Raw genomic sequence first — 141,393 nt, forward strand, 5'->3', positions numbered from 1 at the left:
CTGGAGGTTCCACTGCACTGTTCACATTTTTGAGGTAGAGGGCTGCATCAGATACGACTCATTGACGAGACTGGTTGCAGCAGAAACTAATGCTCGTTTGAAAAATTGCTAAGGGTAAAATTTATCTCTTGTCCTTCAGGTCAGAACACTAATTTGGTACGTGAGGTTCTCTGGGAGCTTTATTGTCATTCAACCTAAGCTGCCTTGTTGGATACCCCATCAAACCCAGCATTTTCCGTGTTGCTGCAGACAAAACCCAAATCGATGTCTAACGCCATATAGTACCGTGGAACGTTGGAAAGTCCAACGTCACTTGCATGCCAAACAAGGCATAGTTGTAATGGTGACAAACTCAATTTGAAATCATCCCATGCCACACCAGTATCTTAGGCAGGGCAGCTAATTAAGCTTTTATCCGTATCCTCAAACTTACCATTTACTCACATATTCTTCAATCGTGCCTCCCATTTCCTTCACAACTCTCACATTTATAGCGTGGTCCTTCAAGTGCGGAATTCCACAAAAGAATTGAGCAAAATAAAGAAATTTTCATCTATTCAGGGCCTCAGGCTGCATCATTGAGGTAAGATGCATGGATGATGAGGACCATAACTCATCTGCTGCAGGAAGAAAGCAACACATCAATGACATTCCAGTGTAAGTTTATTCGTTTTTTGGGCCATCCATCCTGAATATAGAAAGCACGTGTTGGTTTTTAAGGCATCTGCACAAATTTGTTCAGATTAATTTGAATAAAAATATATGTTCTGTTCTGAGGATGCTTAAGCATGGCCTTGTTGTCGATTTAAGAGGAACAGGATGTCCATACCAAAGTACCCATGGTAGATTAATCAACACAAGCGGCCAGCCGGCCAGTTGAAACTTTAGTCCTTTTTTTTTTTTTTTTTTTTGACATGTTCGCATAAGAGGGGGAGACGGATTCAAACTAGTGAACTTTGCTTTATTAGGCGTAGTCCCAGCCGATTGAGCTACTTCTTGGATACTTTAGCAGGCTTTCTTAACTACAGAAATTTGTTCCTTTTTTTTTTTTTTTCTTTTTTTTCCCTTTCTTCTAAGTAAATTGGAATAGGGTTACAAAGAATTAAAAATTGACAAATGAGTAAACTCCATGATAACAAACCCAAAATGAAAATACAATGCAAAAAATACAAACAGATAATAAGAAATGGGCCAAAAAATTACCTGGCCCTATGAATCTTGATCAAAAGACTAAGGAATGGCACCAACAAAGTAGTATATGAAGCAGGCCAAAACTTTGACCTGCTTGGAATCTACAACCACCATTGGGAGGAGGCTGCCACATTGGCACAAGAAGATAATAACCCATAATACACAACAGGTAAAAACAAAAACACCAAGCAAAAATCAGAAACACAACAAAAATCCCAAAGGCTGCTGACATCCGCGAAAGGGGATGGTGTCTGGACTGTGAGTGAAGGCCATGTGCCAGCGCGTGGAGGTCAGATGAAAGCATGGAGGTCAATGGGGAGCGAAGCGATTGAGGAAGGCGACATATTGGGTTTTGTAAAAACCAACAATATCGGGGCTGAGAGCGGCGGAGAGTGATTGGCGGACGGTGAAGAGGCTGAGATTGGTGGATTTGGGGAAGTCATGGGTGATGAGCTGAGGCTTTTGTAAGAAAAACAATGAAGAGAAATCAGTGGAAAACAAAAGTGAGAACCAGTGGAAAACGGGGAGAAAGGACGGGTACTTGGGAGGAGGAAGGAAGAGACAAAGCTAATCCAAATAATGTACTACATTTAAATTCAATCAACAAACTCTACAAGCTGCAAAAAAATACAAAGAAAAGCAGCACTTAGCGAACATCAGAAACAATCTGCAAATAAGCAAACTGAATCTTATGTAATGAACTTATATGTAATACTCTTTGTGCATTGGCATTGACGCAGCCATATGTTCTGTTGAAAAGGTATTTCCCAAGTAATTAACAATGGAATTCAAACTTCAATGAGATTTCTCTCAACGTTTTCAGATGGGCTAGGATGCATAGCTTGGACCTAAGGTGGTGTTTGCTAAATGGTAGGCGTAGATGCTGTAATTGACATAAATTGATATGAAAAAAAAGTAAGAATATTTGGTATAAAAAAAAGTGAAAAAATTGCATGAAAAAGTGAAAACGTTTTGTTTTATAGTAATTTTTTTATTTGAATAATAATAAATAGTGAATAATGTAATATAAAAAGTGAAAAAAAAATTCAAATGTTTTAATGTTGATTTTTTTGAAAAATAGTCACGAAGAGTAACGAGGGAAACCCCAACTCATTACCAAGCAAATCCCAACTCATTTACATCTTGACAAGTTCTCCAGAGAATGAACAGCAAATGGTGAGTGATGTGGAGGCTTTCATTGTGGTAAAAGAGATGCCACAATTAGGCAACAGAATACTCATAAAACAAAATTATTTTCACATTTATGTCATATCAAAACACTGTTTTAAACAAAAAAACAAAAAACACCCTTTAAAAGGCACCAACAAACAAAGCAAGAAGCTACAAAAATCTCTCATGTGGAGGGCCAGAAGCATCACCCATCGAAAAAGCACAAAAGATAACATTGATTAAAAACCACTACCTTGATTTACATATATGTCTATAGTGAAGAATCCAATTAGCCTCGAGAAGCGGTTGGACACCTACAAAGTAACAAATTTGAAATTTGGCTGCTTGTAGAATTATTGGGAGAGAGCACCTCAACTTTGTTGGAAGATGTACCAATGGCATAAGCAGATTCAGGTTCAACCGTCAAAAATGCTAGTGCCAGAGATGCATCTTACAATAAATGTCTCATCAACTGCAGACACCACGATGTCAGAGTATTGCATATCCTAAAAGAAAAAGAAAAACAAAAGTAGATAAAGAAGAGAGAATACGTATCACATTTGTTCACAGCCACACTGGCTTTGAGAGGTATTCTCCATGGCAAATACCACCACACCCAATGCCTAAACTGTGCTCATTGACAAAAGAAATTAAAATATTATACATCGCTCACTGGTTTCAATGAAGGGAAACTTCATGTAACCCCTTTATTATCAAGTTCTGCTGCCAAGTTGTTTTTTTTTTTTTTTAATGATGACTTCAAGGCAAGGCAAAAACACTTCGTGTACCCACTCCCCTATTGGATAACATCGAACCCATGTAAAGCGCTCCCTTCACACAAATCGAATAATACTCCGACTTCATCGGTAGGCTGGCTCCAAGAAATTGTTTGCACTCAAAGGAGTTCGAACCTTAGATTTGATGGGAATACTACTAAGACCAAGGCCCTTACCACTTGAGGTGTGAAAATATAAAAACAAATCAAATGAATAGTGTAAGACATCATCTGTATATCACACACATGGTGGCCTTAACATTTTTGACATTCCAATCTGTATGTCGTCTCACTAACTTTACTTAGAATCTTACAGTCCAGCATCTCATCACATGCTTAATGATCAAGCAACTACACTTGATCATAATGCATCCTGTCAAAGACAGTGAGAGTGCTTCCTACTTCCTAATTCTCAGTACTATAACTAAAACAAGGTAACTGCTATCAAAGAACAATCACAAATTCACATTAAAATGTTTACAATTAGTTGTGATGTTTCTGGTTACTGGTAATAACACTCTCACCATGGCCTTCCTTTCCCTCCAAGCCGACGGGCTAACTCAAAATCCTTTTTCACTGCAAAGCAAATGAAACAGTTACAAATATTTTGAATGCAAGAAAGAAAGGCTGAAACTTTGCTGTGAACAATCATATTTGGCATGCCACTACATGGATTACATGACATGTTGGATACTGGCATTAGCTTTAATGCATGGCTAGTCCAACAAGTCCATGAGAACATCAACAGCATCGTAGCCCAAGACTCCCCAATTTTCATCCATTTACTTCTTGTTTCCATAAGCATAAGAGAAGTGCTACACATTCCAAATTTTTCTCCAAAAAGTTAGTTTCTAAATGATGTGTCACCATCTCATGAGATTTATTATTTTTGAAAATGTGTCACCAACTCATGAGATTGTGACACATCATTTGGAAACCAACTTTTGGGAAAAAAAATTTGGGATGTGTAGTATTATCCTAAGCATAATGGTATAAGAAGAATATTTGATTTGAAGTAGCATCTAGATTTTGCTCAGTGATAACAACAAAATTTTTAGGCAGAAGCCAATGATTTAAGCTTTTGGACATTCATGCCTCAGAATTTAGAGAAAGCTTTAAATAGAAAAAGTACAAAAATATTACAAGGGGAAGTAGCCTCTGATCTTTCAGAATATCTTGTAATATTCGGTTTACTGTTTCTGTGAGAAAAGAGCATTTTACTTGACCAATTTGGAATAGATGTCTTCTCCAATCCTTTAAACGGAATGGAAGTTTAATCAACATAAGACATACTACGATGAACATCTAACATTTGGAAAATTACTTTCCAGCACGAGATTAATGAAAGGTATAACGTTCAACCTAGCATAATCTACACAAATTTCTTGTTATTATTCCAAATTATGCAGAACTGTTTGAAAAGCATTACACTACAACCAGTCTAGCCAAGCCAAAAGAACAAGGATTTGCAGAAAAATAACTAAAAATATGTAGAACTTGGAGTCATAAACTTAAGTTATGTTCTTCTGAGGTACGCAACAACCAATGGTTTAAAAGTGATCTGAATTTTGCAAAATACATTTCATTAGGGAAAAAGAAGAAGGTATCTTTCATGTTTACGTGTGTTATTAACTAAAGATTCATCCATGACTTATATATTAAAAAAAATGTCTCCATTTTAACTTACTCAGAGTTACACGCCTCGCATGAATTGCACATAGATTTCCATCTTCAAATAGATGGACCAAAAAATCCTCTGCTGCCTACAGATATGAAAAACCCATAAGAGTTTATTGTACTAATGATTGTAACAAGTCAGAACAGCACTGTTTTTCTTATCTAATTGAAATTTTGAACCAAAATACAAAAGTAGATACCACAATTTGCCTTATCAGAAGTAATCAATGTTACCAAGAGAGAGTCTCTATGCAGTTTTCATTGTCCACATTCAGCAGCTTTTATCTCAAATCTTAGGGGTCAGAAGCAGATAATCAAAAATGCTTTTCACTTCCATTATATCTAGAGCCAAAGAAGCTACGCCACAAAACTTCCATTCCATGTTAATCTATGAGTTCAAATAAGTAAAATGGTGCATCAAGATATCCATCAGCAAAATGCCCATGGCATTTGAAAGGAGCCTAGAAAAAGTTGAGAGTCAAGTTCAATTATTGTACACGTAGAATCATCTTAGCTAGGAGCAGTCATAACCAATGGGATTCAGTGATAGCACCAGAGTAGGTTTTGGTGCAACATAACTAAAAGGAATGAGGGAGAAAGCTTCAAGAAAAGATGTATACCAGCGATAATGATATTCCTGCAAGTAAACCTAAGTAATTTGGTGATTAGGCTTTATCCGCTGGAATCCAGGACATACTAATTCTGGGGCTTCTGTTCTCCTCCGGGAAGGGGTTTTCACAATGTGAAAACTCTGAAACACCCCTCTTAAGATGATATGGGAATTAAGTAGAACATGTGAAAACATGCATATAATGGTGCTTAACAAAGTACTATAGATGGTTATCAAAATTAGTTTTCAGATGCAAGAAAATGAAGAAATGCCTAAAATAGGATAGTTGTGGCACATGTAATCAAAGCATAAAAGCAACCAAAATCCAGATTGCTTCCACATCATACTGACGAAGCAAGTGTTGCACCACACAGGTCTCTCAATAGTATAACTTAAATCCATCCACAAAAATCTAAATGCAGGGTGCGTGAGCTGGGATTAGGATACGATAATGATTGTCAATTTAAAATTATCAGCACAAGGAAGCATGTTGAGGCACTGATAGTATAACGTTTGATATTGTTAACACCATTGGATGATCAATTAACCTTTTTTAGGAAAATCACTTTCATCAAAAATAATGCGAACCACAGGTTATTGTTATTATATAGTATTTGTGATTTCCAACTGTTACTAATCAACAATATGCTAGTTATCTTTTACAATTATCATCAGAAGTACTATTTATGTCAATATACAAAAAGCATTTGGGGCTAGTTACATTGATCCTGTTTGCTCATACCAACAAGTCTTATTTGTAAATTTCCAGTCTGAATCGGTCCTTACTTTTGAACTTATATGATACTCAAAAACACAAATTGGGCTGCTCTCTCACAACAAGGAAATAAAACATAAGCACAGTACCACGTCATAAGTACTTGGCAAATAAAACATATATGAAAGAGAGGAACAGACTGGTGTTTTTCACAATACTAATTCAACAATCAACACCATCTATGACAAATATCTTACTCTCAAGCATATCATGTTCAAAATGATAATACATTAGAATCTTTCACATGCAAAGAATTCAAATATGCTTAGGATTAGGCCAAAAATATAATTATTTTAGCCTATCAAGAATGAATTAAACCGACATTTGGGAAGACCAGAATTTGATATAAAGCAGGAATATGTGCTTCAAAATTAACCAAGAAATGGCATCCACGTGATCATTCCCAAGACATGCAGGTCGATAATAAACTAGCTATATGCACTTTGAAATCTATAAAAAAGCATTAACATAGCCATTCCCTAGCCATGCAGGCAAGCAACCAGGCTCACTCACTAATAAACAAGAAAAAAAAACTTCTTAACTACATAAGAAGAAAGTTATGTACCTCCTGCAGTGCTACTAACGCTTCAGGTGTCCAACGATTAACATCATGAGAGAATTGAAAGGTTATTTGTTTTACCTGCAACAAAAGACAAGGATTGAGTGCATATGTCTTCAAACTTCGCTACCATATGTACTAAAGTTAGTGGATGCATTCCATTGAGCTTACTGCATGAATATTAATTTATAAGACCAGCAAAAGGCAAAACTCTACCCCAAATTGATCACAGAGATTTAAATCGATGCACTTGGATTCTATAGTGCCGAGTAATGTATTTACCAACAGTTACATAGGTCTTTTTTGTTTTCTTTTTAAGTAGTTTTATGGAGAAGGATAGATCATCAATCAGGAAAAGTGATGATCTAATTCAAGTTGGACGGGAGAAAAGAGGAAGAAGGATGCCTAAAAGTAGTGACACTCGTTACAATTTAAATGGGATTAAGGCTTATTTGGGTGTATTTGAGTAGTTCTTTTGACAGTTACAAGGGCTCACACACATCACCTTATAGGCGATGCATCATTTATCTCACTTATCATTAAATATAGCAAGAAGGATATTGTAACTGTATTTCTAAATGTACATTCGAATGCAAATCATACTTATGTCTGTTCCTCTGAGCGCATGTCCATGTCAGTGGGGACATGTGCATGTTCATGTATATTAGTGAGCTAATGAACTCACCACTCTAATAAAAGGAGCAGCTGGAATGAGCAGCTTCCAAGTCTTTTGGAAATGACGAATCTCACGAAGAGCCACTGTTCCTGGCCTGTATCGTCGCTTCTTTTTCTGGCTCTGTGTTCCCGGAGCTATAAAATAATCAAATAATCAAATCTTTGAGCACCACATGTCACTACTAATTCCATCATCATCATTAAACAAGTTGGAGAAATAAGTCAATAAATGGATTAAACAAAAAACTTACTTCGCGGAGAACCTCTTTCAGTTCTGTTTGAGCTTCCACCAGGAGGCTTCAACGTATCAAAAATAAGATAATATAAGAAAGAAAATAATCACATTTGATAGTTTTTTCACCAAAACAAAATCACAATAACCATACTCAGAGTAAGAAATAAATCAACACTTTACAAATGCAAGTCACCAAGAGCTGTAAAAAATGCTCAGAAGCCTCACTCTACTCCGTTTCTATTTGGCACTGCCGCCCCCCTCCCCCCCTCGTTTTAGTCTCATCCTTTCATTCAATAGCACAAAGCATGAGATTTGAAACTCGAGCTCTATTAATTCCCTAATAGGTAGGAAGAGGAAAATATGAATATATGCCAATCTAGACTCTGCTTGGTTACTAAGGAAAATATAGGTAGACACTAAAAGAAATTTTCAAATCAAATATAGGATCTAGGCAGCTAAAACTTCCGCAAATATAACCCCTCAGCTGAACTAAAAGGAACATTTCACTTCTTGCCAGCCAGAAGAACAGTAACCAAACAGTACAAAGGAAAAAATAGAACAAATTATGGCAGAGAGAGGAGAGGAGAGAGTAATTTACAGTATTCGGACCAGGCGATGCTGATGAGGGCATTCCAGAACCTGCGATTTCAAAGAGCCAAAAAGAGATTTAAAAAAAAAATTAAAACCCTAACAAATAGATACACATACAGATAAGAACAGAGAGAAAGAGAAATAGAGAGAGAGGACCTGATTTTCTTGGGCGCCCTCTCTTACTCGCTTTCTTACTAGCTGAATGTTTGATTCTCGCCATTCGATTACGCAATGGCGAGCAGTGAGTTCAACTCTCTCTCTCTCGATTTTTCTTTTTCAGTTTCCAGAGTCTATAGTTTTGGCTTGGCTTGCTTTCTGCGACGCTTATCCATAGCAAAGTAAGATAAAATTGGCCTTAGAATATAGTGACTATAAAGAATGGGAGAAATCTGAGAAAGCAAACTTACAGAAGGCAGCGTGCGGTGGTTGGGGATGTTGGCGTTCGTCGGCGGCTTGGCTCGTCGGGGTACGGTGATGGTGGGCGGCGACGCAAGATTTGGAATCCCAGAAATGCTGGTTGTTCCGCTTCGCAGAGAGAGAGGGATGTGCGTGTGGGAGAGAACAAAGGCTATCCACCTCCGTTGCGTCGCTGGCAGTGAGTGGTTGTTGACGGTGGAGAACTGTGGCTGAGAGAAATGGGGCCAGTCGCCAAGAAGAGGTTTCGAAAATGTTTTGAGCGGGCTCTGAAATGTTTTTGACGCTCAAATGTTTTGAATTTCTTTTTTTCTTTTTTTTTTTAAGTGAAAATTTCAAAATTCAAAATTGGTCTAACCAATTTTCAAAATATTATAAAAATGTTTCGATAGTTCTAAGCTTCAATGTATATAGAAAGATAATAAATTTTCAAAAAAAAAAGAAAGATAATAAATAAGTTCCCTCGGTTTTTTTCTTCTTTTTTTTTTGACAAAAATTGTCAAATAACAAATACGTGTTGTGGGTGATAGGTGTCATAATTTAATTAGTGCTCAAGTCACATTTAACAATTTCCATAAAAAGTTTAGATGGAAGTTTGGTGCATGACCTATTTGTTATTGTTACTGTGTTACACATCATAAGAAGCTCTCCTGAGCATTTTCAGCCTATGATTTTTCTTAAGTTTAGGGAATTAAACTATTTTTTACTTCTCTATCTACAAACGCTTCACAATAATTTTTCTTTATATTTTCCTCATACCAATTAAATATTATTCTTTTACTTTTCTTTATTTCTCTACTTTTTTAATGATTCTCTTAACTAACGGACCAACAGCTATTTTGTTAATTTCATTCTCTGATTTTTTTTTTTTAATAAACCAATAGCTATAATTTATTTTTAATGAACCAATCGCTATAATTTTTTTTAATTAACCAATGGCTATATTTGTTAATGAACCAACAGCTAACTTTTTTTAAAAAAAAATTTATGGCTGGTTTTTTTGACCGTTGGCATGGTATGGAAGTGTTTCTATGGCAGTCTTTTGTTGTTGATTTTGGACCGTTGGCTGGCAGAGTTTTATAGCAAACAGATATATAAATATTTTTTTCAACGGCTACCACTATATATGTATATCTATCTTATTGTTGGTAGTTTAACATATGGCCATCATTTCTAATTTCCATATATTTAAACCCAAATATCTCTTTCATTCATTTTTTGCTTTTTTTCTATGAATCATATTTTTAAACTTGATGACCTTTTATATGACTCTTCTAATGATGAGTTATAAATAATTTCAACAATTGTTATGGCAAAAGCAATTTGATAGGGAAAGAGGATCACTAACACTGGGACCGTTATCACGGTGGGCATGCATGGTTTGAGTCTCATGTACAACAATTAATTGACGTAGGCCTTCCTTTGCTTCTAGTATAACCCGGTTGGGGTGGTTAAAGTCTTCTCCGTCCGCATGCCCCCCACACGGACTTGGATCTTGAAATGGAGAGGAACAAGTTAGTTGTTTTTATGAGGCAATTTTGTCATTTCTAAGCTTTCTATTTTTTATTTGGACAAAATTGCCCTCTTAAAACAACTAAATTGATCTCATCCATTTCCATTTCATTTGAAATGGAAAGAATCCTTCACCCCCCCCCCCCTCCCCCCAACACACACACACACACACGTCCTCTTTGAATGGACATTCCCATAATATATGTTGTACCGTTTCTCTTTGTCTTCCGGATCCACAAATGAGGCACAACTCGTTTGTGTCTTAAAATATTGATTTTTAGTGTCACATTATCTTAAGGATACAAATTTTGACGTAGCGGAAGACTAAGGTAACTAATCAAAGAGCAGCGTCTTTGATTCTGCAAGGAGAAGCGTCTTCGTCTTCTACCCAAAAGATAAAACAAGCCCGCAGGCTAAGAAAAAAATAAAACTCCGCAGAGTATTTGAGAGAGAATTCTCTGATTTGATTATAATTCAATTGATTGAGTTTTACATAATAGGCAAGCCTATTTATAGAAGATAAATACTTGTAGAGAAAGTAAACCTACTTCTAGTAGAGAAAGTAAATCTAATCCTAATAGAGAAAGTAAATCTAATCCTAGTAGGAAAGTAAACATAATCCTATAGTAGTAGTAAACCTAATCCTAATAAGGAAAGGAAATAAAGTCCTAATAAAATAAAATAAAATCCTAATATAAAATTGACAATCAGCGGGAATCGTGGCAATCTTTCATTTTGTACTTCCATTGTTTGAGAATAGCTAAAATTCTGATCAAGCGGCGCTGCTCCAATATTATTTTTGATATTTTCTTTATTTTCGTTTTTACTAAAAATAAAGATAAATATCGTCATACATCAAATTTCCTCCAAATTGATGTGGAATAAATTTTCTTCAACCTATTTTAGTAAGTGACAAGTGTTATTCAATATCTTTGAATTTCTGCAAAAATTAATGTTGAGTTTCTAAGTTAGTAGAATGACAATAAATGACTGTTAAGAATTTTTTTTTTTTTTTTTCTATTCAAATGACTGTTAAGAATATAAAGAGCGTGTTTGAGAAATATAACTTTTAAGTCAAAATGTGTTTTTTGGTAAAAGATTTAAAATTGTCAAAAGTGCATTTTAGGGTTTGTTTGGGATTGCATTTGAAGGCCTAAAAGTGCTTTTAACACTCAAAAAGTCCGTTTGAAGAAAAAAAATATTCGTTTGATAAAAGAATTAAAAGCACATTTAAAGGTCCAAAAAAGCCTAAAAATAATCAAAATGCACTTTTTTTACGCTTTTGCCCAAAAGTTCTTTTTGACTTAAAAACTCTATTTTTCAAATGCAATCTCAAACAGGCTCTTAGTCATTTATAGGATTTTTGGACCATTAAAAGCGTTTTTTTTTTTACCAAACGGACACTTTTTTTCTTCAAATTAATTTTTTAAGTGTTAAACACACTTTTAAGTCTCTCAAGCACACACCCAAGCATACCCAAAAAAAAGAGAAAACATGTGAGATATGATACTTGGCACTTATTGGAGTAGGTTGGAGGAAATTTATTCAAAAGAAATTATTGTCCTTATCTTAATTGTATAACATTATACTAAATAGTATTTCTCTTAATTTATTTATATTTTAGTATAAGGCAAAATTGTAAATATGCCATACATAATCAAGTAAAAGTGGGATGATGAATTCTAACATATATATATAATAATGTGTCATGCTCCTAAAAACTCCCTTATTATATATATATATATATATATATAATGAGGGAGTTTTTAGGAGGATGACACATTATTGCGATAAGTGGAGTTTAATTATTCAGACAAGTGTCATTATGAAAGGTTAAACATGCATTTAAGTTGGTTAAATATGTTGAAATGTTGTGCGTTTACTTATTTTCTGAAAGCAACGTTTCATATAACACTCTTTTTTTAAAAAAAAAAAAGAAAAAAGAATTGAATCATATTATAAATGGATCATTGACAAAGCAATTGCTCTGCCAATAAAATGTCTCTAATACAAGGAGGTCCCTCATCCAACCATACACTATCTGTGGCCTGCTGAATAGCCAGTTTTGCTAAATTATGCGCCACCTTATTCGCCTCACGATGCACATGTTCTACCTTCCATTTTGAATAATCACTAAGACTAGTCTTTACATCATCTATTAGGTGACCAATCAAACTATAATTTTGGCACACGTCTTGGATGGCGTTAGTTATCTGCTTTGCATCCCCTTCCAAAATCAGATGTCACACCCCTTGTTCATGGCCAGCAATAACCCCAAAATAAGCAGCCATAGCCTCAGCAGCTGATGTGTGCAGTGAGCCAGCCCGCACAATGCTCTTTGCCACTAAGACTTTACCTTCATGATCTCTCAGAATAATCCCAAAGCCCATTCTTCCACCCTTCCTGTCCAAGGTTGCATCAACGTTCACTTTTACCCACCCTTTATCCGGTTTAGTCCACCTCAATTGGCTTCCGGTCCGTTCGCTGCTTATAAGGTCGTCAATTCCATTGGCTTTCTCGTATTCTTGCACTGCCAGCTCCGCTTCACGTGCTATTTGGTTTGGGTGGACGAAGCTTCCATTATAGATCCAGCCATTTCTTCTCAGCCAAATCCTTCTCGATATTTCTGAGAATAGCCGAAAATTCTCCCCACCCCCCATGTCCAGTACAGCTCCTGCAACGTGGTAGAAATCTGAAACAGAGAATGAACATTTCTGGAAAAACTTTCGACTCACTCCCCAAACATCCCGAGCCGCCGCACAGTCCCAAAGGACGTGGAAAGTGTTTTCAATCTTTGACTTGCAAATGGGGCACAGTGACTCCTCAATCACCTTCTTCTTCATTCAATTTTCTTTTGTCGGTAGTAGGTTTTTACATGCTCTCCACATAAAATTTTTCACGACATTAGGAGAGTGCAAATCCCATATACTTTTCCATATAGTATTTTGCCCTCTTCGAATGGAACTTTCCGGTAGGTTGCTGCTTTCTTGCTCCTTCAACATGTGATAAGCACTTTTTACCAAGAACGCTCCGTTCTTCGTTCCTCGCCACACCAATGTATCCGACTGGGTCGTGAAGCTAATCGGAATGGAGGTAATGGCCACCCGATCCTCTTCATTAAAAATTGCCCCGATGAGCGTTGAGTTCCATTCCTTCCTATCTTGGTCAATCAACTTTTCCACCTTTGCTGCTTCATTAAGAATCTTTGGAGGAGATGTGACCATGTAAGTAGATGGAGTATTGAGCCATTTATCACCCCAGATTCTGACTGTAGATCCAGCCCCTATCCGCCACAACAAACCTTCACTAATCACCTTGCTAGCTCCTTGGAAACTCCTCCACGTGAAGGAGGGTTTAGATAATTAGATCCCAATTGTGCCTCCAAAATTGTGCCATTTGGATAATATTTTGCTTGAAAAATTCTTGCCGTCAAGCTCTCCGGTGAAATCCAAAGGCGCCAACATTGTTTTGCTAAGAGGGCTTGATTGAAAATACCAAGGTCTCGAAAACCCATGCCACCATTTGCTTTGGCTACCCCCAACTTTTCCCAACTCATCCAATGGATACGATTGTCATTGGATCAATGTCCCCACCAAAACTTTTGCATCATTGAGTTGAGGTCGTTACTCAAAGCCTTTGGAAGGAGAAAAACACTCATGCTGTAGGTAGGGATCGCTTGCATGACCGCCTTAATCAAGATCTCTTTTACCAACTTGAGATAGAAAATTCAGCTTCTAGTCTTGCAACCTCTTCCACACCCGAGCCTTGATTCCTTGAAATTCAGCCACCTTAGCCTTTCCGACGAGTGCCGAAAGTCCCAAGTACGTGTCAAATCTTTGTGAATCTGGGATGCCAGCCACTTCTAAAATTTGTTGCTTCACCCGGGGCGCTGTGTTTCTGCTGAAAAATAGAGCAGTTTTGTTTATGTTCAGACGTTGACCGGAAGCACGTTCGTAAATACTTAGAACGTCCGTAATCCGGTGCCAATGCCTTAAATCAGCTCTGCAAAATAATAAAGAGTCATCTGCAAAAAAGAGGTGATTAATTCTAGGACCTTTTCTGGAGGTGGGAACTCCTTCAATATACCCTGTTTTCCCACCTTATCATGGAGAGAACTTAATGCCTCCGCACATAGTAAGAATAAATACGGGGAAATGGGATCGCCTTGCCTTATGCCCCGGGACGGATAAATGTGACCAACATGCTCACCATTCACCAAAATAGCATAGTTAGCCGTACGAACACATGTCATGATGAGGTTAATCCATCTCTCTGTGAACCCCATTCTTCGCATAATGGCCTCTAAAAAATTTCATTCTACTCGGTCATATGCCTTACTCATGTCCAATTTTATGGCCATATACCCTTCCTTCCCCCACATACGAGTGTGCATCAAATGTAACGTCTCGTAAGCGGCTAAGATATTGTCCGTAATCAACCTCCCCGACACAAAAGCACTTTGATTCATAGAGATTATACGTGGCAAAATCACCTTCATTCTATTTGCAATTACTTTATAAATAAGCTTATAAAACACATTACAAAGACTTATTGGCCTAAACTCCGTCACCCTCGTCGGGTTTGTCGTTTTGGGAATAAGTGCTATGTAAGTGTAATTAAGCTCCTTTTCTACACAACCAGAATTCAAAATTGCAAGAACAGTTTTACATACCTCATCTCCCACCACCTCCTAGTTATCTTGATAAAAACCAGCCATGAGGCTGTCGGGGCCCTGGAGCCTTGTGGGGCGACATTTGTTTCAATGCAGCAGCAACTTCTTCTATTGAGAACTCCTTCATCAAGACATCATTCATCTCATATAACACTCTTATAACAGAATTTTCGTCAGTATATGACTTCAATTCAAAGACTTATAGATAAATTTCCACTTCCTTATTCCTTCAATTCTTTCGCCCCTCCCGCATCACAGAGTTGGACATTCTTGAATTTTATTGAGGTTTCATCCTAAATGGTTAGCTTTAATAAATCTAAGAGATAACGCGAGGCCTTGCAAGAAACTGTCGTAGACTTGGAGCGACCAATAGGTCTGAAAGCCAAAAAGGAAAAACAAAATAGCAATGTATCACATACAAAAGTGCAAACGTTAATAATTTCAACGAAAAATGCACAAAGAACTCTATCATTAATTTCAACGACTATTGCACACTAGCTAAAGTGGTTGGCACTCAAACTAATAAATAACAATATTTTATTAAAATTAAAAAAAATATATAGATGATTTGTTATTTAATAAGTTCTAAAAAGTAGATCTTTAAATTTAATAAAGCGACATTTTCTTCTCAAATTTAAAAGAGCATTGTGAATACTTAGAGGGAGATTCTCCCTAATGGCAAAAGAATTGGGGACCACATTTAGAGATGTTTTCCTTGTGACACTTTCACCAGAAGAGCACCTCATCTCCCTTTGCAGAGCCACATATGGTTATGTGCACTAGAGAGGGCGATCCCCTCATTCGGTCAAAAAGGCTTGCACGCATCACACCACTTTATCCATCTATCTTCCAACGTGAAATGCCTTGCATTTCTTAGTCCCTCAAACCACAAAAGACCTATTTGTCTCGTAACCTATTTTAATTAGCTTATAACCCGCGCTATACGCGAGATTCTTCATTATAATTTAATTTTAAAATTTAAACACATCATTTTTCATTATAAGTTAATAGACGTATAAAAATATATCTCACATCTTTAAATTAAAAAAAATTAAAATTAAATCTGTGTTCCTATAATTATATATGATTTAAAATGAATAGTATAAAGAAAAAAAATTAGCAAGAAAAATACATGGATTATAACATAGTTAATGCAATTAATGACATGTGGATTATATATATATATATTTTAAAGGGATTTCATATCAGTCTTATGACTCTTATTCATAGAAATCATGAGCATAACGCTCTTATAAGCAACCATAGCCAAAACTATGATGTTACAACCGTCACAGATGACGTATTATATTCCAGACCTAAAACCAATCTATTAACCCATGACTAATCTTTTGTCTTCATATTAAAAACAGATATGTGTCAAGCAGACTCAAACTAATGCATATGTAGTACTTATTCCTCAGAACTGAGGGTAGACAAACCTTCAACCGAAATTCTTCCTCATTTACCCGAAAACCAAGATAACATTCATATCCCCAACCCAAAAGTCTGGACCATAGCAAATAACTCAGAGAGCATCACGCATGCAGATCGAGAGGGGACAAAGCCTTATTACAAGCAAAAAAAAAAAAAAGGAAATAAAAGCGCACAGAAAAATAAAGAGACTAAAACATAAATACAAACAAAATAGAAAAAATGGGACAAACAATAAATGAAAACCAGCAGAACAGGAAAAAAACCAAAGAATCACACCAAGAGGGAAACGGCAGTCAGAAAGAAGCCGATCACGTGCTGACTGGAAACTGATGGGGAAGGTGGCGTTGGAGCTCATCGCGGGGGGACATGAGGAAAGACCCGACATCAGACAGTGGGCGGCAGAGCAGGTGCGGAGGAGATCAGCGTCGCACACAAAACAAACTGAGAGGGGGGGAGGTGGAGAGTTTGAGTGAATCCCCTAAGAGCATCACCCACAAAGTGTGACAAATAGGCAAGGCAACAAAAACAACATGCCAAAATACACGGCAAAAGACAAACATAAAGGAAATGAAATAAAACAACCAGAAACGAAATAAAAAAACTGTAAGAGAGAATCGAAATCAAACCACATCCGGAGAGACGGATCCAATGCAAAAGGTGTGATGGGCACTGGCAGATCCGGGTAGCAAGGTGGTGGAACAAGCACGGTGGATGGAGATAATTAACACAATAAATGACGTCATATAGATATATAGATATAATTAACGCAATTAATGACCCGTTTTTTTTTTTTAAATCAATTATATATATGACATCTTTTTTTTTTTTAGAAATTATATACATATTAAAACTTCCTTTTAGTTTTCAATGGATTTTTTTGTACATAGAAAAAGCTCCTTTTTGAAAACCCTAGAACCCTAGCCGCACAGTTGGGCATTTGTGTGTGTGTGTGTGTGTTTTTTTTTTCGTTTTCCGTTTTCCCTGTATTTTGTGGTCCTAGCCTGTTGGATTGAGGATGTAAATAATTTTATGGCTTGCGAGTCGAGGAGGATGAGTTTCGGCAGGAGGATGTTGTTACCTATGTATCGGATTGAGTTTATTGTAGCATACATGTTGTTACAACTGAAGATTAGTCATGTGTTAGCAAATTTTGATGTCATAGATAGGTCTTGAATGTCAGATTGTTATGTATGTATCTATGACTTCAGCTATGATTTTCTCAGAGCTTTTGCTCCGTGATGTAAGAGCTTTATGCTTGTGATCTTTCATCAATTAATGAGACTGGAATGATTTCCCCTAAAAAAAAAACAGGGTAAAAACCACTTAACCGTCTCAAACTATAACTCTAATGACAATCTACCCCAAAAACTATCAATTACGACAATTTACCCCCAAAACTACTAAAATAATGACAATGTACCCCCCAAACTATCAATTACGACAATTTATCCTTCAAAACTACCAAAATAATGACAATGTACCCTCCAATGTTAGCAAAATGACAAAATTACCCCTATAGAATTTTCAATAAGACAAAAATACCTTAAAATTTGAAAAAAAAAATAAAAAATTAAATTTTAGTATTTTGTTTTTATTTTAGTAAGGGTAATTTTGTCATTTTATTAAAATTTGGGGTACATTGTCATTGTTTTGGTAGTTTGGAGGGTAAATTGTTGTAATTGATAATTTATGGGGTAGATTGTCATTACGGTAGTAGTTTGAGGAGGTTAAGTAGACTTTACCCAAAAAAAAAAAAAAAAAAACTTATTAAATTGACTAAACGTATTAATACATAATAGTTTGATTTATATTATTTGTTTCCTTATTTGATTCGGACATTAATAATACTTAATTTATTGAATAATTTATATATGAAAAACTCTTGAAATATAATTAACGCAATTAATGAAAATCGGTAAAAAAATTATGCCTTAAAAAACCGGTTTAGCCTTTAAAAAAAATGAGTTCAAGCCATATGTCGCAATTTAAGGTACTTCTGAAGACGATTCGGCTTTCATATATATATATATATATATATATATATATATATATGATACTTACAAAATCACATTTTCTATTCATATCTCATGTATACATTTTTTTTTTCTAGAAAAATGTTAAGTATCTATATATATATTTTTTCATTTGACCCTAATATCTCTCTCTTCTTTTTTTTTTCTTTTTTTTTTTTTAAATTTTTTTTTTTTTTAGGTATATATATGTATATTACTGTAACACCAAACCTTATTCACGGGAATTGCATTTTTAACACTAAGGCAAACCCTATTCACGTGAATTTTTTATTTTTTACTTTAAAAAATAAAAATAAAAATTGTAACCTTTTAGGTTAGAAAATGCGAGCTTGATGAGTCGCGACTCTCTCTCAAACACTCTCTTCCCACATATTCAGTCAAATCTCTCTCTCTTTCCTCTTCCCTCTCTCCTCACCGACGGCCGGCCACCGGAAACCACGAACGGCAAGCACCGCTGACGACGAGCCACCTACATCTCCGGCGACGAGCTACCCACCGTCAAAATCCCCAAATTTCAAAACCCCAACCCACTGTCAAAAGCCATCTTCCCTCTCTCCCAGTGACGACGAAACGCACAGGTTTTATCTGTTTCTCTCTGTTATATATCTTGCGTCAAAGTCCACAACTCTTGGGGTTATTAATGGTCTCTGTGAATGAAGTTTGGTCTTTGTATGATTTTATTTAGTTCGATGTGTTTTTTGCTCCAATGATTTTACTATTGCCAAAGAGAAACAAAAATTGCTTTTAGTTCGTAGTTCGTACCACCGATAAGTGTTTTCTTATTTTTAACTTTTGTGAGTTTTTCTTTCCAGCTTTCAATGGATATTATTATTGTTATTATTATGTATTTGTTGAATTAAATGTATGGTCATCTCTCTATACCAAGTGCTTTGCGAGAGAATAGGTTTCCATTCCTTTCTAGTGCGCCAATCAGTCTGAATCACTAAACGGGTTCTGGGACTCTCTTCTTCGGTGCAGGAATAACGTTGTCTTAGCTTGTTTTGATATTCAGTCAAAGAGATGGGGAAAGCGAAGAAAGGCCGTAAATTTGCAGTCATGAAAAAGATTGTCACCCAAAAAGCCATTAAAAAGTAAGTAATTTTATATATATACACACATACATATTTCCTCTGCATCTATTTCTTTTATAAAGTTTTATGATTTTCTCTAGTTTTCAGTAATTCTTGTTTCATGTACTGGATTCAGTTACAAACAACAGGTTCTGGACCCAAAAAAGAAAGAAGACAACGAAAAAAAGCTCCCAAGAAATGTGTAAGCTTTATTGTATTAATTGTGATTATGATTTTTTTTTTAATGAATGAAATATTTTATACCAACCAAACAAAGAATATAATCAGTCCAGCAAACAAAACCTGCTGGAACCCAAAATGCACACAAAGGACCTCGCAAAGTAAAATTTTTTACTTGCGAATGTGATTTGTCCTGCTTATTATTTTATTTACCTTTTTTGATTTTGTGTGATTTAGGCCGAAGGTTTCATCGGCGCTTTTCTTCAATTACAACACCTCTTTGGGACCGCCATATCGGGTTCTAATAGATACCAACTTCATCAATTTCTCTATACAGAATAAAGTGAGTGATTTGTAGTGTTCTTGTTTTTATTTTGTTAGGTTTGATTATAAATTAAATGGGTTTGGTTGAAAAATGCAGAGTTTGAGAAAATTTTACTGTTGGATTAGAAATTCATAGAATGAAATTCAACTACTTTTCAATTTTAGAGTTCACTCCTCTGCCTACTTCAACTCTGTAACTTTTGTCTTTTAATCTGAACTTATGCAATTTCTTCTGTTGTTGTGTAGTTGGACCTGGAGAAGGGAATGATGGACTGCTTATATGCAAAATGTGAGTTTGGAATCACTGGTTTATTCAATTTTGTATGAATCATGCACTGCTTCTTGTTAGTCATTCCTTTGGTTTTGGCAATTGATGTAAGAATTTTGCTGTGTTGATTAGTTACCCTAAGTTCAACATGGTTGTGAATGCGGGTTTTTAACGGTGTCGAGTGCTATGTCTTATTGGCAAACATTTGGCGTTGTGTTAGTTTCTTCTAATATTATCTCTCAAGATATTATTTCTCTTGATCGTTTGGATGTCTATAAGAATTCTTAGGTAATGAAATGAGAATCATTCTTTATTTCATCTGTTTTTACTGATTCCATTTGCCTTTTGGATTGAAGGCACTCCTTGCATCACTGATTGTGTGATGGCAGAGCTTGAGAAGCTAGGTCAGAAATATCGAGTTGCTTTGAGGTATCCTCCTCCCATGTTTACTCTGAAACGTTTCCCAAGAAGTTTTGTGATTGTTGTTCACATTCCTCTCTTCTATATTAGTTTGAAGAGGTTCGAGATTGTTGGATGCATGTGTTAGTGTGGTTTGTAGGAATCGGATCAGTTGTGATCTTATATTATTTTCATTATAGTAATGATTTTTTTCTTTTGTTTAGATGATGAAATTTACTCAACCAAAAGAAAAGAGTACAAATTAACTTAGTTTTTAATCCTACGGTCTGTGCAATCAAATTTTTCAACATTGCCTTTTTCTGCTGCCATTTGCATGCATCACATGGGCCTACTAGTGCAATACTGTTATTCTTCTATTAGCATTTCATCTTTAGAATATCCTTGTACGTGCTCATGATCAATGATGTTCAGCTAATGATTATTACTCCCTCCCCATTCCTTCTTTGACAGGATTGCTAAGGATCCTCGTTTTGAAAGACTAATTTGTACTCATAAAGGGACCTATGCTGATGACTGTATTGTTGATAGAGTTACTGAGGTATGTCTTGAATTAATTTGATGTGAAGGTTCTTGTGTGTTACCCATATTTAGTAGTAATAGCTTTCAAATTTTCCCAAAAACTTAATCATTTCCTCAGAATTTTTTAAATCCTCCAAATATATGTGTGATCCATATGATAAGATGCATGGTTTTTCGAATTCCTTTTTGACAGTGATGCTGTATGTTATCCATTATCGTTAATAGTGAAATTTGATGTATATATTTGTCTTCCTATTGGGTTGTATACTATTCAGAAGTAGCATACAAGATGAAAACTTCTTGAACGATAGTTCTTGTAAACTAAAGAACCTTGACTGCAAATGTTTGTAATGTCTATACAAAAGAAATAACAAAAAACGAAAAGTGAATTATCATAGGCTTTACTGAGGCAACAATGTGAACAAAACATCTTATTGCTCCTCTTGGAAGGGCTTATTAAAAATTAGAGAATTGTAATTTGAAACACAAGTTGATCTATTTTTCGAAGCACAGTGCATCTATAGAAAATTACAGTAAAGGTGTTGAATAAATGTAATAGTCCCCAATATTCTTTTACCTAAATGTACACTGAACAAGTGATTCTGAACCCCAAGACGAAGGGCTTTGATCAAGTAGGGACTTACATCTCATGCACAAAACAGCAATGACTGGCATCTCACGCAATCTGGCATCTCAAAGTTTATCTATTTCATGATATAAATGTGCACTTCAGTGTTGTTGTGGTGAATGCATTTGTAAATTACCAGTTTGCTTGTTGCATTTTGTGCTATTTCTTTCTTGTAACATAGACAATCTATTTTGTTGGAAACAGCATAAATGCTACATTGTTGCTACTTGTGATCGAGATTTGAAGCGAAGGATCCGAAAGGTATGATAAATTAATAATGGCTTTGCACTTTAGTACATGGAAATGGATTTTGATTTATAGGGTTGCTTGTTCACTGGCAGATCCCTGGTGTACCAATCATGTACATTACCAAGCACCAGTACTCAATTGAGCGGTTGCCTGAAGCAACAATTGGCGGAGGTAGGCTACCATAAACCTACATTTGTAAATTTGCTTTATGAGTTGGAGATTGCAGTTTTGATATTTTGACTCACATATTTAATGATTGATCTATTTTCAAGGTTAAAATGTGGACATTATGACTCACTATGAAGTATATGAGAATAGAATAATCCCATTTTTTTGTGTGTTTATAGATATGTAATATTCTTCTTTTTTGGGCTGGGTTGTGGAGGTCTTGATTTTGCAATTTGTAAAGAATTCTTGTTATTTTCCCCCTTTTTTCTTGGTAAAATTTTCTGAAACAGTTGTGTGGTGTGTCTGGTGCAGCTCCAAGATATTGATGATGGAGGTATGATCGTGCAACAATTCGACGGTTTTGGCGATGATCCTCTCCTCATATTGGGGTTTGTTTGTTGTGGTGGTGGTTGTTGCAAAGAGGAGATTTGGAACATTCAGATGCCATGTTTTGCTGCCCTCTGGGAATTTGTTCCATATATACTTATATGCAGTCTTCGTCTGCAACAGTCATGTAATGCTTAAGAAAGAAAAAGAAATCCATAATTCTAAGATCCAAGTTTCTTTTTGTGGTAATTCCCACATCAAGTCATTGCCATTTTTCTAACTGGGTTCAGTCATTTATAATTATGTTAACAGTAGACAAAAGCAAAGAGACTCTACATTTTTCAAATTGATTTGTGTACTTTCTAGCGCCCCATCTACTTGAAGCCAACACTATTATGTGGAATAAATACTCAGGCAAGGCATGAGCACAAGAGGTTTGATATGAACACAACACAAATTCAACTCATAGTCAACTTCTCTTCTACGTGTAAAAAAAATTTGAATTTTAAACTGAACAAATTGTCTTTTTTTCCAAATTTTTAGGATCTCAAAATCCTCTCTCAAATTTTTCTTTTTTTTAGATGGCACGTAGGAGAGAAGTTGGTTATAAGTTGGGTTTGTGTTGTGTCCATATCAAACCTCCAAGCACAAAATGGTTATTGTCAGGATCTAGGCATACCTTCAACGATAAAAGCCATGATGCCTTGGACATAGTTCAGCACAAAGATACGATAGCCTGTCACAGGTCTTTACAGAGGAGAAATTGTTTGATAATGATTTTGAGAGAGTTGTGCTTATGTTTCATAACCAGACCCTAAGCGTTGCCTTCAAAAAGCTGTCTGATTTTCTATCATTCAGAATCAACATGCACTATGTTATCCTGCTTGAAATAATAGGGAATTTCTTTTTTCCCAACATATGATTAAGTATGCCAAATCTGCCGTTGGCTCCATTTATGCAATATTAACCTGCCAGAAATCCCGAAGTTTTCCATTGATAAGCCACTTTTAGGAAAATTAGAATAAGTACTCCAAAAATGAGCATCAAATTTCAAAATCAAATACAAAATTTTGTACTCCCATTCTAACAAGATACCATTTTCAAGTCAAGATTGCATATTCAGGAGCACAGAATCCAGTGTTTCTACCTCCTCCCCCATCTTTGATTCACAAACCCAGGTACACATGGGACATATATAACATCTTCTATTGCTTACTCAAATTCTGAGAGAAATATTATTAGACTAATCCAAATAGAGGTAATACTAAAATCTCATACAAAAAGAGACCCAATGATTACATAAAATAGCATAAGAAACACAAACAAAGTGGTCGTGGCAGGCTTCTATTTTATAAGTCATAACAGCATAAGTTTGTATTCAGTCCAAGATGTCATCTAGGCTGAAAATTTTCATATAAGGCCAGCATAATTTGCAAATTTCACCTGCAAATCCCTTGCCAAACAGCTGCCTGTTTTAGAAATACTCTAGGATATGCAATTACAACTCTAGGGCTGTGATGGTCTAGGAGATGTTGGAGGCTTCAAATCCGGATACTGCAACAAGAGAGAAAAATAAGAACTATGAAAAGAGACAAGAATTTGTTCACCGCATATTCCACAGGATTAACTCAATAAAAACATGTCTGTTCCAGGTAAATTTAGACTGTTAGATTACAGCTTTGAAGCACATGAACATATACTTACACTGTATGCTCAATTCTTTCTTCTTTTTTTTGGCTCTCTGGGCTTGGAAATATTTGAACTTTAAGACCATAGTAACAGGATTCCTTAACCCCCACCCCCAATTAGTAGTACAACACATTCTGGTATGCTAAATCTAGTGATCCAAGTTCAAAGAACAGACAACTAATTTCATCTAAGATTAAAAAGGAAAAAAGAATGGATTGATCTACCTTTTTCCCCTTTATATATATTTTGTGATTCCAAACTGTTATGCTACTTTTATACTCTTAAATGACCTATTGTGATATTTTAATTTTATTTTTATTTATATATGCTACATATGTAAAAATCAATACGAAACTATAAGTAGATACATACAAACACACATTTAGTGAGTAGTTCATGAGCTTCAAATTCCAAGCACATAAGAGTGGAGCAGAAAAACATTATAGAATTCGTAAGTAGTGAAAGAGAGAATTACATATGGATATGGAGAAAGTGATTTTGAAAATCCATGTAGTGATTCTGCTTTATCTTCAGTTTTAGGCACTGAATTTATCTCAGGACTGGGTTGTTCAGCTGTTTCTACATTTGGCTCTGGAGCTGCTTCTGATTTTTGTATAGTAGCAGTGGCGGGCTCTGGGCTTGCCTCAGCAGGTGCAGGAAGAGCCTTGCTAGTCAAAGGTAATGGTAGAAGAGCCTTTCCAATTTCCTAAAATTCCAGGCAATTCAAGATAAATAGAGGATGTAATTATGAATTCTTACCGCAAAATATTTGCCATTTGAATTTTCAGGCAAAGGAATAGAAAGATTTTACATGAAGTTCATATACCTTTATTTCATCGACAAGCTCTTTAGGGGCAACCTTTGTGTTCAAGAATTCGTCCACTTGTTGGAGAGTCTCCTTTCGATCCTGTCATGGGAAGCAATTTAGCTAAAGATCCAAACTAGAAGAATTACTTGGTGTGACTAATACAAAAGCTCTGTCACTCTACATCACACAATGGCCTCAATCTATCATCAGATAAATCAACAAATAATGGAAGATGCATGAGTCAAACAAATTGAAATATGACAAACTCTGCATTCCACCATAGTGAGGCATATGTAAATTCAAGTATTAAGATATTATAATTTGAAGTAACCTATAAAACACATGCTAAGGAATAATGCTGGCCATCTAAAACTTGAAGCATGGCAGTTCCAAAGGGAAAACAAATGTAATTCACAGCAACAAGTACCTTCAATAAAATTTTATGAGCAAACAATCTAAAGTACAGAAAGTATTGGAAACTCACCTCGGCAAATAGGAGTTTCTTACTTGCAAACTGAACAAATGCGACTGAGCCTACCACTTGGAGTATTGTTTCTATCTGAAAAGATAGAGCAAAACCATAAAATGCCATCTCCGATAACAAGAATCATGTCAAATAGAAAGTCAAATCAAATACGGAGAAAAAAAAAAATAGAAAAAGCAATTAACAAAGCGTCATCACCCCAACCTCTGAAAAAGCCAATAAACCTATTCCAGTGGCTGCAGCAATCCCAAGGGTAAGAGATACAGCATCTGAATCCTCCTGCACATTAATCGCCATCATAAACCTTATAATGCTCAATTAGAAAGCATGGAGAAAGGGCAAAACATTTCAAAGAAAAGATATGCCAAGGGGATTGCTGCTGGCCCCTTGAAACCGGCATCTTCACTTTTGTTTCGCCTGATTAGATGACTTTACGAGGGTAACAAATCTATTTACCAAATGATATATAATGATGTTAAAATATATGTACTATCTAGTAATTAAAAAAACGTTTATTTTAGACCTAAGTGACAATATCATTCCCATCATGAAGAACAAAGTCATTCTTGCAACAATTATCAGAAATAGAATATTTCATATAGCCACTGAAGTAAAAGAAACTGTTTTATATCCTCCAAATTTTCTAGTAAATCAAATGGCAAGCATCTTACTGTAATGCACTTCCTAAAATGACTTTAAACGACCAAGAAAGATGAGTTCAAATTTGAAAAAATATGAGTTCAAATTTTAAAAAGGAGGGTTCAAATTTAAGGATAATATGAGAAGTTAACGGACAAATGCTTTTAATTTTTATCTATTCTCGGAAAACTAAAAAAAAAAGAACACATCATTTATTGTGGGACAAAAAGAGGAGAAATGCTAAACATCCCAAATTTTTGTTCCAAAAGTTGGTTCCCAAATAATATGTCACCATCCTATGAGTTGATGACACATTTTCCAAAATAATAATTAATAAATCTCATGAGATTGTGACACATTATTTGGGAACCAACTTTTGAGAAGAAAATTTGGGATGTGTAGCACTTCTCCAGAAAGAGTTGTCCTTCATTTGAGCAAAGTATTAACTCAACACAATAAAACTTGATTGAAACTTACTTTCCATGTTCTGAATGAGACAGATACAAAAATATTGATGTTCAGTAGGACTAGTCAACACATCAACCACCTAATTTCAACTAACTTCATATATGTATAAGGTTTTCTACACTATCCAAAATTAAATTTATGATCAACACATCAACTAGAATAAAATATCAATGTTTTGAAATTAAGATAGATAAGGAACCACAAAAAAAGGCTACAAGAGATAAAGGACAAATGGGCATCCAATAGTTCAAGTAGAGCAAAAATCTTCAATTACGCAACGAATTCAATAATATGGTAAACAAATTACTAAAAGCTTAGAAACATACTCCAACTGCGTCATTAATAGCATCAGTCAAACCGCTAAGATCAAGACTCAATGCTTTTCTTGGTGGTACCCAGGGAAGACCACTATTCTGCAAATTTACAACTCATGTTAAAGTTTCCAAATAACAATGTATCTGACAAACATAATATCTGGATGTCAATAACAATGTATTCAAAGTAAACAGCTAAAGAAAGAAGGGAAGACCATCCATCCTCGGGGTCCTTCTGCACCATCTTTTATTGCATACGCAGCTTTGAATCCATTTACAGTGACTAACTCAGCAATCAGTTCTGAAGTTCCATCAAATCTGGCTTCATCACAAATTCAGCAACATCAGTTCCATTCGTTAGCACTTAGAATAACAAAGATCAAGACAGACATTGCCTAGTTCGCCAGACAATCACAAACCTATATCAACTGCCTCACTTGGTCAAAAAGTGATCATGATGCAGACTGCAGATATCGACCCAATATCAACAATCCTTTGAGATAAAACATATACGCTACTTTTATATATTCACTAATTAAATTCTGGAACCTGCAAGATCTGGCAAGAGTATATCACAGTCATATAAGTTTACACCATTTCTAGGCTAATTTTATTTTAATAAGTCCTGCCTGCTTCTATAAGCGCTCCCCATCCAGACAGGAGAGAGAAACTGATAACCATTATATGTTAAGAACAGCATGGAATCCTCACTTAGGAGGGTTTTGGAATATCCATAAATATAAAAAAATCAGGTAGTTGAACCTATTACCTTAGTGAATGATTAATTTATTCGAAAGAAATCGACATACCAAAAAAAATAAAAAATAAAAACACTTCACAATATTTACATAATAAGTTGATTTTTGTTCAGGTAGTAGGTACGGTTCCCTTTCAATCTCGTTCAATATTATAGAATAAAAAAGCCAAAAATACACGATATTTGTACTCTTGACAGGGATACTAAATTATCTATTAAGAATGCTAAGTTTCAGAAGGAACAATCTAAAAGCTGCACGTATAACTTTTTCTGGTCAAGTTCTTTTATCTTTCTCTTAGTTTTCCAAACGAACTGGAATTATATATATAAAACTTATAAAAGAAGGTAAGGAAGACACTATAAGAATTTAAATTCTTACTTGTCTAAAATGAACAATGTAGTATTTTCTGGTTCCTTGAACTTTAAAGAAAGCTTCTTTAAGAACCCCGGCTTATCTTCCCCTTTGTAAGCAATAGACACCGGTTTCTTCCTCAAATCCCGGATATCTGGGCTACCTACTTTCCGAAATTCCACTGGTGCTCTTATATCAAGCAACTGAGCATTGGCATCTTCACCTAATTTTGCATAAGCACTTTTTGCAGACTCAATGCCCCATGGCTTAGAATTCTTCAGAACTTGAGATAATACCAGCGGAACCACCAGAATGGCGGCGCCACCCGCTATAACTGCAGGATTCTCTGTTCCAAAATTTAAAACACTATCAAGAACCCCACCTGCATCAAAGTCCCCAGATATGGAATTGACAGTCTGTTGAAGTGCTTCCTCATACGACAAAGCTCTGGCAACGCCAGCATTTAGAGCTGAAGATAAAAGAACTAGACCCCCTTGAAAACCCCTTGATAAACATTCTTGTAAAGTTGATGGAGTGGTGTTAAAAGTAGCAGAATTTGAGAACTTAAGTGGCAAAGTGGTAGGGAGTGATGTGATTTTTCTGGGTTCTTTTTTTTTGTCACAAAGAACAGACAAGGGAGTCAAGCTTGCTGCATTCAGGGCATCCATGGCATATTCTGTGTCACGGAATTTCTAGGGCTCTCAAAGAAATGATGGGAAAGATTTAATCACCATGAGAAATGGAGGGTTTTGTGCAGAATTTTGTTTCTTTCTGCTTTCTAGGATGATGGGTGGAGAGGGAGCAAAGGATGACAAGCCTTAGCTTCAGCGTCTGCAATTTGGCTGGTTGTATTTTGAGTGGCGGGCGGTGCTGACATGGCATGGTAGATGATCTTTCTTCCACTGGTTGCGTGACACGTGGGAAGTGAGGATGAGAGGGTGGTGATCATGAGGGCTGTGGATGGTTGGATGGTTGGATGGCTTTTCGTTGCATCCGATTGTGTGGCTAAGAAATGTCCTGAAGAAGCTTTTAGAAACTCAAGAACTATATATATAGTACACTCTGTAGTACCGTACTACTTATAATCTGGACACCCAAAAAAATGAAGAGAAACTCCATGCGGGTTAAGCTGCTCTCATTTCATCACACCTTCCTCAATGTATCTTGATTATCAACGTTTACAGTTTGGATTATGATTTCTTTAGAATTCATTAAACTGTAATCATTGATTTCAAATTTAATTGTTGAAATTATGTCATGTTATTCACAATCACTTATAAAATCTTGACATGAATAACAAATTGAGTTTTAAAAAATCGTTGCAACAAATAAGTAATAGATAAGCGTGTTAGCGCGAAAGCTGTTGATGTTAAATTGTTAATGTGTTATATATATATATATATATATATATATATATATATATTTGAAAAAGTCTTCTAATATAACATAAAAATAAATGCAATTTTTATGTTTTGAAGAGCGTTTTATATTTTAGGTTTTTATATTTTTTTTTGGAAAAGTGTTTTATATTTTAGGTTATTAATTAGTTAATGTATTTTACTTTGAGAAAGAGAACAAAACCATTAACAAAGATGGCCTACATGTCTGGCACGGTAAGGAAATGGTGTCTTTACTTATAACAAGATTCACCGACACCTGTTCAGCTACTTCCAAATTTATAATGAGACAATAAGCTCAGCTGAAAAAGAAAAATTTGTTCTTCGAAAACAAAAAAGAAAAAAAAAGAAAAAAAAAAAGATGATTTCGTTTTAGAACCCATAGTTAAGTGCAATAAAAAACCAAGATGAAACCATTTCATTTGAAGGTTAACGTGTGTTACTAAACTTACTATAACTGTTTCAAATGCAAGTATCCGTACATCTGATGCTTAAAATCAAAGCTTTGTTGAGTTCATGAAAAGTGGGTTGCAGAGGGTGCTCAAGAAGCACTCTGGGAAACAATGGAGGACAACCAATTGTGGAATCTCTAACTCGGCGTTACCGTAGCCAAAGCCATTCAATTGTATAAAAAGTGCAGGCTCAAGCACATCAAATAGAATAGAGTGGATTTATGGCATAAATCAAAGAAAATTAGCTTTGAATCACAAGCAACTGTACAGTTCACAGAAACATGGCCTTTGGATTGAAGGTAACTGCAATAAGATCAAATATCAACTTTTTAGATCTTATAAGAACTCTTTGAATTAATTCTGCAGTGATGAAATTTTTTTTGTTACCGTTTCGACACATGAAGATACAAATGATATTTCCTCGAAAAGAAAACTAATGATCTGAATTGTCTACAGTGTCAAAAGAAGGACCAACTTGCCCTATTTACAGAAGATCAAAAAAGTAATCCAGACCTTGTCCAATTTCCCAGATTGAGATGCCACATCCCCATGAACGAGCTTCCTCAAGCCGCACAGAAATCGACAACAATGATGGATAGAAAACTGCATGCTTGATATCGTTACCGTCAGAGTAAAAGAACAAATGCTCCGCACTATTCTTTTCCCACTGCAGAACAGGCTTGTGCTTCTCCAACAATGAGAGGTAATCCCTTCCAGTAATAGCTCCACCACCCAAACCTGAAGTTTCAATAACATGTCAAGAGATGGAGGACACTTATTTTGCAAATGAGAAACTATTAAAGAATTTAGCAGATTCCATATAATTATCAATCAATTGTTCTAGCCACAATGTATCCCAAGAGATCATGTCTTGTGTTAGGGAAAGAATCAATGCCATACATAGTCCCATGTTAACTCAAGAAAATGGATGACTCCAAATAGGGTTGTAATTGAGTATTGAATGTTTGAGCTAGACTCCAAAAAAAAAAAAAAAAAAAAAGGCTTGAGTTCAAACTCGGCTCAACAAAAATCAACCAAGTTCAAGCTCGATTAGATCTTGGCTCATTTGATTAAACAAGCCGAGCTCGAGCTCAAGTTAGATTCCAATTTTCTTTTTTAGTGGGCATTTACATTGATTCTACTCCATAAAATTGCTAAGGTGAACAGTAAAAAAATTACATAAATTACTATATATATATATATATGTTGGTATACACTAGCAAATTTTAGTATATGTATATGAATAACACTAGCATTATTCATGAGCTTAAACCGAGCTGAGCCGAATTTATCCGAGTTTAATATTCGAGCTCAACTCATTTATTAAACGAACCGAGCTCGAGGAGTTTATATGAGTTGACCGAGCTGAACCGAATTTATCCGAGTTTAACATTCAAGCTCAACTCGTTTATTAAACAAACCGAGCTTGAGGAGCTTATATGAGGTGAGCTCGAACTCTTTATGAACAGCTCGGTTCATTTACAGCCCCAACTTCAAAGAGTATGTTAGAGTTTATAGCATCAATCTTAAGCTCTGAGTTGGAGAGAGGACTTTGCCTTAGTTTCTCTTCCAACTAGGGGGTTCTAGGTAATGCTTTTATGATTAAGGTAGTTTGTGCCTTTGTATTGTTTCTTGCTGATTTTATAAACTTACCAAAAAGAAATTTGTCAATGTTGGGAAGATCACTCTCGACACATAGGTGCTTTATGCATAAATTGTGTCACAAAAAAATGAGATGTCGCTGTTCTCCCAATTTTTTGAAACCCTCTCCCATCCTAGGATAAAAACAGAGAGTAAAAGTGGGTACTCCACATAGGGGAAGGACATCCACAAGATATGATGCAAAAAACTAGTACAAGCCGCTGATAGGGGTGGAAGTGCATGCCCATTACTGATGTCACTGAAATCATAGCAAGAACTCAAATCATATTAACTGCACTACATTTCAGCCTCTTAAAGTAATAAAGAAACAGGGGATGACAGCAAATATGTAGCTCCTCTAACATCATAACATACAGAAATAGTACATCGAAGAGAAGAAGAAAGAAAGCAAGCATGCAAGAAAGAAATACCTCCTGCTAGTACAAAGTCATTTCCATAGAAATTGATGCCCAGAAATATCTTGTGGGCCGGGCTCCGAGCACTATTGCCAGCAGTACCAAGGAGCAGCTGCAGGGTGGAACGAATCCACTTCAGAGGTGCACTGGGACCTGGATTTTGAGGACCTGAGAAGTCATAGGTCATTAACGAGAATCCATCCACAGCATCGCTCAAGCTCTGAAGATCTTCTGGTCCAAAATCATGCTTCTGGAGTTTCTCTGAATGTGGTGGACCTATAACATAGACCAACTGTAACTGTTGTTTATCATTCCTTGCTGAGCTCACAGAATGCAGTGCATGTCCAAGCTGTTCTATAAACTGCAGTGCCTAGGCTTGCAAACAAGAAGGATTCCTCAGTAATGAGCAAATAGTAAATGAAATAATTTCATATTCTAGAAAACACTACTGCTGAAGTTCCACAAAACTGAGATGGGTAATTTGAGAATTTCTACATGCTCACAAATACACGAAAGAAATGAACTCCAAATCTATTTATGAAGCAGGCAAATTGACATTCAGAGAATTCTTAACAAGTTAAATCTTTTTTCATTTATCCTTCTGTTTTGGAAACCATAATGTGCTTATATTTCAGATATCATGATTTGATATCTTTAAGTTACAGAAAGATCCCAATACGTGGAAAAGAAATATATATGACAGAAAAGTCCAAATCTTAAATGCTTGAAATTGGGAAAGGTCTAAATAATGGGTCCATGACAAAAAGAGAAACTCTCGAAGCAATATGTCATTTCTTAATCATGTCAACTATATATATATATATATATATATATTAGCTTAAGAAACTGAAACCAAATAACATAATTGTATTTTACCACACAGAAAAGTTTGATATTTACCAAATTCCGCATGCTTGGATCATGCAAAATACCATAAGCTGCCCATCTTGACCAAGATTCCAGCACAATACCATCATATCCCATTTCCCTAATCATAAAGAAAAATCCACAAAAAAAGAAGTTATTTTATAACTATTAAAAAAAAAGGGGGAAAAAAAAAGATCCTGGATCTAATCACAGGCATAAACAACACAAGACATCCTGTCCTAGAACAAGCCAATCATGTTGACACACTCTGCACGGGATTAGAATGCAGGATAGTAACTTTCATTAAAATTCCTACACAGTAAGTGATCTCCCTTTTCTTTTTCTTTTTTGATAAATAATTCACTAAAAGGACGCCACCAAAAACATTAAAAGTCATCAAGTAAGGAGAACCAATGACAAAACAGAAACAAAAGCAAAATCAAATAAATAAGAAGAAAAGAATTCCAAATTAAGAGTGTCTTGGGTCAATGAAGTCCAGTAATGATCTACTGTAGAGGGATATGAGTCCATCATCCAAGCAAGCATAAAGTTTGCATAGAAAAGAGTTTTTGATGCACCAAAGGAAAGCTCTTAACCACACCATTATTTCCATCAATAGACATGAAAGTAAGCACAAGAAGCACCTCTCCAAAATGACATGTTCTTATGTTTTGTAAATGACTACTACTGCAGTCCTGCTAGATAGCACCTCATAAACAGACTCAGTTAAAAGCCAAACTTAAATGCCTAGCTTTTGTTTTATTATGTTCGGTTGTAGCTACTTTTGAATACCAATCTATTATTTCGGTTTGCATTATAAGGCCAAAATAGACCCCCTCCCCCCCTCCCCCCCCCCCCCCAAAAAAAAAAACACCCTTTTTCATTTTTCAAAATGTACTTCTAAACTTAATTTCTTGAAATACATTTTGTTAAATGCATGCATTGACTCAAGGCAGAAAAGGAAAAAAGAAAAACATGTGCGCAGAGTGGAATTGGACTCAATGAATACCCATCCATTATTGGTGTCTGCTTTGATTAAGACAAAGCTTCAATAGACATTAACCCAAATTCAACAATCCCCAACCCCATATTTTTTCTATTTGTATTTGTAGACTTAAGTTCTTGAAAAATATTTTCTTAAATGGATGTATTGACTCAAGCCAGAAAAAGAAAAGGAAAAAAAAAACACATGCGTAGAACGAGATTGGATTCAGTTGAATAGTTCTGAACCCAACCCACTGCCATGATAGCACAAAATTCTTCTCATCCTTCAGGACCCAAGTATTCAGTTCATACAGTGTAAATTCACATCTGGTAAGTATAAAGCTGAATCAGAGAACTAAACAATAAGACAAATTATTAAGAACCTAAGCATGCCTTTCTGACATGTAGCAAATGAATAAATTATCATAAGGACATTGAATAGAAGGTTGATAGCTTACTTGCATTCTGTTACTATAAGGTTAATAGCTTTGTTCCTTTGCTTCTTCCTCGTAAGAAACTCTGCAGGAAATGCTTCCAGAACAACTCTGGGTAACAACTATATATCCAAAGAATATATTATCAATAACATTAAATGACCTATCCAGGTTACCAAAAGACCATCAACAACTGTGGCTCAATTATATTTTAGATGATGGAATGTGTTATTTTAGGACTGATCAACCACTTCCATTTTTTGCATGGTTGACAATCTCTTAAAGAAGTCCCTCCCATCTTTTCAACACACTTCATCAAATTCATTTATTCTTTGTTGTTGGTAAAACTTGAATAAATGAAAAGCCTCTTAAACCGAAACATATAGAAATCAAATTGGAAAGACAAAGACCTTTCTCATACCCAAGCATTTCCTGACTTTCTAAGCTCCAAGATCCATCCTATATCAGCATTATGTTTTCCCTCAAGAATTAAGCCGGTCCCTTGGCTGGCAACAAAAAGAATGAAGAGAAATTGATACAACAATGTGATAGAATAAGTAGATCTTACTCGAAGTTTACTAAAGCATGGAAATCTTAAACATCCATGAGGATTTAGAATATTACAGGCTTTACCTACAACCATCCACTTTCATCACATTTTACAAAATTTAGGATTTGGGAGCTTACCTCTTCAGATCATACCAGACAGGTGATATATGCGTAAACTTGGAATTAAACCTTTTTGCTAACTCATAGCCCCTGGAGTTCCTGCCCAGATCCAAAAAACAATTCAAAATGCGTGCATTATATATTTAAACCAAAAACTACCTCTCCTTTCTTCTATTTCATCCAAAGAATTAGAGTTTCCTTAATCAAACTCTACAACATTCATTTTCTTCCTGCTTTGATGGTACTTCAATTAAACATAGAAAATATAACACAACAGTCAAATGTAAAATTTGTTTTTTTTTTTTTAATAAGCAGTCAAATGGGAGAACTTCAACAGTGATACTAACAATTTTGGTTCAATCAGAACTGTTGAAGAATAACTTATAGCTTCATCCCAAAATGATCCAAATTTTGAAAATGACAAAACAGAGCTATAAGAAATACCATGGAGTAATGTAGGCCAGTATAGGATAGGTATAATGCTGGCGCGACGTATTTTCCGAGACCTTTGAATTCTCCTGAATTTCTTTTATAACATTAAATACAACTAAAAAAAGCTAAAGAATCTGAAACTTCTCTCTTTCACGCCTACACTAAAGCAGAATATTATCATTTGTTGGCTTGCTGAGAAAAACTAGGAAAATAAGAATTGAAAACCTAATACACTCTGTTCGACTACGCTAGAAAAAAAAATCCTATTCTTTTCCTACATTTTCTCAGTAATCAAACAGAGCATAGACATAGAAAAAGAGAATAGGGCTCAGCTAGTGAAAACAAAACTTTGGTTTCTCTTCTTTTCCTACACTTTCTCAGCAACCAAACAGAGTAATGCAGCTTCAAAACCATGCTAGTCTCTGGTACCGTACTTACAGCGAGGATTTCTTGGTAATCGACGTCGGCTTTAACGAGGCCTCGTTGAAATACGTACGATTCCGTACGTTTCGTAGGCGAAGCGTATTTTATACGGTAAACGAGCACGGAAATAGCGGGAGATACGATGAAGAAGACGACGAAGATGAGGATGAGCCTGCGATCCGATGAGGCCGAGTGGCCGGGTTGGTCTTGCTGAGTGGACGATTCGACTCGGCCCTTACCAGTCGAACTCGGTGCGACTCGGCGGTCTCGCTTCTTGGCCATTTCGCTGTTCCCCCGGGCTCCGAGTCAGAACGTCTCAGCTTATTGGCATGGAAAGGATAACAGAAATGAGGAAATGGAAAGCTACTTAAAACTTCATTTAAGCTTAGCAATTCAGATTGCCATTTATAAGTTTTAGATGCATTTCTTCTCCTTTTTTTTTTTTTTTTCTTTGTTATTTTATTTTTATTTTGCATTTTTCTTCTTCTGCTTGATATATATATATATATTTTTTTTGCTTTCTGTATGACCAAAAATTATGGTCGTGCCCAAAAAAAATTGTTGACAAGAAAAACATTCTTTGATCTTTATAAAATGACCTTTTTTTTTTTTTAATTGTAAACCATTTTTTTGAATTTAAACCTTTTATTTCCACGTCTCTTTCTAATAGTTCATTCTCTACCACTGCCAGAGGTTGTGGTCTACCACTAGAATCCGCCATACCCACCTGCCCACCGGTCGACAGAGGCCGCCATAATTTACCATAAGATGTTGTTGATTTTTTATACAAACTAAATACTAAAATATATTTTCAATCTAATTCAATTTAGATGAAAATTCTATCAAGCGGTTATTATTGGTTAAAGAAATATTAAGATTCTAAAAAAAAAAAATTGAACTAGGGAGTACCAATTTCAACTAGGTAGTGCTTGCCACGTGGTAAGTCTGAGATGCCTTTATCTTTTGATAGGGATTTATCAAAATTGTAGATTTTTTTCGCCTTCTTCGTGTTGATTTTTTTCGCCGTAACAAAACTCGAAATGTCGTCTCAGAAAACGTGCTTGGTGTTGAGATATCCATCGGACCATCGATTACAAAGTGTGTCACTGAGAAATATCAGCGCAAAGGGTTTTGTCCCTTGTAGATAAACCCCGATGCAACTCTCCCTTCCAAGAGCCCTAGCTCTAGCTTCAGCTTCCAAATCTTAAGTCCAAGCGCACCAGGTGAGTCTCATAACCTTCACTTCTCACATCTCCGTCTGTTAACTTTTTATTTTCCTCTCTACTTTCACTTCGTCCCTGTCCTTTCCTTTTTAATTTTTTTTTCCTTTTTCTTTTTCTGTTCTGATTCCTCAGTAGGTCAAAATGAAACCCGAACTCGTGGTGTCTTCTCCATCCACTTCTTCACCATTGTTTATCTCATACAGACACCCTTTTCTTCAAAAACCCAAAGTTTCAGTGAAATCCCATTTCTCTCCATCAAGCACACAAGCAGAGAAGTCACAATTTTGGGGCAGAAGTTTGGTTTTGCAACAGAATAATGTTAGTTTTGGTAATCTGAGAAAGACCCATGTCCCATTTGTACCAGTGAGAGCTGCTGTGAAGAGAAGGAAAGAGCTTCCCTTTGACAATGTGATCCAAAGGGACAAGAAGCTGAAATTGGTGATGAAGATAAGGAAGATTCTAGTGAGTCAACCTGATAGAATTATGTCTCTTAGAGAGTTAGGTAAGCACAGAAGAGATTTGGGTCTCGATAGGAAGCGCCGATTTATCGCTTTGCTAAAGAAATTTCCGGCTGTGTTTGAAATTGTGGAAGAAGGGGTTTTTTCGTTAAAATTCAAATTGACGCCAGAGGCGGAAAGACTTTATCTGGAGGAGATGAGGATTAGGAATGAGATGGAAGGTTTGTTGGTTATTAAATTGAGGAAACTGTTGATGATGTCATTGGAAAAGCGGATTTTCTTGGAGAGGATTGCCCATTTCAGGACTGATTTTGGGCTTCCACTTGAGTTTCGTGACACGATTTGTCATCGATATCCGCAATATTTTACAGTTGTTCCAACTGCACGAGGTCCTGCATTAGAATTAACTCATTGGGATCCTGAGCTTGCAGTTTCGGCTGCTGAGTTATCCGAGGAGGAAAATAGAGCTAGAGAGCTAGAAGAGAAGGATTTGATTATTGATAGGCCTCCCAAGTTCAGGAAAGTATCGCTACCCAAGGGTCTTAATCTTTCCAAGGGCGAAATGAGGAAGATATATCAGTTCAGAGACGTGCCTTACATATCGCCTTACTCTGATTTCTCAGCCCTCAGGTCGGGCACGCTTGAGAAAGAGAAACATGCTTGTGGGGTTGTTCATGAGATTTTGAGCCTCACTATTGAGAAGAGAACCCTTGTGGATCACCTCACTCATTTTCGAGAGGAGTTTCGGTTTTCTCAGCAGCTGAGAGGGATGCTGATAAGGCACCCTGACATGTTCTATGTATCCTTGAAAGGGGATAGGGATTCGGTTTTCCTCAGGGAAGCGTATCGTGATTCTCAATTGGTGGAGAAGGATCGGCTGTTGCTCATAAAGGAGAAACTTCGTTCTCTCGTATCTGTTCCTCGATATCCTAATAGGGGTGCTCCCAGAACAGATACAGATGGGGAAGAAGGAATTAATGAGCCAGAAGATGGAAGTGATGGAGAAGGGTGGTCTGATGTCGACAATTTCATGGGCGACGATGGCAATGATGATGAAGATTATGAAGACGATTGGAGTGATGAAGAAGATGACACACCTCCAGATTTTGATGAAGATGGCGGAACCATGAAGGCTGGAGAGACCAATCCAATTAAACAGGTTGACAACTCGACAAAAAGTGATGAGAAGGTGCTTGTTCCTGTGCTCCCTGATGGTCGGCCAAGAGAACGCTGGTAAATTTGATAGAAGCCTGCTGTTTCTCTTTAAGGCCCCAACCTAGAGAGATTTGCAGTAACGGCTTTTTGCTCTGCTTTTGGACTGATACAAGCAGTGTTTGATCCTTCTTCATAGAAATATGCAACCTGCTACTTTGCAAGGCTCATAGAGCCTGGACATTATTCAATGGAAAAAAAAAGGCATAAACTACAAATCTCATATTCCTCTCTGCCTTTATGTAACCGTTTTACAGATTATTTCCATACTAAATTAGAGCACTGTGCCAATGAGAACTCTTTGCAGTCATTCCTTAAATGTAATAGTGTATGCTTTTAGGTGATACAGTGAAGCGAAACATTAACCTTCCTTCCTAAGTGCATAACAGAAAACCATTTTTTGGGATGCGCTATTAATCTTCAATCCATTCAATGTACTGGCCTGAGTTAATATTTATAGATTATCTTGCACATGGAAAAGAATTTCATGATAAAAATGGCAAAACTGGGTTCAGGCGTCCAGCTCAAATGGCTGTAAAACTCATGTAAGACAAGATTTCTTTGAACTTGCCTTTTGTTTCTGTTATCAGGCAATAAAAGATTATTAGGCTCTTTGGTAAGTACACAATGCTTTGAGATTCTCACATTGTGGGTTGCTTGTAGTTTGCTTGGTATTAGAAACAGCCATCATGGGCTTATGAACCGAGTGAATCAGACTGCACATATAATCTCAAGCCCTGATTTCAATGTCTATGGTCACGCAGACATCTTCGGTCCTTTTAAAGTGTTCCTTGGTGGTTAATACTCTGATCATTAAGAAATTGAGGGTTTTTCTTTTTTTCCCCCCTCCATGAGTAATTTCATCTCATAATTTTTGTCTTCAGACTATGGCTTTGTTTCTGCTATCTGACATTTGGCTTATTTTGAAGTCTCCCACCCCAACCTGATATGCTAATAGCTCTAGGCGCTAGGTGCGTTGCGAAGAAGCTGTGGCTTGCCTCAAAAGGCTCGGTTTAGATCACACAGTGGCAACATTTGATAAGTCTTCCTCCAGGCTTCCAGTGCTAACTGAATAAGCAGAAGCTTGAAGTCTTTATTGGGGAGAGTGAATAAAAGTTGTCATGATTTCTGCAGGGTTCTAGCCAAAAGATGCAATGCCAATATTGCTAACCTATTGCTTTTTTTAGCTCGTTTTCAAGTGATAGAATATTAATTAGATAATTAAATTTACTTTCTTGTTTTTTATTCACTTTACAAGAGAAAGTTTGAGCTCGTACGTGAATGTATGTGTTAAAATATAAAATAAATTATTAAATTTACATTTCCCTTGCATACTAAACTTATAAAATAAATAGTACTTCAACAGCTGCTCAACCCATCTCAACCCTTAGTATGCTTGCTTTGTGATTTCTGTCTTGAATTTTCTACGTGAATGTTTCTTTAGGTAAACTGTTGTATAGATGCAATTCCAAGGAGCCTTTTTGTGTGTGGTAATATATATCCAAATAAAAGTCCTTTTTCTTTTTTTTTTTGCCCTTTATCTTTTGGGGTTTGTGGTAATAATGGAGCAGCGACTGCTATTGGCTGCTCGCCTTTTCCCCCCTTTGTAAAAAAAGAAAAAGGTGCTATTGATTTGGCTGCTATGCCCACTATGCCACGCCTGCCCAGACCGGGTTGCAACCACTCCAACCCGGACCGGGCAACTTCCCGGTTCAAGAGCGCATTTTTGTTAGGATAAACCTTATCCACAAAATCAAACTTGATAGCATCTATCAAACAGCATCATAGAGTAAGAGAATTCTCCAATAATTTCCCCTGCCGCCAGTTCTTCACTGCCCAATCATCTTCGCAGAAACAAACCTCCATGGACATACTGGCTCCATTTCACCACCTTAACCCGCATTTCCGTCAAAGCCCACTCACCCTCAAGCCACGAAAAGACCATTCCTTCTCTTCTCTTGCTCTTGGTGTCGCTAACACGTCTCCTGAAACCCCATTCCTTGCTTCTCTTCCACCCACTCTGCCGAAAATCTCTTCGGACTTTTGTATTCTAAGTGAGTTCAGCGAGATAAGAACTTTGAATTTAGTGAAGGTGATGCATGCCCAGATGATAAAAATGCCTGACAAGGAGAGTTGGGATACCATGGGAAACACTCTGGTCACATACTACTTGGAATTTGGTGATTTCAAGTCCGCTGCAATGGCATTCTTTCTGGGTTTTGTGAGGAACCACCTTTTATGGTATTCCTTTTTGGAAGAGTTTAGAAGTTTTGGGGGTGATCCACGTGAAATTCTTGAGGTTTTCGGCCTGTTGCATTGTGGAGGAGTGGTGTTTGATAGTAAGGTTCTGACTGTGGTTCTTAAAATTTGCTCAAGTTTAAAAGATGCGTGGCTTGGAGTGGGGATTCATGCTTGCTTGATCAAGAGAGGCTTTGTTTTAGATGCATATTTGAAGTGTGCACTGATCAACTTTTATGCGAGTTGTTGGGGCATAGAGAGTGCAAATCAAGTATTTCATGAAATTCCGGATAAAGAAGATCTGCTCTGGAATGAGATTATCATGGCAAATCTGCGGAATGAGAGATGGGTGGAAGCTCTAGACTTATTTCGTGAAATGAAGTTTTCGGGTGGGAAAGCCAAGAGTGTTACAATTGTGAAAGGACTGCAAGCTTGTGGGAAAATGGGAGCTCTCAATGAAGGAAAGCAAATTCATGGGTATGTTTTACGATCTGCATTAGAATCAAATTTGCCGATATGCAATTCCCTGATTAGCATGTACTCCAGAAACTACAGACTTGAACTAGCTAGGACAATTTTTAATTCAATGAGAGATCGTAACTTAACTTCATGGAATTCGATTATCTCAGGTTTTGCTGGATTTGGTTGTTTGAAAGATGCCTGGCATTATTTTCAAGAAATGGAAGTGTCTGGTGTTAAACCAGACATTGTAACTTGGAATTGCCTTTTATCAGGCCACTTTCTTCATGGCTCATACAAAGAAGTCCTGGAAATTTTGAGGAGAATGCGAAGTGTGGGCTTCATGCCAAATTCAAGCTCTATCACTAGTGCTATTCAAGCAGTTACCGAATTGGAGTCCATGAATTTTGGTAAAGAAATTCATGCCTATGTGATAAGAAATGGGCTTGATCACCATGATGTATATGTAGGAACTTCATTGGTGGATATGTATGTGAAGAACAATTGCTTAACTAGTGCTCAAGCAGTTTTTAATAATATGAAGAACAGAAACATTTTTGCTTGGAATTCATTAATATCAGGATATTCCTTCAAGGGCCTTTTTGAAGATGCTGAAAAGCTATTGCAGCAGATGGAAGAGGAAGGAATCAAACCCGATTTAGTGACATGGAATGGTCTGGTTTCAGGGTATTCAATGTGGGGCTGCAGTAAGGAAGCTCTGGCTGTGATTGATCGCGTCAGAAGTTCGGGATTATCACCTAATGTGGTATCATGGACGGCTCTAATATCAGGCTGTTCACAGAATGAAAACTACAGGGATTCTGTTGAGTTTTTCATCCAAATGCAGGAAGAAGGTATAAAGCCCAATTCAGCTACCATATCCAGCTTACTTCGAACTTGCGCAGGCCTTTCTTTGTTACATCAGGGTCGAGAGATACACTGCTTTACTATAAAAAATGGTTTCATTGAAGATGTATTTGTAGCCACAGCACTTGTCGACATGTACAGTAAGTCAGGCAAACTAAAAAATGCCCATGAGGTTTTCAGAAAGACTCAGAACAAAACATTAGCCTCCTGGAACTGTATGATCCTGGGGTTTGCCATTTATGGCCTTGGAAAAGAGGCAATTTTGCTTTTTGATCAGATGTGTGGGATGGGCGTCCAGCCAGATGCTATAACCTTTACAGCCATCCTCTCTAGTTGCAAGAATGCAGGTTTGGTTAATGAAGGATGGAAATACTTTGATGGTATGAGCACATACCATAATGTAAACCCAACGATTGAACATTATTCTTGCATGGTAGATCTTCTGGGGAGAGCTGGTTATCTTGATGAAGCTTGGGATTTCATTCAAAATATGCCACTAAAGCCAGATGCTACCATATGGGGTGCTCTTCTTGGATCCTGCAGAATCCATAAAAACATCGAGTATGCGGAGATTGCAGCAAAGAAACTGTTTCACTTAGAACCATATAACTCTGCTAATTATTTCTTGATGATGAGCTTATATGCCATTTCAAATAGATGGGAGGATGTGGAGCGTCTTAAAGACTTGATGGGTCTTGAAGGGCGGAAGAGCCAGCAGGTGTGGAGCTGGATACAAGTTGAACGCAGGATTCATTTTTTCTCTGCAGAAGAGAAGCCCCATCCAGATACAGGAGAGATATACTTCGAGCTATATCAGTTGGTTCATGAAATGAAGAAAATGGGATATGTGCCTGATGTCAGCTGTGTATACCAGAACATCGATGAGGTTGAGAAGGAAAAGTTGCTGCTAAGTCACACTGAGAAGTTGGCAATTACTTATGGACTGATGAAGATGGATAGTAGTAGTACACCCATTAGGGTGATTAAGAACACGAGAATGTGTTCTGACTGTCACAAGGCAGCAAAATATATGTCTCTGGTACGAAACCGTGAGATTGTTGTCAAAGATGGCATTCGATTTCACCGTTTCAGGGTAGGAAAGTGTTCCTGCAATGACTGTTGGTAATAGGGGGATTTCTTTCTGCATTAACAAAGAAACAGGAAAGTGAGATGCCAAGAAAATGTATTTGTGTACATGTGTGTGTGTCTAGGAACTATATCAAATATCAAGCATCTTGTAAATAGAAAGGTTTATGACACTACTTGTACCTAAGACACAAGAAAGTGAGATGTTACCATGTAATATCACCGCTCTCCTTTCATGCGTTAGAAAGTATGGTTTGTTGAGGCTCAACAATATGCAAAAATACTACCCCCATAAACTGTATACAAGAGAGCTGAGTGAGAATTGGAGAAGTTGTCTTTTTCCTTATCTCAAAATATTAGTTTCAATTGAAAATATTTATTCATTTAACTTCTCGTATTTGAACTTTTTTTTTTTTTTTTTTTTTCGAAGTAGAACTTGCATTTCTTGGTCATCTAAGGATTGTTTCAAATAAGTTTCATTTACATCTAAGGATATGTGATTTTAAAATTTTATTTCTACATTTTCTTGAACGATGGGATTTTTCTTTTTCTTTGAGACAAAAATACATTGGATCTATCCCAAAGGACCCAAATCCCAATGCCTCACCACCTGAGAAACACAGGAGGTGCGAAATTTTGGGATTAATATAAAAACTTGAGGCCAAGTTGCATATGAGGAGGTTCAGCTTTGAAACTCCTCATATGCAACAGTTTAGAGGTTTGGCCATCATTGGAATAGATGGGGCTCAGCCGCTAGGGAACACATATATAAGCCTTTCAGGTGAGAGACTCAAAGATGATGTTTGGATGGACGAAATAAGGAAGATTATCTTTTCTTTTTTAACCAAATAAAAAATTTTTACAAAAATGAATGATCAAAAATATTTTGTTTTAATGGGGATTGTGGATAATAATTGGAGCAAAAATGACCCAAATGTCCACCCAAACTACCTCAAAATGGCCCATCACAAGACAGAATGGAATCCTCTGCAATTGTCAATTCCTGGAATTGGACAGGTAATTGTGAAAGACACCATCGATGACCGGGTAGTAGCTCAGGCGAGTCTTTCATTATAACACTACTATCAGCAGAGTAGAAAATAACATCAAAAGAGATTTGCGATAATTTATTAAAAATACACAGCATATACAAAACAAACAACAAAGCGCTAGCCAAAGGTCGTCTCCTCAATCCTCTTCCCCGCACCTAGAAACTGCAACTACAAGAAGAAAACCCCAGGTCCATGGTCACCCCTTTCCAACATGACTATTTACAAATAAGTTAACCAGAGTAATATTAAGTACCACCATGCACAAAACCCAAGAAATATGACAGCAGAAAGGAGCTTTCCGACATCCATTCATGGGGAACTTTAAAAAAAAAAAAAAAAAAAAAAAAAAAAAAAAGTTTAGGAAACTCGTCCTTCGGACATTGAAAGAAGAGAAACCCCAACAAACAAACAGGAAAATGCAGAAGGAAAGAGAGTGGAATGATCCCCATGAGATGGAAAAACAACAGCCAGCAATGAATCCAAAACTTCTGAGAACATGGAAGGACAGCTCCTGCCACTCTCTAGACAGCACCACGATCAAAATGCCTCGGATCGTATAGCCGTCACAACATGTGTTCCATCTCCACATCCACTAAAGATCGATGGGTTCAGTTCGGTCCTGCACAGCCATCCTCTCTGAGACATCGGCTAATGACTTAAGGTTGCACCTGATCAACGCTTCGACAAAGTAACAAGTCTCATCGTTAGTGTTTCCATCAGGCACATCCACCACAAAGGACTCGATCACTAGTGTCCCTGGCCTTCCATCAAAATCCTCTGGATGTACTGTAATGATGGAAGAGTAGTTCTGCAAGTTTAAGGATGAATTTTTAACAGGTCAGAACGCTCTTATTTGACAGCAAAAAATACAGCAGCACGTGTAATTCTTTGATGTCTTAAATGAAAATTAGCGATCAATCTAACAATCCTATCAGAGAATTCAAGTGCATATAAGATGGCAGGTATCAATGGCTTCCGTTCAGAAAATTTCCCAAACTGTCAAATATTACTTGTTTTCAAAATCAATCAGAAAGAATCTATTTTCTCTTTCTTTAAATAGAAAGGGGTGAAAAATTAATTAAAAGGATGTCAGTACACCTCATGGAAGCTATTCGAAACTAGCCCACCAAACAAATGGTTTCAAGTAAATTAAAACTCAACTCCACAGAAGAACCTGCCTTCCATTGGTAACCCATATATGCATGTGCAAGATGCAAAATTAACATAAGCCGGAAATACCCAAGAAAAAATCCCCCTTAAAACCATTATGAACTGTCCAATAATTAGTCATTTGTAGGTTGTTCATCAAGCAGTTTTTCAGATGCATTCTGCGTGCACAAGTGTAACAAGCCATGGGTTGTTATTCCATTTATCAAATCCTCTTTTGTGAATTCAGTTATCAATCTACTCAAGTCCATATTCTAAGTTCCAGGCAGTCAAGATGACAGGTTCAGAAACAATTATAGCCGAGATCTCCAATTTGGAAAATGTGCAATTAAAATAATAAAGATGGAATTACAAAAGCATGCAATATGCGAATTGGCTGGTCATCCATTTAAGTCATCATCCAAAATCGTTTCCAAAAGCACGGGGGAAATTCAGCCCATACTGAGAGCTAACAGAAAGATATTGTTGAATTGATAATGACAGAAAACCTAAGACCCCACAACAAACCGGCTACAAACTACATATCATTTCAATGCTCTTTAATGATGTAGTGCTGTTTTTTAAAAGCAATGTTCTACTTTGCATTCACCTAAACCATATCTGCACACTCAAGTTACTCCTAGTGACTCTGCACATTACGCAGTTGTAATTCATATTTAGACAGGCTAATGAATAGGTGAAAGTGAACATCAGCGACGAGAAAAAAGAAACAAAAAAGTAACTGAAAAGAACCATACCCTCAGCCTGTGATCGCCACCAACAAACTTGACGCCGAGAATGTGCTCATTGTCATCAAGAAGTTCCAACCTCTCAGTGCTTGTCGTGGCGGGAAGCCCAGATTTAACATTCACTTCTCTAACACTACCAATGCCAAAGTCCCCCTTCACGACGCACCTGCTAACAAAAGGCTTGTACTTCTGGGGTTGATCAAATCTCCTCACCAACGACCACACCTGATTAAGGAAATAGTCATATTAACAACTCAGTAAATTGAAAAACAAACAATCAAGGCAAAAGGCAATTATCCTATTTCAACTAAGTATCTGTCGTAGCTCAGAGAATATATAAAACCAATAACCATCCATTTCCTTGCCATGGCAATGCAAAAAGGAATTGAAAGTTCGAATCTTCAAGTAGTGAGTGGACTTTGCTTTTCTTGGGTGCAAACGAATGTAAAATCGAACATTCAAATTTGAGATTATTCCCCTTCATGCATCTTTTCCCCCAAACAATGAAAAAGAGAAATTACATAAAGATTCCATCACTTGGAAAGATGAATTAGACCTCAAATCCTTCAGGTTCTTAATTTTACCTACATAAAGCTTTGCATCCAAACTCTGCATGAAAACTAAACTACATAAAAGCTAAGTTAATCACCTTAAAAGCATCTAATTTGACAATATAATCCAAATTTTGAGGAAACCCAGAAGCCTATAAGAAATTGCACACATCTGAACCATTTGAGACAAAAAATCAAAATTAAAAAATCATTCACATATAGAGACAGTCCCAAGAAGAAGTAACCCCAACAAGAAAACCAAAAGAAACGAAACAAAACCACTCAAAATCCACCTGAAACACCCAGATCTCCAACGACCCACAAAGTAAAACCCCCTAAAAATCCTTGCAACAAGTTGCAAAAAGTCATAAAAATCAAATCAATCATCAACGGCCTCCATGTCGAAAAGAATCCGGTGCGAATACTTGATCGGACGGTTCAGAGTAAACTTACAAGGTGAGCAGGCGCTTTGATGTGCTTAACGAGCGCTGAGGTGCACTGGTTCTCTCTGGGCTGGTGTCTGTGGTGCCTGGCTATGTACTCCGCCTCCTTTGCGCTAAACGCATCACCGTGATTCATTTTGATAACTCACCCACTGTCTCCCTCACCCAATCTCCCAATCTCCCCTCTCTCTCTCTCTCAAAATATAGCAGAGAATTCGAGATTCCAGAGAGGCGGATAAAGATAAGCCTGGGCTGATTAAGATTAAGCCTTTGGTTGCAGAGTTTTTTTTTTTTTTGGTTTTTGCTGTGGAGTACAGAAATGAACCTGGATTAGCTTGTCTTGGTAGGCTCTGTCAAAAATCTACGAATCCACCGACAATGGTTTATTTTATATTGCTCAAAAGCAAGCAACCCATTGCTCTGCTTCTCATTGGGCCCATTCACTTGCAGAAAAAAGTGCTTTATCTTGGAGTAAATTTTTTTATTTTTTTTATTTTTTAATTCTCAAGTTGAAAACGATCAAAAGTGTTTGTCACGAGTGGTTGGGTGTTTTTTTGTGGTCACAGTGTCTTCTGCTCTGTCGTTTGGGGAAAAGTAGAGTGACTTGCGTGACCAGCACTCAGCTAGTGGGTTAGATAAAGTCAAACAAGTGGGGATGATGTTTGGATGGCCGAAATAAGGAAGATTATCTTTTTTTTTTTTACCAAAAAAAAAATGAATGATCATAAATATTTTTGTTTTTTTAATGGAGATTGTGGATAATAATTGGAGCAAAAATGACCCAAATGTCCACCCAAACTACCTCTAAATAGAAACTGTATGGCCAGTTTCACACACCTAACCAACCCCATCTCTTTCTAGTCTCCCCTTTCTCTCCTTAATTATGTTGTGTTATTTATTTATTTAATTATTAAGTTTTAAAGCACAACTTTCAATTTACATCTATATCCCAAAAAAAAAAAAAAAAAAAATTAATAATATAAATAAATAATACGGCTCTCTTTTGTCCCCTCCAAATTCACTCTAGTCGAATTTATAAAAAAGAAGAAGAATTTCAACGGTGAAAATTTCAAATTCTATGTGATCAAGGTTATAACCTCTAGTTCCCATCATTTTTATATATTTTGTAAGTTGGTGCTATATTGCTTAGTTAATCAAGCTTATCCATCTTGGCAATGAATCACGTGCCACATGGTTCGGTCGAATAAGGCATCATTAATTGGCATTAAATATGAGTAAAATCTGGTTAAGAATTGAGTCATACTTAATCAGATTCAATTGTTCTATTCAGGCTTGATCAATCGAGTACGTTCTTGGTCATCGATTGTGACTTTTTCTCGCCAAATTTTCTTTGTTTCCCAGTACTTGTCCCTTCGTTAAGGGTTTCTACAATGAACGTGACTTTTTCTCGCCAAATTTTTTTGGTCTGCCAGTACTTGTCTCATCCTCGTTGTAGAAACCCTTAACTTTCCGTTTTCGACTTTGTTATTCGTTCTGTTTCGTTCATCTTTATCTAGTCCTTTATGTACTCTATCTTGTAGCAACAATGGCCATGATGTGTATTTTTATGCTTTTTGTTATTTTCTTAAAAATTTGAAACATCATTTTCCTAAGTGAAAATGATTCTTCAAGCTACACATGATTCTTCAAGATCATACCCTTAACTTTTATGCATTTCGTAGCTCATTTCAAGAAAATTGATAAGTGATTTTTTTAATAAAAACGACATAAGACTATTTTCCATATCATTGTTTGAATTTATTTTTATTAAATCTAAAAGATATTGCGTATTAAATTCAAATTATAATTTTTAAAACTCAATATATATATATATAGGAATACTAAAATATATATTTTTTCCGTCGTTGCTGTGCGCACGATGAAGTCACTGTCATCTGACCTACTCTCACCAAAAGGCCAAAAATTAATTAACCGGTGGTTTTTTGTTCAATATATTATTATTTTATCAGGATGATATGAACCGCAGATAGAGGCGTTGGAGCCCGGAGGGCCACATGTCAAGTCGGGAAAGGCTGAAAAGGTAGTTTGTGGATTTTAATAGGACCAATTTATTTATCCCTCCCACCGCCCAAAGGAATTTAAAATTGATTATATAAGTCTATTCACAAAGCTAGGCTGCTTAGTGCCACCTAATCAGCCACTAATTGAGCCTAAATTGTAAGCATATATGTTCTAAAACTATTACTAATCTAGGTAAATTTTATTTCTTTTCCATTAAGTCATATAACAAATTAAACTTAAGGACAAAGTTTTCATCGAATTGGGCAGAATAAATTTTTTTTCAATTCAATCTATTGAATTGATATATCTCCTTAAAATATGTTATTCTCAAACGCATTTTTTTTAAAAAAAAATCATGTTTTATTGAAAATTCTCACATGGGCTAAACAAAAGTCAATTTAATAAATTGAATTGGAGAAGTGTCATTCAATCCAATGTGTAAAAAAAAAATGTAATTATTTGTTAGTTCATATATCTGCCAAAATATCAATTGAGATTAGAGAGAGAGAGAAAGAGAAAGTCATCACAAAATTTTTAGTGTAAAAATGTAGTTTAATAATAAAAAAAAATTGTAGTTGTCTAAGGCAAACAATTAATGTTGTCATGTCAAGTTCGTGTTGGGTCGACTCACGGGTCAAGTGGACCTATTTAAATTAGCAGGTGTTACGACACGTCTTGCTAACTCATTTAATAAGTAAGTTGTGTTGGGTTGACCCAATCTCACACAACCGGCATAACTCATTTAATAAATAGATTATGTTAGATTTACCCAAATACAATAAACTCGACTCGTTTTAAAATGTATATGAATTTAAATGCAAATAATAATAATAATAATAATGACAACAATAATTTTTGTGAATTTTAGTCCTTTAGAGTTTTGCTTTTTAGTTGTAAAAGAAAATCTAATTTAATTTATACAGGTTATGGCGTTAAGCGAGATGACTCATGATTGACTCGTTTATTAAATTGGTGAATTTGGGTCGACCTGAACTTATCCGAACCCTATTATACAAAAAAAAAAATTAAAAAAAAAAAAAAAAAATTGCTGAAGTTCGTCTTCTTTGTCATAATAAAAATATGGGTCGCTCTTATCACATGGGTTTGGAGTCAAAAAGGCATGTCAGATTCTTTTGGCAACATATATTGTATTTTGTATTGTGGGAGGCATGGGTTAGGTCCGGGTGATGGAGGAGTACTCTCTGATAAGGGGACCACTATCAGTGGACTCAGATTCACCCTCGTCCATGTTCAATGTTCCTCCCCCTCTCTTTCATACATTTTTTATATGTTAATATAATGCACGACCGCAATTTTGACAGTATTTTAAGGAAAAGCCCACTAAACCAACAACGGTGTATATATGTTTGCACTCAAAACCCACATCTCATGACAATTCCAAACACGAAAAAAATATTATTATTATTATGTAATTTTGAACGTTAGGTTAAAAGTGAGAGTATGTGTCGCATTTTTCTTCAAAATGGACCGACTAAGGAAAGAGAACGAAGAGAAGCAAAAGAAAGCCTTTGGAAAAGGATGTTGCTTGCTCCAATAAAAAACGGAAAAAAGAGTGATGTGTGTTGCTTATTGACACACAATGAATTGAAAGATACATATAAATAGAATAGACCCATTTCCCTTTAATGATTATATCTCCATGACAAATTAAGGTTGTGGTTAATTACGACCTAATTAATGAAAGTAGTAATTTACTTTGGTTAAAGCTAAGACCCCTAATGAGAAGTTCAAAAAAAAAAAAACATGTTTTATAATTTGCATGTGAGTGAATTGAACTACTCTTTGTATAGGGATAGGGCATTAGAGATAATTGCCATGCATGCTCCCTATAAATTAAATAAAGGAAACTGTATATATATATATATATATAGTGTAAATTATTACTGTTTGAGAAATGCAGTGATGCCAAGTGGTCCTACTCCCATAAAGACATGTATTTCATGAAGTGGCCCATTTTGGATTCCCCAGTGGACAAGGCACACTGCTCTGCGAAAACACGACATAAATGACTTTATATATATAACATGATACGCGGTGCTTTGCAATTGGACAGACCAAACATTAAATGTTTGGGACAACATCATTCTCTTCCAATAAGTTTCCAATTTCTTGCCACGTTTCGAACCCCAAGTGGTTGCAAACTTGTTGGACTGCAACAAAGTTATAATTGGATCATTTACCAAAAGGATCCAAGCTTCATCCCAAGCAAGAATTTATACACAATTTCATTGAACACTGCCTTTTTCCTTGAGTTCTAGGCTTCTAGCTAGCAGCCTTAGGCCCCCCCACACCACAACACTTTATTTAGAAATTTCTTCTTGGTGATGTTATATCTAAAGAAAGACACAAGTTTCCAAAAAAAAAAAAAAAAGAAAGAGTGCAAACATTTTCTGTTTTGCTTATATATATATAATTACTCAGACAACATGATAACATGGCTTTTGCTTTCCTCATCATCTGAAAGAACAATAATTCGTTGATACCCAGGAATCTCATTTCTCATAGATGGCCAAAAGAAAACGCCAAGATAAAAGAAAAAGAAAACTGCAAGTTTATCCAATGCGGATAAACTTTTTCTGAAAAAAATAAATAGAAATCATGGGTTAGCTAGCTACTAGCTAGCTAGAGACGAATTTGCAAAAGGTGAAAGCTAGGAAAAATGAATACGGAAGCATTGCAGAAAAAAGGAGTGTTGTTATAAGAGGCACGAAGCTTATCTAGTGGGTAACTGCAACAAAACAAAACAAAAAAAATGTTGGGCCAAACTTTTGTGTCGTTTACCACCTAACAAGAAAGTCACATCATGGGCATGCATGGTCGACGACGTGTCATGCTGTGGTAGGATGGCTTCCAAAATTGTGGTCAAGTTGTAGAGCAGGAGGTCATGATATCACGTACAGAAAACTCTGCTCCCATTGAACAATTCAATTCTGGTACAAAAGTCGCCATCAACGAACTCTTTCAGTGGAGGAGACAGGCCCCGATGGGCCACGGCCACACATATTTATTAGGGCCGGATCCGGATCGGATAACTGAGATAAGGTGTTTTACTTTTTTAGTCAAAGTAATCAATCCCCTATTCTTTTTTAGTAAAAGGGAATATACCCAATGGGATCCCAGAATATGTTGCGAGTTTATTCTTATTGGTGAGTTTTCACGCTATGTTTCCTCCAAAGTTTTTGTCGTGACTTCTTTTACTCAAATCATAAGAAAATTGTGTGAATTTTATAGGTAATAGGATTCAAAAGTCACGCCCGACAATTTGTGCTTCGTTTTATCTAAAACTCACACTTTGCTATAGTGAAATTGACAACCTCTAGATAACGACTATACAATGATGCCTTTTGGATATATAGCTAAAGTAGATTGTACATACCTATTCATATTTTAACTAAATAATTTTTTTGTGACAATTTCAAAAATAAAAATAATAAGAAAATGTTGTAATGATATTAGAACAATTAAAGAATTTGCATCGCTTTATTTTATTTAAAAGAGGGTTTTTAAATAATGCGTCGCAGTTTTATGAAATATATTATTTTGAAAAACGTGTCATCAGCTCATGGGATAGTGATACGTTTTTTGGAACGAATTTTTGAAGAAATTTTTTTTTTGAAAAGTATAGCATTTCTCTTTTAATTTTATCCGTCTACTTCGGTTTTGTAGTTGGGCTTGAATAACTTTAGGCATGGCAAAGAATAGAATAGGTCCACTTGTTGGGCTCTCCAAATTCAAAAAATAGACTCAACCAAGCCCACCTCCAATTCTACAATTCATTCAAAAACCCAGAACCTTCGACCATCCTCCGATTTCGGCGCTGGGGCCGGCTCTTTCCTAAGGCAAATTAGGAAATTGCTTAAGGTCTCCAATAAAATCATTATATAATAAGTATTATTTAACATAAAATATATATATATATATATATATATATATATATATATATATATAAGACTCTAAATAAGGTTAAACGTTAGTAAATATTCTTTATTTAAGGCCTCAAATTATGGTAAAAAAGGAAATAGGATTCTCTCCAGTCTAATATGGACTTGAGAATATTCAATTAATAGTCAAAATTTCTTAAAAGGACTTGAGAATATAAATAGGACATTTGTCCAACTAATATAAATAATAATAAAATATTATATATATTTAAAAAATAATTATAAAATAAAATTATAAAAAAACTAAGGGGTGGCTGGCCATCCATTGGGGGTTGCCGGACCACCCCAGTTGGGGCCAAGGGTGGCTTCATGGCCCTTTGAGGTGGTTCGGGCACTCTCAAGGGCCAAATCTAAAAAATAAAAAATCGTTTGGCCTTTGGGGGTGGCTTCGGCCACTCTAGAGCGGCCGGTCTGGGTGGCCGAAGCCACCCCATGGCCCAACGGGATAGTCTGGCCACTTTCAAGGGCCAAACAAATTTTTTTTTTCATTTTTTCGTTTGGCCCTTGGGGGTGGCCGGACCACCCCCATTGGACATGGGGTGGCTTCAGCCACCCCCAGCCCCAACTGGGGTGGTCCGGCCACTCCCAATGATTGGCCAGCCACCGCTTAGTTTTTTATAATTTTTAAAAACATATAATATTTTATTATTATTTTTATTAATTGGACAAATGTCCTATTTATTAATTGGACAGAGATATTGACCATTAACTAAATATTGTTCGTCCAATATGAACTGAAAATGATCCTATTAAAAAAGTTAGTAAACTTTTTTTTGTAATTAAGGCCCTCAATTATGATAAAAAATAATTACGGATAGAAAGAAGGAAAACAATTAATACTCAAGATATAGGTTTTGGAAAAGAAAGAATGAAGAATGGAAAGTCAATTCAGCTTATTCAATTCAATAGCATTATATATATATATATATATATATATATATATATATATAAATAGTTAAATGTTCACGAGATGGAAAGTCGCCAACGCAACCACATCACACATCTTATTTAATTATAACTCAGTCCCTTTATAAATTTTCATTTTTCTCTCTTCATGTCTTATTTGAAATATTACTTATCGAAGAAGTCATATTTGAAAGATTAGTCATATTGCATTATAAAACGTAAGAAGAACGAAAATATAATATACATATTTTAAAAAATATTATATATTTAATATTTAAACATTATATACTTAAATTTATTACTTTAGGCCTACTAGGTGCACCGGAGGTATGAGCGGAGCCACTTGAGGCGTCCCAAAGCTTTTTCTTTCTTTCTTTTTTCTTTTTTTTTTTTTAAAAAAAATTTCTCATCTAAGGCTAACAATTATTACTTACGCAAAGCTTTTTCTTTTTTATTTAAAAAAAATTTTCTCATCTCTTACTCACGCAAGTTATTGCTCTACTCCTTCAAAAAAAGCTCTGCCACTAGGTTTAAATGTAAATAAGTAAAGCTTGAGCGGGTAGTTCTTGTTAAGCGTATCTTATTAAATTTTGTTCTCGAGCTTAAGCTTGACATAGCCCCATTTCATGTCCAAGCTTAAGTCGCCAGGGTGGGTACTATGCTTGAGCCTGAGCTAGAGCAATTCAATTGGACTCGCATCTTAGAGATCGACATGGCATGTCGTTTCCCGTGCAATTCAATTGGATCCAACTTCAGTAGAAAGAGTATGTGTTTTTTTTTTTTTTTAATAGAAAAAAAAAAATACAAGCAAAAGCTGAAAATTGCGTAGCCTCTTTTGTCAATACATACTATTATTCAAAGTATGGCATTAATTTGTCAAACATATATAGCTTTATTTCTCCACAAAGACGAACCAGTGCATCTCAAATTGGGTAAAAAAAAAAAAAAAACACATGAATTTAACGAAAAAAAGAAAAGAAGAAAGAAACGTGCGAGAAACAAGATCCATAACAACTCGGGCTAGTCAACTACGTCCGACTCGACTTGAGGAGCCCATGGCTGTGGCAATCTCCCTGAGCACAAACTTCAGAATCTTCCCAACGGATGACTTGGGCAGTTCATCCTTGAACACCACCGTCTTGGGCACCATGAAGTGCGGCAACTTAGCCCTACAAAATTCCATAATCTCCTTATCAGTTGGATTCGGGGTGGACCCATCATTTCTCAAGCTCACAAACGCACAAGGCGTCTCTCCCCAGAACTCATCGGGCCGAGCCACCACGACCGCCTCGTTAACCGCCGGATGCGTGTACAGCACCGACTCCACTTCCACACTGCTCAAGTTTTCTCCGCCGCTTATGATCACGTCCTTTGACCGATCTTTGATCTCCAAATAACCATCTGGGTGCATGACTCCCACGTCCCCCGTGTAAAACCACCCATTCTCTTTCATGCACTTGGAGGTCTCCTCCGGGTCTTTGAGATACCCCAGCATTAGCGACCCACCTCTCATAACAACTTCGCCGAGTGTTGACCCATCTCGTTTCACACTCGCTCCTGACTCGGCATTCACGACATCCACTTCCGTCAGACCGATGGCCCTCACTCCTTGTCTGGCCTTGAGCCTGGCCCTCTCACTCGCTGGCAACCGATTCCAATGTGGCTTCCACGCGCACGACACGACGAGTCCTGCCGTTTCGGTCAACCCGTACCCGTGACTCACCACGAAACCCAATGACTCGATTCGAAATAGCACCGCGGCCGGTGGTGGAGCTCCGGCTGTGAGGATCTGAACCGGGTTTGGGAGCGGTTCGTTTTGGGGAGAGCTTGTTAGCATGATGAGCACCACAGGCGCGCCGCACATGTGAGTGACACCGTGTTCTCTAATCAGGCTGAAGACGGTGGGTCCATCGAATCTACGGAGGCAGATGTTGGTCCCACCTACGGCTGCCATGGCCCACGGGTAGCTCCACCCGTTAGCGTGGAACATCGGTAGGGTCCACAAGAAAACGGGCCGCTCTTGGACAGCCCAGTCGATGAGAGAGTTAACGATGATGATGAAGACCCCCCTGTGGCAGTGGACCACCCCCTTCGGGGCAGAAGTTGTACCAGAGGTGTAGTTTAAAGAAATTGGGTCCCACTCGCTGCTGGGAGGGTCCCACCTGAACTCAGGATCACCTTTCTCGACCAGTGTCTCGTAGGTGGAGCAAAACTGATCAACGGCTGATGAGGAATCTTGGCCATCACCATCATGATGATCAGCGATGAGGACGAGCAGAGGGCGTTGGGCATTGGGTGGCAACAAAGAGAGGGCCTCCAAGACGAGAGAGCGAAAGAGGTGGTCCACGAAGACGAGCTTCGATTCGCTGTGGCGCAGGAGTACGGAAACAGTGCGGGCGTCGAGGCGCGTGTTGATGTTGCTTAGGATTGCCCCGGACATTGGGACAGCGAAGTGGAGCTCGTACATGGCAGGGATGTTGGGGGCCACAACGGACACGACATCGCCCCTCTTGATGCCGAGCGATGCGATCGACGAGGCCACTTGGAGGCATCGACGGTGGGTTTCCGCCCACTTGTAGGTGGTGTTGTTGTAGACAACAGAAGGGCAATCACCATACACAGTAGCCGCTCTTTCCAAGAAGCCTAGCGGGGTTAGAGGCGATGAATTTGCTGGACTTGCTTTCAGGTCTTCCATTAGTCCCAGTAAGATTTACAATGCAGAGGGTATGTGAGGGAGAGACAATATGTATCAGATTATTTATAAATTGTTCAAAACTATTAAAAGCAGCTCCGTTTCTTCTAAATAACCGGCAACCTTAATATCAATATACCTTCTTAAATATATTATACACAAACGTAGCAACCTGACCTAAAACATTTACTTCTAAAAGCGTTTGTTTTTATATAAGCCGAATCCTTCCTTAGAGAGGAGTGGGAGAGGAGTGAACCGGTTTTTCATTATGATAAAATTTTATTTCAAAATGTTTCCTTATATAGATTTGATTAAGCGATGAGATTTAATGTGGGATGAGATAATTATATGGTTTCATAATTTACTTCTCTCCAAAATTATAGGGAGACAAAAGTCGCAATTTAAAAACATTGTACCCATAACCGGATATATACAATATATGTATTGCATGCATTAATCCTGAAAGAATTTCTATTCTTATGCATATACACATCATAATTGAACCGGTTTTATTATTCTAGGAAAATATTTCAAAAACATTTCTTATATAGATTTCATTAAGTGATGAGATTTTCATGCTTTTTTAGCTTTTGAAAGAAAAGGAAGGCAAAAAATTATTCGATTGTTGTGCACAAAAGGAGGACTCTCAAATGAAATATAGAGTATGGATGTAGTGTAAAATGAAGAGTAATATTGTATTTCCACAAACGGAACTTGATATGAGAAGATTTATTTAATTGCATTACATGTTGAGTGAAAGATTTTGATTTAATTTGTATTCATACAAAAAAAAAAAAAAAAAGGTTTTTTTCTTCTTCTTTGTATTTGTTTTTTCAAATGTTCATAAATATATGAGTTTTGATTTTTATTTGTATTGAGATATAATAGGTATCACAACAACAATATAAGAGATTTCGACTAATTTTCTATTAATGCTTTAATAATCAAAATTTAAGTTTTCTTCTTGCTAATTTTTTTTCTTTATACTTCTTTTTAAAACTATTCATATTTTTTTTTGAATCGAAAATTTCATTACTCAAGATTAAACTTGCATGGCAAGTACACGTGGAACAATACAGTCAGGGAAATCTGTAAGCCAAAGACATTCTGAGGGTAAAGTTAGTGCATATTTGGCAAGAGAATGAGCCTCCACATTAGCTTGACGAAGGACATGCGTCATTTTCCATTCCAACATGTTGGCCAGCTGCTGTTTTGCGTCATGCACCACGACTCCATAACTGCCTCGCCAGGATGAATCTCTCTGGAAAGCCTGGACAACGCCAAGGGCGTCACCTTCTAGGTGGACTTTCCTCCAGCCCATTTTCTGACATAAAACTATTCATATTTTAAATAGATTAAATTAAAACTAAGGATTTCATGTTTAAACTCGTATGAATGTTTTATGAGATTTTTTTTTTTTGTGTGTGTGTGATTTACTCAGATTTTCAGACAATTTTTGGAAGTGTTTTTCTGCTTTTAAAAGTAAAATAAGACAAAAATTTATTTAATTGTTGTGCATAAAAGGAATAGAAACGCTTTCCGACATTAGGGGATTTTTTTTTTTTTTTTATTGCATTAAACGTTAAGTAAAATATTTTGTTTTATTTTGTATTCATAAAAAGAATATTTTGATTATTTTGCTACGTTTTTTTTTTTTTTTTTTTTTTGAATGTTCATAATTATATGAGTTTTATTTATATTAAAATATAATAGGCATATTACACGAACAAAATCAAAGATTCTTACTTACTTTCTATTAATGTTTTGATAATCAAAATCATCCAAGTTTTCTTCTTTATACTTTTTTTTTTTTTTTTTGGAAGTTATACTTTTCATTTTAAACTATGTACATATTAGGAAACAGTATTTTATAATGTTTTAGTTTATATCAATGAAACTAAAATTAAGAGTCTTATGTTTTAATTCATTTTAATCTTTTATGATTTTTGTTGTTGTTAGTTTATGTGATTTACTTGGATTTTCAGGCATTTTTTGAAAGTATTTTTCGTGCTTTTTCCTTCTCTTGCTTTCTGTTTCTTTTTTCTTAGTAAATGGTGTTGATAACTGTTTTTTTTTTTTTTTTTTTACAGTTCGTGCTTTTTCCTTCTCTTGCTTTCTGTTTCTTTTTTCTTAGTAAATGGTGTTGATAACTGTTTTTTTTTTCTTTTTTTACAGTAAAAAAAAAAAAAGATAACTGTTTTTATTGAAGTGTACGTTTTAAACTGTTCGTAAAGTCTCATTTTTATTTTTATTTTCCTAATTGTGCTCCTTTATGTTTGAATGCCATATTTAAGGTCCTATATTAATTGATGTAGAAGTTATTGTATAGATTTGTAAATACTTGTAATATAACTGAAGTTTTATATGTCAAACATGTAATTAATTGCCATCAAATGAGTTGTGGGATTTCATCCTTGTTGTTCCACGGGAGTAATGCTACAAGTCTCTCTTGAGTCCCTCTAAGAATGATGTGGCTATTAAATTCACAATTGGACTTGTGATCGATCATTATTGGATTTTGATCAAATAGTGAATTTAATATGAACATAAGAGAGACTCAAGAGGAACATAAGAAGGACTTGTAGAATTACTCGTTCCACGGTCATCACTTCACTGCCACGTGCAAATCACGTACATGAAGTAACCTTTCTTTTTTAATTAAAAAAAAAAAAAAAATACTTGATTGAATTCAACTATTTAGAACCCTCCTTTTGGGGTTATGGGCTAACTACATATTTTCTCTTTCAAGAGTGAAAAATATGCAATATATTCTTTCAATTTCTTTTTCCAGATTTGGGAGAAATTTGTATTTCTGTATCTCATGGTATTATGGCAAGGCTTTACAGGTTTTTAGGGTGGCAATCAGTCTTCATTAATTTCTTTAAATAGATTTCCTTATATACATAGTTAATGATATGGAAATGCAGTAGTATGCAGTATGGTTTTCTCTTTTCAAAATGGAAAATATGTTTTTTGTTTATGGTGTAATGTGTTTTATTTGATTTGTTTGGAAATAAATGTTTTTTGAACATGTGTTTTTAGCACCGACACTTTCTTTTGATTTTCTTTTACCATATTTTGGAGAAATTTCTATTTCTGAGTCTCATGGTATATATTATGGAAATCCTTTACAGCATTTTTAAGGTGGCAAAGCCGCAAAGTAAACTTTGCAGGGATTTCTTTTCTTTGCTTGTTATAGTGTCTCATGTATTCTGGATGGAAAGATTTGTGGAATAGGGCCTACCTTCTTGAAGCTTCTTCTGATAGGAAATATTATGTTTTGTTTTTTTGTTTTTGTTATCAAAGCCGGGAAAGGAAAAAAGTGGAGATTACATCAAAAGAAAAGAAAATAGGTGGAGAACCCTAATGAAAACCTCAAAATAAACAGAAGACAGTACTAATTCTAATAGATTAAGAAGAGTCAAATAAATTACCCAACCCAATAGAAGAAGACAAAGTTTTGTAAGCGGAACAATCTACGGAATAGCATGGAACGAGTAAGAGTATGACCATTGCGAGACCCTTCAAGTACCCTACCTGAATCCTCAATATAAGGGACAAAATTAGGGGCATAACTCGAAATATCCTTCAACCGTACCTAAACCCCTACTTGCTAACAACAACGACCAACAATAGTCGATGTGGGGGGGGGGGGGGGGGGGGGGGTGTAGCAGCATTTGTGATTTGACTGGCGCATGAGATCCATGCACTGTTGCATGGATGTCGGAAGGAGAAACAACTGGTGGCTACGGCCTACGGGAAGCTAGGGCACTGATGAATGTGCTAGATGCTAGGTTTGGCAAAGAAAAATAGATTGAGTTTTTTTTAAAAAAAAAAAATTCAATTTGAGAACTTAGACAGAGTCGGCTAGCAACACGGTGGAGGGGACGAAGAGCGAGATGGATGAGGTGGCCGGCGCGTTGGTGAGGGCTGGGCGCTGAGCTTGTGATTTTGGGGGGGCTAAATCGTTGAATGCAATGGATAATGCCTCATGAGAGGTGGAAATGACTAAATAAAACTCTAGCGAATCAGCAATAAAAATTAAAAAGAAAAGAAAAGAAATAAAGAAAGAAAGAAAAAAAAAAAAAGATTTCATAGCATGTAACAATATATTTGTTGCTTATGTTGTGATACTTTTAAAATTTTTAAATAATATAATATCATAAATACGGTTAGATGCAGTAACGGATATTCTCTCAATTTCATTTATGGATGTTAGTGTTATTGGGCTTACAAAGTGTTGGTTAATTTCATTTCTTAATTAAATTTGTTCAAGACCTTTATGTTCTTTAGTAGCATGATCATGTACATATTTAGTCTCGTATATATAGTAGACAGTACTTATAAATTTGGCCATCCTCCGATTTCGGCGCTGGCGGTTGAAGTGGCCTGCTCGGCGCTCGCTCTTCACGTGGAGAAACAAACCTCCTCGGTGCACCCGGAGGAGAACATATTTGTTGGGAACACGTGGCAAGTCCGGAAGCCACCGAGGGAGCTAGGTCCCTCTCAACTCACAGCCTCGTGGCCTTTTCCATCATAACGCCGCGCTGTAATAACTAATAAACATGAGGTGGGTTGTGCCACCGGTGTCACGAAATGTGGACGCCACTGGCATTAGCTGCTTCATGCAACCGCACACTTGGTCCAGGAGAGGAGAGACAGCCCCACAGGGATATTTTCGTAGAAGGGAAATTTCGTGGGAAGTCACGTGAACAGATTCTCCTACGTCTCTTTCTCTGCGATTCTTTCATCGCTTCCACCCGGCCTATATAATTCATTTTCACCACCATTTTTAGTAACAACTAGATCTCACACACACAAACACAGAGAGAGAGAGGGGCAATTGGTAAGATATATTTATAATTAATTAAACAAAAATAATATACAATATAATTCGTGATGGTTCAGATTCTCGTCTCTGAATTCATATAGTTTCACATCAAATACTCTCTCTTCGCTGGACCAATCAAAACCTCCATTACTGGAGCTCGATCGCAGGTAGGCACCTGCATTTTTCGTTTTGCAGTTTGGTTCTTTGATCTAAGAACTAATGTGAGGTGCATTTTGTCCATTGCGTTCTCCTCCGTCCGATTCGCTGCCTGTGGAAGATGGACAAAGGATTTAATCCAATTCAACGGTTCTTTTTGATTCAAGGTACGCCTCCTCTCTGTAAATTGATTACTGATATAGTTTTTATGATCAGTCATTTTTTATTTTTTATTTATGTAAATAAATTAAGGAAAAGTAATTCGTTGTATTCTTAAACTCAAGATGGTTGTAAACCATGGTACCATTTTGATTTTTTCCATCCTTTTGTTTAATGTAAAACATATTTTGGTTTGATCAAGTTTTTCAAGCCGAATCAAATACCTCTCTCGGTAAAAACTTTATTACATATTATGGCTTTGTTTATAACATTTTTTATTATTTTTTTTACATTTTGTTTTCAAAACATTAATTAACAAATGATTCAAAATACAATTTAGATATAAAACATTCAAAATTATTTTCAATTGAACATTTTTTTTCTTTAAAAAAATAAAAAATAAAAAATAAAAAACAATATTTTTTTAAACTAACCGAATTGAATACTAATCATTTAGATTAAACTTAATATTAATAATTTACTTCTTTACAGTAATATTACTTTTTACACTAATTTTTTATTGATTAAGGTGACATTTTATGGAATTCTTTTAGTATGAAAGTAGTAACTCAATCGGCTAGGAACCACGTCTTCAAGAGGTAGCTCAATCGGCCGGGACCACGCCTAATAAAACGAAGGTCACTAGTTCGAATTTTTCCTCCCTCTCTTGTGCAGACTTGTAAAAAAAAAAAAAAAAAGCCTAAGAACCACGCCTGACAAAACATCAGCATGTGAAAAAGGTGTGAAAAGTAGGTAAAGCAGAAAAATATTTTTCAAAGCTATAGACAAACATCGAGAATCAATAATTGTTTTTGAAAAATACTTATCACTTTTTTTTTTTTCCTATTCAATACTTATATCTGAGGTTGAAACGAACCGCCTTAATTATGCTTTGTTGTCTTCGTGTCCTTCAAATTAATCCTATAGAAGTAATATAAATCAATATAATTGCCCCATCATACATTGGAATCTTCGTTTTTAGTACAATGTTTTAAGTTCTATATATGGAGCCTTTTTCATCTAAATACGTGGACTCCAAGAAGCTCTTTGAGTTCACGGCAATTTCAAGAGAGGAGGATGTGAATGGATGTGGCCAATGGCCGTGAAACACTGAAAATGGATTACTACCAAACACATACGTCTGTATATTTTTTAGGCATTACTTGGTACATATAAAGTTATGAGTACGACTCTTGTAATGAGAATCTTGATGACTAATTAGTATAAATTATCTTAGGTTTCATTGATTTTGACGAGACTCAAACAAGTTATAGTTCAATCGGACTTGAGGAAGTTTAGACTTGAGGAAGTTCTACCCTTGTAAGCCAGTTTTCAAGCGTGAGTTCTACCCAGAATTTGTATCATTTAGTATGCAAATATTACGTTACAGGTTCGAGCCACGGAGGAAACAACCTATGAGTTAGATTAAAATAATGAGTCAGCATGAATAAAGCGGGCCGCCGTGGACATCAGCCACAAAGCGTGGTGGTATGTTACTATCATTGTGTCTCATATAGATTAAAAATTTAATCTTAACTATGTGTATATAAATTCTTGGACATCCTCTCTTTATAAGCCAATTTTCAAAAGTGAAGTCTACCTAAAGTTTATATTATAAAATACTGAAAATGAGCTATGACCAATCGCTAGCTCCCACATATAGGGTATAATTTTGCTTGTATTTAAATAGGCTAAGGATTCGAGAGTTTGATACTTTAGAAGATAGATATTGCGTTTTGGATTATCTAGTGATAAGAATATATATAAAAACTGACAAAAAGGAAAAGGAAAGGGAAGTCAAAAGAAAAAAAAATGGAAGGGGAAGGAAATACATGAAGCAAAGCTAAAATTTCTATATTATATAATCTTTGTTGTTACATGAAAGGTTTATCTTGTAGTTGTTCCTATTCCCAAGCTTAGCCGCGTATATTGAGATTTGTTGATTTCAACTCCATAGTTTGTGGCAGGTAGTGATCAGGGAGGAGGGCTCCAAGCTTGGGAGAAGGCTAAAGTGGAAGGATCCCATAAAAAAATAGATAGAAAACAAGAAAAGTCTGTCACCATTGGCATCAGTAGATGATATTCATGGCATGTGGTGTTTTATTATTAACTTTGCCTTCATCGAGTCAAAGTCAAAAGTACAAATGTTGGTTTTGATTTCAAGCATACCTTCTTATAGCAACAGCATATCTCAAGTGTTGCAAATGATGGCATCTAAATTAACCAAAAAAACAAAGGTTCTTGTTGTTAACAAGGATTGCATAGTGTCCTTATAAGGTCCACTGTTACGAATCAATTTGTTTCCAAGAAATCCGCCCAAGTACCCAAAAAAGGAGTAGCATTTTTTTTCACTGACAAAGTTTGATGATATCTGCAGAATTTTGGTAGCATTCTACAGAAGCAAATATCAAGCAGGCCATGGCATGCACTTCATTTTCTCTTCCAACATCTCCGCAGTTTGCTCCAACGACGGAGGACATCTTCAAAGAGCACGTCGGTCTGCGCCGCTCGCATTCTGTCAAGGACCTTCACAATGGACCCCGTTTCCGGAGGTCCTACTCTGACAACAACCTTGTTTATCCCATCAACCGTATCCAAGCCACTGCCACACAGCAAAAACTAAGGAACAGTCGTTCTTTGGGAATTTTCCCATTCCAATTCTCTAGCTCTATTCTCCCAAACTTGTTTGACCCAGAGGCAAGTAAGGAGATGAATATGGTGGAGAAGGATATGAATATAGAGGAGAGCTCGGTGGACGGTAGTAAAGAAGAGGAGAGAAAGAGATCGAATTGGATGGAGAGGCTGCTGGAAATAAGAAGTCATTGGATAAACAGGCAGCAGAAAGAGAGTGTGGGTGAAGACATTGGCTGTGAAGAGGGCAGCATTGGTGATTGTGATTATGGTGGAGATGAAGGTGGTTGTGCAGCCTGTTATGGTTCAGAAGAGGAAGGAGGAGTCGGATATGATCGCAAAACATTCTCAAGGCTTTTGGTTCGAGTTCCATGGTCTGATACCAAGCAATTTTCTCAATTGGCGTTCTTGTGCAACATGGCTTATGTGATACCAGCAATCAAGGTTTGTTTTCCATCTTTCAGACGGGTTTTCCTTGATTTTTTTTAGTGAAGTTCTTTATCTGATTTCTGGATAGATGGATCAAATATTGTTAGTACAACAAAGTAGCTTAATCCACTAATATGCAGGCCAAGGATTTGAGGAAGTATTACGGCCTGCAGTTGGTAACATCTTCACTGGAGAAGAAAGCAGAGGCAGCTGCGATTAAAGCCAAACTTGATGAGGACTCTGTTCGAGTACCCCAAGATGCCTCAGCAGCTGATGAATCCAGTTCAAAGAAGGATTTGGAATCTGAGAAGAAGCGTCCGATCCGCTCATCTCTTGCTTATGAGATTGCTGCCTCGGCTGCTTCGTACCTCCAATCACGGACCAAGGGCCTTTTGTTCCTTAGCTCTGAACCACAGCAAGAGGGTGATGGCGAGGTTTCGTGTGAAAACGGAGCTCAACCGCACAAGGAGGGAGAGGACTCACCCCGATTGTATAATCAAGAGGTGGCTGCTTACATGGCAGCTTCAACAATGACTGCAGTGGTTGCTGCTGGAGAGAGGGAAAAGCAGGAGGCAGCAAGGGCCCTTCAGTCACTCCATTCATCACCTTGTGAATGGTTTGTTTGTGATGATTTGAGTACGTGTACTCGCTGCTTCGTGATTCAGGTAATTATTTCCTACTTCATCCATTCATCAAACTCTATTCTATAGGCCACAGATTTTCCATGTATATGTAACAGAGAATTTTCATTTGAGTTGCAGGGATCAGACTCCTTATCGTCTTGGCAAGCAAACCTTTTCTTTGAACCGACGAAATTTGAGGTAACAATCTCTCCTCTGCTCTGTAAATGCATGTCTACCGACAGAACCATTGAATCCCTGTCCTGGTTGCAGGGTACAGATGTGCTTGTTCATAGAGGAATTTATGAAGCTGCAAAGGGAATATATGAGCAATTCATGCCAGAAATAATCGACCATTTGAACACATATGGAGATCGTGCAAAACTTCAATTTACTGGCCACTCTCTTGGGGGTAGTCTCTCTCTTTTAGTCAACTTGATGCTACTGACCAGGAAAGTTATCAAGCCCTCCACTCTCCGGCCGGTTGTCACTTTTGGCTCACCATTTGTGTTCTGTGGGGGCGAAGCCATACTTGATGAGTTGGGTTTGGATGAGAGCCACGTTCACTGTGTGATGATGCATAGAGATATCGTCCCTAGAGCCTTCTCCTGCAACTACCCTGACCATGTTGCCGTACTACTCAAGCGTTTAAATGGCGCCTTTAGCACACATTCTTGTTTAATAAAAAATGTAAGGTCTTTATGAAAGTACCCATTTGACGAATTTGAAGCTCAGAACTGTTGGTTTTCTCACTCACTTTTTCTTGTCTCCATGTTTTATGCAGAAACTATTGTACTCGCCTTTGGGCAAACTATTCATTCTGCAACCTGATGAGAAGTCATCTCCTCCGCATCCTTTGCTCCCCCCAGGGAGTGCTCTGTATGTATTGGACAAGGCTCACTCCGGCTACTCCGCAAATGCCCTGCGAACTTTCCTCAACAGTCCCCACCCACTAGAGACGCTAAGCGATCCTACCGCCTACGGTTCCAATGGTACGATCCTTAGAGACCATGACTCGAGCAACTATCTGAAGGCCATCAATGGGGTGCTACGGCAACGTACAAAGATGGTTGTTCGGAGAGTAAGAGAACGGCGGAATCTACTGTGGCCGCTCTTGACTTCACCATCTCCACACACATGGACCCTGACAGTAACTTGAACAACAACAGTTTAGTGACAAAGGAGATAATGACTGGAGTATGAAGAAACCCATTCACAGGGATTCTCCACCTATACATGTAAAGGATGCAGATTGACACGCTCAAATCAAGAGCGTTTCATGTTCTAATCGTGCATATCTGTTTCATGCACATATTGCTAAACATCTCACTCATCTCTGTACTTGGGTTACTCATCGTTGACTCACACTGTTAATAATATGTTATTTCTAATACATCCTTGCTCAAAGCTATAGCATGCCACTTACCCAAACAAGAAAAGAAGAGAAAAGAAAGCTATGGCAGGCAGCTTACCAGCATCCAAGATCCTTTTTTAATTTCTTGAAGGTAATAATCGATTCATTGAGAATTTGCCAAAGGCATCGCACATATACATACAAGAGACACAATTGAAATTCCTCTTTCAAAACTCACTAATAAAAAATAGAAAAAATTCCAACAACACTAAAAGAGAGCTAAGGAAAAAAAGTGCTACACAATAACGATCATGACGAGCCACTGAGACCATTATTTACCCTCCGCAGCCATCCTTTTGCGTATTTCTTGAGCTGTATTGAAAATGCCAAGAGTGGGCTGATTGCAAACAAAGCATTTCTTGTTCTTTGAATGATGCTGAAAATGAAATGAACCTGAGTTAGATTACACTGTAAAATGAAGGAGAGATTGGCAAAAAAATAACCAGACAGACATGTTTTAAATGACATACTCCATTATCCTCAAGCGCAGAACAAAAGCAAATAAAAAGACACATAAGTGATGTACATCTTTATAATGCAGTTTGCTAATAGCTCCTGCATCAGCTGTGCAATCAATTTTGCTACAAATTCCTAGTAAAATATTTATCGAATCAGTTAATTGGAGGTCCTGGGACCCTATTCCCACAAAGATTTGATAGACCCAACAAACATTTGTATCAAGTGCCTAAAGTTACAGACTCGACATTTTGTGGAGCATGGATGGCTTGAACTCGACAAGTAATCAGCCTAAAAATTGAAATCCCAAAGAAACTAACAAACCTAAAATTCCATTCTCCAATAAATTGGACTTAAAACTACTTGTTACAGAAAATACATGGCAGAACTCCTGATCTACAGATTTAGTGATTTTACATGCGTACATAAGCGAGCATGTGTGTGCTACTAGAACTGAGGGACAACATGGTGATAAACCTTTTTAGCAGGCCTATGATCTGTCATGTTTAATAAACTACAACTTGCTCTTCATTTTAAAATATAAAAGGGCTGCCTTTTTCCTGTTATATGACTCAATTTTTTGTTCCTTTCTTTTTTTAAAATGTTTGTGCCAAAGCCATCATATATCCACAAATAGTAAACTGATCATGCAACAGAATTAATAAGTTGATATAGAAGGGATTACCTTTAATGCGCAATGCTCACAGAAATAGTGCTTGCACTTGGTTACTACAGGATCAACAAAAGGCTGCCTACAAATGAAACATGCAAAGGGCAACGAATCATCATCATCATCTTCGTCGCCAGGGTCTACACCCCCATCATCCACATCATCTATTCCCAAAGCCAGATTTCTCTTTCTTGCTTTCTCTGCTTCATCCCACTCCTTCTCCATCTGCCATCCAGACTTGTAATCCCCCCGATCATGCATAAACTTACATGAATCTCCATACCCACAGTAACCAGTCTCTTTGTAATCCTTACATATATCTGGCTGATAATCAAATCTTGCCGAAACTCTAATGTGAGCAGAAGCCCTCAAAGGCCCATGTGCCCCACCAGCTTTCTCACTGGAAATTGTTTGCTCTCTTCGGAACCCCGCCTTGTAATCAGTATATCCATGGATCCCTTTATACAACTTGCCATCTCCAGAGCTCTTTCCTTTCCCTTTCAAAGCCGCCTCTGCCTGCTTAAGAGCTTTCTCACGGAATGCTCGATTATCTTTTGAGAACTCAGTCTCTGTTTCCAAAGTTGCTGTTGCTCTGCTATCATGTTCAACTTGAATTTCCTTAGAAGACTCGAACTGAAAAACAGTGTTTTCAGATTCTCTTTTTGCTTCAGCAGACGTATTGTTCTTAGAAGATCCAGTAGAAAAATACAGCTTATTGTCAGCCTTTAAGGTTTTCTTCTGACTATGTAAGAATGAGCCTTCAGTTTTTGAATCCTCCTCTTCGTCTTCATCAACTGTTCGTTTTCTGATGTTTTTATTTCTTGATGGCTTTCTGAAGAAATTGCAGACTAAGAATAGATATATCAATGGAATGATAAAAGCCAATAAACACAAAACAAAAGGGAACAACAGAATCCAAATGGTGAAAATGCAAACAAAGAAGGGGATATAAAAGAAAGAATTATACCTTGTTCAGGTTGTTGATTTTCACTCGAATCGGCCATTTAATAAGAGAAAAGGCTAAGGTAGGAATTCCTGAAAATAGTAACGTAGACAGTGTCAGTCCTAAACTTAGTAATCCTTCACAAATCAAAAGAATATAAAATACTGCAAATGAGATCTAACATAAAAGAACATAACCAACAAAGAAAGTGTCCATCACAAGAAGGTCCAGATTTTAAAAATTGAACAAGGATTTTTCAATACACACGGGAGCACACATCAGCAACACAGAAGAGCATGCATAATTCAAAATAATGTATCATAATAATGTCAATGAAATATTTTTTTTATTGAAAATTGAAAAAAAAGAATATTCTCATAATAATCCTGATGCAACTTGATTTTTTTTTATACTTTTATGCAACTGATTCAAGCTAAAACGGAAAGTTTCTGCAAATTAGGAACATAATGTCATAGCAGTAATAGTGTTAACTATTTACAATATGATTACAGGTCTGTCTATCATCAGCTAAACAGTAGTTAGTCATAGCAACAATTATATGTCAATTCAGCTATCAATCTACTCAAGTACATATTCCATTTATCAAGTCTGTCGTATGTGAATTCAGATATCAGAGACATTATTCCATTTATCAAATCCTCTATTGTGAATTCAGCTATCAATCTACTCAAGTAGATATTCTACGTTCCAGGCGGTCAAGTTGACAGGTTCAGAAACAATTATAGCCGAGATCTCCAATTTAGCAAATGTGCAATTAAGATAATGAAGATGGAATTATGAAAGCATGCAATATGCGAATTGGCTGGTCATCCATATAGTCGTCATCCAAAATAGTTTCCAGAAGCATTGGGGAAATTCAGGGCATACTGAGAGCTAACAGAAAGATATTGTTGAATTAATAATGACAGAAAACCTAATTCCACAACAAACCAGCTACAAATCTATCACATACCCAGAAATTGCATTCCCACAAAACCGCAATTTATCCACTCTCGGCCTCACCCATATCTATTTATCAATTCTCTCTGAAAAATATGGGGTTTATGGATACCCCATCTCGCCTACAAGAATCGAAACAAACGAGAGAGAGTGGATACCCCATCTCTCCAACAAGAAGGGGGGACAGGGGAAGGGATGGGTTACAACGGGAGAGGGAGAGAGAGAGAGAGAGAGGAGCTTACCCTCACCGGCTGAGAAAGAACGACGGATCACGCTTCCGCCGTGATAGAGAGAGGGAGGCTTCACAATGCTGTCCGCCGAGAGAGAGATAAGAGAAACGGGAGAGGAGGAAGAAATAAAAGGTCAAAAAATAAATAAAAGGAAAAAGTTTCGGGAAGAGAGAGGATCTAATTCGAGAGGGAGTGGGAAAGAGTGGGACAGACAAATATTAAAAAATTAGGAGTTTAACTTTGTTACGGATGAGCCTTAAATGGCAACTTTTATACCCTCCAATCACAAAGCGACACATAAGCAAAAACTAAAAAAATTCACAAAAATATCATTCACCCCTACCCACCATATTTGAACTCATTTTTGTTGCTGGATAGGGGTGTTAACTCGGTCCGGTTTCCCGATTTTTGGCCAAAATTGGAACTGGAATCGGGACCCCGGTTAACCAGGGTTCCGGTTCTCGGCCGGTTCCGGTTTTACCCGGTCCGATAATCGATTTTTGAAAAAAAATTAGTGTTTTGGGCTTATTTTAGGCCCAATACCTAAAATAAGCCCATTATTTTTTTCATAAGTTAGCTCATTTAAAAAAAAAAGCTATTAATCTTTTTGTCTAAATTAAAAAGGTTTTATTGTGATTGTTCCAAATAATTAAAAAATAAACTTAAAAAAGCCTAAAAATCATAAAAAAATCAATGTTTTTGCCTATATGAGCCTTAGAAATAAAAAATCAAATTTTTTTAAATACCCTAAAAATCATTTTAAATTAGATACATAAATAAAACATTAAAACAATAAAAAGTAAAAACAAGTATGTAAACAAACCAACATGCACAAGAAATAAATACCCCTTACTACAACAATTCAAAACCCAAAAAAATAAAAAATAAAACAAGTATTTAAATAATCTACCAATCAAAAGAAATACACTCACAATAAAAATAGTTTACAAACATATTACAAAGACAATATATATATATATATATATATAAAATAAGACCCGGTTCCGGTTTTCCCGGTTTTTACTGGGTGCCAAAAATCGGGACCGGAACCGGGGTCCCGGTTTTTTTTTTTTTTGGCAACCGGAACCAGAACCGGTCCTCGGTTTCCCGGTTTTCCAGTCCCGGTTCCGGTTTCCCGATTATTTTTGACACCCCTATTGCTGGATGAGGGGTCACATAGACCCGTGGGCAAGTTACGGCTAGACCCGTGGGTCATCTTCTCCAATGTTTCTTTGGTGTTGGAGTTATATTTTTTCGGCCTTTCAAGTGATAAAATCTTTAAATTGTTAACTTTTCACCTCTAAATTTTAGTTTTGAATCCAAAAACGAGTTTTGAGGCATTAGAAACAAGATTTTAAGGCATTAAAAATCGGGTTTTGAGGCATTAGAATTGGGTTTTGAAGCGGGTCACGACAGTTTTGAAGCTGGTTTTGAGGCTGGTCATCTTGGTTTTCAGGTGGGGCACGCCAAACCCACGCCGCGAGTCTCGTGGTTTTGGCGGCCAAGGTTATTTTTGGTATTGTTTTTCACTTTGATTTGCTTTTTTTTCTCACTTTGGTTATTTGCAATTTTCTTAAATTGATAAGGTGTCATATAGGGATTGGGTGCTGTAAAATGGGGAGTTTGCAGACAGACCGGATCATAGAGGCTCTCAAAAATTAAATTCATTTACAGTTTACACATGGGTCAAAAATGTATTTTGGATTTTTTTATTTTTTATTTTTTTTACTAATTTGCTTAACCGTTTTGCATAAAAGTGCAAAATAGCTACTCCATTACGAGTGCTCCTTACATTTCAAGAGTCAAAAAGCTAAAGTGTTATAAATTTTTAAGTCTATTTTTTACCCTCTTCCGTCTTGATTGGTTTAAAACTAATAAAATAATAATATTTAACTAAAGTAAAAAAATTATATATATAAAGTTTGATTTTTGACTAATTTTAAAAGTAGTTCTCCAAATTTAATAAAGTAAATTTTTTTCTTTTTTTTAAGTCAGGAGGGGCAATTTCCCCTTTCACCCTCTCCCTACCCTGCTAGTGAGCTCAAGATAAATAACCTTATAGAGATGTATGGCTGATGTTTGATCTCCATTGTGGACCTGATTAGGGTTATAGAGAGTAGAGTCTATTTGAATTTATGTCACAACATAATATTCTTTCAACCAATAACTAAAAAACACATTTTAAAAAGTATTATTAAACAAACTCAAAATACTTTTTAGAAAATAAAAAACGTTTGTTCTCCTTGAATACAAAACAAATATTAGTTTCGTACGGCTTTTTGTTGTAATTAACCAAGTTGTTGGGTTCAACAAATCATAAGTAATTTATGAATATGATTGTTTGAAATGCAAAACTCTATCCAAATTATGGTGGACTAACAAAAAAAAAGTATTATTACTATTAATGACTTAATTATTTGTCTTACTTCACGATTAATCAATTATTTATGCATGTTAATCATTAAAATGTTAATCAAGAATATACCCGGTCTCAATCAACCTTTAAATCAATCACTGTTAAAAAAAATAAATAAATAAAGGTTGATTGAGACGGTTATGTTAGTATTGTAAGATATTTGTAGAATACAAATGTAGTTATGACATTACTCTTATCTAAATGTTAGAAGTACTGCAATTTTTATTACAAGTCTTTTATAAACTGACATGATAGCCTACGTTACACTTACCAAGTCAGTTACTAGACAATTAAAATTGATTGTAGCAGACGTGATACTACTACGTTGACTGTCACATCAATTTATAAGTTAATGGAATGCTTGCCACGTCAGTCAATAAACAATTAAATTAGATTATAACTGACTTAACAGTACATACAAATTGTGTTTGTAGGAAAAAATGTAATTGTGTACTCCAAAGATTTTTCCAATGCAAAATGAAAATTGACAAAAGGATGAAATTAGGCATGGTGAACTCTACCGTTGGTTTATTTCCAAATGTGCAATGGTATTTCTTACAACTCTCGCAATAAAAATCTATATTCTCAAATAATTTCCTATAAGCAAAGTCCTGTGATGATTTTCTGTTTATTCAACGGGCAAGGTCCATTTCACCAGAGATCTAAAGCAAAAACCATGTGAGAGATTATCAGTCCGGCCCATTAGGTAAAACTGCAAAATCATTCTCATTTTTTTTTTTAAAAAAAATTATTTCTCTGCTACTCTCTCTCTCTTTCTTTCTGTCTCTCTCTCTATGAGATTCTAATCTATCGTCCTCTCCCTTGTCAATAAGTTTTCCATTTCAAAGCCCCTCTCCAAATGCGCAGAACTCCATTAACGTCAATAACCTCTCTCGCTCGCCTCCTCAATCCCTTTTCTCGTTCCCAAACGCCCTCAGACTATCCTCGCAAAACCTAGTTTTCAATCCACGTCCCCCATCATTCTTCCATTTCCCATAGCGCCACAGCATCCCTTCCCGCATTTGCAAATTGGCCTCTCTTCGTCGATCACCGCGCTCATCTTATAGCTTCCATTATTGATTCGCCGACACTCCACCATTATTGGGATTAATCAGCTTTTGTCTCTTGTGGGGTTTTGATAATCTCACCCCTATTCGATTTTTCAGTTTTCTTTTTCTTGCCCTTTAGGGTTTCCCTGTTGCTTTTTCTAGGGTTTCGTCGTTGTCGAACTTGTAGATTTAATTAAATTTTAGTTTATCGAGAAAACAGTCATACATACTTTTATTTTCTTTTTGGGATTATATTTTTGTATAAAGTGGTACTCCCTGAAATTGTTTAGGGTTCTATGTTGGTGATCTTTTCCTGAGACGTCCATAATTTTTGGTGGTATTTACGGTACTTACCATTTTTTAGAAAGCCTACCTGGGCCAATTTGCTGCGGTCTGAAAGTTTCCTTTATAAGCAAAACTGTTAGCAAATTGGATAAACTGTCGAATTCTTGGGTCTCGTTGTATCCACTTCTAAGGCTACATCTTTTGCGTTTGATATCTGGTTTTGTTTGTAACCTTTTTTTTTTGTTGGTTTGGGTGGAAGAAGATATAGTTGTTGTTAAGGGTTTTTGGGCGGGGGAGAAAGCCTAGGCTTGCATGGGCGAACATGAGGGGTGGGCTCAGCCACCAAGTGGACTATTTCCGAACGGCCTGTTGCCCGATGAAGCGGCCTCTGTGATGCGAGAGCTTGACTCAGAGCAATGGTCGAGGGCAGAGGAGAGGACTGCAGAGCTTATCGCCTGCATTCAGCCCAACCCGCTGTCCGAAGAGCGCCGAATTGCGGTTGCGGATTATGTGCAGCGGCTGATCATGAAGTGCTTTCCCTGCCAGGTGGGGCATGTACCCCTAATGTAACCATGTTCTCTGACTTAAGGAAGCTTTGAAAGCCTGCAGAAGAGAAACATACATGCTTACATATACTTGCGCAAATGCATAAGTAGTTTATGTCAGTCTTCAAAAATTATGCATTGTTGTTATTTACATGTAGTTGATATGATGGTCATGTAGTTCTGAAACGAATTATTATGTCTTTACTATGGATGAAGAATTTTTTGTGAATTGTAATGCTGGTTCGATTATTATAAGTAGAGAAGATGATGGCTTGCTATTGATCCAATGGGAGAAGTTGGATGGATGAGTATGGTTGTGATAGGTAAGTTGCATTCAAAAAGAGAAAATTAGAGTGAGCGTAGCCTTTGAAAAGTAATAAAAATGAGTAGTAACAGGTGATTGGCTGAAGGCTCTAAAGGCACAAGGGGACAGCCATGGATCTTTTGATCTGAGGTAGGAAGAGCTAAGAAGGGACTTGTTAATTATTTTGGGAGATTTCTATGGATTTGACCTTGGATTGAGTCCAATTGTGAGACTATTTTTCTGGGGAATTATAAATGGTGGTAGTAGGCTTGATTTCATTTTTTTTTCTTGACCTCTGTTCATGGTTATGCAATACATAGTTGTTTTGTTCACTTATTTTAGTAGAGTATAAGTGCACCATCTTCATGTTTTATATTGTTATCACACTCTTCCTTGTTATGAATCTTTGGATTATTATTTTTGTCTGCAGGTGTTCACTTTTGGGTCTGTGCCCCTCAAGACTTATTTGCCTGATGGAGACATTGACTTATCAGCCTTCAGTGAGAATCAAAATTTGAAGGAAACATGGGCTCACCAGGTTCGTGATATGCTAGAGAGAGAGGAGAAGAATGAGAATGCTGAATTCCGTGTAAAAGAAGTCCAGTACATTCAGGCAGAAGTATGCCCCTCTCAGTATTCTTATATGTCTTTACAATTCTTGGACCTTCTTGGACCAACAACGTTTTGGTATATAGGGGTCTACTTTAACTACTTTTTGGGTGCAATGGATGGTGTAACTTTCCATTTTAAATGTTGAATTAAATAAAAATAATAGTACCTCTTCCTTTCCACTTTAACTCCAAGGAGTTGGCTCAAGTGGTAAGGGCCTTGGTCTTGGTGGCATTTCTATCAAGTCTATGGTTCAAATCTCCTTGGGTGCAAACAATTCTTTGGGGCTACATTGCTGGAGAAGCCGGAGTATTACCCAATCCTTGTTGAGGGGGTGCTTTGCACGAGTCTGAGGTTTACCTGACAATAGTGAGTTCATGAAGTTGCCTGCCTTGAAGGGGTTCCTCTTCATAAAACAAAATGATTAAATCATGATTGTAGAGGAATGTTGATGAGACGTGAACTTTTCAATAAGGGCTACTAACATATAAGGTGTGCTGCGAGGAGTGTAAGAAAGCTGTAACATCTATATTTTTTGATAAGTAATAAGAAGTTTTATTAAAAAGAGAGAAAAGTGTGTGACGCCCCTAATTACACAGGGAGTATACAAAGGGGAGCCAAAGCTAACCTATAGAAAAACCCTAGCAAACCCACCCAAACACCCTCAAAACAACCCCCATAAAAAGCTGTAACATCTATAGATAATATAGAGTATAAAGTAAATCATTAATAGAAGCTTTTTGTGAAGATTTATATTCTATGCTTCTTGAAGTGGTGCTATATATGACGTTATCTTTGGAGTTTCTTGGTCTTCCAATAGGGGACTCCTATAAGGCCAAGTTTATTTGGAACGGTGTTATTGAAAAGATAGAACTTTGGTTGGCTAGTTGGAAAAGAATGTAGTCAAAATGTGGTAGGGTTACCCTTATTAAGAGTACACTTTCCAACTTGCCCACATACTTCATGTCCCTATTCCCTCTCCTTGTGGGTGTTGCAAACCATATTAAAAAGATCCAACAAGATTTCTTATGGGGTGGGCTAGGCGAAGAATTTAAATTTCACATGTTAAGTTGGTCCAAGGTTTGCTCTTCGATCATTGAGGGAGGTTTGGGGGTTCGAAACTTGTTATTGTTCAATTGTGCTGTCTTAGGTAAATGCCTATGAGTTATAGGCATGAAAGAAAGGTTTGGTGGAGAGTCGTGGTGGACTCCAAATTTGGCAGTGTGTGGGGCAGTTGGTGTTATAATGAGCCTCGTGGGGCAGGTAGTGTTATAACAAGCCTCATAGGGGTTATAGAAGAATATTAGGAGGGGTTGAGGGAAGTTTTTACGTTATACTAGATTTGTGGTGGGAGACGGCTCCAAGGTTAGTTTTTAGCATGATATATTGTGTGGAGACAAGACCCTAAAGGAAGACTTTCTGGTTTTATATGGCATCACTTGTGTGAATGATGCTTCTGTAGCGCCTCACTTGGTATTTTTGGTGGCTCCAATCAGTAGAATGTACGCTTTGCTAGAACGGCTCATGATTGTGAGGTAGATATCTTCACCTCGTTCTACAATTTGTTGTATTCAGTTAGAGTGAGACGGGAAGGTGAGGATAAGATTTGGTGGGCTTTTTCCAAAAGAGTGGATTGTTTGATGTCAAATCCTTTTACAATATCTTGGGTTGTAGTGAAGGCTCTCATTTTCCCTTGCAAGAGTATTTGGTGGGCTAAAGCTCTCTCGAGGGTGGCTTCCTTTGTTTGGTCGGCTGCCCTAGGAAATATTATTACTATGGACAGCCTTAGGAAGCAAAATGTTATTGTGATTGACAAGTGTTGTATGTGTAAAAAAATGGGGAGCCCGTGGACCATCCCCTTCTTCATTGTGAGGTTAATTGAGCCTAATGGAATGTGTTTTTTAACTGCTTCGGGTTATCTTGGGTTATACCTAGACGAGTTGTTGATTTGCTTACTTGTTGGTAGCACTCAAGAGTGTCACTATATGGAAGATGGTGCTGTATTTGGAGAGAAAAGAACGATAGGAGTTTTGAGGATCGTGAGTGCAACTACCCATGAGAAGTGTTGGCCATATCTATGTTATCACTGCAAAAAGACTAGTAAATTCAGAGTTTCTGTAAAACACTTATAAATTCACCCCTTAAGGAATGTGAGACTTTATATCAACGAGTGTCTTTATAAACCACCAACTTTATGTGGGCTACTCATCTTATCAATGTAAAACCAAGGTGTTACAACGTGATGATGTTGGAAGAGCTTATATCTTTTTTCTTCCATACTATTTATCTTCAAACAATGGCTTTTGTATCCACGTTTGTACTTAATTTTCATGATTTTATTGTTTTTCTTCTTCTTCTAGCTAGGTGTTTTTTCTTGTATATTTTTTGTGTATTTGGGGCACCTTACGCTTTTTATATACATCTTGATTACTTATCAAAAAAATCTATGACAAAATTTTGGGAAATTGTGAAACCCTAAAAAGTTGATTGCCCCATTGGGAAGATTGATTGCCCCATTGAGTGGGTGGATTATTAAGGTGCTTATGAGTATTAATTCCCACATTGGTTCATTACTAGGTGAGATTGAGCTTTATAAGTGATTTTAAAGAGCTCAAATTGTAACTTGTCTAGTCCTTTTGGAGTGATAGTATAAATGTGGTTAACTAACGCTTTTTCTGGGTTATAAATAATATCAAAACAATTTAGTAACACCATGTGGCGTTGATGCATTGCATATCGTGGGCCCTGGTGAGGACGTAAGAGATTTGAGTGAGGGAGATTGTGACATCCCCAAAAGTTAGCCCCACAATTGGAATATGGAATGTCTACATTGAGTCATTGAGTGGTGTTGATTATAAAGATGTTTATGAGTATTAGGTTCCACATTGGTTTCTTACTAGGCGAGATTGGACTTTGTTAGTAATTTTAGAAAACTGCAATTGTAACTTGACTAGTTCTTTTAGAGGAGTAACATCACCTTTGAGGGGATAAAAGGGGGATAAAATTTCTACATATAGCATTACTCCCTTTTGGAGTAATAACGTAGATGGGCTAGTGTTTTCTTTGGGTTGTTACAGAAATAGGAACAACAATTAATGAGTGTGTTGAAACCAATTGCTCTTTGGAACCTTTTTTTTTAATGTGCATTTTGCATCATTTGTTGGAAACTACATAATGAAAGGTTTCATTCTTTTCAGACCCATTATTGTTGAGCGTGTTGTAAAAGTTTGGACAACATGAGGATAAGGTGCTTTTACTAATACTGTCTTACCTAAGATGCCTATAACTACACAAATTAACTATGAGAAATCAGTTGATTGATGCCTTCTATTATAATTTTCCCATTCAACAACACTTTCCAAAAAAAGAAATTTCCCTATCAACAAGGAACCCTTAACCAAACCCCTTTAGTTGCCTTTACTTCTAGGATGCTTGTCATCCTTGCCATGTATGTCCCTAGGGAATACCTCTACACATTTTGGTTTAGGGTTTAGGATTTATGTTTTGTTTCTTATTGAGATACATACGAAGAGATCAACTCTAGGCTGTTAAGTTATTTTTCACTTTTCCGCCACTTCTAAGCTTTCTTACTTACAAGGTGGTATAATTTCCTGCAGTTGTCGTTGTAATTGTTACTGTTGTTTGTAGTAGTTGCTTTCTTTTTTTGTTAAAAAAATATTTTTTCATATAGCTTTAGATTATGTGCTTATAACCTATAAAATACAATACTTCAAATTTTGGCTATAAGGTTCTTCTCTGATGGTAATTTCTTATTTTTTCTTCATGTATTTTCAGGTGAAGATAATAAAGTGTCTTGTGGAAAATATCGTGGTAGACATATCATCCAACCAGCTTGGAGGGTTGTGCACTCTTTGTTTCCTTGAGCAGGTGAGTACTGCATTTTGGAAACCTTACACTAATTCTCTCCTTGGAAAAATAGAACCATGGTGATGTCCGTGTCTCTTCACTGAATTGTAGTTTTTGCTTCTTTAGGTTGATAATTTGATAAATCAGAACCATTTGTTCAAGCGTAGCATTATATTGATAAAGGCCTGGTGTTACTACGAGAGCCGGATCCTGGGTGCTCACCACGGGCTTATCTCAACTTATGCTTTGGAAACCTTGGTTCTGTACATATTTCACGTCTTCAATAATTCCTTTGCTGGACCACTTGAGGTGACTGCATTTAGTTTCAAAACTTATTTTTTTTGTAATTCTTTATCCGTCCTTCTGGAATTTTTTTTTTCTTTGCACGCGCAGGTCCTCTATCGTTTTCTGGAGTTCTTTAGTAAGTTTGATTGGGACAATTTTTGTGTTAGTCTATGGGGTCCTGTACCCACAAGTTCACTTCCAGATGTAACAGGTGTATATAATTTGCTTCAAGATTCTTGTGTTAATACTTTATTGAGCAAACCCATATTTTACCAATTAATTTTTCTTTATTGGGAATAATTGCAGCTGAATCTCCTCGAAAAAATGGTGTAGAGTTACTACTGACCAAAGGGTTTCGAGAATGTAGCAGAGCGTATGCTGTTTCCCCTGGCGGTCTAGAAGGGCAACCCTTTGTTTCCAAACATTTTAATGTAATTGATCCGTTGCGTATAAACAACAATCTTGGACGTAGTGTCAGTAAAGGTAGATAAATTCTAAACCTAGTACACTTCTAATTAACTGTTTTTAAGATGTTTTCTTGGGGTCTTTTGAGTATTTTCTTTTTGTTTGTTGACCGCATCTGTTCATGCCTCTGGTACATGTGTGGTTGCTGATTATTACCTGCTGCTGGATCCTTGAACATACATAATATATTTTGGTTCTTTATTTGTTTGGTATCAACTATGCACCAACCTCTGTACTAAATACCTACTTAGAACAAGTTTCTCATCATTCATTTTGTTCTGGTCAGCTTTGGCAAATTTTTGAATCAGCAGCAAAGAGGTTTATATGTTGCTGCTGGTGCATGTAGGTTGATTTTATTGGATATAAGTTTGTTTTATATCCACGTGATAATTTTCCCAATAACTTGGTAAGATGGAAGTTGTTCTATTGATTTTGTAACCTGGTCTTACTTGAAAAGTGAATCATTCTTACATGTACTATTACCTTATTATTTTCCATAGTTATTTCTATTACACAATTCTTCTCTCACCTTTTATTTTTTGGAATTTTCAAATTTTTATATGGAACTAAGGAATGCAAAAAAAAAAAAAAAAAGAAGGGAAAAAGGTTATTTTGCATAGTCCCAAGAAAGAGGTACTGATCTCGATTGGAGGGAGCCAGCACTCCATGGTTTCCTTCAAATTTTAAGCAGCTAAATTCTTAACAAATTTATTTTACTATTACCAAAATGTGAGTACTTATCAAAAAAAAGAAAAAAACAAAAAGGAATGCACATTTAAAAATGAGATTGAAATTTTTGGACGAATATTAGTTAGTTTTTTAGGTCCAACATAACAAGTCTGTGTTGAGTTGGTTGGTTTAGATGATTCATTGTCCTAGTTGGAATTCACAGATTTTGTTAGATGACTTGATTTCTAACTTATATTGTGATTGCCATAATATTTCTTGTTCTGTACCAATTTAACATATTGTAGCTATGTTTAAAAACCGAGAAACTGTGGCGTGGCTCAGTTTTAAGATGGGATCTAAACACTTCAATTTTTATTTTATTTTTGAAGTGTTTCATTGATTGTAACTTCCCTCTGTTCCATCATAGAGTATTCACAAATGATACACATTTACTCAAACAATCAATCTTCTTAAAATGCCCTTAGATGAGCCAAGAAATATGGGTTCAAATTTGAAATAAGGTGAGTTCAAACATAAGGGTAATATGAGAAACTAAATGAATATTTCTTCTATTTTTTGAAACTTTCATCTACTTGGACAGCTCAAAGAACTAAATGGTTCCTTTGCTAAAGTTTCACGCAGACCCCTGGACCAATTGATTGAAAATCTTCGGTGTTTCTGTGGCTCGAGAGGCCTGAAGTGGTTGGTTGGCTTAAAGGGTCATTTCTGGTAGTTGACACCTCTGCTTGCTCCGTAGTAGGTTTTCTTTGTAATCAAGAAAAAATATGGGCAGGATTGCAGTTTTTTAGTAAAAGCTTAGAGTGCAGCTTAAAGTTTTTTTAGTTAATTACTGAAGAAGATCACATGAACGGGTTTTATCTATGTTCTGTCAAGGCGTCGTATGATCCATGTCAATATTCTGAAATTCTTCTTTCTTTTGATAGTAATGTGGAAAATTTAACCTGTTAAGGAGAACTGCAAATATTAGTGGCGTATAGTTAATTACTGAATAAGATTCTGTCAAGTTGTAGTACAATCCATGTCAATATTCTGAAATTCTTCTTTCTTTTGATAGTAATGTGGAAATTTGAACCTGTTAAGGAGAACTGCAAATATTAGTGGCGTTGGAAATTATCAATCCCAAAAGTTTAGGCTGTTGGGAAGTGGGTCAATAATGAATGTCAAGCAGACATGCTAACATTGACATTCCCCACACATATAGGCCTGAAAATTGGCTTTTAGATTATGTTAGAAACCATCAGTCATTCAGTCCTAAAAGCTTAAACTATCAGGAAGTGGACTAATATCAAGCACACACCGACTTTAATGGGTTAAAATTATGATTAATTTCAGTGTCGGAGAAAAATACCTATGCCAACAGCTGTGATACTTCTGCATTGCATTTGGTGTAGAGTACAATTGGCTTAGGACTGATTTTGCTCATTACATAGGAGATGTGTGCGTTGTTCAAAATGCCATAATTTATGAATGATCATGCCATTGCGTCACAAATTTTAACACCCTATGTTCTCTCTTTGTTGCATGCATTCATGTCCCCTGTATTGCATGCATATGTGTGAATCAGTTTAATAAGTAGTCTGGACTATGGAGGCACATATGCGTGCAAGTTATTAAAGAGTGAGGGTCGTACTGTCTATGTCTGTTCTGCATATATAAAACTATGAATTTTCTTATGCGTCTGCTCTATATATTCTGTTCACTTCATGTTCAGAGATTGCCGGGACTCACACAGATGTCTTTTTATGGATTTAAAGCTGTGTAAACTTATTTTGTTAATTCTTTTTTATGCATTTCCTTTGTTTGGATGCAGGATTTTTTATACTCTCCTGTCTATATTGTGTTATTAATTAATTGTGCATATGGATAATAGTTAATACAATAATAACACAAGCACATAGTTACCTTTGTACTTAAGTTTTACCCCTTTCAGCTCTTTTTACAGACCAGATAATTTATGTCTTTTCCAGGTAACTTCTTTAGGATACGCAGTGCTTTTGCATTTGGGGCTAAAAGACTGGCTAGGTTACTTGATTGCCCAAAAGAAGACCTCTTTTTTGAAGTAAATCAGTTCTTTATGAACACTTGGGACCGACATGGCAGTGGCCATCGTCCTGATGCACCAAGGAATGACTTATGCCGTTTGAAATTGTCAAATCCAGACCAGTTACATGGGTCTGAGAGTCTCAGGAGCAATTCAAGTAGCCAAAGAAATGATTCTTCCTCTGGTCGTGAAACTCGAGTTGATGGAACACGTGGTTCACATAGTGTTTCCTCTCAGCATGGTAATCATTCCCTGGAAAGTGCATCTAGAACCAGTGATGTTTCTACAGCCTCTCATACTCCAAGCCAAAAGAGTTTTGGCAACTCAAACAACTCAAGGATATCTAATCAGATTAGACGAGAAATCAGTTCCAATCAAGGTGCACATGTGGACAAGGTTCAGAAAAGTTCTAAACCCAATAACTTGGTGAATGACCTCCAGGGCAGGTTTGTCTTTGCAAGGACACGTTCTAGCCCTGAGCTTACTGACACATATGGTGAAGTTTCTTCTCAAGGAAGACGTAGCAGAGCCCCAGAAAGTGCAAAAAGCCAGACCTCTTCTGCTAGGTTGGATAATAGCAGGAGGAAGAACCCAGAATCTGATATTTTGGCAAGCCATAGCACTAGAACCGATGATCCTTCATCTCTTAGGCATGTATCATCCCGTCAAAGTCTAGATGCTGCTGCTGCTGACTCAAACAGTGGTTCCAATAGCTACCATGAAGAGACAGGCTCAGGTGCCATGGGTGAAGAGTTTGCTTCTGTTCTGGGGACACAGGGAATGCATCAAGAAGAGCAAGATCTTGTGAACATGTTGGCATCTTCTACGGCTCATGGTTTTAACGGACAGGTTCATCTTCCATTGAATATGGCTTCAGGTCACTTACCACTTCCTATCCCATCTTCCATTTTAGCTTCAATGGGATATGCTCACAGAAATTTGGGTGGGATGGTTCCTGCAAATATTCCATTGATTGAGACTCCTTGGGGCACAAATATGCAATTTCCACAAGGTTTTCCTTCACCATTAGCTCACTATTTCCCTGGCATTGGATTAAGCTCAAATCCTGAAGATTCAACTGAACCTGGTAATGAAAATTTTGGTTCTGTGGAAATGAACCCGGGGGAATCTGATCATGATTTCTGGAATGAGCAGGACAGGGGCTCTGCTGGTGGGTTTGAGGTTGATAATGGAGGTTTTGAAACGCTTCGGTCAGATGACAAGCAACAGTCAGCTCCAGCTAGTTATAACTTTGTTCCTTCAGCCCGGATTAACTCCAGCAGCTCCACAAGAGTTCAACAGGAGATTACAAAGGAAAGCCGAGGGTCAATGAGGGAAGATGATGATACTTTCCAGTATCATGATAACATAGAAAATGAGGTTTACTATGATGACAGAACTTTAAGTTCAAGATCCTTGCCTACTGCGCCCCCTAATTCCCAGAGGAGTAGAACTTCTTCCGAGAGTTCTTGGGAAGGATCATCAGCAAAGGTCTCAAAGTCAAGGGAAAAACGGGGTAGGAAAACTGCTGCTTCTGCTGTGCCATCTACTGTTCATGTGAAAGGGAAGAGTGTGTCTGAACATTCCTCCACTCAGGCAGATGATGACAACAGAGACTGGAATCCACTGTCAACCTCGGGCACTGAAATGGTAGAAAGAAGCATGGGACCTCAATCCGCTGCTTCTTTAAATGTTCCAAGCCATCAAATACCTGGATTTGAGTCAGCACAGACAAGTGGATCAGATTCTCTGATACCCAATGGTCCAGTACTTTTAGGTCACGGTTCACGACAAAGAGCTCCAGATGATTCTGGGGTTCTTCCCTTTACTTTTTATCCCACCGGGCCACCAGTTCCTTTTGTTACAATGCTTCCAGTATACAATTTCCCAACACAGGCAGGAAATTCAGATGCATCAACGAGCCATTTTAGTGGGGAAGAGGGTCTGGATAACAGTGATTCTAGTCAGAATTTTGATTCATCTGAGGTACCTGATCAGCCTGACGTGTCAAGTACTTCTATTTCTGTTAGAAGGATTGCTCCTGTTGAGCTATCAGAGCACAAAGCTGACATTCTCAACAGTGATTTTGCTAGCCATTGGCAAAATTTGCAATATGGGCGGTTTTGCCAAAATTCACGGTATCCTGCACCTATGATTTATCCTTCACCTTTTGCGGTGCCTCCTGTCTATTTACAGGGCCGTGTTCCATGGGATGGTCCGGGAAGACCACTTTCAGCTAATATGAATCTTGTCACTCAGCTTATTAGTTATGGGCCTCGTATTTTTCCTGTTGCTTCTCCCCAGCCTGTTTCAAATAGACCTGCTGCTGTCTACCAACATTATGTTGATGAAATACCAAGACGTAGTGGGACTGGGACCTACCTGCCAAATCCTGTAAGACTAATTTCCAGACCCCTAACACATTGTTAAGCGGGTTCTTTGCTTTTTTATTTTGCAGTCCTTTGTATTGGATCTTTTGTGAACAAAAGATGCATAAAACGTAGAAGTGGAAGTCTGGAGTTTTTTCTTTCATTTGATAGTGTTTTGTGCATGTTATTTTTGAGCTGATGTTGAGAGAGAGAAGTCTTGTTGCTGCTTATTAGGTGAAAAAAAATTTCATAGAAACATACTGCCACCTAATCCATCTCTATTTTATAGTTCTTTCGCCTTTGGTGGATAGGTTATAAGAGCTGGCGTGTAGAGGAACTATTGAGAAGTGATTTTTGCATATTTTGGTTTTTATTTATTAGTTTAGAGTCCCATCTTTTTTGCTTGGTCAAGTTCTGAATTAGTGGTGCCATGAGGTGTGATGACTTATAAACCTATGTTTGAAAATTAATATTTCAATTTTTTCATTTAGCTGCAGCAGACAGGTTCATACTTTTATATTCTTAATGCCCATAATTTGTTAAATATGCAGTATTTAGTTCCAGCAGTCCCTGTGTGTGTGTGTGTGAAATGCTCGTTTCTGCTGACCGTAGATTGTGGTCACAGTTGGTTACCAATGGTTAATTTAATACAAGCAAGCCTAAAATCGCTGACAATTTTATTAATTGATACTGCAATTTGTGGAAGTTTAATTTTGTTATTTTATTTACTTCAGAAGGTTTCTGCTCTGGACCGGCATTCTACAAGTTCCAGACGGGGGAATTACAGCTATGATAGAAGTGACCACCATGGTGATAGAGAAGGGAACTGGAACACTAACTCAAGGTCGCGAGCTGCTGGGCGGCGCCAAGCCGAAAAGCCCAACTCAAGATCAGACCGGTTGGCGGCAAGTGAGAGCCGATCTGACAGGCCTTGGGGCTCACATAGACATGACTCAATTGCTTCACAGCATTCTCAGAATGGTCCAGTTCGCTCAAACCCTATGCAGAGTGGTCCTGCTAATGTGACATATGGAATGTATCCACTTCCAGCCATGAACCCCAGTGGGGTGTCATCAAACGGGCCTACTATGCCACCCTTCGTCATGCTGTATCCGTATGATAATAATACTGGCTATGGGCCACATGCTGAGCAGCTCGAGTTTGGATCTCTTGGACCAGTGGGCTTCCCAGGTGTGAATGAAGTATCACAACTAAATGAGGGAAGCCGATCGAGTGGGGCATTTGAGATTCATGGTGTCTCTGCTCAACAGTCTTCACCCGATCAGCCTTCTTCACCCCACATCCAGAGGTAGTTCGTGCTTTCTCCAAGATAGCTAATGATTTTTAAAGCATCACTAAAATGCATCAAGTCTCTAATGCTATTAATTAATGTCTTAATATAATTTTTGCAAATTGTTTATTTAATATTTTCATCAGTTGCTTCCTATTATATCACTGGGATTGTTTTATAATGCTGTCGACTTTATTATCTTAACAGGGACCTTTGATTATTTAACAGATCGGTGACCCAGTGGAACTATCAGTTGAAAGATGAGGATTTCCCGCCTCTGGCATTTCCAAACCAGGGAGGGAATGATAGTGGGACGGACTATGATGAGAAACCCTCCCATAACCGAGCCAGGGATGCAATGATTGAGGAAGAGTTTGATTGTCTGGTTAGATGATTTTTTCTTAATATATTCCTCATGGAAAGGTCACCCGTACATGCTGGCCCGGTGCTTGTATGTAGAATACAAAGTGATTACGTGCTCTGTTTCCATGGATGCCAGAGGGCTGCCGTTGTCGAGGGTGCAGGTCAGGGCCATCAGGGGTTTTTTTTTTTTTTTCCTAAATCATTTTAGGCTTAGATACATTGTAACCCCACTAAAGTAGGAACTCACGTAGGCTCAGAACTTAGGGATTTTACTTTGTTACAAATTTATTGTGTCAGGATTTTGTTTCACACAATGTAGGGTTTTTGATTAATATGCTCCTGTAGCAGCCCCTATATGAAATCTCATCCAAGATAGTGTATCTGTATCAGTAACGCTGTAATCGCGATTAGTTTGGATGACAAATTTTCAATGATCACTTCTCCACTTATAACAATCGTGCTTTCTTTGTATGCGTGTGTTTGGTGCTTAACACGGCAACAACTTTTCTTTTTTTTTTTTGTTTTCGCATGGCAAGACTTGGTAAGATAATGATCGTTTTGGAGATGCTGTGGCTTCAATAAATGGTTTCTCTTAAATTTGTGGAGCTGAGAAAGTTTACAATTTTTAGAGCATTACCAACAATGGTTTCCGTGGAATCTCAGGTTGAAGAATAACAAATACAAACAGGATCTTGTACTTTCATCGGTAAAGCAGAGGTTTTGGACTATAAATTTAGCATGAAAAACAATTCCGCCATTGTGTAACCTATTCTTCCAATCTGATCAGCATTTGGGGAGAGAGACAGTTATAGATACGAATTCAAATATGCCAAATTATAAATAGCAAAAGAAATGACATAGAATACATTCATAGGAAACTTGTTGTCCACAAGAATATTCCCTCAAAAACATCGACTCCTGATTGGATGGATAACTGCTCAGGAAAAACAAAAAAGAAAAAAAACCTCCTGAGCTCTTTATCTATTTGGACCGCAAACCAGGGATATTTCTTAGGCCCATCTTGCCGAGGACAAGTTTGGGGATAGCAGGAGGGTTGTCAAGCCCCATGCTTCGGCTGAATTCATTAGCAAGCTCCACAAGCTTGTGCTTGTCCCGGCCCACTTTCTTATTGGAATTGTAATAACCAAGCCAGGCCTGGTATGCTGCTTCTTTGTTCTTCATCTCCACTTGGGACAATGCTCGTTCAACCTGTTTAATTATTTGTTTGCCATTAAATTCGAAACTGTTTATGGGAAATTGTGTGTCCTCATTTTCACTCAGATTACTATTGTGTGCTTCAAGGAATTTGTAAGTAAAGAAACCCCAAGCAGCAGAGAATCAGAGGGGGGAGAGAACAAAACAAGCTAACCTTTTTCTTCGTGTCTGGATCGACTGAAGGTGGTGGAGCCTGCGTTATTGGCAAGTCCTTGGTAGTAGATAAAAAGAATTCCTCCCAAGGTGCTAGTAACAATATGCCTTGCCCTTCTTTACCTTTACGCCCCGTTCTACCAAGTCGATGAATGTACTGCTCTCTATCAGCTGGCAAGCCCACCTGTAAGAGCAGCCACCAGGACAGAGAAAAAAAAAAAAAAAAAATTAGTAAAATCAATGCCAGCTGAAGAGAAGTGTACTGAATATTTGAAAGGCTTGGAAATTAAACAACAGAGGAGTCGTTGCACGCAAATTACAGGAAGAATTCAGAGATGCTGAAGAGCATGGTAAGATGGGTCCATAAAAAATGACATAAAAGTAATACTTGCTTTCTATAACCCGTGCACAGCATGCTTAATTGAATTTAGTTCTGTTAAATCATCACTTGCCCTAAAAGCTTAAGCTAATAGAAAGATATTAATTTAATCATTTAATCAATACTTCAATACTCTCCTTTACATGTGAGATGATGCCTAATAAGGAGAATATTTAATTGAAATGGAGATAGATGACAAAGTCAAGGTTCGAACCTATGATCTTTGGCTCTGATATCATGTTAAATCATCACTTGTCCCAAAATGTTAAACTTACAGGAAAAAGTAAATTTAATCATTTGATCAATACTTTAATAGATTCAAATCCACATGAACAAAAAACTAATATTCTATTACCTGTATGACAAGGGTAACATCTGGATAATCTACTCCGCGTGCAGATACATCAGAAGTCACAAGGATAAGAGCCTTTGACTTCCTGAATTCATCAGATACCCTGGTTCTGTAACTTTGTGGCTTTCTAGAATGGATCTCTCTAACATTCAAGTTCAGCTCCCCCAGAAGGTCAGCAACCAGTCGTGTGACCATGGCAGTTGTGCAGAATACAAGAACCTGCACAAACAAATTGCTACATTACATTTTTCAGACAAAGACTGCAAAAATATTGACAAACAAAAACTGTTGATATCAGTGACAGTTCAAAATTCATTACAGTACTGACACCTAAACCCTGATGTCTACTTTGAATAAAAACTTGTGACAGCCTTCACAGATGTTCAATAATGTGTTTGTGAGCCCAATGAGAAACATCTTCACAACAACCTTCTAATAAAGATAGTCCATGGTGCAAGTTTGTAGATCACAATTACCTTATAGTCCACATCATCTGCAATATGCTCTTTTAGGAGAACATACAGTAGTGAGAAATGCTTGTCTAATGGAGCAACTAAATGCATTTGCCTGACCTGAAATGATCCAGCATTTGCAGAATCAAGCTATTGACAAATTTGTAAAAGTATTAAATAAAAAACAGAGTCACACAAAGGCCAACCTGTGAATGCGTCTCCTCACTGCCCTCTTGAACTGTATTGATAAATTCATGATCTCTTTTCAAAGCAATGTGACTGATTTGACGAACCTTCACACCAAAAAGTAAATTAGAATTTTTTATTATTCTATTTCCATAACATCACCAAAAAGTAATAGAAACCTCTTCTGGAACAGTGGCAGAAAACAAGAGCGTCTGTCGTTGTTTTGGAACAGCAGCAATTATCTTCTCAATTTCTTTTCGAAATCCCATGTCTAGTAAATGATCAGCTTCATCGAGTACAAGGACTTTCACGCCCATCATCCTAGTTGCAAAACCAGGGGTGTTCTCAATATGATCTCTGAGCCTTCCAGGTGTAGCAACAAGAATCTGTAAGTTTTGAAAGTATGAAATATATAATAACGTCCGAGTAAACATTTTGAAACTATGGTAATAAATTGTAAACTACGCTTTGCAACAGCATATACTAGCGCAAGCTTAGCGAGGACTCTGTCTAATTAGCTGGTAGCTTAGGATCCCTTCAGAAAAATAAGGCTGAGTAGAAGGTACCTAAAATACCAGTCTACGGCCTTATTTTACTGTACCCACCCCAAGACATACTACAATCCGAATGATTTGATGTTTGGCCTAGTGAATATCACAACAGAGCCCAACAAACGACATAGAGTCCTTAGGCAAACAATAAACACACTCACCTGGCAAGGGTTTGCTTGCATGCGTTTCTGTTCTAGCGCAAGTCTTGTACCTCCTATTACAACTTGAACACCGATTGAAGGATGATACTTCAACAGAGTGTTGCCTTCTGCAGCAGCTTGGCTCGCAAGCTCTCGAGTTGGGCATATTACAAGCACAAGAATTGGGGATCGCTTTTGATCTCGATCAATAGGAGGTGACTTTACTACAACTTCAATCGATGGAAGCTGAAATAAAGAACTTCAACAATAAATAGAGTGAAAAATCCCCAGAATCCATAGGTCTGGATGCAATAAAACAAAGAAAGCCTAGCTCAGAGAATTTCCCATTTTAAAGATTCTACAACAATTTCATGTGACCCAATCAAAGTGCAACCTCGTGGCTAGAATGTCTGCTTTTATTTTTCTTAGATCAAACATTTGCTCTTAAAATCAAGAGACAAACTTATTCCAAAAAGTAGAAATAACAACAATTTTGCAGCTTCCATATCAAATGTAATTCTCTCAATTTTCATGAGTAAAGAATGCTAAGAAAAAAAATAATTCTTAAGAAAGAAGACTTCAATGACATTGATCATGCAAGTACATGTAGAGGTCATCAAAATATCAAAAGGAGAAGAATATGCCCCTCTTATAGATGGGAGTTCTGTCTTGGTTAAAAGACCAACAAGCACGCATGCAGGCATGAAAATAAAGGGTCTTACCAGAAATGCTACAGTTTTGCCTGTGCCTGTTCTAGCCTTGGCCAGAACATCCTTACCTAGAAAACACAATTGATTAGAATTAGCACCATCATAAGGCAATGAAAGACAGTTGAATTAACAGAACCACAAATGGGGACATTCTAAGAAGATTCAAGAAGCATCAATGCTCATCTGGTAGTGCACAACATTCTGATGGTTCTAGACATGGCACTGTTGAAAACAAACCTTTCAGTATTACTGGCAGAGTTGCCTCCTGTACCACAGTCATTTTCTCAAATCCAGCGTCCTTGATTCCTTTTAATGACAATGGAGATACTGAAAATTGATCGAATCTGCAGAACATTCACAGAAGTCAAAATGTTTTTAATAATAAAAAATATGTTTCTTTTTTAATAAGTAAATAATAGTAGAAAGATGTTTTTTTTTTTTTTTTGATAAGAAACTTCAAACGAAAACAATAGTAGAAAGATGTTCGCATGGGAAAGGAGGTAAACTGGGGCATGGAGCTAAAATATTAGTGGCCAGCAAGAATAATACAGATACGACAAATACAAACAATCTCAACCAAATGGCAAAGTGAAAGCAAGTTCAGTTTAACAGAAATCCCATTTTTTTTTTGACATACCGAGTCTCACTTAAATACGAGTCAGACTGTCCAGGTGAACTCCTTGGTGGAGCCCTCGTGCTAGTGCTCGTGCTCGTGCTCGCTCCCTTATCCGATTCAAACAAAGAGCTCGCACTCTCCTTCAACAATTCACCATCATCATCGTCATCTTCAGCATCACTATCTTCCTCACTAAGCAAAGCCCCAATGCCACCCCTCAGCGCATCAACATCCTCATCAACATCATCATCACCATCCGTCCAACGCGGTTGCTTCCTCGAATCATTCATGCCTTTTCCTCCATTTCGTGCATGCCCTGAACCCATATCTCTCCCACCTCTCTTTCCCATCAAAGAGTTCGCATTCCCACCTCGAGACCCATTATTCCTTGTACGAGAAAAACCTTCTTCCTCATCGTCAAAACGCCTAACAACTGGGGAACCCGTATCTCTCCCACCTCTTCTTCCCATCGCGTTCACATTCCCACCTCGAGTCCCTAGATTCCTTGTACGAGAAAAACCTTCCTCCTCACCGTCAAATCGCCTAACAGCTGGTGAACCCGTATCTCTCCCACCTCTCTTTCCCATCCAAGAGTTCCCATTCGCATTCACATACCCACCTCGAGACCCATTGTTCCTCCTACGAGAAATACCTTCCTCCTCATCGTCAAACCGCCTAACCGTTGGTGAAATCTTCGAAAACGAGTCCTGGTTACGAGTTCTGCTCCGAGTCGACTCACGAAACTCGCCCGAGTCCCCCTCCCTCCTCCGCTTCATCGGGAATGAGTCCCTGCCCTTTTCTCCACCTCTCCCCCCCGTTCTACTCCGAACTCTATTCGCGTCCGAGGCTTCGTCGTCGCTGGTGAGTTTGCCGCGGAAGGAGTCGGTCCTCAACTCGCCGACCCAGTCACTGAGGTCCGCCTCATCCTCGACCAAGCTCTTGGGAGCCCGAGCCTCCCGTCCCTCGCGACCCGCCCTGAACCCGGCGCCCGACCCGGTCCTCAACGACCGGGTCGATAATCGTCGTACTAGACCAACTTGTTCATTGCGTAAACTACGAGACCCAGACGCCGAATACCTAAGCCTGAACGGGAAGACCCGAGAGATAACGGGTACGGCCCGAGAGGACTGGGCCAAGGGTCCGAGCTTCATGAGAGGGAAACGGGTGACCGGGAGAGAAGGGTTGAGGAGGCGGAGATGCGGGAGGAGCTTAATGGGCATAGTACAACCTGGATTTTCCGGTTGCGAATGCCGGAGGGGAATGTGGAAGAGTGAGGGCTAGGGTTTTAAAGGGGTTTCAGAAGTGATAAAGAAAGAGGGTTTAACGCTATAACGTAAAAGAGCGAACGATAGAGCAACGACAGCCTCACATCGTCGTTATACCCTTTTTTTTTTTTTTTTTTTTGTAATAAACAAAAATATTTATTTTGGTGGTATCATAAGTAAATTTATTCTTGGATTAAGTAGGATTTAATTATTTTGAGAGAAAGATGAATTACAATATTCTTGTGATATTTATCATTTGATTGGATTTAATATTATAACCAACGATTAAATTGATAAGGGTTATTGGTTTGAAATGGTAATTTACTCAGGTTTTTATTATTGGCTTTTGTTTGGATTAAGGATGATTTAAAGTTGTTAAGGTATATGATAATGGGCTAATAAGGTGGACTAGTGGATTTATATTTATGGGCTTTGGTTTAATAAATTAGAATTTTTAGTAATTAAGAATTAGTAAATAATTAAGAGAAAAATCACATTTAGTCCTTAGGTTTTTATCTGATTTGGATTTAATTATTAGATTTTCAATTAATAAGGTCTTTAGATTTTGGCATTTTGCTCAAGTTTAAAATAGGCCTTTCTATTACTTTACCATAAAAAATTAAAAGTTTGTCATCGTCAACACCCCAATGCAATGTCACACTAACAAAACCAAAGTTTTCTGTTACTGTGGGTTTGCCTTTTAAATTCTCGCGTTTTGTATTTATTTAAGTTCTACATGTTAAATCGATGATTTTTTTATTCTATGAATAACTTAATATTTGTTGACAAGACATTCCATTAGAGTGTTTATGACGTATCAAATGAGACATATAGTATATCATTAAGTTTGACAGTAACGAGACAAATGGACCTATTAGGCCTTAGGAATTGGTTTTTGTAGTAAAGGATATCAATTGAAATAAAAAATGAGCTAGTTTTGGGTCTTAAGGCGTTGTTTTAGGCCTAAATGGTTTAAGAATTTGTTTTTGGGCTGAATTGATTACAGAGATGTTTAAGGCTAAAGGAAATAAAGGAAAGTGGACTCTGGGCTTAAAGAACTATTTTTGGACCAAAATAAAATAAGAAAAACAAGTGTGGGCTTTAAAGGAGGAAATAATTAAATGGTTGGCCAAAAGGGCCCAAATGATTCAAGAAAAGCATGGTTGAGAATTTTGTGTAATTTTGAAATAAATTCATGCATGGACTATATTCATGGTGAATTTTTTTTTTCTTCACATTAAGTAACTAAAGTCTCGGTATTTTTTTATTTTTTTTTAATCAAAGCGGGAGAGGGGGAAAAAGGGTCTCGGTACTTATGTTTGTGTGGCTGAATATACTCTTATAGGCTACCTCTTGGAGACGGCTTGCATGATTTTGGTATTGAATGTGTGTACAGTATGTTCTTTAGCCGTAAACAGAGTTACACAAAAGCAATGATGCAATCGTCACGTACTTAAATGATTTTTGTGATGTGTTTTAAATTATTTTATTTTTATTTGTTTTAGTGATAAATGAGTGGAAAGGGGGTTCTCACAAAATTGTAAAGGAAAAATATTTTCATCAGAATGAAAAGATAGTATCTAGCATTATTCTACGAGTCATCCATGTATGTAACAAAAATAAATTTAAGACGGCATAAAAAAAGGAAAATACATTTAAGAAGAAGGAAATTAACTCGAATTTATAAAAAACTAACCATACATTATAATAATGTACCATATAGAATTTCTTTTCTTGTAACCTTTTCCTCTGTCTACTTGTAAGCAATCTCATTCTTAGAGCACTAGCAACAGTTTCTTTATAACTTATTTCCTTCCCTAAATATAAGAAAAATCTATTAAAAAAAAAACTCATATGCAATAGCTTCCTTAATTATTGCTTCCCTAATGGGTAGCACTTTACCTTCCCTATAACTTCTATATCCATTATACTAACGCAAATATTTATCTCTTTTAATGATATAAGGAAAGAAAGAAATGAAGCTATTGTATAGTGTATTTGGATAGGAAAGAAAAAAGTATTTTTGTTTTCTAAATTAAATTAAGAAAAAAAAAAAAAAAACTGCTGCTAGTGCTCTAAGAAGTCAGCATCTACTTAATTAATTAAACCTCCTAAGAAATTGGTGCTAATTTGCCGAATCAAAAAATTGGCAAATTAGGTCAAATATTATATATATATATATATATATATATATATATATAGCCTATAACTATTTTCTTATATGCTCCCTTTCCACTTTCCTAAACGTACTAGGAAAGACATGACATCGGTTGGGTCACGCAAGGAGTATGAGGCTTTCGTCTCCTTCGGAGCAGAAGAAACAACTACTGAAAATCCTCTTCCAATGCGCTTAATCATCTGCAAAGTGTTGTTAGAATATAAATTAAATAATTAAATATATTTATTTGTATTTACTTTAATTTTTAAAATAAGCCATTATATTTGAAGTGGAATATGAATCATTTTGATCAAATGTATACATACCTTAAAAGCATCCTCGTCAGTTTTATCATCTCCAATATATATAGGGAGGGCATCGCTAGAATTGTCAAAACCAAGATTGTCAAGTAAATACTGCAAAGCACGGCCTTTATCCCAGTCTATAGTAGGCCGGATTTCCATTACCTGTTTTCAAGAATTAATATTCATAAAAGATTAATTAATTATATATATGATTGCAAAATAAGATTCATTATTTAAAACTTTATTAATTTTTTTCTTTTCTTTTTCTATTCAATAATAAAACAAGGGTTACAGAGAGAAAACAAACAAAACGGAGCGGGCTTTCCAACGACAAAACTCAAACAAAACAGACAATAAAGATATTAATTAAAATGGAAACAAACAATAAGTAATGAAACCAAAAAAATTTCGGGCCGCACGAAGCTGTACACAAGGGCAAAATGACTTGATTAGAAGCCTCATGCGGTAAAAATAATCACCATAGTTAAGTGGTTGTTGTACGGGAAGTATTATCGCGAACCGAACTGAATCCGTCAACGAAAAACAAACACTGGTTACAGAAATCTCCACTTTATTGATTTAGTAGTCGAAGGAAAATCATTTTTTTAAAAAACAACAAAATATATATATAAACCTTTTTCCCCTCTGATATACGGAAGCCTTCGTAGGATTCCATTGTGGTTTCCACCATCTCCTTAAGGATGCTGACAACCTGCATTTGCATATATGTAATCTTATCACCTATATTTGAGCCTGTAGAATATTAGTTAAATTATTAAATTAATAATTTTTTTTTTATCGTGTTTTTTATTTTAGTATTAACACTATATATACTCTTTTACGGTTTTACCTCTTCATTCACATGCCGAAAGTGAACAGAGATGCAGAATTTATTGTCTTCAACCACGGCACCTTCTACATTTAAGGTTATTTCTTGCAAAACCTTCTTTAACTGCAAGAAAAAACAAAACATTGCTTTAATAATATCAGTCCCCCATTGTTATGTTTGACCAAAGAGGACAAAAATCTAGTAAAAAAAAAAACACATTATTTTTTACCTCCTGAATTTTAGGCAAGAATTCTTGTGCTGGGCGGAAGTTAACAACGTCATTACCCTGCAAGACAAAACCATGCCAAGATCATAGAAAACAAAAGCCCTATTTGGCTCTAATTAAAATTTGCTTTTGCTTCATTTAATTATAGGATCTCAACAAAACAACAACACATCTGTAACAAGGACAGGCCGGCCAGTATAAAAATTATATAGTGCAAACAATTAAGAATATATAACATGGAAAACTTTTCCACGTGTTTTGAAATTATTCTCCAAAGTTAAAAAATTCTAATTAGGGTATCGAACAATTTTTTGCAATGTCACCCCCTCTATTAGGATTTTGCAAAAATACCCATTCCTGAATCTTTGCAATTTTTATTTTATTTTTATAAATTAAAAAAAAAAAAAAAAAAAGAGAGTATTTTTAAAACTATGACATGATTTAACGGAAAAACCTAATGGAGGATATTGCAAAAAATTAAAAGTTCGATACACTAAATTGAGAGTTTTTAAACTTTAAAAAAGTAATAAAAGTTCAAGAGAGTTAAAAGTAAAATTTTCCGTATATAATAGGTACCTTCTCATCAATGGCCCTAGTGTGATGCTTGTGGTTTTCGTACTTGAGAGAACCTAATGGGGTTGATATATCCATCCCATGACTTCCAGCATAATAGAGATTGTTTAATTTTACAAATTCGAATACCTAGAAGATAGGACAATTAATTAATTAAGCATATAATTAATATATACCTTGGCAGAGAAAAAAGGATAATTAATATATTGCAGAGTTTTTATCTGATTAGTTGCATAATTTAGTTGTATAAGAGCCATTTACCTTATCTCGAGACCTTCCAGAGACGATTGCAGTTGGGAAATGTTTACCAACTTCACGTACCACTGAACGCATCTGTCACTCAATAGGTCACATGCAACTATACAGTTACATTGAGAAACATGCCCTAATACTTGCGATTAAGGAAACAAAAGCTTGCATATATATAATAAATCATGCTGAAAGCTTGCTACATTTTTATCATACTGTACATTAATTTGTAGTATATATATGTATCACATAAAATACTTACTGCATCAGTCATGAAAGCCTGGTTAGGGTCGTCTACAATCGGCGAGAGTGTTCCATCATAATCCAAAAATACGACCATCTTTTTCCCATGAGCCAGACTCGTAATTTGGTCAAAAGAGTCAAGGGCAGAAGGATGCTTTTCCTGTGATCACCCATGCACCAGATTATAATTAAGAGGAAAAAAAAAAGAAAAAAAAAAAAAAAAGAGAGGTGATGATAGAAATTATACCATGGCATGTCCTGGGTGGTAGGTGTTAAGACATGTTTTTATTAGACCACGACACTTAGTATGTCTTACAAGTTACATATATGCATGTGCCATATTTGAGTTTTATTTTTATTATTACTCTTATATATAGCGATTTTACTTAAATTTATTTCAAATTGTAGATGACAAATAAGGAATATTAATTACTCATGTTTATTAATATCCTACTTCCTAGTAGTGATTAATCAGGCTAGCTAGAAGAAACCTCTAAAAATGAGCTTTGAATGAGTGTTTCTCAACAAATTATTATATATATATGTTATTAGGTGACATGAATTTTATTTGAGAAATTAGTATTATAATTAGGTATAGTATATTTGAATTTCCAGCAGCATGCATGGGTCATGAAACAGTGTATGCTTACCAGCCATGCACTGTAGGAAGCAACAATTGCATCTCCATTGTTGTCAACTCTTGCTTTCGAGATGGATTCCATGTTCAGATCAGGCACCGAAGGTGGTTGTGGATAGCCCATTGAGGGATGATCACTTTCTGTATATATGTAATATGTACCTACAACATTAATTGAGTAATAAAAAACAATATTATATTACTTGCACCATATATAGTTCTTATTAACTTAAATCAGTAAAAAAAAAATCAAAAGAAAATAGAGAAAAAATGCAAAGCATTGATACTTGACCTCTACTGAGGTGCTTAGGCATAGAATGGCCGACTCTCTAAAGCAAAATGACAGCGACATTTAAACCAATATTTAATTACGTACTTGATTTAGTTGGCCCTTAATTAATAGTTAAGAAAAAGGTGCAAAAATTTCAGATGAGGCCCTCTGTTCCAGAACCAATGAAATTCCAACTTGGTCATGGTTCATGAAAGCAACTTTATCTAAAACCCTCCTCATCAACTTGAAATGCAGTTGGATATTAATATATGTATAGAAATTTCTTTCAAATTCGTCGAAGTCCTCAGTCTTGTAGGCTTGTAGCCACACAATCATGGTAAGCCTTCGAGAAAAAGGCCACAAGTTTCCTTTAGATCGGTTTGGATAAAATTTATTTTAACCTATTTTAATAAGTGTTTAAGTGTCATCTTACATGTTTAAGTTTCTCAAAAATCAATGTTTGAATTCTTACATTAGTAAAATGACAATACATGACTGTTAAGAATATTTAAAAAAAAAAAATGCGAAAAATGATGTATAACACTTATTAGAATAAGTTGGAAGAAATTTTCTCCAAACTAGTCTAAAGAAAAATTGGGAGAAAAAACAAAAACGTGTCACAAAGACCTTCTCTCCTTCAAACACTAGACTAGAACATTCTCAGCAAACTTCCTATAAGGGAGTTGTTCCCTATGTGTAGGAAATATGTCCAAAAAATAAAAATAAAAACGTCCTATAGCATACTCCCTAAATGAGCTTCAATCATGAAGATCGCTACTGTGGAACTCAAAGTAGTGCACTATTACAATCTTTATGATTATTAAAATAAAAAATTAAAAAAAACGTTCTCTCTTCTATACTCTCTCCTCTCATCTCTTATATATATAATATAATTAAAAAAATAAATATTTTAATCATATATAAAATGATTAAGAAAAATTATTGGAGTGTATTTTAACGTAAAAGAAAGTAAAAAGTAAATTGAATTTTTAAATATATAAAAAAAATAAAAATAAAAATAAAAAAGAAAACTGGGGTAAAGTCATAAAGAATTTTTAAATAAGTAAAGTCATAAAGATCACTTGATTCACTTCTATAATAATGATGTGAAGTGTGAACCTGCCCATTGATACACAAAACGCAAGAAAGGATATATTTGCTTGTTAGTGGGAGTGGTGACTTTTAATGGCTATTTTAAAGGAGTTTAAACACAATAAACTGAATTCTAAAACAATAATTAATTATTAATTTACTACTAATTAGGTCTTGACTTCTAAGACTAGGACTCTAACTCTAATAAAGAAAGCATAAGAAAATTATCTGATCCTTGCATGATGATCCTTCAAATATTAAAATTCTAAGAAAAACCAAATTACTTACCACTATTCAAAACAAGGGTATGACAGTCTTTTTCCTCAACTCCTCTAATAAAAATTTGAGGTGTTATTTAGTATATATACTAGTATACAACTATCATACAATTAGAATGATCTGTTTTTAAATCAAAAACAATTTATAGCATGTTTGGAATTGCGTTTGAAAAATATAACTTTTAAGTCAAAGAGAGCGTTTAGTCAAAAGCTTCATTTTTAAGTTTTTGTCAAAAGTGAGTTTTAGTCATTTTTAAGCTTTTTTTACCCTTAAAAGCGCTTTTAATATTTTTGTCAAACGAGTACTTTTTTCTTCAAACAAACTTTTTGAGTGTTAAAAGCAGTTTTAGGCCCATAAAACACAATCCTAAACAGACCCTTAAAATACTTGTAAAACAACTTCCTTTTGATTTTTTCTTAAATTAAAAATAAATTCAGGGAACAAAACTATTTTTGTCTCTTTATCCAAATACACTCAACATTAATAGCTTCCCTTATCTTTCTATATGCCATTAATATATATATATATTTTCTTTTTTCCAAAATATAAGTTCTTTACTTACCCTTACATTTTGTCAATGCAATCCCAAATAAAATGAGAGTGCATTAAGAAGCACAGTAGCATTCCTACTATTTAGAGAAGCTGACTTTTTGTGTTTTTTTATTTTATTTTATTATTATATATTTTTCTTAGATTTAAAGAAAGAAATAGGTTATAGAAAACTGCTACTAAAGTTCTAAATAATAAACAATTAATAATTGAGTCATTCCAATTATATAAGGGCAATACAGTAACTTACTAAATAGCATTTTTCTAAAAATTCAGAAGCTAGCGCAGGGGCTTGTAGGAGCAACATTATGGACGGATCGAACATGAGCCGCTTTTGACCGCGGCATTGACTACCACCAAACCCGCACTACGACATGTCGCCACGAGTACAAACTCCTGACGACTGGACGAGTGTTCCCTTCTAATATTAGGGTACTGAAACCAGCAACGTTAAATACCAGAACAAACTAACTACTTGGAACAGAGACGTAAATACGACAATCTCTCTTCTCTCTCAGCCGCTCATTCATCCTCCTCGGCCACAAAAATTTATGCATGTTTGCCGGAAACCAAAATAAAACATCTAAAACAGACCCAGAAATATTGACTGTTTAACGTCTTCTTCAACAAACCCACGTACCAAAATAAAGTATATATTGAACCAAGCAATTGCATATATATATATATATATATATATCGAAGGATCGATACTGAGTAGTTTTTGGTAAATATAATAAAAAATTATACATAAAGGTAAAAATATGCAGTCATGATCATAAACAATGAAGTGAAAAGAAAAAGAAGAGTGAAGAAAAAAGCGTACCTTCTTGGGTGAGGTTGATAGGAGAAAACTTGTTAGAATTGAAAGAAAACTGTGTGCGGGAGAGAGAGAGAGGAACCATAATGGAGGAAGGGGGGTAATTTATAGGCTCGATCAGGAGGATGGAGACATGGCAATAGCACGTTAGTCACGGGAGTCTCGCCTTTAAACTTTTTATTAATTTTTTTTTTAAAAAAAAAAAAAATGTGAGATCTTAAGTTATATATATATTAAGCCCCCAAAAACTTACCTAAGTTGTTTATGCATAAATATTTTGTTGTGACCGAGGTAATATATGATTCATAACTTTTACATATATATGCTAGTGGATCACCAAGTTATATATATATAAGGATAAAAGCATAAGGAATATATTAATCTTATCTTTAATTTAAGTAGGTACGAAATTAAATAATGGCTCATACTAGAAAAAGAATTATGTATTTGGTTGAGGCATGCATTTTCAAAAAAATATAAAAAATAAAAAAAGAATGAAAAAAACACGTCTTTTTTTTGTTTGTCATCTCAAAATTAATGTGGTTTTTAAAATCACATTTAATTGTAGTTTTAAAAGGTACATCAATTTTGTCCCAAAGGGGTAACTCAATCGGCAGTGGACCATGCTTCATGAAGCGGAGGTCACTAGTTTGAATCTCTCCTCCCTGTTCCCTTGTGTGGACATAAAAATAAAATAAACATCAATTTTAGAAGGATACAAAGAGGACATGAGTTTTCTTTCTAACATTACTCGTAGACCCTTCGATCCAAGCATTTTTCTAATAGGACTCCTGAAATTTCAATTATACACCTATGAAAAAATTATTAAAAACAAAAACAAAAAAAAAAAGCAAAAAAGACAAGAAATCAATTTGTGAACTTGGAAAATTTGGTTGATAAAAGTGATAAACTACACAAACCCCCACATCATAAAAACCTTGTAAACATTTTTTTGAACATTAAAGGGAAAAAAAAATAAAAATCATATGGGACTCGCTATCCAAAACTTATAACAAAATAGCACCAAGCTACCATGGCGGCCATGGCTAGTATATATACAATATCCTATCCGAATCCAATTTTCATAATTGGATTGATTATTGATTATGGCTCGGCCCTGAAAAGTAAATTATACAGAATAACCTATCAAACATGACATGACACACTTTTTTTATTTGTCCATTACTATTTTTAAGGGCTTTTTTCCATCTTCATAATTTGACAAGTCCTCAAGAGATAGCTCAATCGGCTGGGACCGCGCTTAATGAAGCGGATGTCACTAGTTCAAATTCCTCTCCCCTCTCTTGTGCAAACATGTCAAAAAAAAAAATAAAAATAATAATAATAATTTGACTCATTCCTTTCTTTTTAGTTTTTTCTTTTTGTATCCCCACTTTTTTCTTTTTCTTTTTTTCCTCTACAAGTAAAAGAATGCAAAAGCTTAAAAGATACATATTACAAGTAACTAAACCTCGGAGAAGATTCGGTATTCGATAAATTCTCTTCCTCTTGTAATTCTAATCTTCTTCTTAGTTCTTCCTTCCCCTTTTTTTTTTCTTCTTTGCAGTGCAATATACCACAATTACGTAGGGATTCCATCGTTTTTTTCTTTCTTTTTAAAGAATAAAATAAACAAAACAAAAAAAAAAAAGAGAGAGAAAAGAGGGAGTTTGTGAGTGGTGAGATTGGCAAGAAGAATAACGCAAAAGTAAATTGGGTCTCTATTGGCTAATCAACTATAGACGTTCATATCTATTCTCCCTCTTGTGCTGTTGTGCAGACACGTGAAAAAACAAAAGTAAAAATGTGAAGTCCGCTGTTGGTGAGCCCAGGCTTAACTAGGTTGTTTCGTCAATTCGTCCAGTGGAATTTAGGCCCACCTCCACTGTGGCCTTTTCTAGTTGCTACACAAGTTTCAGTCACAGTCCCACTTCAAGCAAAAAGGAGAAAGTACCGAGAAACATACAATCATAATCCCACTACGAAAGGAAGAATAAGATTTAAAAAAACAATAACAGAAAAAAAGAAGGTATAATAAACACTTAAAAAGAGAAAAAGGAATGAACATGTACATGTTGGTCGGTTTCAACAAAAGCATGCGTGTTGTACGTACATTTATTGACAGAGATCACTTGATTAATAAAATGGTTCAAGTAAAGTAATCAACTAATTAGGTTGATCGTTTGGTTGTTAGGAAGATCTCAATCATCCAACCAAAGCACACTAATGAAGATCTTGCAAATCCTGCTTATTATAATATTGTTGTTATGATATAGTGATGAACTTCACTTCATAAGACACATGTTGTCTAATGTCCAACACCAATATTCACTTAAAAAAAAAAAATGTTGCAACCTTTTGTAAAGAATAATGCAACATATTATATCCACATTAACGGGTATATGCCAGTATTCATCCGTCATTGTTTAAAATAATAATAATAATAATAAGAGCTGATAAGTACTGACATATGAAAATAAAAATATAGTGTCTAACATTTATTTTTTGTAAGTAACTTGAAATTAAACGAGCCTTAAGCTATAAGTTGAGTGTAGTTTAGAATTTATGTATAAGAAGAACAAATTAAAACTAAAATATTACATTAAAAACATAATTTAACATTTAATTATAAAAAAAAAAAAATGGTATACTGTGGTGGCCGGTCGAGACTGCCACAATAGGTGTCGTACACAACACAACCACATCCGGCCCACATGCCAAAAAAAAAAAGATTTGCGGCAAGAGACGCCACAATATATATATAACATTATTCTTTTGCGGCAGCCACTGAAAACCACCCGAACGCGTATAGAAAACTCAAAACAGATCTTTAGTGGCAGTTTAAACCGCTTCAATATTTACACTCTTTTTAGTGGTGGCAGCAAAATGGCTACGAAAATTTTACCTAGAATGGCGGTCAAGGTCAACAACTAATAACCGCTATTGTTTTAGAGCCTGTTTGGAATTGAGTTTGAGAAATAGAGTTTTTAAGTCAAAAAGAGTTTTTGGACAAAAGCTTTATTTTAAAGCTTTTGCCAAAAGTGCATTTTGACCATTTTTAGGTTTTTTGGATCATTAAAAGCGCTTTTAATTTTTTTTACCAAATCAGTACTTTTTTTTTTTTTTTTCAAACGGTCTTTTTGAGTGTTAAAAGTACTTTTAAACTCCTCAAACACAATTCCAAACAGGCCCTTAGTGAAAGTTTACATTGACCGGCATGACTGCCATTATAGTCCTTATTTAGTGGCCGTTTTTTCTACCGCCCCTACTTCTACAAAATTTCTTGAATATTAATATTATAAACCAATTTCATGTTGTACAAACGTGCATTTATTTGGGACAGGTCTATTAGGGGAAAAATAAAAATAAAGATAGTTTGGCAACACTTTTTAGCTATATATGTATATAAACAATTCAAAATATAAAACATTTAAAATTACTTTTACTTTTATGCACATCCTAATCAAAAGCAAAAATAAAATTTTGGTAAGTAGTAAGTCAATTGGCTGAAGATTACGTCTTATAAAGTAAAAGTCATTAATTCGAATCTCTCCTCCCCCTCTTGTGCGAACATATCAAAAAATAAATAAATAAATAAATAACGAAAAACACCTTCAAAAAGTGAATTATACAGAGAGTTTTGGGATCCATTATACTAGAAGTAATGTTATTTAGTAGATTGAAACTCGGCTCTTGAATCATGTTAAAGTATATAAAAAAAATATAAAGAGAAAAAGCAAGGAAAAAAAAAAAGATTAAAGTGATTTAGCCTATGGCTTACGCCTATATGTCAAAGCCTTCTCTTGGCTACATCTTTCCTTCACTTGATAGAAATTGTACAATAAAATGGCCTATTTATAGTTAAATTAGGCCAATAATACAATAAGTATAATCAATATGTAACCTATGTGAATTAGGAGAGTTACATAATCAATATGTAACTTATTATTATGTAACCTATGAGAATTAGAAGAGTAAATAATACATTAATTTAATTTAAAACAACTATTTTGCGTTGTCATCAGATGTCTCAATACACCCTCACAAACCCAACGGTAGATCATGTACGTTGAGGTTTGGTTTTGAACATCGAAGGGGCTGAAAAAATGGCTACTATGGCCTATATTAGAACATCGGCGATTGTTTGGCCAACATATAAAATACTGTTACAAATGTCACTTGTAATAGAATTGAGAATACATGAACATACAAGATCATTGCATCTTTATCATTGATGAAGATCATTAGGTGAAATTGGCTTCATCAAAATGTTATCAACAAAACCCAGTTTGTTTTTGGCACATAAAGCCATAGCGATAGCACAAATCCAAGTGCGATAATTATCTCCGAACATAAGAGTTGTGACAAGCACCATTATTGGACTATCCGAGTGATGAATATAATGAGAATCATTGCTCTCAAATGAAAGAAATTGCTTTAAATGATGTTTCAGCCATTGCAAAATGAGCAAATGAATAAAAATGGCTGAGGAAAAATTGAATTTAGAAAAATCGTTGCCTAAGGCTCTAATACCATGTTAAAGTATATAAAAAAATATAAAGAGAAAAAGCAAGAAAGAAATATACAGATTAAGGTGGTTCAACCTATGGCCTACGTCCACACGTCAAAGCCTTTCTCTTGGCTACATCTTTCCTTTACTTGATAGAAATTGTATAATAAAATTGCCTATTTATAGTTGAATGAGGACAAGAATACAATAAATATATAATCAATATATAACCTATGAGAATTACAAGAGTTACATAATCAATATGTAACATATAAGAATTATGAGAGTTATATATAACTTATGAGAATCATGAAAGTTATATAATAAATATGTAACATATGAGAATTATAAGAGTTACATAATAAATATGTAACATACGAGAATTATGAGAGTAAATAATACATTAATTTAATTTAAAACAACTATTTTACGTTGTCTTCATATGTCTCAATAAACACTTGTAAAAAAAAAAAAAAAAAAAAAGATTGATTTTCACTACTACGTCATCTCATACTATAAAAGTATTATGCAAATACTTTAAGAACACCATGAATTTTATTTATATAACTTATAGATTATATAATAAATGAATACATTGTATCGACCCATAATCATAATCATATAGTGCTCTCGACGGCCTCTTAAAGAAGAATAAATTCCACCAGCCTTTTTGCATCCTATATATATAACTTGCTTTCGATGAATATAGGCCATATGCTACCTTTTACAAGGATATTAGAGATACTAGCGTGCTCGATCTATATCTTGCATTTTCTGTCCTTTTCTTTTAAGGATTTGATGACAAATCCACCTGGCATTATGGCTGATTAATTAATTGATATATGAAAAATTTTCAAGAAATGATTATTTGGTCTCAACTTTTTGAGCAACTACAAGTCTACAACCATGCATTTGGGTTGTCGGATTGGATGAAGACTACTTAGTACTGACACTCTTAAACCTTAATTATCATTTTATCTCTTCCCTCAATTTCTGCTGTTAAATTTTGACCAGCAAAGCCTCATATGCACGGCACTGCACCTAATTTATTGAAAATGACTTGTTACTTTACTTTTTTACACACATTAATATATAGATAAAGTAGTTAACTTTATTCCTAGCCCAACCAAAATAAAATGAGATTAAAAGTAGAAGAAGATTCGAATATTATGACTATTTAGGTCTCTAATCTAGGAGCTTTTGGATTTGGACTCGGAAAATCCATTAACTTTTTTATTTCAAGATTTATATTATGGGAAACATTTTCTATATAATTTTTTGAAGGACCAAATCACCATATATATATATATATGAGTTTTTGAGAGAAGCTAGCTTTGGTTTAGGCTTAAAAAATTAATGTAAATTTTATTTTTGGACTAAGGAACTGATTTCTTTTTTCTTGCTTGGGTTTGGGCTTCTTTTTTCCTTTTTTTTTTTTTTTTTTTAAAAAAAAAAAAATTTTAAGATTTTTTTATCTGAGAAACATGAAACATCATTGTATCTTGGTTCTGCAACTCCCCTGTAGGCAAATTTGTCTTTCTCTTTCTTTCTTTCCTTTTTTTTTTTTTTGTTTTTTTTTTAAAAATTTTTTTGTGTAAGCCTGAAAACAGAAATTACACCACTAGTCTGAGATTTGGATCTAGAGCAGTACTACAATACTTAGTCGGGTATAATATGTTTTTTTTTATGGACCTCATTTAAAATAAATAAATGTTCAGATCATACCAGTAATACGATAAAAGATTAAAATAAATAATAATAATAATAATAATAAACCATTACACAATGGCTTTGAATGTTTGTTAAGAGTGGAACTACTTCTTTTGAGTGGTCGAGCCACCAAAAAATGATAATTCAGTCATTTCAATGGTGTTAGTAGCCACCATTAAACCTAGCAGTCACACCGCCCCTTCTCCCATCCCCCCAAACAAATGGTGCATTAAGGATGGTCACAACCAACCCTTAAACTCATGACGGTGACAGTAACTACCTTCGATTTTTTTGAGGGAAGTCGCAACCGCCTAGAGCTCCGAGGTGATGACCACCTTTGAAGCACCGTTTGAGATTGGCAGCCAGATATTCGGTTAAGGTTTCATTAAACTCAGCAAAACCCAGCCGAAACAAAAACGGCTGGCTAAAACATGAGCCGAGCTTCGTATGATCTATTGGACCACTAATGCAAACCCAGGGCCGCCTTCTTTACATTGTCTTAACAGCCCATTGCGATCCATGCAATATCATTTTGTCAAAAAAAAAACACAACCAGTGCTGTGGGCCGTGGCGCTGTCAGGGCGTTCATCGCGGAAACCAACGGTACAGATCTTTACATAAATATGAAGTTATTAGTGCGAGAACAATTTATTTAATTATTGGATAAGAGCGAGGAGGAGACTGTCAAATTGGTCCGGATCTGGAATTATATATGCAGCCAAAGCGCGTGCCGGGGCGCTTTCTTGTTTGGACACAAGCGTTAAGTGGCTCACAAAATTTACATAAAAAAGAAGAAGAAAAAATAATGTGTGAAGAAGAAAGCAGGTGATGAGAAACGAGTCATGACATGAAGTGGTCCTTCTTCAAGTATATTCCCTGATAAGTTAAAGAAAGCAAAGGCCATTTTATCGGACGAGGCGCTTAGGTTGTTGCATTCTAGATATTTTTAGATTTTTACAATTGATGGATTTTATTAATTATTATATATATATATATATATATCTGCTGTGAATATCTGGTACGGTGGCACTCCCTCCAAAGATCTTACCTACTTCACAGTTATTTTTGATTCGTGACGCCATTTATTTATATTCTGCCCTGCAATTTGGTCACGATGGCTATCAATACAAATCATGTGCATCAGTGAAGAAGCCCATTCAAATCAATACGGGGATTCTGTGGGGAGCTATATATATATATGTTGCTGGTGATTAGGATGTGCCTCGTCGAGGAGGGGTTTTTTTTTTTTTTTTTTTTTTTTTTAGTAAATACAAACAAAAGAGAAGGGTTATAAAGGGAGATCATTCTCACTATTAATTATAATGGGAGATAAGATGGAAGAGGAATTATGAATACTACCAAACACAAGGTTGGTAGCGGCCCATTTGGCGAGGTGGTGCGCACAAAAGTTTGTACTTCTAGAAACTTTTGTAATATTCTAAACTTAAAAATGCTGAAGTTTCAACTGAATGTCAACAATGATTAGAACAATGGTCTTTTACTAGTTGGGCGCGACTGAATGGGATGTGAGCATCTTCCAACGAGGTTTGAGGTAGCATTTGGCAAATAACATAAGATTTGGCTGACATGTTATTTATTTTTATTTTTTGATATGTTTGCATAAAAGAGAGATAGAGATTCGAATTAAAGACTTCCGCTTCATTAGGTGTAATCCTAGCCGATTGAGCTATCTCTTGGGGACCTTACATGCTGTTATTTTGATAACAACATGTATGTTGTAGTGTAAGCAACGGTTAAGATGGAATTTCAAAGTTGACTTATTTTTATAAGCTTTTAATAGGAGAGAGAAAATGAAAAAAGACTTTGAGAAATTCAATCTTAACTGTTGATTAAATTACAACATACATATTGTTATTTTAATAATATCATGTAAGCCGGATCCAACAACATGGCTTTTTCATGGCACTATTCACAATAAAAAAATTTAAAAAAATAATAATTACTGGTATATAAAAGTAAAAAAGTAGTATTAAAAAGTGAAAAAAATTTTGTTTAATAGTGAATTTTTTTTTAAAAAAAATTTGAATAATAATAAAAAGTAAATTATATAATATAAAAAGTTAATGATATGATATAAAAGTAAAAATGTTTTTAAGTTAATTTTTTTGGAAAATGAAATGAATATTGCTTGGAAATGGAGTTGTTGTGGGGTGTTGTTTAACAAACTACACCTTAGACTGCCTCAGCGCGGTAACTAAAGGCGGGGTAAGGTCTTTAGTTGGAGCTCCACGCATGTGGACTTATTGGAGTATGGAGTCTTGTGCATTGTGACATGGCAAAACTACTTTATGTGACATTGTTAATAATCTTGTGGGGACTTAATTGTAAGGGAAAATTGCAAAATTAGTTCATATAGTTTACATAATTTCCAATTAGTTTACTATGGTATCAAAATTAACTCCAAAGTCCACGAGATATGCCAAAAATATAATTTACTCCTTATAGTTCAGTTAACAAAATTTGACTGTAGGAAGTAAATTGTTTTTTTGACTTACTTCCATAGACTTATGAGTTTAGTTTGATATCGTATAGAGTTAATTGCAAACTAGATAAATTACATAGATTAATTTTACTTTTTTTTTTTCCTAATTATAAATTAGATCAAGTATAATTTAACATACCAAGTCAAATGGGAGGCTAAGTTATAATTTGGTCGTTTCAAATTTATATAATATTTGATACTACTTGAAAAAATTTAACCTCCTCATAAACGTTTAGTTTCTGTTCAATGTCATCCTTTTGCCCATGTTGATTAACCGGTTGCTTTTAGGTTCAACCTAAGTTAAATATTGTGAGTATCAAAATTACCATAGATTTATTGTGGGGAAAATTACACTTTACCCCCCAAAGTTGGTAGCATTTTTCAATTCGACCCCAAAAGTTTCAATTTTTGTAATCTACCCCTTAAAGTTCTAATTTTTTGCAGTTCGGCAATTCCGTCAGTCAAAGCCGTTTCAACTGACAGAACAGTGATCACGTGTGCTGCACGAGATTACTTTTGTAGCTTTCTTCCCCAAAATGCCCTCACTAGCCTTGTACACCTGCAAGAGAGCCTTGCTTCACCAAATCATTGAGTAGGATTTGTTCTGAATTTTTTGATGTAGGTTGGAGTAATCATTTTGTGTCGAAACGAAAGTATCATCTGATAATTCCAGTCAATGATGGGTGGAATAAGCCTCGATGATGGTGTTTTTGATCTTCAAACCCATCTATTGCATGGGTTGATTCACTGTAATGGGTTTGGTCATCTACTCTGTATTTAATGAAATTGAAGGAGGGTCTAGGTATCTCTGCATGCGACAGAGAAATCATGGATCTTTGGGATCAAATATACACAAATTTGCGGACCCGGTAATGAAAATCCCTAAATGATCGAAATTATCGAACGGAGAGAGAGAACAAGGATGAATCGAATGAAGAGAGAGAGAACAGGGATGTGGGCATTTTAGGGAAGAAAGCTACAAAAGTGATCACGTGCGGCGCACGTGATCATTGTTTCGTCAGTCAAAACGGCTTTGACTAACGGAATGGCCGAATTGCAAAAAATTGAAACTTTGAGGGTGGATTGAAAAAATTAAAACTTTGAGGGTTGAATTGAAAAATGCTGCAAACTTTGATGGGGTAAAGTGTAATTTTCCTTTTCTTGTGAGTCCCATAAGAAATTGTTAATTACTATTAATAGCGTAATGCTCTTATGTTATATATATTCTTCTAATGGAATTAAAGGATTCTATACCAAAATTCAATTTCATAACTTTAAGACCAAGTTTTGAACCAATTCCAATATAAGACCTGACCTTTGTTAATATTCTCATAAATGTTTTGGAAGAAAAGATTTCTTTACAAGCATACCCTCCCAAATTCTCTCTCCTCCCCATGGCACCCGGAGGTGGCCATTGGACCCTCTACTGCTCGTGAATGTCCAACCTTCATAGCCGGAGAACCTAATTCTATTTGTTGTAAGAGAAAGGGTTAAATAGGACAGACAACTGGGAGGATATAATTAGAAAGAAGAAAAGCTTCTTTAAAAATAGAACACAGAGGTATTGCCATATTGGGTTGAGATTTTAAGACTTATTATATTAAAGCGATTCATGGGTTCGTGTGGTACCTAAAATTATCTTTAAGAAGGGTTGGTGGGGCATGGCCCCCACCCAGCTCCTACTCCTACCTTTAATAATTTTTTTTTGTTTTTTTAGAGAACTTTTTATAGGACCGTCCTAATAACATATTTTTTACGGTCCCCCAATCAATAATCGGCACATAAGTAAAAATATAAAAAGTACACAAAAATAAGTTGGACCAAAATACACTAAATTTTAGGGTGATAAAATTCCTAAAAGGGTTAATCTTCTACCTCTAAATTTTAGTTTTGAATCAAAAAACGAGTTTTGAAACATTAGAAATGGGTTTCGAGACATTAAAAATGAGTTTTGAGGCGAGTCATGGCCGCCGAGGTTTGATGCATTCATCGCTGGCCAGACCCACTCTGGCGTGGGTCTTGCCGGCTATGGGTTTTTTTTCTCTGATTTGGTATGATTGTTCTCACTTTTATTTTTTTTACATTTTTCTTAAATTAATGATGTGTCACATAATAATTAGAGGCTGTAAAAGTGGTGTTATCAGGATGGACTTGATAGTAGGGGCTCTCTTAACTTTGTTAGAGAACAAATATTTTAGGTCTTTTTTTATTATTTTGGCCCAAGTTTTTTTTTTTTTAACTTTTTTTATTTTTATTATTTTATATAGGCATCCTTAAAATTAAATTTCTTGTTCCGCCTATTTTAGAGCTCTTAAATTCTGTCAATTTTTTTATTTTTTTTATTTTTTATGGAATCATTTCAAAATTATAATTCTCTAATTAAATTAAAAAATTACAATAAACTAAACAAAATAAAAAAGAGAGATGTTGGCCTACCTAAGAACATGTTTGAAAATTGCGTTAGAAAATAAAACTTTTAAACTTAAAATGAGATTTTAAGAAAAAAACTTTATTTTTAAGTTATTCTTAAAAGAGCGTTTGATTATTTTTAATTTTTTTTAAAAAAAAATAAAAAAAAAATAATTTTATAATTTTTTACCAAACAAATATGCTTGAAATGGCGACCACAATCAACTACTCTAGCTGCAACATCTTTGTTTTCATCAACAATTGTAGTAGTTGCAATTCAATAATTTTGTTACTCTTAAGGATTAATTTGATATGAGTCTAAGAACCAATTTAATAATATTTTATAAAATAAAATGAAGTAGAAGAAATGTTTAATGTAGTTTTTCAATAATTAATCAAGTATATGAATATCAAAAAGAAAATTATGGGCCATCCCATCGTAGTGGGACAAGTTGAGGAAGGCCTTTCAGAAGCGAGGAAGGGAACAAGCGCCGAAGATATCAATCTTAGCGGGAATTTTGAAAGTCGTTCCTTTTTCTTTTCCTTATATTTGACCCCACAGCCCAAATGCTATAAACGGCCATTCGCACGCCACGATCCGCCGCTACATTTCTGACACGTGTACTTCCTTCAGCCTAGCATGACTGGCCGCCACGTTGACAAAATTGTCAAGATATGTGTGTGTGACTCACTCTTCTCGTACATGGAAACAAAAATGTCATACGTGTCGTCGGTTGATTGGAACATTTCCATTAATCTTTTTTTTTCATTTCCATTAATCTAATTTGCTCTTTTTTGGTGCTTAATTATTTAAATCGTTTCATTTAATGCCTTAAATTTGGTGACATGTCAGGTCATGTCAGTGCATGCTTGGCTCGTGACGGCTCACGAGCCAGCTTACAAATTCTAAAGCCTCCATTAAAGCATGGGGAGAATTTCAAACTTTATCAGTTTATCAGCTATGAATTATGAATTTATTTTATTTTATCCAATTTTTTGTTGTGTAAGATATTACATTTTATGATTATAAAGGTCATATTTATTGGAATTTTGAAATTAGGAGACTATTGAGTTATTTGATTAACATGTATCAATTATCGTCAATTAAAAAAAAAAACAATATAAGTAATTATTTAAAATTTCTAAGCATTCAAGATGTGAATATATCATATACACACTAAAAGAAAAACTGTAATACTCGGAGGATGCTGCTTTACAACCTTGGTTTGGGTTGTTTCTAAACTGAATTAAAAGAATTATATATAATTCAATTTATTAAATTGATTGAAATACTCATATTATTTTAAATGAATATTAATTTAATATACCGAATTGAATATTAATTAATTTAATATGCTACTCATGTAAAGCTCGGCAAAACTCGTGTATTTCAAAATACACGTGAGAATCACATTATACATTATACAAGTGAGTTAATTCAATTTAACTCCTTTTCATTTGTTATCTCTTAACACATGGTCTTTGAATGCTCAAGCTCTCCTTCAAATTGTCCACCGCAACCTTTACTTTTCCCTAATTTTAATTTTTCAGCATTTTCTTATACTTTCCTTCACAATTAACCCTAATTTAGACAAGCCTGCCTCTCTCTCTCTCTTGCTTGCTGCTGCTATCTCACATTGTACGATTTTTAGTAACTTGATCTCACCTCGTCTCTATCTCTTATGTAAGCAAACTTTTGAATAAATTTGGTTCTAGCTCGAGCTTGAGTCTGAGCCGAGCCCAATTATGCTTGCCACAGTGTATTTGGAGAGCTCGAGTCAGAGTTTGTGTCTAACGAGCTGAGTTCGGACACAGGTTTTGAAGTTTTGCTTGTTTAGAAGACTCCTTAAACGAGCCGGTTCTGAAATGTTCAAATTCGATTTGGCTCGGCTCGATTACAATCCTAAGTAAAAGTAATGTTATATTTACTCACTTTTTTACACAAAAAAATAACTTTTAAAACTACCATTGAATATAAGATGGGTCCTTATTGGAGTATAAGTCTCCTATAGGCGCAAGAAAATGAGTGTACACTCAAAATAATATCTAGAAGATCCGATTTTAGTGAAGGATGCAGATGGGATAAACATTTTTGGAAGGTGGACCACAGGGTGAGTGGGCCTGAAACCAAAGAAAAGTAATATGATAATAACAATTATTCAGTATGCTGTGCAGGTCAGAAGTTGGATTTGCATTATACGACTCTTGTCATTTTCTTACACTCCCTGATAAAGAAATGTGAGCAAATGCACCTCATAATTTGCCTGATTCAGAGCAACCCTTTTCTACAACTGAGGTTGTCATAATGACCTATATCTCTGCCTGCAGGTATTTTCCTATTGGGTAGTTGCAACTTGCAACCAAAGTCCATTCAGGATGGGAAATTTTCCGTAATCACAAAGAAAAATAAGCATATTGATTTTATTTTTGTCCATCTAACCATTGATATATATATATATTAGTGTCTAACAATTGATTTTGATTCATCTCAAGCTGCTACCTAATTATAATATCTCACATAAACTTTGGATTGCCACAATGTTCCCAATAATAATAAAAAAAAAATCTAACAACTAAAAACTGAAGAAAAAACCCTTGGATTGCTCGATTAGCCCAAGCGCGCAAGTCAGAGGGGGGTGGTTTGACAACCACCGCAAATGGCCACATTTTTTTTTTAGGGGTGGCCAAACCACCCCATGGCCATCTGAGAAGTGGTTCGGCCACTCTCAAGTTGACCAGAAACGAGACACCCTATGTTTTTTTTATTTTTTATTTTTTATTTTTAAATTATAGGAACTTCTTTTCCCAACCGTAAATTTGAATACATTTCATTGATGCTAGCTATTGAATTATTTTCTTGTCATATTTGAATTTTGGATATTTTGTAATAGGGAAAATTTATGTTTAAACTAAAGAAGTAGCAAAGGGTGTCCCACCTTGTTGATGGTGTGCCGATCACAAAAGCCTTCGAATCTAGGGTAAAACTTGCTCCTCAAAACAATTGGGGCATAAGGTTAATTTGTATAGTCTAGTATGCATATGCTATAAATTTATTTTACAATGAATTTCACATTATTTAACAAAGGTAGCTATGTTATAATAAGTGTATTATTATTTCATTTTTCATGAATGTAAAACTAGCATTGAGAGTCACAAAGTTCTTCATTTTGTAAAATTAATTTAGCTTTAACTAAAAAGCTCAAAGTTCACAATGTCAAGTCACAAAGCATTTCATGACAATACAAAAGATGCACATTTTATATTAAAATGAGCATACTAAAAAAAAATCATTATTTAGGGTTTTACTTGAGTTTACTCACCTTTCGTGAAGCTCAAGGTACTTGTTTCCCTCGCTTGCAATGTATTTTATGATTGATTGGATTTCTAAGGTGTAAAAACCTTGTCTACCAAGCACCAAGTAAACTCTAGTTTTGTCTGTATTATGTCTAAGCATTGTTCAAGCGGTAGAAATCGTTACATTGGTTCAGACTTCTATTATCTTTTTTTTGACACGTTCACACAAGAGGAAGATGAGAGATTCAAATTAGTAACTTCTGCTTCATAAGGTGTGGTCCCCAGCTGATTAAGTTACCTCTTGGGGCAAACCTCTAATTTGTGTTAGAATAGTCTTGACCATTGCCTGAATGACATAATTTTAACAGTTTGCACAATGTCAAAACGGTAAAATATTCACCGTCTCCTACGGTCAAAAATTTTCATTCCTACTTTCAAAAATCTACATTTTTACTTCCTATAGGGCCTCCAAAGGCTCTAAAACCTTAAAAACCACTATTTATTAGTTTAACACTGTTAAATGCCTAAAAATAGACATTTTTACAATCTAACAAAAAAGTTCATAACCTTTTTTTTTTCCCACCTTTGATTTTTCACCAAAAACACCTCAAGGCAACCTAGATCTATCCATCTTCTATTCTTCTGTCTCATTTGACTCCATTAGAATATCATCCACCGAAAGCTACGGCTTTTCTTTGAAAAAGCCTTCACATTTTCTCGTACACACCCCCTTTTACCAACACACACACACACATATATATATATATATATATATATATATATATGTATATTGAAGGAAAAGCACACAAAGAGATTAATTAAAAAGTATAATTTTGAAATTTATGGAGTAATTTAGAATGGCACATTTATAGATTTATTTTTATGTTTGTATTAAAAAAATTAATTTCGGATTTACATAATTATTCCAAATTAATAAGACGATCGGGACCATCCCATCACGCAAGTCTCGTGATGACTTATTAAGACAGAAACTAGAAGTCCTATGGTTCAGATGCGCTCTGTCGAAGCCGAAACAGCGATGAAGCCGATTTAGCCGTGTCGGAATTTTGTTTACTTCAAAATTTCCCAGAAAAGAAAAAAAAAATATAGAAACTAGAAAGTATAAAAGCAAAGGAAAAGACAGTCTCAGTTTGGTGAGATTTTTTTTTTTTTTTTTATTTCATTTCCCTCTGTTTCTGTTTCAGAGTCTCTCTCTCTCTCTCAAGCTTCCTGTAATATCACAGCAAGGCTCGCAACAATTTCAATTGACTCAGAAAAAATTCCACTCGTTCTTCTTTCTAGCCTTTGTTGTGGTGTAAATATCATTCCCTTCTTCAAATATCACTGTAAACTTTTCTGCATTTCAGCGTCAATGGAGGATTTTGGTAAACAGTCCTTGAACTCTCTGTTACAGTCCATCCTTTGAGTTTCCAAATTCCTGTTTCTCTTGAAATTTATGTTAAGCTGGAGCTTCGTCCGTATTTGATATTCGTTGAATATTCAGCTGGGTCGCTAAATTCGTCGAAATAAAGTGTTCTCTTCGCTGTTGTTGGAGATTTAAGAAGTGGGTCGGAGGTAATATTTGTCAGATCTTCATATCTTTTTTCCTTTCTTATACTTGTGCTTTTTTGTTTCTGTTTAGTAAGTTTGAGTTGTAAATTTGAGGTACTTAGAACTCTTAATTAATTAATTAATTGATTTATTTTGTGTTTTTCATGGTTATCTAAGTGTGTGATGTGTAAATAGCAATATTTTCATGGATGTGATTGAGATCTGGTTGGTTTCATTTTGTGATTTTCTTTTCTTTTGTTTGTCTTGGTCTTGGTTGGGATGTACATAGTTGCTGTTTTTGATATTGTATTATTTGAACGATGGCCTTGCGGCTGAAGTTCGATCCACCGTTGGCGCTGGATTTGTGGAGATTTATGTATAAGAGGATTATGAGTACTTCTATCATTTGTCAAAAAAAAAAAAAAAAAGAATCGAATTATTAAAACTAAAAACATAACTGTGTAGTGTCTGAGGAGTTACATGACATAGAACATGTTTCATTGTACCAGAGATGGATAGGAAAGACATTTTCAAGGTAGAATTATGGAAAAAAAAAATTCTGTTGCATTACGCAGTCCAAATTTTCCAGAAGGAACTAATTTAGGATTTTCTTTGCTAACAATTTGCAGAGCATTAATGCTTATTAGGTTCGTTGAGGGTGGAAATCAACTGCCAAATATGTGCTTTATTGTGTGTAGAATATTGGAGAATTGTGATGAAAGTTGTTCCAACCTTTATCCACCTGAAAAATGGCTGTTTCTAATTGATGTGGTCAGATTGTTGTATTTTTAGTATTTGAATTGTTTGAGTTTATTTTTGAATTGTAAATTTTCTATATGAACCAGTTTATGCGTATGTATGTTTGTCACTACCAGACCAATGTTATACATCTTTCCCTCTGATCAGATGGTAGATAAAAGACATCATAATTTTCATGTTTTCCATACAAAGAATCCATTATGAGAAAAAAATCCAAATGAGGATTCGGCAACAGCCAAGGGCATTCCTTTTTTTTTTTTTTTTTTGGTGTTTGTATCTACGGATATATGACTTTCATTGTTGGAGAACTATACAATCTAAATGCACCATATTCTGGGTCAATGTAATTTTGTTAGTAGAAGAGAACTTGTTTTATGTAGGTAAACTCATGATGATTTGTGTTTTCATTTTGAGGGGTTTGTAGTGTGCTCATGCAAGTGGTTCAGCTTATGATTGTCAGTTGAAACCTGCCTCAATTTGTCAGAGATTTAGATATACATGCCCACACCTTGTCCTCAGTGATTCAGACAGCCTTAGCTGCAGTCGGGAATACCTGAGCTATTTGAAGAGATGTTGTCAGCCTGCATTCAGCTAGAATGAAGACTATGCAGGTTATGCTCATATAACACCTTAAAGCTTCCCTCTCTGGATTTTAGCATGCAAATCTCATTCTTATTTTTACTACTATTTTTTTCTTTTCAATGGAGTTTTTAGTTGTCAATTTTGTATGCGATCATAGGGCCATCCCCAGATTCCCCCCCTTCTCTTGTGCTCAAATCAATACTTGCACTGCTTCTCAAATCTCATATTCACTAGGTCTATCACTTTGTAGTTCATATTATGTTGCCAAATAATGTCACAATCATTTAGTGTCAAATGAGTGATGTGCGAAATTTGTAACTACAGTCAGACCTCCATGATACTTTGTTATGATGAACTATGGTGATTGAATTGGTACCACCAGTACTTCCACATTGTTGTCCCCCAGTCACCACCAGAACTCTGAAACACCATTGTAGCTTCAGCAAATTATGTCCATGTGGAGGACATGCATGCTTGGTGCTCCTTTTGCTAGTAGATGTAGTTTATTTAAATTTATATGGTATGATAACTTGATGAGTTGGATGTTAAGCATGCTGTTTTTATTAGATTTACAAATTTCTATTAATCCATGTACTTTTTACACATCCATATTATGGTAAATAAGAAATTATGGCAAACAGTTTACTGACTTGTTATCAGAAACGAAAATCAATCAACTTGGCCTTGCAAAAATCAAAGAGAGCTGCCTTTTGCTTTTCAACCTTAATAGTGGTGCATTTCTGTGCCTGATTTTCTATTAGTACTGGCATTCAAGATATCTTGTCACTAAAATGAAAGAACTTCTATGGATTCACAGAGCAAACAAGAAATACAATCCTCAACCCAGGTTTCACATGAGTCTCAAGATGACCAACCAAACAATCACACAACTGAGGCTCCTGTAACAGATTCAGCTTCAGTATCTACTTCAAGCAATGATGGCAAAAAAGTTTCACGCCAAGATATTGAACTTGTAAGACAACCCATTCCTAATATATATATATATAGTTTTTTATTTTTCATTTTTTTTATTCCGATTTTCTTGATATGGGTCACAACTGATCTCTTTCTCATCTTTGTGTTGATAAATTCTACAAAATGGCTGTTGTAGGTCCAGAATCTAATAGAGCGGTGTCTACAGTTGTATATGAATAGAGAGGAGGTGGTTAAAACCCTCTTGACTCGTGCAAGGATAGATCCTGGATTCACAACTCTTGGTAGGCAGCATGAAACCTATTTATAAGCCTTCAAGTTGCTGTTTATATGTCATAGTAATAATTTTTAATTATAATAGATATACTCAAAACAGTGAATGAAGTGGAAAAGTTGAAATAGAGATATTGCTATCACTCTTCGTAATTTTGTGTTTGAAATAAGAAAAGGAGTATTATAATTGATTTTGTTTTTCCTTAGATATTAAGCAGCACCTTAATCTGATAGTCTTATCTATTTGTTATTTATTTCATTCAGTATGGCAGAAGTTGGAAGAAGAAAATGCTGATTTTTTCAGGGCCTATTATATAAGGCTAAAGTTGAAGAAACAAATCCTCCTGTTCAATCATCTGCTTGAGCATCAGTATCATCTGACGAAGTATCCGGTAGCTCCCAAGGTTCCTTTGGCCCCTATACAGAATGGGATTCATCCCATGCCTGGTACGTTTTCAGCTTGCAATCATATGGTTGTTTTAGAGCACAAATTACCAGTATTATATCAATGCAAAAGTAAACAGTGAGGTTTTGGACTATTTCTGTATATCCACTTACTGAAGTTTCTGAGACCAACCAATTGACTGCTGGTTGATGACTATCTATTTCGGCCTTCTCAAATAAGTTCCTATTATGGTAGATACTTGTGTTAACGGTTATCCTCTACATACTATTTTTGAAAGGTTCTTTCCTTTTCAGGAAACTTTGTGGTGATAGTGCCTGTTTCTTTTTACTTCTTTTTCCTGAATATGTGGTGGATAAAAGGGGATTCCCATTGGATTTTCTTCATTTTAGTATCGAATTATGCTTCCTTAGGATTTTGGTTTAAAAAGTTTCTTTGGACTTGAAAGTGTGGGTTCTGATGATTTCATATGGAGCTTTTTCATCAATGGAAATTCAGTGTTGCAAAAGGTTCTAAGCTAGACACTTCTTATGTGCCATTCTTCAATTATTGTTGTCATTGTTATTCAATGCCACTTGTTTGCAGTGCAGTTAACAACTTACCTATGGGATACCCCGTGCTACAGCAACCTACAATTTCGGCAGCAGGTCAACCCCATCTTGATCCAATGGGCTGTGGAATATCAAGCTGTCATGTGGTTAATGGTGTCCCTGCACCCAGCAATTTTCATCCCATTCGGATGAACTCTGGGAATGAGTGAGACCTTCTTGATCTTCAAGTCATTTATCATTGACTACTTATTTTAGTAACAGAACTTATTGTAGTTTGCTATGTATTTCAATTTATTTGTATTCTTTGAAGTTCAAATCTTTTGACCAATGAACTATTAGTTTCATATGATGCAATGATCTGTTTACATCTGTAATTCATGTCACATGTTCGTATCCTTTGTTTATTTTTTCCTCTTTACATGTGTCTCAATATTGCACACAGTATGTATGGATTTTTTATTGGATAAATGAAAACTTAATCCCAGTTTTCCTTCTTTCTAAAATAAGTTGTTTTTCTTGATAGAAGTTATGCTAATGAGCTTTTGTCCTTGTAGTATGGTGATGGAGAACAGTGCTGCTGATGTGGCTCCTATTATTCCGCCAAACGGCACTATGTCATCCATGTCAGAGATGCCTGTGAGTCCTACATCAGTGGCGTCCAGTGGCCATTTCCCCTTCACTGCATCAGAAATATCAGGGATTGGAGTAGACACATCAGCACTTGATACAGCATTTACATCAGATGTGGCGAGTTCGGTAGGATTGCAACTAGCACCAGATGGTGGGGCTGGAAATTCCAGGGATTCTTTCAGATCACTTGATCAGATCCAGTGGAATTTCAGTTTATCAGATCTAACAGCAGATTTGTCGAACTTAGGAGGTAAGTTGTAGCTCATCTTTATGTCTGTAAATGGTTGCACTTACAAGTTGAACAAAATATACATTAGGAAATAAAAAAGGAACGCAATTAAGCTTCTCTTAAAAGAAAGCAGGAAATTGTACCAACTAAAATTAGAGATTCTTGAAGTAATCTGACCTCTGCATTATTCTCTTCCTTTTATGAGGAGCATAAAGTCAGTTTAATATACCTTTCTCAGCCTTTTGGCTAAGATCAAGTGTAGTATCTGTTCTTATCAGTTTAATATCACTTATCAAAAAAAAAAAATGAGGAGCATAAAGTCATTGTGGAATTGATTGATACACATTTTTGAGCATTGCTTCTTGATACTAGCTCATTAACGATATCATATCTTGTGAGTAGCATAATTACTCTTTTATTATGGCAAGAGAATCCTTCATGCATGGATGGATATACTTTTGTTTAGGTCTAAATACTGTATAGCCTGTTCTGGTTCTCTTCATGCTTTTTTTAATCCATTGCCTTCAACCCTTTGCAGATTTAGGAGCCTTGGGTAATTATCCTGGCTCTCCCTTCTTGCCATCAGACTCAGAAATTTTGCTTGATTCTCCTGAGCAAGAGGATATAGGTAATGGAAATTACATATCTTGTTTCTGATGTTCTTCTATAATGGTTGGGGTGATTAGTGATGGACAAACATGATCCATATTATCCATTTCGAAGATACATAGATGTCTAAATGACAATAGGATAGAACTTGAGCATCAGAGGTGTGCAAAAAGGTGTATTGATTCATTGCAATATCCACCGTGTGTGTGTCCATGCAAGGAAAGGAAAGTTCTTTTGTCATACTCTCAAAACATGGTTTGACCAGGCACTGGCTTGCATTTTGGTCAAGGTTGATGTACTCTGAATATTAGTAAATTCTGTATCCGAGTACATTTTATTGTTCTCTTTCAAGTTCGGTCTATGGGCAGTAACACATATCAATTGTTTAATGGGGTGTCCAAGTGTGCCCTAATGCTCCCATGATTTCTGTGATTAAAATTTGAACGTGTCATCTCCATGTTGCTTGTTGTACGCTAATTGCTTTACCTCATTTCAGTGGAGGAGTTCTTTGTTGATTCTGTCCCTGGACCACCATGCTCTCAATCAGATGAGGAGAAACCCTAAAGGTGAGGGCATCCTGTTTCACTTTAGTCTTGTTAGGATAGGATAAAGTTTGGATTAATGAATAAGAATTTGACATTCATTTACTTGCCATTCTGGGGTTTTGTTATTAACAAATTTGAACATTTGAGCATTGTAGTTAGCTAGTTTACTCTACATTAGCGTGCAAGTGGGAAGTAGTCATGCCAATACAAGTTATGATTTTCTTGTAATAACCTTTTCAGAAAACTTTTATCATCTAGAAAGTTGAGGACCATATTTATCTGTAATCTTGTATTTGGCTACATTGTTGGGATATTGCTGTTTTAAGCCACAGTTATGCTACCATTTCCCATGTTCTACCTGACATACCAACCAGGTTGGATTGAATTCTTATACTAAAAACAGATAATAACTTGCATTTAGTTATTCACTCAATTTGTTTATTATCTGTGGAATGGGCGGCTACCATGTTTGCCATTTAACATATTTCAGTTTGCTACTATGTTTGGTTTCTTCAGTATTTTCCTTCACAATTGGTATTCAGTATGGATTTGACTTGCATCCGGAGATTAAATAAATGGTGAAGATTGCAAGGCAAGACGAATGTTTGCGTCTACCATTGTCGGTGAATTCTCTCATAATCTTGCAATCTTTACTGTTTATTTGAATCATTGGGGTGGCCAATTGACCCCATGTGTTTCAGGGGTGACTTGGCCAACCATCAAAGTAGCTCAGCCACTTCAAATCACATTTAGGGTGGCTAACCACCCCTTTTTTAAAAAAAAAATTTCAAAAAATTTCAAAAAAAAAAAAAAAAAAAAGAAGCCATTTTTCCTTCTTCTAACTAGTGGTATACAATCTTTTTTTTTTTTTTTTTTTTTGTAATTTTTAAAATTTTTATTGTAAGTGACAATTGTCACACTTTGATTAGAGTTGGTGTAGCACATCAATGAATTTTGTCAACTTTTCTAAAGGTACAAACTATTTTGCGTTTTGTTCTTTTCTTATGCCAGGAGTGATTAATCACTTTAAAAAGGGAGCTATTTACCAAAACTCCAAATCACATTGACTCAAAATACATTTTTCCTTATAACAAATAAAAAGAAAATTATTTAAAACATATCACGTCAAATCAAGTGAAATAAATGAGCTAAAAAGTAGGATTACTCATTATAGATAATCTCTTCATGTGAAGTCAAATTCTTGAGTGAATGGTGCATAAGGCTGATTGGACCACTTAACTTTGCTTTTTATGAATTAAGAGTAATGGTAGGTGCTATATTTTCATCATGGAAAGGTTTTACCTTTGCAATGAGTGGAAGGGGTCCCCACACAAGTGTAAAGGAAAACCCTTTTTCATTTGAATGAAAATGTGATATTTAGCATTATTCTGAGTCATCCGTGTATGTTAGTATGTATGTAACAAGAATAAATTTTAGACAGCATAAGAAAAGGAAAATGTTTTTAACAAGGAAATTAATTGGACTTTATAAAAAACTCAACTATAAATTATAATTGTTTTTTATGTCTACACCAGAGGCGGATGAGAGATTCAATTGAAATACCTTTTCAGTCAAATCAGGAGTGCCCGAGCCATCCTTCCATATGACATGCAAAGAAAGAATCACTGCTGCAGAGTGTAGGCTGCAGCTACAATGGCCAGACAAGCAGGACATTCAGGGGGATATTTGGGTTTCATCAACCTCACCCGAACTAACCATCTATCATCTATAATCACATTTTAGAGCATTCACAATGGATGAGTTACATAGTACTTTTATTTAAAATGACTAATCATATTTGTAAAAAAACCACTCACATTGGATTAGCCATAAAAAAAAAAAAAAAATTAAAAAAAAAATGGATATTTGATTGGATTAGCCCCCCAAAAAAAAAAAAAATGCTACATGTAAGAACACTTTTCAAGGAAGTCATTTTATTTTTTATTGTTTCTCTCACCTGTTTTCTCTTTTTCTCAAAAAAAAAAAAAATTTGGTTTTTATTTTTTTATTTATTTTTTTCAAGGGATCATTATGAGAATATTCTTTCACAATTTTTAATAAAAAAATATTTCATAAATATGATTGACATTACTATGAGAATATGGTTTTCATACTTAACGTTGGCAAGTATGACATTCGGAAAATATAACTATTGAAAAATATAATTATTATAAAATACAACCGTTTCAAAAATATTGTAGTTACAAAAATGAGTATTTGAAAATAATTGTGCTAAACAAATTATCATTGAAAAAATAAAGAGTGAAATACAAATTTTATAAAAGAAATAAAGATATAATCAATAAAGAGTAAAAACATAATATTTAAATAATATAAATAAAAATATAGCTAATTTGATGTAGGAGGCCTTTAAAAATTTATTAGTTAATCTAGATAAAGTGACTTTTGAGGAGTTATTTTGCATAAAAATTTGGCTATTCCATTATGAATGCTCTTACACCTGAATTCTAACGAATCTAGCTTATTACAGCTTTACAAAACACATTAAACGCATAGCTTACAATTACACAAAACGCATCACTTCACTACACGCTGATTAGCTCAACGCAGATGTCTCCCACTTACGTCTCTAAGAAGTAACTCAATCGGCTAGGACTACGCCTAATTAAGTAGAGGTCACTAATTCGAATCCTCATCTCCCTCTTGTGTGGACATTTAAAAAAAAAAAAAATGTCTCCCACTTACAATGTCTCTCTGTCCCCCCACCGTTCAAATCTCAAGCCTCATCCTAACCGTTCATTTTCCTTCGACCCTAATTCCTTTTCTCGTGTCCACAAACTTCTCGCAGCTTCCGAACCCAACACACCCACCTCGCCGCCATACTGCTCCACCGCGTACATCGGAAGTCATAACACAACTAACCATGACCAAGCAGCAAGCTAACTGGTCTCCTTACGACAACAATGGCGGGTATTCTCTCTAGATCTATTTATACCTTGTTCAATTTTGTTTGGCACTTTTTTTTTTTGTTTTTTTTGGATGTTATAGTTTGTTGTGTATGTGCTTGTTATTTGCAGATCCTGCGTTGCAATTGCCGGAGCCGATTATTGCGTTGTTGCGGCCGATACTCGCATGTCCACTGGTTACAGTATTCTCACCCGCGATTACTCCAAAATCTGCAAACTGTACGCCCTTTGCCCCTATATATATATATTTTCATTTCTTAATGTTTTGTTAAGTTTAGGTGGTTTTGTTGTAGGGGGTTTGTTTTCAGCTTTAATATTGTATTGGTTCCCCTCATGAGTCGGATTGCATCGATTATCAATCTCGTTGAAGAACAAATTTCAAATTTTGGGTCGGCACAATATTTAGTGAAAAATCTTGCATTACAGTTTCCTTAATCATACTTGGATGTTGGGTGACAAATAATAGAAGTATGATTAATGTGATTTTCAGAGTAGGTTATATAGTATAGGAATTTTAGCAGTCAACCTGCAAGAAGAAAAGTTTGGAAAGGGAAAGTTATATACAATTCACAGAATAGGTAAGTTTGCTAGTTTTGACTTCAGCGAATATGTTACAGGGAGATTAATTCTTTGGCTTTCATGTTTTGCGAGACTCGTACTATTCTATTGCTCTGCCTAGAATTTTGGTGTGGATTTGTGGTTGATTGGTTAGTATTGAAAGAAATACCTAATGTATCGTAGCAGTACATGATAGTTTTGTCTTTACATTCAACCTCCTCGATAGCTTCTAAACGCTCTGTTGGGACAATGCTGTTAAATAAGCTTACTTGGTGTGTTTTTACTTGGTAGATCTATGTTGTTAAATGTAAGTTTGTGGGGATATATAAGTAGTGATGTGTTTTTCAATGAGTGACACATGACTGAAGTAAACTTTTCTTCTGTTTGTTGCTTAGTGACTTTGAATTAGCCCTTTGTTGTCATTTTGCTCTAATTTTGCGGACTCTTTGCACCTGATAGCATTGTTCTAATGCTTATGGAGTTGGAGAGAGGCTGTAGATCAATTGTCAGAGTTCCGATATAATTGGGTGATGTCTAACATTTTTCTTTCCCTTGACCTTGCAGAGCGGACAAATGCGTAATGGCGTCTTCTGGTTTTCAAGCTGATGTGAAAGCTTTACAAAAGCTCTTGGCTGCTAGGCACTTGGTGAGGTTTCAATATATCTAATTTTATACTGGCTGTTAATATATCTTTTGCAAGAATTACATTGGTTGAAGCATGCTAGATTGAGTGGGCTTAATCTGATTTTTGTTAGTTTCATATCTATAGATGTCTCTTTGCTTTGTCAATTAGATATGTTTGTAAGTCATTTCAAAGCATGGGCAATTTGTTTATCATTTTAATATCGCAAAACTATTATTTGTTTATAGCTTTGGCTTCTTGTTTGTTTTCGATTGTTGAATGGCTTCCTTTTGCATCTTTTTAAACTTTGTGGTTCTTTGTCTGAAGGAGAATGCAATATAATAGGATTGCTATATGGGAAGAGATGGGGGGAAATGTTTCTCTGCATGTCAGATAAGAGTTAATGCTGGAGATTTCTCCTATGACAAGCAGGGGGCACTAAAGAATAACTTAGTTTGTTGATTGTTGAAATATTTTCAAAATAAATATATATATAGATATTATTTTGTGTCTTGGGAATGTTTTAAATGGAAGGTTTTAAAGAGCATTGAATGAAAGTTATCCCACATTGGAAAGAGTGAAAATTTTGTTGGCATTTATAAGTTCCAACAAGTTTAAGCTGTTAAATGATCTATGCTAAGGTACATCCTAATACATGTTACCGTACGGTGCGAAGCACCGGACGCACACGCACACGCGCGCGCGCGCGCGTGGCGTGGGCTGTAGGGCGCTAGTGGCGCCTTGATGGCGCACTTGGCACTTAGCACGAAGCATCGGAGCTCGGAGCGATCAGATCATGACCATTCATTTTTGGACGGTCAAGATCGTTCGATCTAGAGGTTTGATCTAAACCGTAGGATGCTTCTTAAGTAGATCTAACCATCTAACGATTGAGATTAAATAATTATTTAATCTAACGGTCAGATTTAAGTGCCAATTGGATTAACAGTTTACAGCAGTTTATATTTCGAAATTCAAAACAGCAGTTTTATTTTCGAAATTCAAAAACAGCAGTTTTATCTTCGAAATTCAAAATTGCAGTTTTATTTTGAAATTCGAAATTATCTGATAATGGATAATTATCTATGACAATTCAATTCTCTTTAATACCCTTGTTTTGAATTTTAAAAATAAGCATTATCCTTTTATTTTTTGTCTCTGATTAGAATAGAAAGTCTAAGGGTATTTTCGGGTTTTAATTTCGTTTGTGCATAACGCAGTTAAAAATACAGAGGTTTCTGGGCTCCATTGTATCCTGGAGAAAAATTTGCTGTAAACCCTGTTGCATACCAATTCTGGTGGGGGCAAATATTTTCTTAAGGAAAGTGACGTTGTAACACACCTTAGGAGCATTTTCGTTTTCTGTACTTACCCCTATTTGTATAACAATCTTAAGAAAATATTTCTGCTTCAATGGCACCACAATCTCTGAAAGAACTTGCTGCTGATTTCACCAAACTCGACCGCTTTGATGGAACGTCATTCAAGAGGTGGCAGAAGAAGATGCATTTCCTCCTTGCTGGAATTAGGGTGGCTTACGTGCTAACAACTCCGAAGCCAGTAGCACGTGAGAACGAGACGATTGCTGAGACTCGAGCAAGGATGAAGTGGGAGCAGGATGACTACATCTGCAAAGGCCACATCTGCAACGCTATGGTGGATTCTCTGTTCGACATCTACCAAAGCAAATCGACTGCCAAAGATGTCTGGGATGCACTCGAGGCTAAGTATCTTTTAGAAGATGCTACAAGTAAGAAGTTTTTGGCTTCTAAATTCATGAATTATAGAATGATAGATGATAGGCCTATTGTTGAACAATTTAATGAGATTCTGCATATTTTGAGTCAATTTAATCAGCATAACATGAAGATGGATGAGGAAATTGCTGTCTCATCCATCATTGACAAACTTCCTTCTTCCTGGAAAGATCAAAAGAAAATTTTGAAACATAAAAAGGAAGAAATAACTGTTGATCAGTTAGGCCAGCACTTTCAGATTGAGGAAGAACTGAAGAAAAAAGACAATGAAGAACAAGGATTTTTGTCCTCGAAAGTGCATATGGTGGAGGAAGGATCTTCTTCTAAGAAACCCTTTCAGAAGAAAAAGCCATTTCAGAAGAAGAGGACGAATTTCCAGAACCAGAACCAGAATCGTGATAAGAAAGCGAAATTCGCTTGCTATCATTGCGGCAAACCAGGCCACTTCAAGAAGGATTGCCGTTTTCTGAAGAAGAAACAGCAAGCTTCTGACTCGAAAGAGTTTGTGGCCATGATATCCGAGATCTTCATGCTCGAAGAAGATGGTTCATGGTGGATCGACTCATGTGCTTCAAAACATGTTTGCATGGAGAGGAGTCTATTTAAAACCTTTGAAGCAGTGGAGGATGGCTGTGTTCTCTTTATGGGAAATTCCACCACTGCTGTTGTGAAAGGCAAAGGAACAGTGAATCTGGAATTCACTTCTGGGAATGTTCTTACTCTTACTGATGTGTATTATGTTCCTGATATTAGGAAGAACCTCGTGTCTGGGGGTCTTCTTAATAAATTCGGATTTAAGTGTGTCTTTGAGTCAGATCAGTTTGTGCTGACCAAAGGGGGTGTTTTTGTTGGGAAAGGGTATTTATTTCAGAACATGTTTAAACTTAATTTAGTTAATAAAGTTGTGAATTCTGCTTATATGATTGACTCTGTTTCATTGTGGCATAATAGATTAGGACATGTTAATATTAGAAAATTGCATGATATGTCTGTTTTAAATTTGATTCCTCATTCTGTAAATGATATGGTTGATAAATGTAGAATCTGTTTGAAAACAAAGATTATCAGAAAATCTTTTCCAAAAATTGAAAGATCTTCTACATTATTGCAACTTGTGCATAGTGATGTTTGTGACATGCATAGCAATCCTACAAGAAGGGGTAAAAAATATTTTGTAACCTTCATTGATGATTTTTCAAAATTCTGCTATGTTTATCTTCTTTTTTCAAAAGATGAAGTTCTGGAAAATTTTAAAGTTTACAAAACAGAAGTGGAAAATCAATGTGATGTCAGAATTAAATGCCTTAGATCTGATAGGGGAGGAGAATTTCATTTTCCTTCCTATTGTGAATCTGTAGGCATTATTCATGAAACATCCATTGCTTATACCCCACAACAAAATGGAGTTGCTGAAAGAAAAAACAGAACTTTAGTTGAAATGGTAAACGCCTTGCTTTGTAATTCTGGGCTTAATAAAAGTTTTTGGGGTGAAGCGTTATTTACAGCGTGTTATATATTAAATAGAGTGCCACAAAAGAAATCCAAGGTTACCCCATATGAATTATGGAAGAAAAGAAAACCCAATCTTAATTATTTTAAGGTGTGGGGATGTAGGGCTATTGTCAGATTACCTGAACCAAAAATCAGGAAATTAGGACAAAAAGCCATTGAATGTATTTTCTTGGGTTATGCTCAACATAGCAAGGGTTATAGGTTCTTAGTTGTTGAACCTAATAATTCTGTTGAGGTAAATACTGTTATAGAATCCAGAGATGCAGAATTTTATGAAAATAGGTTCACATCAATTCCATCTATAAATGATAAGATGGTGGAACCCATTAGAAATAACAATGAATCTGGTGAGCCAAGTGAACCTTCTGAAATAAGGAGGAGTAAAAGAATGAGAAAAGAAAAATCTTTTGGACCAGATTTTATTGTATATTTGGTTGAAGGATCTAGAGATTCATCTTGTAAACAAAAGATGATCTCACCTAATATAGATTCAGATCCTTTGACATATGAAGAGGCTATGAAGTCTCAAGATTCTGCATTTTGGAAAGAAGCGATAAATGATGAAATGGATTCTATAATGGGAAATCATACGTGGATACTAGTAGATCTACCCCCTGGTTCCATACCTATTGGTTGTAAATGGATTTTTAAAAGGAAATTAAAGGTAGATGGAACTATAGAAAAATTCAAAGCAAGGTTAGTAGCTAAAGGTTTTAAACAAAAAGAAGGTTTGGATTATTTTGATACTTATGCTCCTGTTGCTAGGATTGCTACCATTAGAACTTTGATTGCATTAGCATCCATTTATAATTTCAAAATTCATCAAATGGATGTTAAAACTGCGTTTTTAAATGGTGAGCTTGAAGAAGAGATTTATATGCACCAACCTGAGGGATTTGTTATGCCTAATCATGAACGAAAAGTTTGTAAATTAATTAAATCCCTCTATGGTCTTAAACAAGCTCCCAAACAGTGGCATGAAAAATTTGATAAAGCTGTGGTTGCAAATGGATTTAAAATCCATAATTCAGACAAGTGCGTATATAGCAAGTTTCATAAAAATCAAGGAGTCATTATATGTTTATATGTTGATGACATGTTGATTTTTGGAACTGATTTTGAAAGCATTGAAAATACTAAGAATTTCTTGTCTTCCAGCTTTGACATGAAAGACTTGGGTGTTGCTGATGTAATTCTTGGTATTAGAATTGTTAGAAATGAGAATGGATTAATTCTTAATCAATCTCATTATATTGAAAAAGTTCTTAAAAGGTTTAATCAATTTGATTGCAAACCTGTGTCTACACCTTTTGATGCTAGCATGAAATTATATCCTAATACTGGTAGAGTTGTAGATCAATTGGAATATGCTAGAGTTATTGGTTGTTTGATGTATGCAATGACATGCACTAGACCTGACATTGCATATGCAGTGGGTAAAATGAGTAGATATACTAGTAATCCTAGTCATATTCATTGGATTGCTGTACACAGGATTCTTAAATATTTAAAAAAGACCATGGATAATGGTATTTTGTACAGCGGATATCCTACAGTATTGGAAGGATATACAGATGCTAGTTGGATCACAGATAATGATGATCACAAATCAACCAGTGGGTGGATTTTCACCCTTGGTGGAGGAGCTATCTCCTGGGGTTCTAAGAAACAGACCCTTATTACAGACTCTACCATGGCGGCTGAGTTTGTGGCATTGGCTTCTTGTAGCAAAGAAGCTGAATGGTTGAGGAATTTGTTAATGGAAATTCCTGTATGGCCTAAACCTGTGTCTCCAGTGTCTTTACATTGTGATAGTCAAGCTACTCTGTCACGGGCTTATAGTCAAATCTATAATGGCAAATCAAGACATATTGGTTTACGGCATGGTTATGTAAGACAATTACTCACTGATGGAGTAATTACCATTGATTTTGTGAGATCTGTTCAAAATTTGGCAGATCCATTGACTAAAGGACTTGCAAGGGATTTGGTGTGGAAAACATCAAAAGGGATGGGATTAATACCATTAAATCACCAATAGTGGAAACTCAACTCAACACTTGAAATTTCAAGATCTTGAGTTCAATGAGCTAAAGTACACTATATGTTGTGATTGCAAGCACCACATTTTATATTAGTTTTTAAAACTAATAAAACATCCCAAGGTAAGGGTGCTTGGAACCTGTAATGTTACAATAGAGGTTGTGTTATGCACTTAATAGGCTTATAACATAGTTTTGTTGAAGTGTATTTGTTACAGGACACTTCTGATGAGCTTACCTATATGAGTGTCGGAGGTGGTGCCGCCTTCTATGAGACTAGGATTGTCTCTAGAGCGCTCATGAAACCGGGATATAGACACAAGGCCAATCCACGTGTCGGCTTAAAAGAAAATACCTAAAGAGAAGAGAAAGCATGTGTGAGGTATGTCCGGTTACTCAAATAGGATAGCTGGTTCAAAGTTTTATCTACCATGTTTTTCTGATTAGCTTTGACATACTATCACTAAGTGAAGGTTCAAGTCCTCAAGACACCTTCATTTATGCATGATTTTTCCTATTCTACTTGAGTTGTTTTGATTTTGAAAATGGTGGGGGATTGTTGAAATATTTTCAAAATAAATATATATATAGATATTATTTTGTGTCTTGGGAATGTTTTAAATGGAAGGTTTTAAAGAGCATTGAATGAAAGTTATCCCACATTGGAAAGAGTGAAAATTTTGTTGGCATTTATAAGTTCCAACAAGTTTAAGCTGTTAAATGATCTATGCTAAGGTACATCCTAATACATGTTACCGTACGGTGCGAAGCACCGGACGCACACGCACACGCGCGCGCGCGCGCGTGGCGTGGGCTGTAGGGCGCTAGTGGCGCCTTGATGGCGCACTTGGCACTTAGCACGAAGCATCGGAGCTCGGAGCGATCAGATCATGACCATTCATTTTTGGACGGTCAAGATCGTTCGATCTAGAGGTTTGATCTAAACCGTAGGATGCTTCTTAAGTAGATCTAACCATCTAACGATTGAGATTAAATAATTATTTAATCTAACGGTCAGATTTAAGTGCCAATTGGATTAACAGTTTACAGCAGTTTATATTTCGAAATTCAAAACAGCAGTTTTATTTTCGAAATTCAAAAACAGCAGTTTTATCTTCGAAATTCAAAATTGCAGTTTTATTTTGAAATTCGAAATTATCTGATAATGGATAATTATCTATGACAATTCAATTCTCTTTAATACCCTTGTTTTGAATTTTAAAAATAAGCATTATCCTTTTATTTTTTGTCTCTGATTAGAATAGAAAGTCTAAGGGTATTTTCGGGTTTTAATTTCGTTTGTGCATAACGCAGTTAAAAATACAGAGGTTTCTGGGCTCCATTGTATCCTGGAGAAAAATTTGCTGTAAACCCTGTTGCATACCAATTCTGGTGGGGGCAAATATTTTCTTAAGGAAAGTGACGTTGTAACACACCTTAGGAGCATTTTCGTTTTCTGTACTTACCCCTATTTGTATAACATTGTAGACCTTTAGTAATATAAAGTGTTATCTTTTTTATAGCAGATGGCTCATGATAAAGTCCTAGTTATACTGCTTTCTGCAAGCAGGGACAGCTGAGTCATGCATTTTGCAAACTCTATGAATAAGTTCAAACTTGTATTGCTGCATTTGTGAACCTTTTAGAGTATTATTTTAGAATGAGGAAAAGCTGAGTTTTGGTTATTGTGGTCACTCGGGTGTTATTGAATGGAGGCTCTTACCATCTACAATTGATGTAGAAAGTATAAGCCTTTGATAGCTATATCTATTGCTGAGAAAAAAATGTGCAGTGTGTAATAATTCAGAAAAGGGTTCTGGATGCTAATAACAAGATCTTTTATTGGGGTTACTTTAGATTATTTTGTGATGAGCTGCTATATACTATATAGCAATCCTTGTTTTTTGTGTAACCTATGATTTTTTTTTTTTTATTTTTTATTTTTTATTTTTTATTTTTTTTATTATTATCTTGCTCTAGGATATCTGCTTTTTAATGTCATAAATAGCTCACTAGCATTCAGTTTGATGAAACATGGACTTCTTGTGTACGTAGGGACACCTTACGCTTTTAGTAAAACTTGACTATTACTTATCAAAAAAAAAGTTTGATGAAACATGGACACTTTTCTTAATAAAAGTGCTTATGTTTTGATGTTGAGGTCTGTAAGTTGGGTTGGAATCAACGGGCTTTTGAACTTCTTATGAATAGCGTTTCCCACATTTAGATGCAAATTTTTAAGGTTTTTTTTTACTCCATCTTCCTGTATGTTTTTGTTAATTGGTATATAATTTAAGAAAAGGGGAAATGTTTTCTATTAAATTTATTTTTTGTAAAAACACATGTTGGTCCTGTATGGCCGGTTTGAAGTTTTTGATTCTCATTTCTGTTTTCATTGTTTTATTGGATATAAATTTGGAGCATGAAATTGAACTCATGCCTAATCTCACTGATATTCTTTCTTCTATACAGATCTATCAGCAACAACACAACAAGCAGATGAGCTGCCCTGCTATGGGTCAACTGCTCTCTAACACCCTCTACTATAAACGTTTCTTTCCATATTATTCCTTCAACGTTCTAGGTGGCCTTGACAGTGAAGGTAAACTACCACAAGCTTTAAATGTCATTTTCATGCCCTTTCTTTTTATTGACGTACCTTTTTTGCTTTTTTGGGCTTAATTCGAAAACTACAGGAAAGGGTTGTGTCTTCACATATGATGCTGTTGGTTCCTATGAGAGAGTTGGATATAGTTCTCAAGGTTCTGGTTCCACACTCATCATGCCCTTTCTGGATAACCAGCTGAAGTCTCCCAGCCCTCTCTTATTGCCGGCCCTGGTGCGTTGCCAACTTAAATTATGGTTTTATGTATTTTCTTCAGCATCTATATGTTACATGTGCCTGATTTTAATATGTGACCTTTAGGATGCTGTGACACCACTTTCTGAATCAGAAGCAGTTGATTTGGTTAAAACTGTTTTTGCATCTGCAACAGAGAGGGATATATACACTGTAAGTTTCTGGTTCTCTACAATTCTGCCCATCTGTGGGAGATTCTTTTATGTCTCTTTTTTAACAAGTCATGGATGTTCTACAGGGAGACAAGCTTGAAATTGTCGTCCTAAATGCTGAAGGTATTCGACGTGAATACATTGAACTCAGGAAAGACTGATTTCTGTCCAGACTTGTTTGTTGTTCTTGGCTTCAAAGCAGAATGTTGAAATTGTATGAAATGGCCTTTGATGATATTGCCATGGTGTTTATTTAGAGCACACAATCACCCTTGTCATCACCGCACAAAAGCATGATACTTTCTGACATTCATTCTTCTTGTTCACAGCTTCCAAATTCTCCTGTCTCTTTCTCTTCTTAGTATTCTTCTCATTGGAATGATTTTCATAATCAAATTCATGAACATTGCTGTCAAAACTTTCGTATAAAATAATGTAAGAATGATATAAAAGGAAAGCATACAGTAAATAAAGAGTAGCAAAATCTAGTCATCTTGCATTGACACAAGCCCAGTGATACTTTCTAACATTGCTGTCAAAATCTGCCTTCTATTAAAGTGGGACACAAGTCCAATGATAATTTTAAAAGTGACATTATTCTTGCATTAACACATGGGATTTCTATTCTCTACGTACTTTGAATGTAATGAGATTAGGTTGAGATTTTCCAAGATCTGATCTGGTCCAATAATCGAACAATATTACTTTACACAATTCTTATCGTCATAACCAGCCCAACAGCCCTATTTGACTTGTGTAAAAAATTGTTTAATCTGAATACATTTTCTTGAAAAAATGCATGCTAAGCACTACGGGAATAGTTTTTATGCTAAGCTCTCTCTCTCTCCGCCGGATTAATCACACTTGACTGCCTCCCAAATCATCTAACCAAAATACCACGTAATTTTACTTCAACCGTGATCAAAAGCCAAAGACTACTTGCATATGAGTCCATCATTCCTGAAAATATAAAAAATTTAGTGGGTAGAGGCCTATAAGTTTTTTTTTTTTTTTTTTACGTGAATTTTGGGGTGGGGTGGGGAAGCCTATACTAGCCCCATTCGTCCGTCCCTGATAAGTAAAGGAAAAATAAAGAAACCCATAGAACAATATATCAAGCAATTAGATTGCAAGCACAACCCTCCATCTGATTGATCAAAGTCTAATGTTTTATATCGATTTGATTTCCAAGAAAAGAAAAGTTCATCTTAACTGACCAACTAAACTTACTAGGCACAATTTAGATGAATGTTCCCATATTGTGGGATTTCACGTCAACCCATATTTCCAAATTCTTTAATTTCATGCTTTTCCCAACAGCTCAACGTAAATGCATAGACTATTTACCAGATGAGAATAACTATTATAAGAATTTGACATAAATTAAGTCTTTTGTACCCTCCAATAATAACTTGTCACATTAGATTAGAATACCAAAACACTTTAACATGAAAACACATGATCAGACCTTCCATATTTTCCAAGCATCTCCTTCTCCTTCTTCTCTCTCTCTCTCTCACTCAAAATGAGGAGTTTTTTTAGTTTTCTCCAAGTCGATACAACCCCCGATTTTCTTCATTATTGTAATCTCTAAATACCAGACCCTCAAGTCAAAATAAAAAAACAACTTATGATTAAAATTTTACTTCAAAAAATACCAAAATATATTGTTTTCTGAACAGTTGATTGACTTTGGTTTTTTAAAGGGAAAAATATAAAAAAGCCTTCCAAACTATTAGCCGTTTTCGATTTAGCCCTCTAATGATTCAAAATTGATAAAGTAGCCCTCCAAACTACCAAACTATTGCATTTTGGTAATTCTGTTAGTCAAAATCGTCAGTTTGGACGGAAACTATAAAATGACGTCATTTTGTTGGGGGCTACTTTATCACTTTTTGAATATTAGGGGACTAAAATGAAAACCGCTCGTAGTTTGGGGGGCTTTTTAAAAAATTTTCCAATTTTTTTTTTTTTTTTCTTCATAAAAGGGCATTGTAGTAACTTACTCATAACAAAACGACGTCGTTTTGCGGTTTCCATCCAAACTGACGGTTTTGACTAACGGAGTGGCCAAAATGCAATAGTTTGGTAGTTTAGGAGATTACTTTATTACTTTTAAAATATTAGGGAGCTAAATAAAAAACAACGGGTAATTTGTGAGGCTTTTTTATATTTTTTCATTTTTTAAATGACTCCTCAATTGAAAACATTTCCACCTTACTATTTATGCCAACAGCCATCAGAAGAAACCCAAAAGCATATTTTCTCGGAATTTGTAATTGTGGATATCAAGACTTACTATAATTAAGATCTTCCCCTTCAATTCTGTCGTATTAAAAAAATAGATAATCCTATACTCCTATCATCATCTATTAGTCTTTTTTTTTTTTTTCTTAAAAAAAAAAAAAAAAAAAAATTGGGGTTAGCAGATTTTTAGAATCTTTCTTCATTGAATTCTAAAATAATAAAACAAGACTTACGTCCATCACTGGAAAGGGACCGATAAGAATAAAAATTATTTTAACAATAAGTTTATTTTATTTTATGGAGACAAAAAATGTTTTGAGAAGTATAATTTTTATTATTAAATTATTTGCAAACTGATATAGTGACGTGATAATTTATAGTTATGAAATAATTAAAGAGAAATTGACAAGTCAAATTTCGTACTTAATTATTTCACTAGTTATAGATTACCATATTCATTTGTAAATCACTTTTTGAAAATTTAATTATATTTTTATTGCTTTTTCATTTTTGAGTTTAACTTTAATGCAGATGGACTGCAAAACCACTTTTGCAGCCCCCAAATAGGTGATTGACACATAAGAAAAATGTACAAAATTATCATATAGCCTAAATCACTAGATTTTTCTTTATTTCTTTCTTTCTTCCCTCCATTTCTTCTTATCTCCCATTTCTTCCTTCCTGCCGAAAATTCCTCTCTCATTTCTTCTTCTTTCTTCTTCTTCCTTCTGCTGAAACGCTGGCTGTGACCCACGGCTGAATCACCGCAGCGGCGTGAGAGTGATAAAATCTCTAAAGGGTTAACCTTCCCCTCTAAAATTTAATTTTGAATCAAAAAATAAGTTTTAAGGCATTATAATCAATTTTTGAGGCATTATAATCGTTTTTTGAGGCATTAGAATCGATTTTTTATGTTGGTTTGGCGTTTTCCGGTTGTTTTCCAGTGGGTCTGTTGGGTTCGGCAGCCAAGAGTATTTTTGGTATTTTTTTTTTACTTTAATTTGCTGTGTTTGTTCTCATTTTGGTTTTTTGTAATTTTCTTAAATGAATGAAGTATCACAAGGTGATTGGATACAGTAAAAAACCACTTTTTGGTCGGTGTTCTTTTTTTTTTTTTTTTTTTTTTTTTTTAAGTTTATTTTATTTTCTGGGAAATAATTGAGAAGATAGATGTAAAATCTATTAATTAATACACTAGGCCCACCTTCTCAATGCCTTTATTTCAACGAACAGCAATCGAATTAAAGTCTATTGAATTTTTGTGAAGTTTATAGTACGAGATTGAGACACAACCACGAACTCATCAGTCATCACTATCGCATCTTCAAGCTTAAAGTTTGGAGAATCATCTGCTGTTGCGAAGTGCTCTTTCTTATCTATTTTAATTAATTAAAATTAAATACTCATTAAAAAAAAAGGTAGTTAAAATTATATATGCTTTTGTATTTGGTTATCCACCGCTTGGTGAACCAAATGTAAAATTGTAAATATTAGGGTAAACTTCATTTAGGTTGGCTCGATAGATTTTGGGCCTAAGGGCCAAGGCAATAAGTTTAAGTACACTACAAAAAAAACAAGGTTTAGTAACGCTTGGAATAGAGGCGCTTTAATAAAACATCCCCTTATAGGGACGTTTTATTGTGTAAACGACACAAAATAAAATTAGCAATGCCTGCGCAAAAAAAACGTCCCCTTAATTCGGGACATTCCAATAGGACATACCCCAATTTAGTTAATTAAGTGTGCTTAGCTGGCAAGTGTCCTTAATTCAAGACGCCCGCTATCTAGGCGCCCTTAGTTAGGAACGCCTGTCAGCTAGGCGCCCCTAATTAAGTGCACCTGGCTGGCAAGCGCTCATAATTAAGGGCACATGGCTAGCAAGCGCCCTTAATTCGGGACGCCTACTATCCAGGTGCCCTTAATTAGGGGAGACTGCTAGCTAGGTGCCCTTAATTAAGTGCGCCTGGCTGGCAAGCGCCCCTAATTAAGGGCACTTGGCTGGGAAGCGCCCTTAATTCGGGACGCCTGCTATCCAGGCGCCCTTAATTAGGGGCACCTGCCAGCTAGGCGCCCCTAATTAAGTGCGCCTGGATGGCAAGCGCTCCTAATTAAGGGCGCTTGGCTGGCAAGTGCCCTTAATTCGGGACACCTACTATCCAAGCACCCTTAATTAGGGGCGCCTGCCAGTTAGGCGCACTTAATTAAGTGCGTTTGGCTGACAAGCGCCCCTAATTAAGGGCGTCTGGCTGGCAAGCGCCCTTAATTAAATGCGTTTGGCTGGCAAGTGCCCTTAATTAAGGGCGTCTGGCTTGCAAGCGCCCTTAATTAAGTGCGCTTGGCTGGCAAGTGCCCTTAATTAAGTGAGTTTGGCTGGCAAACGCCCCTAATTAAGGGCACCTGGCTTGCAAGCGCTCTTAGTTCGAGACGCCTGCTATCCAAGCACCCTTAATTAGGGGCGCCTACCAGCTAGGCACCCTTAATTAAGTGCACATGGCTGGCAGGCGCCCCTAATTAAGGACGCTTGCCATCTAGGCTCCCTTAATTAAGGACGCCTGCCAGCTAGGCGCCCTTAATTAAGGGTGCCTACAGGAATTAAATTATTATTGTGGCTTATCCCGATAATTTCTGAATTAGTATTATTTTTGTTTTTATATCACATAGATTAATTTTTAATCTAGACAACCACATTAACTGATTTTGCATTTATATATTTTTTAGTTTAAGTCTCTTTTAAATGTTTTTTAATTTTTAGTATTTACTTTTTATTTTTATAAATAAATTTATAAGTGTTTTTTAATTTTAATATATTTATATTTTTTGTTTTTGCGAGCGGGAACTTAATTTTCCTTTTGATTCCTCAGCTCCCGCTCTAGGACTTAATTTCTCCCTCAATATATATTTTCCTTAACCTTTCCCCGCGCGGCCCGCCTGTCCCCCCTCTCTGCATCAGGATATATATATATTTTTCTTAACCTTTCCCCGCGCGGCCCGCCTGTCCCCCCTCTCTGCATCAGGATATATATATATATTAGATCCCTAGCCTCTCCCCTCTCCCTCAATATATATCGATCCATATCTCTCTCTACGGCGCTAGTCGCCCCTCTCTCAATCTCGATTTTCCTATCTCTCTCTTCGGTGCCCAGTGACCCACATGTTTGGCCATATTGCAGAATTAAGTGGATCGGAATACCTCTTTTTTTCTTTTTTCTTTTTTTTTCTTTTTTTTTTCTTTTTTAAAAAAAATTTATTGTTTTTCCTTATCCTTTATTATCATGTTCCTTTGTTTTTCCTCTTTATTGGTAGTGCCAGAATAGTCTACTTTACTATCCAAAATTACTCGTCGAGATTGGTGCCATTTTTTGAATTTTAATTGCCTTATGTAAATTCTTTGAAAAAGTTGTATATATACCATTGTGGAAGAAACATGATGATCTTCTGGAGTCCGGAATATACCTTAATTAGGGGCGCGCTTGCCAGCCAGGCATCGTTAATTAAGGGTGCCTAGCTGGTAGGCGCCCCTAATTAATGGCGCTTGCTATCTAGGTGCACTTAATTAAGGGCGCCTGGATAGCAGACGCATCGAAATTATTTTTAGTTATATAGGAGAATTAGCTGCTCAAACATTAAGTTATATAAAAATAACTTAAACACAATAAATGATAAAAGATAAAGGAAGAACAACATAAAATTTGAAATTTTAATGTTGGCTTATCTTTTATCCTTTATCTTTTATCCTTTAATGTTGGCTTATATAACTTAAACACAATAAAAATTATTTTATGCTGTTTAAATGATAAAAGATAAAGGAAGAACAACATAAAATTTGAAATTCTAATGTTGGCTTATCTTTCATCCTTTTATCTTTTATCCTTTAATGTTGGCTTATATAACTTAAACACAATAAAAATTATTTTATGCTGTTCTTCTTTTATCTTTTATCCTTTTATAGGGGAACTAGCTGCTCAAACACAATTCATTACTATTGACTTAAGAACATATATATGATTGCATAATATGCATTTGCATCTATTTATATATATGTGAGAATGAATTAACAAATGAAGATGAGCATGCAGCTGATGGAGAAGGCGACCATTGTGGATCATCACAAAGTATGTGGAGATCTTCATAT

At 35.8% G+C, this 141,393-nt stretch overlaps 14 protein-coding genes and 2 pseudogenes across 25 annotated transcripts; 8 read left to right on the top strand and 8 right to left on the bottom strand.

The window, feature by feature from the left end:
• Positions 1-3,344: 3,344 nt before the first annotated feature.
• Positions 3,345-8,947, bottom strand: HTR12 (Histone superfamily protein). 2 transcript variants are annotated; one of them, XM_059601893.2, is made up of 8 exons: positions 8,666-8,947; positions 8,415-8,573; positions 8,266-8,306; positions 7,684-7,729; positions 7,443-7,567; positions 6,764-6,838; positions 4,824-4,899; positions 3,345-3,712 (listed from the first exon to the last, which is right to left on the bottom strand). In XM_059601893.2, exons 2-8 carry the CDS (start codon positions 8,476-8,478, stop codon positions 3,657-3,659), a joined length of 483 nt encoding a protein of 160 aa, XP_059457876.1. In that variant the 5' UTR covers positions 8,479-8,573; positions 8,666-8,947; the 3' UTR covers positions 3,345-3,656. The 2 variants fall into 2 exon arrangements, with proteins under 2 accessions (XP_059457876.1, XP_059457877.1); XM_059601894.2 differs by having other exon boundaries at positions 8,415-8,581.
• A 9,680-nt stretch (positions 8,948-18,627) lies between these two features.
• On the top strand, positions 18,628-22,737 carry LOC132188583 (PIN domain-like family protein). 2 transcript variants are annotated; one of them, XM_059603082.2, is made up of 10 exons: positions 18,628-18,901; positions 19,336-19,414; positions 19,530-19,595; positions 19,811-19,916; positions 20,144-20,186; positions 20,522-20,594; positions 21,036-21,123; positions 21,937-21,993; positions 22,074-22,152; positions 22,462-22,737. In XM_059603082.2, the coding sequence occupies exons 2-10, from the start codon at positions 19,344-19,346 to the stop codon at positions 22,473-22,475; spliced, it is 597 nt and encodes a 198-aa protein (XP_059459065.1). In that variant the 5' UTR covers positions 18,628-18,901; positions 19,336-19,343; the 3' UTR covers positions 22,476-22,737. The 2 variants fall into 2 exon arrangements, with proteins under 2 accessions (XP_059459065.1, XP_059459064.1); XM_059603081.2 differs by having other exon boundaries at positions 18,629-18,901; positions 19,302-19,414.
• Positions 22,738-23,668: 931 nt separating this feature from the next.
• TROL (thylakoid rhodanese-like protein) lies at positions 23,669-28,821 on the bottom strand. The gene is made up of 8 exons (XM_059602033.2): positions 28,015-28,821; positions 27,094-27,196; positions 26,891-26,977; positions 25,662-25,736; positions 25,458-25,532; positions 24,992-25,072; positions 24,641-24,871; positions 23,669-24,030 (listed from the first exon to the last, which is right to left on the bottom strand). Exons 1-8 carry the CDS (start codon positions 28,653-28,655, stop codon positions 23,983-23,985), a joined length of 1,341 nt encoding a protein of 446 aa, XP_059458016.2. The 5' UTR covers positions 28,656-28,821; the 3' UTR covers positions 23,669-23,982.
• Positions 28,822-30,106: 1,285 nt separating this feature from the next.
• Positions 30,107-36,070, bottom strand: LOC132188567 (Glycosyl hydrolase superfamily protein). 2 transcript variants are annotated; one of them, XM_059603062.2, is made up of 8 exons: positions 35,718-36,070; positions 35,292-35,365; positions 34,866-34,946; positions 34,600-34,684; positions 34,203-34,300; positions 32,794-32,881; positions 31,909-32,263; positions 30,107-30,574 (listed from the first exon to the last, which is right to left on the bottom strand). In XM_059603062.2, the coding sequence occupies exons 1-8, from the start codon at positions 35,982-35,984 to the stop codon at positions 30,321-30,323; spliced, it is 1,302 nt and encodes a 433-aa protein (XP_059459045.1). In that variant the 5' UTR covers positions 35,985-36,070; the 3' UTR covers positions 30,107-30,320. The 2 variants fall into 2 exon arrangements, with proteins under 2 accessions (XP_059459045.1, XP_088374085.1); XM_088517959.1 differs by lacking the exon at positions 30,107-30,574 and adding an exon at positions 31,135-31,736.
• A 696-nt stretch (positions 36,071-36,766) lies between these two features.
• On the top strand, positions 36,767-38,965 carry WTF1 (Ubiquitin carboxyl-terminal hydrolase family protein). The gene is made up of 2 exons (XM_059603074.2): positions 36,767-36,925; positions 37,058-38,965. The coding sequence occupies exon 2, from the start codon at positions 37,067-37,069 to the stop codon at positions 38,618-38,620; it is 1,554 nt and encodes a 517-aa protein (XP_059459057.2). The 5' UTR covers positions 36,767-36,925; positions 37,058-37,066; the 3' UTR covers positions 38,621-38,965.
• Positions 38,966-40,375: 1,410 nt separating this feature from the next.
• Positions 40,376-43,633, top strand: LOC132186265 (pentatricopeptide (PPR) repeat-containing protein). Its single transcript, XM_059600150.2, has one exon. It carries the CDS (start codon positions 40,460-40,462, stop codon positions 43,283-43,285), a length of 2,826 nt encoding a protein of 941 aa, XP_059456133.2. The 5' UTR covers positions 40,376-40,459; the 3' UTR covers positions 43,286-43,633.
• Positions 43,634-44,346: 713 nt separating this feature from the next.
• On the bottom strand, positions 44,347-47,562 carry PYL7 (PYR1-like 7). The gene is made up of 3 exons (XM_059600151.2): positions 47,197-47,562; positions 46,202-46,417; positions 44,347-45,105 (listed from the first exon to the last, which is right to left on the bottom strand). The coding sequence occupies exons 1-3, from the start codon at positions 47,320-47,322 to the stop codon at positions 44,890-44,892; spliced, it is 558 nt and encodes a 185-aa protein (XP_059456134.2). The 5' UTR covers positions 47,323-47,562; the 3' UTR covers positions 44,347-44,889.
• A 7,436-nt stretch (positions 47,563-54,998) lies between these two features.
• LOC132188260 (2-methylpropanoate--CoA ligase CCL4 pseudogene) lies at positions 54,999-56,918 on the bottom strand (annotated as a pseudogene).
• Positions 56,919-61,679: 4,761 nt separating this feature from the next.
• Positions 61,680-66,972, top strand: LOC132187118 (alpha/beta-Hydrolases superfamily protein). The gene is given in 7 exon segments (XM_088517785.1): positions 61,680-61,922; positions 64,292-64,989; positions 65,115-65,639; positions 65,736-65,795; positions 65,868-66,284; positions 66,379-66,736; positions 66,739-66,972. Coding segments are annotated over 6 exon segments (2,076 nt in total). The 5' UTR covers positions 61,680-61,922; positions 64,292-64,332; the 3' UTR covers positions 66,798-66,972.
• Positions 66,973-67,051: 79 nt separating this feature from the next.
• LOC132187119 (zinc finger CCCH domain-containing protein 1) lies at positions 67,052-70,418 on the bottom strand. Its single transcript, XM_059601306.2, has 4 exons — positions 70,280-70,418; positions 69,102-69,169; positions 68,150-68,982; positions 67,052-67,384 (listed from the first exon to the last, which is right to left on the bottom strand). Exons 2-4 carry the CDS (start codon positions 69,136-69,138, stop codon positions 67,280-67,282), a joined length of 975 nt encoding a protein of 324 aa, XP_059457289.1. The 5' UTR covers positions 69,139-69,169; positions 70,280-70,418; the 3' UTR covers positions 67,052-67,279.
• A 3,030-nt stretch (positions 70,419-73,448) lies between these two features.
• On the top strand, positions 73,449-87,301 carry LOC132187120 (nucleotidyltransferase). Of its 6 annotated transcripts, none has more exons than XM_059601307.2 (9): positions 73,449-74,563; positions 75,297-75,485; positions 79,271-79,363; positions 79,469-79,651; positions 79,736-79,838; positions 79,934-80,110; positions 82,750-85,217; positions 85,927-86,501; positions 86,712-87,301. In XM_059601307.2, the coding sequence occupies exons 1-9, from the start codon at positions 74,330-74,332 to the stop codon at positions 86,875-86,877; spliced, it is 4,188 nt and encodes a 1,395-aa protein (XP_059457290.2). In that variant the 5' UTR covers positions 73,449-74,329; the 3' UTR covers positions 86,878-87,301. The 6 variants fall into 6 exon arrangements, with proteins under 6 accessions (XP_059457290.2, XP_059457291.2, XP_059457295.2 ...); XM_059601308.2 differs by having other exon boundaries at positions 85,930-86,501; XM_059601312.2 differs by having other exon boundaries at positions 85,927-86,504; positions 86,712-86,802.
• A 358-nt stretch (positions 87,302-87,659) lies between these two features.
• On the bottom strand, positions 87,660-92,929 carry LOC132186319 (DEAD-box ATP-dependent RNA helicase 31). The gene is made up of 10 exons (XM_059600228.2): positions 91,622-92,929; positions 91,222-91,328; positions 90,997-91,052; positions 90,296-90,520; positions 89,763-89,969; positions 89,604-89,690; positions 89,422-89,517; positions 88,949-89,164; positions 88,216-88,398; positions 87,660-88,055 (listed from the first exon to the last, which is right to left on the bottom strand). Exons 1-10 carry the CDS (start codon positions 92,818-92,820, stop codon positions 87,828-87,830), a joined length of 2,604 nt encoding a protein of 867 aa, XP_059456211.2. The 5' UTR covers positions 92,821-92,929; the 3' UTR covers positions 87,660-87,827.
• Positions 92,930-95,082: 2,153 nt separating this feature from the next.
• Positions 95,083-98,209, bottom strand: LOC132186607 (putative trehalose-phosphate phosphatase 7). The gene is made up of 9 exons (XM_059600589.2): positions 98,099-98,209; positions 97,468-97,608; positions 97,218-97,289; positions 96,960-97,085; positions 96,387-96,443; positions 96,179-96,280; positions 95,963-96,040; positions 95,350-95,490; positions 95,083-95,223 (listed from the first exon to the last, which is right to left on the bottom strand). Exons 1-9 carry the CDS (start codon positions 98,207-98,209, stop codon positions 95,083-95,085), a joined length of 969 nt encoding a protein of 322 aa, XP_059456572.2.
• An 18,495-nt stretch (positions 98,210-116,704) lies between these two features.
• Positions 116,705-123,017, top strand: LOC132187155 (helicase with zinc finger protein). 4 transcript variants are annotated; one of them, XM_088517810.1, is made up of 10 exons: positions 116,705-116,904; positions 117,024-117,094; positions 118,254-118,440; positions 119,229-119,384; positions 119,523-119,628; positions 119,882-120,064; positions 120,611-120,776; positions 121,126-121,451; positions 121,969-122,058; positions 122,536-123,017. In XM_088517810.1, exons 3-10 carry the CDS (start codon positions 118,426-118,428, stop codon positions 122,601-122,603), a joined length of 1,110 nt encoding a protein of 369 aa, XP_088373936.1. In that variant the 5' UTR covers positions 116,705-116,904; positions 117,024-117,094; positions 118,254-118,425; the 3' UTR covers positions 122,604-123,017. The 4 variants fall into 4 exon arrangements, with proteins under 4 accessions (XP_088373936.1, XP_088373937.1, XP_059457339.2 ...); XM_088517811.1 differs by having other exon boundaries at positions 118,290-118,440; XM_059601356.2 differs by having other exon boundaries at positions 116,705-117,094.
• Positions 121,656-121,807, top strand: LOC132188919 (U2 spliceosomal RNA; annotated as a pseudogene).
• Positions 123,018-125,337: 2,320 nt separating the features above from the next.
• Positions 125,338-135,361, top strand: LOC132187029 (proteasome subunit beta type-1). The gene is made up of 7 exons (XM_059601181.2): positions 125,338-125,515; positions 125,623-125,730; positions 126,634-126,715; positions 134,475-134,604; positions 134,699-134,841; positions 134,929-135,015; positions 135,101-135,361. Exons 1-7 carry the CDS (start codon positions 125,469-125,471, stop codon positions 135,173-135,175), a joined length of 672 nt encoding a protein of 223 aa, XP_059457164.2. The 5' UTR covers positions 125,338-125,468; the 3' UTR covers positions 135,176-135,361.
• The last annotated feature ends 6,032 nt before the right edge of the window (positions 135,362-141,393 follow it).

The sequence above is a fragment of the Corylus avellana genome, chromosome 6, assembly GCF_965113065.1.
Source record: "Corylus avellana chromosome 6, dhCorAvel1.hap1.2, whole genome shotgun sequence".
Taxonomy (NCBI): domain Eukaryota; kingdom Viridiplantae; phylum Streptophyta; class Magnoliopsida; order Fagales; family Betulaceae; genus Corylus; species Corylus avellana.

Coding starts and splice junctions, on each gene's coding strand:
- HTR12 (XM_059601893.2), bottom strand. CDS start 8,478: ATGGCGAGAATCAAACATTCAGCTAGTAAGAAAGCGAGTAAGAGAGGG. Junction 7,730..8,265: donor CATCGCCTGGTCCGAATACT/GTAAATTACTCT, acceptor GATACGTTGAAG/CCTCCTGGTGGAAGCTCAAA. Junction 3,713..4,823: donor TGCGAGGCGTGTAACTCTGA/GTAAGTTAAAAT, acceptor TTTGCTTTGCAG/TGAAAAAGGATTTTGAGTTA.
- LOC132188583 (XM_059603082.2), top strand. CDS start 19,344: ATGGGGAAAGCGAAGAAAGGCCGTAAATTTGCAGTCATGAAAAAGATT. Junction 19,596..19,810: donor AAAAAGCTCCCAAGAAATGT/GTAAGCTTTATT, acceptor TGTGTGATTTAG/GCCGAAGGTTTCATCGGCGC. Junction 20,187..20,521: donor GGACTGCTTATATGCAAAAT/GTGAGTTTGGAA, acceptor TTTGGATTGAAG/GCACTCCTTGCATCACTGAT.
- TROL (XM_059602033.2), bottom strand. CDS start 28,655: ATGGATGCCCTGAATGCAGCAAGCTTGACTCCCTTGTCTGTTCTTTGT. Junction 25,533..25,661: donor GTTTATTGGCTTTTTCAGAG/GTTGGGGTGATG, acceptor CTATCTTTTCAG/ATAGAAACAATACTCCAAGT. Junction 24,872..24,991: donor AGCTTGTCGATGAAATAAAG/GTATATGAACTT, acceptor CTGGAATTTTAG/GAAATTGGAAAGGCTCTTCT.
- LOC132188567 (XM_059603062.2), bottom strand. CDS start 35,984: ATGGCCAAGAAGCGAGACCGCCGAGTCGCACCGAGTTCGACTGGTAAG. Junction 34,947..35,291: donor CTGGCCTACATTACTCCATG/GTATTTCTTATA, acceptor GGATCTGGGCAG/GAACTCCAGGGGCTATGAGT. Junction 34,301..34,599: donor GAAAGTCAGGAAATGCTTGG/GTATGAGAAAGG, acceptor TTGGATATATAG/TTGTTACCCAGAGTTGTTCT.
- WTF1 (XM_059603074.2), top strand. CDS start 37,067: ATGAAACCCGAACTCGTGGTGTCTTCTCCATCCACTTCTTCACCATTG.
- LOC132186265 (XM_059600150.2), top strand. CDS start 40,460: ATGGACATACTGGCTCCATTTCACCACCTTAACCCGCATTTCCGTCAA.
- PYL7 (XM_059600151.2), bottom strand. CDS start 47,322: ATGAATCACGGTGATGCGTTTAGCGCAAAGGAGGCGGAGTACATAGCC. Junction 46,418..47,196: donor TCAAAGCGCCTGCTCACCTT/GTAAGTTTACTC, acceptor TTCCTTAATCAG/GTGTGGTCGTTGGTGAGGAG. Junction 45,106..46,201: donor GTGGCGATCACAGGCTGAGG/GTATGGTTCTTT, acceptor TTAAACTTGCAG/AACTACTCTTCCATCATTAC.
- LOC132187119 (XM_059601306.2), bottom strand. CDS start 69,138: ATGGCCGATTCGAGTGAAAATCAACAACCTGAACAAG. Junction 68,983..69,101: donor AAATCAACAACCTGAACAAG/GTATAATTCTTT, acceptor ATCTATTCTTAG/TCTGCAATTTCTTCAGAAAG. Junction 67,385..68,149: donor GTGAGCATTGCGCATTAAAG/GTAATCCCTTCT, acceptor TTTCATTTTCAG/CATCATTCAAAGAACAAGAA.
- LOC132187120 (XM_059601307.2), top strand. CDS start 74,330: ATGGGCGAACATGAGGGGTGGGCTCAGCCACCAAGTGGACTATTTCCG. Junction 79,652..79,735: donor CCTTTGCTGGACCACTTGAG/GTGACTGCATTT, acceptor TTGCACGCGCAG/GTCCTCTATCGTTTTCTGGA. Junction 85,218..85,926: donor GGACCTACCTGCCAAATCCT/GTAAGACTAATT, acceptor TATTTACTTCAG/AAGGTTTCTGCTCTGGACCG.
- LOC132186319 (XM_059600228.2), bottom strand. CDS start 92,820: ATGCCCATTAAGCTCCTCCCGCATCTCCGCCTCCTCAACCCTTCTCTC. Junction 91,329..91,621: donor TCGTATTTAAGTGAGACTCG/GTATGTCAAAAA, acceptor AATGTTCTGCAG/ATTCGATCAATTTTCAGTAT. Junction 89,970..90,295: donor TGCAAGCAAACCCTTGCCAG/GTGAGTGTGTTT, acceptor CAAAACTTACAG/ATTCTTGTTGCTACACCTGG.
- LOC132186607 (XM_059600589.2), bottom strand. CDS start 98,209: ATGGGCTATCCACAACCACCTTCGGTGCCTGATCTGAACATGGAATCC. Junction 97,290..97,467: donor AGGCTTTCATGACTGATGCA/GTAAGTATTTTA, acceptor ATTGAGTGACAG/ATGCGTTCAGTGGTACGTGA. Junction 95,224..95,349: donor CTGACGAGGATGCTTTTAAG/GTATGTATACAT, acceptor AACACTTTGCAG/ATGATTAAGCGCATTGGAAG.
- LOC132187155 (XM_059601356.2), top strand. Junction 119,629..119,881: donor TCCTGGATTCACAACTCTTG/GTAGGCAGCATG, acceptor TATTTCATTCAG/TATGGCAGAAGTTGGAAGAA. Junction 120,065..120,610: donor TGGGATTCATCCCATGCCTG/GTACGTTTTCAG, acceptor TTTGCAGTGCAG/TTAACAACTTACCTATGGGA.
- LOC132187029 (XM_059601181.2), top strand. CDS start 125,469: ATGACCAAGCAGCAAGCTAACTGGTCTCCTTACGACAACAATGGCGG. Junction 134,605..134,698: donor AGGTGGCCTTGACAGTGAAG/GTAAACTACCAC, acceptor CGAAAACTACAG/GAAAGGGTTGTGTCTTCACA. Junction 134,842..134,928: donor CTCTCTTATTGCCGGCCCTG/GTGCGTTGCCAA, acceptor TGTGACCTTTAG/GATGCTGTGACACCACTTTC.